Source organism: Orcinus orca, chromosome 9 (assembly GCF_937001465.1).
Source record: "Orcinus orca chromosome 9, mOrcOrc1.1, whole genome shotgun sequence".
Taxonomy (NCBI): Eukaryota; Metazoa; Chordata; class Mammalia; order Artiodactyla; family Delphinidae; genus Orcinus; species Orcinus orca.
Window position 1 is genome coordinate 12,289,251 of NC_064567.1, and position 107,985 is coordinate 12,397,235.

The following is a 107,985-nucleotide window of genomic DNA, read 5'->3' on the forward strand; positions in this document are numbered from 1 at the left end:
ACTGTTCTATTTGTTTATTCCTGCATCCATAGTATACTTAATTTATCACTGTAACGTTACTTTCAAAAAAGAAAACTGTCTTGCCGACTGGCAGAGCAAGCCCCCCATCTCACTCTTCCTCTTCAGGAACATGCTGCCTGGTCTTAGATCTCTGCTCAACAATACATCTTTCGAATCAACTTGTCCAGTTGCCCCAAAACACTTCTGGGAATTTTTGATCTGTAAACATCAACTTGGGGAAGGTTGACATCTTTACACTGTGATGCTTCCAATAAATAAAAATGGTGTACCAATGTGTTTAAGTCTTCTTTTAATGTATTTCAATAAGTTTTATGTCCTCCATAGGAACCACACACCTGGAGACATCTTTCATCTTCTGATGCTCTTGTATACGGCATCTTTTTAAAACTACATTTTCTCTGCTGTTGTTTGCGATTGACTTTGGTATACTGATCTTATTTCCAGCAACACTTAATTACTCATCCATAGATTCTTTTGTATCTTCTATGTAATCAGAGCCTTGTAACTTTCTTCCTTTCCTGTCTTAAAACTTTTTCTTTCCCTTCCTAACTGTGCCCTGATACAACAGATTAGTTCCTCCAAAGAGATACCAGAGAGCTCTCATTCTCTCTCTCTGCCAACGCTCACAAATAAGAGGTCATGTGAGCACACAGTGAGATGGTGGTCACCTATAAGCCAGGAACACAGGCCTCACAAGAAACCATGCTGGTACCCTGACCTTGGGGCTTCCAGCCTCCAGAATAGTGAGAAAATAAATGCCTCTTGTTTACATCTCCTAGCCTATGGTATTTTGTTATAGCAGCCCCAACTAAGACATCCAATGATGCAAATAAAAACTATGTTATACTTAGGATCTGGTTATTTTCCTGTGGGAAATCTGCTCACTCCAGATTATCTAGTCTGCTATACTGCCAGGAGAAGCATAAGGGCAGTACTTCTGTTCTTAAGTGTTCCTTTATTTAACAGGGGGCTGTTAACTCAGGGTCCTCATTAGGGACTTCAAGCAAAATTAAACAATATTTATTTGATGAGTGTGTGCTCATATTCATGCTTTTTAAGGCTAATTGCTAAGGTTTTGTGTGTCTTTGTTCCAATCCCCTCCTCAAATTTAGAATGAGACATAAGTTAAAAGCCCGAAGGACTGTGGGAGCAGAGGTGAGATTTTTCTTCTACTTACAGTGGAAGTCGCCCAAGAGAAAGGCAAGAGTAATGAGTTGATCACGTATATGGAGATAAAGGTAAGAATGTGTAAATTCGTAAGGATTAGGTTTAACTGCAAAGCACAAATCAGTGGCTTAAACAAGGTAGAGATTTATTTGTGTCTCCAAAAGAAGTCCAGAAGTAGACTGTCCAGGACTGGTATGGTGGTTCCATGGTCATCACGGATCCCAACTTCTTCTGTCTTCCATCCTGAAGATAGTATCATGCTCCAAGACCACTAGTGGAGATTCAGCCACAGAGTCCACATTTCAGACAAGAAAAAGCCAAATGAGGGTTTAGAGAAGCACACAGGATGAGCCTCCCAACAGAGTTAGTTCACTGAAGGAACTTCCCTGGAAACACCATCAAATAAGTTCTGCTTATAGCCCCTTAGCAATCCTTAACTGCAAAGGAGAATAGAAATACAATATTTTAGCTGTTCACACTGTCATCCCCAATAAAATATGGGTTCTGTAAATGTAGAAGGAGTAATAGATATTGGGTATCATATTAACTTTTTTTGGTTTTTGTTTTTTAATGACGTTTCTCATTTTCTGTATTTTACGATGCTTTGACATCTTGGGGCCTGGCAGACCCTGGGAGGGACTTTCCTCACTCCACCCCCAAATGATAGCTGATTCCTAGAAATAGTAAAGGACTTGCCCACGAGCATGCCTTTGATATGCACACCAAGCAACCCTGAGTTCATAGCCCTCATTAGCCTTTCATCAGGCTCCTGAAGTCCAGGACACTACTCCTCTGCCTGAAATCACCCCAGGGCAAGGTACCTGACAACTAGGGACCACTCCTATTACCCACTGCCTGCTGAAGTGTATTAAAACTGTCCAATTCTAAACTTGCTCAGCACTCCTATCCTGTCTCACCCATTCTTTCCCCATGAAAACAACAATAAAAGCTCTGACCCATGCTTTTCCCTTGCTCCTTCTGCCTCCTGACCTACCCTGGTACCTCTCCGTGTGGTGCTGGCATGGTGTGTTGCACGCCCTCCTCTTGAGAACTGTTAAGTAATAAACTCTTCGTTCAAAGGCAGTTGTCTCTGTGTCTGTCATCATACCATTCCTGATTAGAACAAATCCCATGTACATGGTAAAACAGGTAGGCAACTGGAAATCCTTCCCACAATATGGTTTTCCACAACAGGAAGCTGGAATCCTGGCATCATCTGAAAGTTATCTCACAAAAATCTGCTTACAATGTGTCTGGCAGAAGAAAAATAAAGTCACTCTTGCCTCAGCATCTCTTCTGAGCGCCAGACTCATTAACCTTCACCCTCCCAAATATAAGCTAGAAAGTCTACAGTTAAACTATTTTCAAAACTAAACTCAATATCTCCGCTCTTCTCAAATCTGCTGCCACATCCATGTTCCTTAGTCTCTAATAAGACGTCATCATCTACACAGCTGCCCAAGCAGAAGTTTCAAAAGTATCTTCTGGAGTCCCACGAAGTGGCCTCTGGGATGCTTTCAGGCACCCGGGTAGACCCACGCAGTCCACCAGGGGGGTCACTAGAGGCCACAGAGCTCTAAATTGCGGCCAGACAGCGTGACCAGGAGTAAGTGTAACACTCACCAGACGCCAAGACTGAGGACGGATGGGAGGGGAGTGTATGATATTGACATGTTGGAATATTTTGTATACATTCGGTTAAGTAAAAGTATTAAAATTTAGAAAAAAAAAATTATCTTCTGATTGCCTTTTCTCTTACCACCAACACCTGTTCTGTCACCACTAGATGCTGGACAGGAGCTATGCGTCCTCGGTTGTCTCCAACCCAGAGCCTAGCACAGGATCTGGCACGTAGTTGGTACGCGACGAATGAGTCGATGTGAATCCTAAACATCCCTCGTGTCACCTCTCATCCCCACTTTACTAACCTTTCCAGGCTTATTCAGTAGCTTCCTAACTACCGCCAGGCTTTGCTCCTTCTAACCCTTCAACTGTCTTCTCAGTTCTTTCTAAAGCACAATTCTGATAAGATGTCGCTGTTTTAAAACCTTCTATGGATCCCCATTGCCAAAGTCCTCTGCAAGCTTTCAACACCCTTTACAATCTAGCCTCAAATACCTTTCGTGTTTTATCTTCGAATGCTTCGTATACTTTTAAGTTTCTGGACCTTCGTTCATGCCGTTTCCTCTGCTGAAAACTAACCTAACTATTCTCTTCTGCGCCCCACTGGACACTGTTTCTACCGTGACTAGAGTGTCTCTCCCATCGTATCACACTTGCCTACACAACTCCTGCTTTTACCTCCCCCATCCAACCCGCACCACCCTACATTGCGAGTCCCTTCAGTGCAGGAGTCCTGTTATATTCACCGCTACATCCACGCTGTACGGCTGCATGGCATATAGCAGGTGCCCACATGGCCTCTGAGTGCAAAAAAGATGCCCAGGTTAATAGTAAACAGCCATAGAAGATTAACAACAAACCAAAGAAAAAACCAAAAAAAACCAAAAAAAAAAAAAACAAAAAACCTAAGTGGAATATGTGCTCAGTAATCCACGGACATTAATAACTCAACAAAAAAAAGGTGGAGTACAATAAACTGAAATTAAAATGCTCTCCTAAGTATCTCCTGAGACTTGGTGAGATGGGCATGGTGACTGAGAGATACACCTTGTTTAAAATAACTGCAACAGCAGTAACAATAGCCAGCATGTATTGAGCACTTGATTCAGTTACTATGTGCTAAGTAAGTTACATGTATTACTTACTGTGTTCTTCACAGTAGGCCTATAAAAGTACAACTACTATTATCCCTGTTTTATTCACAGGAAAACAAAACAACAAAAATCAAAGGCATGGAAAGTTAAGAAACACACCAGAGTTCACCCAGCTGCTCTTGAGTAAAGCAAAAATTCAAATGCAGGCTTTCTGACTGCACAGCCTTAAGTGAACTATTATGACAGACCACCATTTTCCCAAATGACTGGTACAGCAGAAAAACTAAAAAATGTCAAGATGTACACTTATTTGGACAAATAGGACCGTAAGGTCCGCTAATGGATGAAGGGTAAAGAGAGAAAAAGAAAAATTTCAGTATTGTGGATGCATGACTCTGACAGCCGAAAAAGCTACACATCATCCTATCACAGACTGTGGGACTAGCACAGGGGCCAAGTATAGTAGTTTTGAGAGGGGACTTCAATGCTGTTGGTGCCTACCAAAAGTCTCACTCTCTAAAAAGTTCAACTGAACAACACACATTTACAAAGCCCTAAAATGTCACTGTGCTCGGCCGAGCTGGACAAGGGCAAAAGGGTAGTCTGAGTAAAAGACAACACTGCCTTCAAGAATTACACGGTATCTTTCGGGAACAATGAGAAACTACCACTAATTTCCCCTAAATGAGCTGCAAAGGTTAGACTGAAACGCAGTTGGCAATGACAAGTAATCCCCAAAACAGCCACAGAACCATGTCTTCGGTGTTTTCAGATGTCTTTGGACTGATCAATCTGTCCGATTTTCAAGAAATGGATGACTCTCTGAGAACTGCACCTCGCAGCAAATAGTGGATCTTATCTGGGCTGGTCTTTAAAGTCAGCCATTCTGGGTTGTGTACGTTTATTAAGAGAATACAAGAAAAAAAAAAAGAAATGAAGTGTTTAAGCATGAGATGTTACGATACAGATAATGCGGGAAAAAAATACATGAAAGAATATCTTGTTCACCTCTAGCACATGAAGTGGTACTAGCTTAACATGAATGAGGAGAGCAAGCCTGGCTTGGAAATAATGGAAAGATTTTTTTTCCCCCAAAATGTAAAGAGCTTTATTTACTTCTTCTTCTTATAAAGGTAATACATACTCAATGCTAAAAAAAAAAAAAAAAAAAAAAAATTACAAAATTGTAAAAAATAAGGAAAATCATACATAATCTTCTCAGAGATCATCAGAGCATTTTGATTTTTCTCCTTCCAGACTCTTCTAAGTATATATTTATATCAATTACTTTTTTTCAAATATGGGAGTAACACCACACATGCTGTTTGATACTTTTGCTCCCACACTTCCATGTATCATACTCATCTTTCTACCTAACCCAGAATCCCAAAATCAAAGTCACAGGGCAGTTTTCTGCAGGTACATTCCCTGACACCGTAAGAACATGAAAAAAGGAAATGCAGGACACAAAACTTGGACTAGAAGACCCCTACGGTCTGTTACTGCTATCAGATTCCACAGGTCTACTCTGAGACTAGGCTCGGAACAGTAGAAAGTTTCTCAGGAGACGGGGCTGCCTGCGGGGGGAGGGCAGAGTTTATGCTCCCACAGCCTGCCTGGTTGTGGACCCCGGGTCTGCAGTATCACACGCACGCTGAGGCCTCTGCTCTGAACACCTGACTCTGAAAGCCCTGCTGCCCAGCCTCAGAGCCTCTCAAGCAACCTCCAGTGGGAGTCTGCAGAAGAGCCCCTCGGCTCGCGGGGATCCTGGAGAACACACTCTTCTTCTGCCCCTGCACCCTGGACTCAGAATCGCTTGGAGTTGGTAATTAAGCAGTTTTGTTCACCATGTCACTTTCCCAAAGCACAGATTCATCACTCAGTTTAAACAGGAATACTAATCCACATTAACTTCTCACAACTTTGAAGGAGCATAAAAGTACCTTTGCTGAGGAAAAAAATTAAAAGTTGCCCAAAAGACAAATTTTATCTACTTTACAATTTTGCTTAAGGAATGTGGCGTAAAGGAGTGAGGACTACGTCACCAGTTTTAATGTGGGAACTCAAGAGAGCAGACTTAATGTGCTGACTAATGGTCCCAGGTACAGGAAAAAAAGAAAAAGATGGTTGAAAAAAAAAATTAAAATTTAAAAATAAATAAAGATAGCTGATATGAGGAAACAGTAATTAATTTTCTACTGTTCCTGGGCGAAAGAAAGGATAAAGCTAAGGAACTCCATTTTTCCTTAAACAAGCTGTGAGTACAAAATGCTGCTGATGTGTGCAGAAAATACCTTAAAACAAAAAGTCAAGGGTCCATAAAATAGCATGTGAATTCTGAACCTGTTAAAGTCCAGCAGGGTCTAAGCTACAGTTAGCACCACACTCTCTCAGGCAGAGGGGAGAGGACATGTAGAAGTAAAAGATGCATTAAAAAACTGAGTTTGTTTTATGTAATCTTTACTAGTAAATTACTAGTACTCTGTCAGAATCTTATAATAAAGGTAACTGTGCATACACAATTGTACACAGTATGTACAACAAGAGACCATGTAGAAAAATAAGAGGAAAATGTTATACCTGGGGCGCTAACCTAGAGAGGCAGGGACTCCCCTGAGAGTCTGTATGAGACTAAAAGGACAGAGAATGGGGTTTAGAAAGATAGAAAATAGTGAAACCAGAGCCTATGTCATCACCTGGAGATGGACTACTTCATCCCTAGTTATACTTTAGGTCTTTACTGCTAGTAAACTCTGTTTCACAAATGCTACTAGTGAAATTGTCCAAAAACAGAAGACGTGAATAATGTAGGTTCATCTTGAAGCTATTTAGATTAGATATTAACCACTGTTCAGCAAGCCCCTACAATTTAGGCTAAAGCTTAATATCCCGGTGGGATCATTCATGTGTCAACATTTATTGCCTATTCTGTGCCAAGCAATGGTTAAGACGCAGGTACATAAAGAAGATACAGTTCTTGCCTTCTAGTCTATAAACCAAACAGATAAGGAAATCAGTATTTACAACCATGGGATACATGTATGACGTACAGCAATGCTCAATAAACACTGAGTAGCTAAATCAATACTATAATAGAAGTGTGCACAAAAAGGGGGGGGGCTTCCGAAAGGACAGTTATCCCTCTGCCATAACACGGATGACCCTAACAGTTCACTATCTTGTATACTTATACACAGAAACTGTCTCTTAAAGAATAAAAAACTAGTTAATACCATAACATACAGGAGCTACCAAGGTTCATGACACGAAAAGGGGAAGGAGAACAGCAGTCAGGAAAAATATTATCACTCATTTTACATAGAGTATTTTAATTCTTGTCTTCAGAAACTATAAAGACTATCAAGATTTGGAAACGAGACTGTACCAAACAATGGCCAAAGAAGAATCGTCCATTCTATGCCTTCTCTTTCATCTGGTCACTCAGAAATATGATGTTATCTGTAAAGAAGCCAAAGCATAAATGTTATTTTCAGACTGCTTCCTCCATCTCATTTAATCATTCCCCTCTACCACATACATATTTTAGTGCTATTCACTGAAAAGACTTTAGACAAATTCTCAAAATATTATGTTCTTGCTATATTGCTTGCTATGTCCTTGAGAGGTATATACAATAGGCATAATGGAGCTAAAAGCTGGGCTTCAACCGTTTATCAACAGCTCAGACCTTGTGAGAAAAGGTGGGATACTTCTCATCTTCCCTGAAGATAGCTAAGATCTTCTCAGTGATAACTTTCTACAGAAGAGCTAGTCACAAATTCTGATGCTTGCAGTGCTCAGACAGATGCCATTACACCGGCGAGCACATCCTCACAGAGAAAAGGATCCCGGCAACACAGTCCACAGGCTGGAGGGATGGAGGAAGGACAGGGTTCAACAAACGGCCCCAGTGCACAGACAGACTTATTTATGTTTTTTAAGTCTGAACACTTATACAGAACACATTTTATTTTTAAATTTTAAAACAGAATGAGTTTTATATATTCACTCTTGAGAAAATTTTTACTATCAGTATTTCACAGAGAACATTTTTATCCAAAAACATCAGACATTGCTCTTAAAATATTGTGCAGAAAGAGTTAGTTTAGGACAAGCAAAGGAAAAGTAGTATCTCCCGTATAACACCGAAAGATCTACATTCTTAAAACTTCAGAATTATTCAAAAACGGTTGTTATATAGTAATTGAATATTTGTTGACGACTGTAGTCTTCTAAAACTAGAATGTTTTGGAACAGAATGGTTAGTATAAGAGATTATCAGAATTGACATCACTGTGTAAAAAAGACAAGCGTGCCACCTGCTGGTGGTTATTTTTAAGCTACATTGATCCAAAGGAGAAAAAAATATGGCCTATAAAACAGATAAGCCAAATTAAAACTCTATTCTCTTCCATTCTAATGTCACTAAAGACCTGTTCAATTTTACTATTAGCCATAAACCTATGTTAACTGCTTAAGCATTCATGCTAGTGAATACTGGTGACAAGAAAAAAAAAAAAGGCTGATAATTTGAAATGCTTCTGTTTGGCCTGGTTTGTAACAATTCAAAATCTGCCCTCACAATAGGTTTACAGTTTACAGTGGAATATGAAAGTGTTGAATGCTTCATAAATACATGATCAATAGATTTTAAACTGTCAATTATTTTATGAGAAAGCTTGATCTTCCACTGCTGAAATCACAGGGGTAGTTCTATACCATATACAGGTCTAGAAAAAAATTTTTGAATAGGTAGATACATCTGGAGGCTTGACCCAAGGAGGAACAGGGCAGGCAGGAAGTAATTTACTGTCACAACACTCAAGAATTATGAAAGCAAACCAGTCAGAAAAAACCTCATCTAAGTTATCAAGGTCAGTATACTTTCAAAGAAACCAGTAAGAAAATATACGATTATTATTTACAACAAATTATAATTTATCCATATGGCACAGTAGTTAAGACAAACTCTGGAGCAAGTGAAAAGAGAAAGATAAGAGAAAAATCTGTCAATTAGGAGACTTAAGTTGTCAGACTTTTCGCCTCCAGAATTGTGCGAAAATTCATTTCTGTTGTTTATAAAAAGAAAATAAGAGACACTTAAGATACATATAAACCATGTAATATGATGTATGGGCTGGTATTTATGAAGCAGTCAAAGAAATTTCAATACTATGACATCTGGTAAAAAAAATTTAACAATAATTTCTTAATATTAGGTGTGATAATAGCACTATAGTTATGTTTTAAAAAGGAATCTATCTTTCAGAGATACCTACTGAAATATTTATGGATGATATAATGTCTGAGATTCCCTCAAAATAATCCAGGTGGGGGAAAAGGGGGCTGGGTCATAGATGAAATAATATTGGCCATCTGTTGATAACTGTTAAAGCTGCATGATGGGAGTTTTCGTTTCTTACTATTCTCTCCTTTTGTGTATGTTTGACATTTTCCATAATAAAAAAATTAATTTTTAAATGATATCTAATTTGGGCATACCTCAGAAGTTCATAAATATTGAGATAATACTATAATAAAAGTTCTTTTATTCCCATCTACTTATTTATCAAAACAAGGTTTCTCAGTTTTTATACTGATAAAAAACAAGAAAACAGAATGAATACTTTTTTAGCAATTTATCCAAAAGGCAAAAAATGCATCATCTATCTCATTAAGATACATTTTCAATAAAATTTTAGTTTGTATACATATATACTAAAGTTGTTTTGGTCAATTATGTTCTAAAAACAACTGTAATGATAACCCAATTCAAGGAGAAACCTAACATTTAGAGCTCTACTGTTGCAGAATTTTTTTTAATATTTTTAAATTTCTATTTATGCATGTACTTTTGTTACAGTTAATTGAATGAATGACAAGAGTCTTGACTATACAATATATTAAGGTACACTTCTGAGGAGAAAATGAAATTGAAAAACAAGTTCAGAGAAAAGGGAATAATGTAAAATTTCCAAATGTTGAGGAGTTTGTATCTTTTTTAATGATGATGGATACCAAATAGCTATAATATTTAGATCCATTAATACCTTTAAGAGTAACATAATTTTATATTAAAAAAATTTAATGTCAACTTAAACATGTCCAAAGGGGTATATTATTTTCAAAATTCTTGTAGAATTTTCAGAAAAGTTTAAAACTCTGTTCTAGAGCATATCTTCTTAACCTCCTGAAGCTTCCATGTGTCCATCTTTTCTATGTTGTTTTGTATTTTGTTTAATGAGAACAAAAGGAATTTAAAACAAAATCATCATGTTAAGTACCAAACAGGTTCTGAACAAATCTGCACAAATGTCTAACGCCACTCACTTTAGTATAACTCTGTCTCGACACATGCTTTTCCCTGTTTAGGCCATGTCCTTCAAAAACACTAAAGGTTTTCTAAGTCCAAATAGTAAGTACTGGCATAGACAGTTCAACTGATAAGTTACTTGTGAACTAAAACTGTGAGTACAGAGATAATTTTCTAAAGGAAGAGATAAATGTAGAAACCTGGAGCAAGCCCACAAACCTCACTTGGAATTCTCCTGGTGAAGGCCTTACAATCTCATTGGCATCAGTACTAACAGCCTCAGGTAAAGTTACAACATAGCCAAGCTTTCAAAAACGGAAAGGAGAAAAAAAAACCAAAACAGAATAGCTATTATCACAAGAGCCTTACCAGCTATAATTGTTGTTGCTTGTCGTCTCACATTATTTTTATCCATATATTCACCATAGTCTACTTTCCCTTCCACATAAATTCGAGACCTGATATGAATAAAATTTACAGTTTTTAGTCTGGAGATTCTAATGTACTTTACAGGAGAGAGTCAGGTTAGAGAGGGTAAGTATACATTAAGGATGAAACAGATAATCATACAGAACCTCATTTTTGCTCCCACTTCTCATAATTCAGAATTAAGAGTACTGAAACAGAGAGTTCCCTTGTGGCCTAGTGGATTCCTAAGGAATGCTAGCTCTAGGATTCCAGGCTTTCACTGCCAGGGCCCAGGTTCAATCCCTGGTCAGGGAACTGAGATCCCACAAGCCACGTGGTACAGCCAAAAAGAAAAAGTAGTGAAACAGAATGTGCACAGACTTGCCACACCTAGGAAAAAAGACAATGTTTTCATCCTTGAGCTAACTGTGGTCCTTATGAAAGTTAAAACAAAACAAAACAAAAAAAACTGTTCAAAATTTTAAGTCAAAATTAAAAAAAAAAAAAGCAACCTTAAGACCATGAAGAGCAACCTAGTGGCATCCTTTAAATCTCTATGGTTAATTTCCAATGTGTTATTTTCTGTCACCGCTGATTTTGGATTCTCTAACAGATTTGTTGATTTTTTCATTTATTTTTTAGTTAGTTCCTTTCTATATTAAGGTTCATAAACTTACTCTCAAAAGACTTAGATTACTAAAATGCAAAATTTTCAGCTTTAGTATTTCACTCAGAGTTAATTACTAAGACTATGCTGCACTCTCTAGAAGGCTGAACTAGAAGACAACTGTAACTCTGATTTCAAAGAGTAGAAAATGGCCATAATGACACCAATTTTCAGAGTCTAACACCACCAAAAATGTACAATACAGAACATAGACAAGACTGGTAAAATGACTGGGTGCCAAAGGGAACAGTCACACAGATTCATCAATCAGTAGGTGAAATTGCATATAGACATTTTCCTTGAAATTTCCTGTGTTTATATGTGTATATATGCACATATCATACAGACATGACAACGGAGGTATATATGAAGAAAAGGTATGCACTTATTTTAAAAAAATAGAAATTTTAGTTACTGCTGAAATTATTTTACATGAAATGTTTTATTTCTATAAAACAAGTACATTTCTAAACATACTATGACTACAACTGCTGTTAAACACATCCTCTTGTCCTTCTGTGGGTTTGGAAAAGATACTTTTTATACATAATCAATCCAAGCATTCCGAAAGGGAACTACGAAGTTTACATAAAATTATCAAATATGAAATAACTGCTGTGAGTATTACCATAATACCTCACTGGGTCAGGCTTCCGACATTCCAGACCCTCTGTTAGGCCATCGTGTGATGCCAAGAGGCAAGACATCTGCCTTCAGGATCGCTGGCCATGGAGACACTTGCTCAATGGTACTCGGTACCCTTTGCCTTCTCTCTTACCTCATCAGCTCCATTTAAGTACACATCCTCTTTGCCCTAAAGTATAAGTTCTTAAAAGGCTAAACCATGTTAAAACCTTTAAATTAGTCACACATGGCAATGCGCTATGTTTATAGTATTAAGCATTGCATGAATACCTCTTGGGTTAACACAGAGTAATTAGTGGTACTACATAAATAAAGGAGCTACGCAGTCCATAAGAACACGTTACCAGTGTCTTAAACCAGTGGTCCCCAACCTTTCTGGCACCAGGGACCGGTTTCGTGGAGACAATTTTTCCCTGGACGGGGGTGGAGGGGGGGTGGGGGGGTGGCTCAGGCGGTAACGCGGGCCATGGGCAGCGGCAGGTGAAGCTTCACTGCTCGCCCACCGCTTACCTCCCACTGTGCGGCCCAGGGCCTAACAGGCCGTGGACCAGGACCGGTCCGTGGCCCGGAGGTTGGGGACCCCTGTTTTAAACCATTCAATCTGTAAGATCCTTCCTTCCTCAACTTACCCCTTTTTCACATACTGATATGCCACATCTCTCAGGCCTGGTCGGAATACTGAAATTCTGTGCCACGTTGTCTTTTGACTGACATCGCCTAAATCACAATAGGGAATGTGGTTACAAATGCAAAAGACAAGTGCCAAAGGACAACATGTCCCAGCAAAACCAATCCACGATTTCTAAAAGAGCAGAACAGAATTAGAGAAGGTCTTTTCTAAAAGTATCTAATTAGGTAATTCACAATAAATAATACCTATTTACTGCTGATAAAATTAAGAGCCCGGGCTTTTGTACTCACCTATTTGGTGTGTTTCATTTTCCCCTGATCGCCACATCTCATTTGTTGCTAGAGAAAATATTGTGACTGGGTTTTTTCCTTCTACCTGTCTCATGACAGGGTCCTGACCTACTCGACCAAGTAACTGCACACGATTCAGAGCTGAAAGGCAATGTGTAGATAAAACGAGACTGAGAGAAATGTCTAGGGAGGAACAGCTACAAACACTACTCCAACTTCAGTCTTGGCATTAAGCAAAACCCAAGTTCTAGAAGGTTTGAAAGTAAGTTGAAGGGGAAAATAGACAGAGGTTGGGAGGGAAAAAGGATTGGCAAGAAAGGAGAAAATATTCAGAGGAAGTAGCCCCACAAAACAAACGTTAAGCTCTTTATCTAAATTCTTCTTTTAAATACCTAAAGAAACTTCTTTAAACTGTCTGTAGAGTTAAAAGAACAAATCTGAATATCTTTATAAACACAAGGGACTATTTCTGTGAAACAACAGCTTTCACAAACATTCACTTCTTCAGCCAAATACCACATACCCTTGGAAGACTTAGATAACCAAATAGGACTCAAGGAAATTCTTTGGCAGGAAAGTGACAAGAGTGAGTAAAAACTGACTGGTAAAGGAAGAAGGGCCCAATTTACAGGAGCCCTGCAGCCTGATGGGGCAAGGCCAAGATCTGAGAGGCAAATGTGAGTCAAGAGCGTGATGATTAATAGATTATAACCCAACAAATACACCTCTTGTGCAACACTGAGAATATTAGCATACTGCTATAAATAACACGCTTTAAACTTGGAAATCAGCTGCTACTTACATCTTTCGAGAACCAAACTGCCAGCTATTTCAGACTCATGTCTCACAAACTGATGAAGGACCTAAAGTGGAACAAATAAGTAAAACAGCTTTAATCCGGGGGGAAAGGCAAATACCAACAGAAGACCCAGTCACACGTGGTCACCATCTAGTCAGCAGCTCCTATGGCACACATCCACCCAAGACAAGAGGTGTGCCCATCACACAGAGCCAGGAGGACTATGCAAACACTTAAGCCTACTGCAGAAGCCCACAGGCACACAGGAGGTACTACACAGTATACCCAAGAGAGTTCATTTACAGTCCTCTCCCGCTTCTTTGGTGGCAATCTTCCTGATTACGGTGCCTCTGTGTTTGTACACAAAAGGTAAATAAATACATGTTGGAAAAAGTCATGCTTTTGACAGACCAAAAAAAAAGTCTAAGATAAACAAACATGACTCTTTGATAAAATGCAAAGATATGCCTGCCCAAATCGGTCCGTCAGACAAAGGGAATCACTGCCATGTAACAGCAGCACTCGATAACAACAGCTATCATTGCTGAGTACCCGCTAACTGCTTTACCTCTCATCAATTATTCCTCAGACTAAATCTATAAACTATGTAAAATTACCACCACTTTATAGAAGAGAAAAATGAAGTTCAAAGAGACAGAGTAACTTGCCTAAAATCCTACAGGAAGTAAGTGGCAAGTCACGCCGAGATCCCAGGGCCGTCTGACCCCAAGGCTGCTGCTTTTCCCACTGCCCTCTGCTGCCTCTTTAAGGACATTCTGTGTAAGGGCTACTGCAAAGATATGAGGACACATCACTGGGAACATCACTGGGTTCAGAGACCTAACCATTACATCAGAGAAACATGTGTCAAGTGGTGGCACTGTTAATAAGCGACCAATTAAAACAATACCCACTCCAGGGGTGGTACTTCTGGCTATGGAATCCTGGCGCTATGTTTGGGAGCAGAGAGTGGGTACGAAAATAAAAATGTGAGTTACAACATATTAAAGATCAGACTGCTAACTGCTACCTGTGTCATGATTCCAGAAAGGTGCTCATCTGAGTGCTCACATGAGCCAGAGCTCCTAAGTTTCATGGGACAACAGTCTGCCTCATTGGGGGCACACAAAACTCAAGACCTACCGGAGGAGCAGAAATGGGGAAAGAATTAATTTAACTGGGATACTTTTTTAAATTAAACATTTAACTCTTTTATACACAGCTTTAAAGATACCGTAACACTGTAGAATCGTGTATTAAGACAGGAATAGCTTTTCCATGCTTCACATTTCAACCCATGAAAAAGTATACGTTTCAAAAGTACGTATAAGTTAGTACGGATCCAAGAATATAGGGCCAACTCTACAGCAGAGCGGGGGAAATAGGAACAGGTTTCACAGAGGAATTGCTTCTTCCTTATCTTCACAAGCTGAGTGCGAGAGGTGTTCTAAAGGAGAATCTATAGCACTTGGTGCCCAGATGAGCTTAAGCAAGCAAAAGGGGGTCTAGGCTGGCTCAAGGCTGGCGAGGCTGACTGAGGAGATCAGGGGAGGAGTCTGACTGGGTGACATGAGAAGCAATCCTGGACCTGGTAAACGTGTGGTGATGCTGAGACCTCACCTGCTCTCCTCAGCACAAGGAGGCAGGGCGGGGTGGGAGGCAGCTGACAACACATGAGGCACGTGGTCAGAAAAGAAACCACCTGTCTTATTAGAGATAATAATAAAAAAAAAAGCTGGAACAACGGTTCTCATAGTCTGCAGATCAACAACGACCTTCAACGCTCTCTAAATGATCTACGTGCAAGTAGCACATGTTTTTAAAAGTAATTATTCCCATTATATATGTGAACACACTAGAGAAGTTTCGTTTTGCTTTAGTGAACATTATTTACCCAAGTAAAATCTGTCCCCAGCCCTCATGTCAAATAAGTACACCAAGGTGTGTGGGCTCAAAGGACTTTTGCCTCTGCAGGCAAAAGCCTAAAGAAATTTGATCACTATGGCTTATAGTAACACATCCCAACACTAATACGAAGAAGTGATTACCTGCACTACAGGTCTTCGAAACATGGCTTCTATTTCCTTTTCTTACAATCTAACCTTTAATCTTTTCCTGAAGAAAAAAGAGATCAATTAAGTCCTACAGCAAGAATATGAATTCACTGAGTCTAAGTGCCTAACTGCAGCCACGACTTTTACGCAACCCACCTTTAGACCGTATCGCATCAACAGCCCTGCACAGGGGACGGGAAGGACTCCCTTCTGCTCCCAGAAAGCCCCTCTCGCACTTTCATGCCTCTCTGATCCCCCTTAACTTCCTCCTCCTCCAACCCACACCAAAAAATCCTGATTCTATCCCCATTTCCGTTCCACTGTCTTCTCAAATGTTATTAAAATGCAAGTTCCCTTCGGGCAGGGACTTCTGTCGGACTTATTCACTGTTACACCCAATACCCCTAAAAGTTCCGAAGACATAGTAAGGGCTCAATAAATATTAAAATGTTAGCACGGGGCTTCAATCTGAAACGTGTGGCCGTAAAAACTACCGCCTCCAGCCCCGTCACCAAAGACCAAGGAGATCCCTGGGCTTCGCCGCCTCACCGCCGAGATGTGCGGGCGCCCCTTCTCCAAGATGACGCTCCCAACCAACAACGTAAAGGAATTGAGAGGGGCGACGAAACCACGGAGTCCTCTGCGCGAGGGAGAAGACAAGGTCCACACACCGACACAGTACCGCCTCCAGGACCTATGCAAAGCCTTCCGCCCCTTCTCCCTCCCTCACCTGAAGCTCAGGCTCCGACAGCTTGCAGGCAGGAACTCATTTCCGGTTGCTGCTGGGACGCAAGACTCGCGAGAAGAAGGAGGAACGGAAATCCCTCTGCTGCGTCGTAGAAATGAGGCCGGCCGGCGCCGCGGGAAGCGCGCCGCCTTAACGCGGTAGTTCCGAGAGCTTCCTTCTGGGCGGAAGCGAATGAGTCAACGTCGCCAAGTGGTTCAGGTAACCTATTTGCAAGTTTGTAGCGAAATGAAATTACTATGTGAAGAGGTTCCCGGCCCGGGACTCGTCAGGGTGGACCAAACAAAGGCTAGCTGCGCCTCTGGAAAAAACTAGAAAGGTTCAGGCCTCCAAAAGCAAGAAGAAAAAAACAAAACAACAACAACAAGAACAAACAAAAAACGGAAAAAGTAGAGAAAGAGCCGAAAGCGCAAAATTTAAGGGTCATCAAAAAAATGGGAATCAAAATAAATAGTAATGCAATGTTTTCAAAAGTTAGAATTAAGGCAAAAAATTCGTGAATAAAATATGAAAAATTTTATTAAATACAGTATCTGAGCCAGATAGGATCCTAAGGCACCAGGAAAAACGTGTGCCCCTATATACAAGTTTTTATGTATTTAAAAAAAACTTTCCAAGAACATTAAAGTACTTGAAGAAATATTGAACATCTGAAAATTAGGTGTATTAAAACTAACAACGTTGCTTTAAGTTTAAATATTTTGCTTTTACCAAAAACATAATTTTACCTTCCTGGCTTTAATAGAAGTAAACTGACTGATAGTATTTTCAAAATCTACTTCTTTGCTTACTTTATTTCCAATTGCAAGAGTTGCCGTGCCTGATCATTTTTCCTGAGGAAGTGGCATTAACTTCAGCTTACTGAACTTGCCTTTATTTAGAATTCTGATATTTTGTTAATTGTGGATTTTCATTAATTTTAATATCTTAAAATTATTGCATTAAAGTAGCATTAATCTTGAATGCTGGGTTTGTTGGCCCCCCCTTAAATTTTGTCTTGTTCCCCCTAATCCTGGCCTTGGTAAGGAAAAGGGGATTAGAGGCCCATAGACTGCAGAATACAGGCCAGAGGGAGCCTCCCCAGGCCTGTCCATCACCTGGTCCTGGCACTGTCCAGCTTCTAGAAAAGGTACCCTCCACATCATTCTAATAAGCAAATCTCCTCCTCAGGACCCTACTTAAAACCTTTCAATGGCCCATTCTTGCCCTAAAAGGAAAAAACACGAACTACTTCATGTGGTTTCCAACACATACCCTAACTCACTCTTAAGAGTACGACTTACTACTTGGTATATTTATTGATGCTTACCTCTGTTTTACTTCCACCTTCAAGATGTTTAGTCCTGGAAACATACGATTTTATGCTGCCTTCAGGTCTTGCACAGGCATTAATCATCCCACACTCCACTGTGTTACTACTGTAACATACCCTCTGATGATTTCCTATTTAAAAGTCCTATTTCCACTTGAGCTGTTGAGTCAAGTGAAAAACCAAATTCACCCTTTCCTTCAAAGCCAGTTTCCCCCTTCTAAGCTCCTTGTTTGTTTTAATGGTACCAAGATTCTCCCAGACTTGAAGTTTGGAATCATCTCTGACACATCTCACTGATCACCTACATCTGTTCATCCATATCCAATCACTTGGTCCTAAAAGTTCTATCTTCATTAGGCCACGGATCTCTCCCTCTTTCTTTCTGTTCACAAACACTTTGCGGTAAGCAGAAAGCACCACGCAAATTGAAAATAGACACACCTTTGGCAAACTTTTATAACCTTATGAATAACATCTCAGTGGAGAATCTGGGCTGATCTGAATTCTCTCTCAGACAGGAGTCACCAATACACGTTCTCCTTAGACTGTTGGCTGGAGAAAGTTGCAAGTGCTGTTTTCTTTGACAAAGAAAAACATAGTAAGATGTATAATGTCATGGAAGAACAGAGTTAAAACATTTTCTTCTGTCATCAAATAGATCCTCCTTCACAATATGACAAATATTTCAGCATTGCTTTACTCTTCAGCATCAGAAATGTCCTTTCCACATACTTTCAAAATTCTCTACTCAAACCGTCTTTCCTTTGTTCTCCCATTTCACTTTCTTTACACACTCAGTCTATCTTGTATTAGAATTTAAATGCCCATGAAGGTGCCTCCTCTTCCCCATTGATTGTGAGCTCTTAGAGAATAGGGACCTTGTTGTGAATATCCAGTTGGCAATTATGCTTTAAACAAGAACAGGCCACAGGCCAGAACAGAGAAATAGAACCTAGAAGGATACTCAAATAGGCCTGAAATTAGAAAATTAAAAAAAGAAAAAGAATCTAGAAGAGTAGCTGAAATGTATTTTTTAATTAAACATACCACTTTTACAAGAATCTACAATTTGCATTTTGGTGAGGAATTCCTGAAACCTCTTCATGGTGTGCATATACCTGCACACGCTCTAACATAATCATAAACTTTCTGTAGTTCATCCACAGACCCAGAAAGTACCTTCCCAATGCTGAGAAGTGGTGAAAGCATCATGGCTTTAATCAGTTACAATTACCCCTGGCAACAGTGGAATAATTCAGGGCTTTCATCCTTTACAAAGCTAGCTGAGAAAGAGACATGTCTATATGCCCAAGTCCACAAAGTTATCTTTGGCCTTGCCTTTTTTTTTCCTCATGATAACAGATCAATTTTAATTCTAGCACCTGCAGCTATACAAGGGTGTGCATTATAAACTTCATGGAACTGTTGTCCACATTCGATAAAGTGACAACTGTGCAATACCACTTAGTATCTCAAAATCAGGAACATACATTGGAATTGTTTAAACGCAATCCACAGAATTAAAAACAAAATCAGAAGTCATCCACAGTTATACTCATTGTCAATTAAATGTTTTATCACTTACTACTCGATATAACAGTCAATATCTAGTAGGGGATATCGGAAGTGATTTCAGATTCTCATCCTGTTGTACTCTGTTGGGAAGGTTTCTTGAGTAGCTATGTGACTGGCCAAAGGTGGGTACCACTAGGACCAGGACAGCATCTACCACAGTTTCTGTAGTTTTCACTTTTTTTCCTTTGTCAGTGAAAAGTGAACAGTAAGAATGAAATACTTATCTTTACATGTATACATGGTATGCTGTGAAAGCATATTTGCTAAAAATATGGAACGCTTCACGAATTTGCGTGTCATCCTTGCACAGGGGCCATGCTAATCTTCTCTGTACCGCTCCAATTTTAGTATATGTGCTGCCAAAGCGAGCACTGGCCTTGCCTTTTTTTCCCCCCTAAATTAAAAAAAGTCTCAGCTATAGGCATCAAGTGGTAGAGACCAGGGTTGGCAATGCTTTCTCACAGATAGGAAGCTTTGGACAATTTCAGTGCTGTAGAAGAACATTTTTTAGCTATTTTAATCAAGTTTTCACTTTGCTTTTAAATCAGTTTTTCCTCAAGCCTCATAACTATTGGAAAATTACAGCACTTATTACTTAAACTGATTACTATCACGTTTTACATTGATTCAAAAGCAATTTTAGCAATACTCCATAGTTACTATGGCTATTTTTTTGGTAAATTTTTTTTGAATTTTTGAATTTTATTTTATTTATTTTTTTATACAGCAGGTTCTTATTAGTTATCCATTTTATACACATCAGTGTGTACATGTCAATCCCAGTCTCCCAATTCATCCCACCACCACCACCATCCCCACCATTTTCCCCCTTTGGTGTCCATGTTTGTTCTCTACATCTCTGTCTATTTCTGCCCTGCAAACCAGTTCATCTGTACCATTTTTCTAGGTTCCACATACATGCGTTAACATACGATATTTGTTTTTCTCTTTCTGACTTACTTCACTCTGTATGACAGTCTCTAGATCCATCTACATCTCTACAAATGACCCAATTTCGTTCCTTTTTGTGGCTGAGTAATATTCCATTGTATATATGTACCATACCTTCTTTATCCATTCATCTGTCAATGGGCATTTAGGTTGCTTCCATGACCTGGCTGCTGCTTCCATGACCTGGCTATTGTAAATAGTGCTGCAATGAACACTGGGGTGCATGTGTCTTTTTGAATTATGCTTTTCTCTGGGTATATGCCCAGTAGTGGGATTGCTGGTTCGTATGATAGTTCTATTTTTAGTTTTTTAAGGAACCTCCATACTGTTCTCCATAGTGGCTGTATCAACTTCCATTCCCACCAACAGTGCAAGAGAGTTCCCTTTTCTCCACACCCTCTCCAGCATTTGTTATTTGTAGATTTTCTGATGATGCCCATTCTAACTGGTGTGAGGTGATACCTCATTGTAGTTTTGATTTGCATTTTGTTAAATTTTTTAAAAAACTCAACCTGGGCTTCCCTGGTGGCGCAGTGGTTGAGAGTCTGCCTGCCGATGCAGGGCACACGGGTTCGTGCCCCGGTCCGGGAAGATCCCACATGCCGCGGAGTGGCTGGGCCCGTGAGCCATAGCCGCTGAGCCTGCGCGTCCAGAGCCTGTGCTCCGCAACGGGAGAGGCCACAACAGTGAGAGGCCTGCGTACCGCAAAAAAACAAAAAAAACAAAAAAAAACTCAACCTGACAGTTTTTATGCAACTCAAGATTGACAGTATGGTTCATACAGAGATTTTTAAGATACCTAACTATTCAGGCTGAAATGTTGACATTTAACTTTCAGTGTTCATCTTTCTACAGTTTTAGATAAATAGCTTCTATAAATTGGTAGATGTGTTAAAGCTTAGTAAAGCACAGTAGTATTTCTTTATAAGATTTCTTTAACTCAAGATTGTCTGTTGGCGCCTTAACGTCAGTGTTCATGTTTAAGAAACAGAACTTCATGACTGAGGATGGAGTTTCTCACTGAGGCCAGGGGTCAACTTCCAACTGAAATGGAAGGGATTAAATTCCGAACCCATTGAGGATCCAGTCCCTCTCACACTCAGTGTCTGTGCAGCTGCCTGCTCTTTTGGTGACTTCCTGCTACTGTGGAGCCCAGCAGAGAGAAATGGAGAGAAACCAACAGTCTGGCATCGGGTCCGTTCAGGTGCTAGAACAATCTTTGAGGAACGTAGTAGAGAAGGGGTCATAGGCCCTAATAGTAGTTGTCAATGCCTGAGAAGAAAAGTGTAACCACAGAATTGTGGGCTATACATTGCATACTCTTAATAACATACCTGCTTATAAATCGTAAAGTGTGGTTGACCTTGCAGCACTGTACCACAAGGGACATGGCTGGTGTCAGGGAGGCAAGAGATAAATTAACTCAGTTTTAAAACCTGAATAATCAACTATACTCCAATATAAAAAAAAATACATAAGAGTACAGGGGAAAAAAAAACCTGAATAAAGACTCATTTTTTTAAATGTCAATGGGCAATACAGAGCACTATACCCCACTTAATTGCATGGAAGAAATTGCTACTCCAAAACAGAGGAATGATGTGATGGTTTGTTCAATGATTTATTCAATTTGTTTGTTTTGCGGTACGCGGGCCTCTCACCGTTGTGGCCTCTCCCGTTGCGGAGCACAGGCTCCAGACACACAGGCCCAGCGGCCATGGCTCACGGGCCCAGCCGCTCCGCAGCATGTGGGATCCTCCCGGACTGGGGCACGAACCCGTGTCCCCTGCATCGTCAGGCGGACTCCCAACCACTGCGCCACCAGGGGAGCCCGATTCATTCAATTTTAAAAACTTCTTAATTTGCTTTTAAAAATTAAGGGAAAAGAAGAAAACAAGGCAGCCAAAAAGCCTACGAGCCATGAAGAGGCTAACGTCATCAATATGACACAGCTAGGAGTTCTCAAATGCCTTTACGACCCACATTATTTTGTATCATAGCTTGGCCATTATTAGCTTTTAGGGCCGTGAAGCTGGTCCTTAAAGCCAAGACCTGTTAGTACCAGCCTATTGGATTCTCTCTCCTATCTACTCATGGTTTCCAACATAAATTTCGTATTCTTTGTTAGTTGCATATTTATAAAGACGAGTGCTTTACTCATATTTGGCTTTGGACAAGATAAAAACCTTTATTTACAAACATTCTAGTCCTTTAAAAATATATATACAGAGTAAAGGATTTGGATAAAATAAGTTAAATCACAGGAAGCAAAGCCAACGTCTGTTAAAATCAAGGAGAAATTGGTGATAACCAGAGAATCAAAACCAGTTATAACAGTTACAAGAGGCTCAAAGCAAATAGATTGAGGGACAACAAACCACATCAAATTTCCCTTGAACCCTCTACCCAGTGGCTTTGTTCCACAAGTTTATAGCCAGCTCAGAAATGTGAAGTTATGTAGAGTCTTATTTCTACCCACTTCATATGGTGGTGAAGTCATTAACTTAATAAATACAACATCAGAGAAAGGGGTTGGCTCCATTCAGAGAATGCAGTAGGAAAACTACTTGCTCAAAGTGGCTGAAAATTCCTTGAGGAATAAATTCATCTAACCTGGGAAATGTTGTTGAAATCCAGGCACACTTTCTTGTAAACTGTTACCTCAACTCAAAACCAAATTGAATTCCTTTCTGTTTGCCCGGAGAGTCCCTGGGATCCTTGATAGGTAGGTAGGCAGCCTCATAGCCCACAGCCTGCACAAAGGGCTGCTTTCAGTTCAGAGGTCCATGCTTTCCCGTTGCGCACCAACAAATCTGAGAAGTGAACGAACTGTTGACAGGTGGTGTTAGGAATGTAGCAAGAGAGAAGAGAAATGGCTACCAATGATAATACCTACGACCATTGCTGCTAGGAAGTCTTGATAGCTGTAGGATCTTGGCTGAAAATGCTAATTTAGGAGTGGCTTTTGAAATCTTTGGGCACCCAAGTCCATTAGTTTCTCCCTTTACAAGAGAAAGGTTGACACAGTCGGTATCTATTTGGGGGATAAAAGGTGAGTTGGTGTGAAAGGAGTTCTTATGGGGAAGACTGCCCCCAGGTGAAGCTTGAAGACTTGGCACTCTTTCCTCCCACCAGGCGTTTGGTGCTTCTTGATCCCATGGGGGTCCCAGAGACCCCAGGGACACTGTGGCATTCCTTGGGGGACTGGGCCTGCTGGGCTTCTTTCAGTTCCCTGGAATTAAAGAGGAAAAATGTACGTTACTTAGTCCTAAATTAGAGATAATATTTATGATCAAAACTGATATAGATGTGGCATGGACATACATACACTACCAAATGTAAAATAGATAGCTAGTGGGAAGCAGCCACATAGCACAGGGAGATCGGCTCGGTGCTTTGTGACCACCTAGTGGGGTGGGATGGGAGGATGGGAGGGAGGGAGACGCAAGAGGGAGGAGATATGGGGATATATGTATGTGTATAGCTGATTCACTTTGTTATAAAGCAGAAACTAACACACCATCGTAAAGTAATTATACTCCAATAAAGATGTTTAAAAAAAATTAAAATAAAAATTTTCTAAAAAGTGAAAAAAAAACTGATAGAGATTTTTCTTTTTATTTCAGGATTTATAGAAACAAGACTGAATTATACACAGAATAGAAAATTAGCTCTTGTGATTATCTTAAAAAATGGCTACTTCACACATGCCTCAACACACAGCAGGCTTGGCTTACTGAATTCTACTGATTGGGGCATAAATGGTCTTTAAAATTAAAGAAAAATAAGAGAACAACTCTAGAGGCTATATATGAAAGCTCCAGGGGTCTGCGAAGCGCAGCCCATGGGTCAAATCTGGCCTGCCATCTGTTTCTGTAAATAAAGTCTTACTGGAACTCAGCCATTCCCATTCATTTGTATATGGTCTATGGCCACTTTCACATCACTCCAGTAGAGTTGAGTCGTTGCAGCTAAGATCATATGGCCCACAAAGGGTGAAATACTACTATACAGAAAAGTATGCCAACCCCTGGTCTAGACAGTTTCAAAAAGCAAAAAATTATTGAGTTTATTAGGAAGGATTACCTGACTAAAGGCTCAGTTAGAGCTTCCACAACTCATTGCCAAGAAATCATTTGGGGGACTTTTCAAACTAATCATTTTAAGATGGGTTGTGCAGCCAAAAGAAACTGGACCTCTAAGTTTATTCTAGACAAGGACCATTTCTCGTCTGCTTTTATATTTTCAACATTTCACAGTATGTAATAATTACTTTAAAATGCCTTCAGAACCGTGCTCAAACATCACTTCCTGACCTTTATAATACCAAGCCCACCCTATCTAATTAATTAATTTGTTAAATGAAGGAATAGGTTAATAAGTAAATGCATGCATGAATACAAGCTTACATGCGTAAGTAATAGGACTGCTTCCTTTGGCTTGGAAAAATACCTCTTTCTCTAAACATTTGCCAAGACAGAATATCTGCCTGCCCCCAAGATTGAATGGATTTCTAATAGATATCTTCCCTCTTTAACTATGGTTATCTTATATCAGGTGATCATCCACCAGTTACTTTAAAACTCTGGTCACTCAGAATCCTGCTAATTTTTCTTTACCAGTTGTATTTCCTTGTATTCATTTGCATTGACTGGAATTTTCGCTCTCAAGCCGTCTAGTCACGGAGCATCCAGCCCCTTGTTACAAAGGGCCCCATGCTACTAGCCTCCTTGTGGGCAGGGGCCCCTGTGTCATACTGTTGGATTCCACTCGAATCCATAGAGAAGACACATCAGACCAGTCATGTCACTGTGAGTAGTACATCAATAGATTCTTTCTCAACTCCAGCATCCAAAATCTACCTTTCCAACGTGGCTGTCTTGAACTTTTCCAAGTTCAACTGCTGCTGAAGCTCTTCTGTTTTCCCCAGGGAGGGACAGAGAACTCGACTTTTGGCCAGAGCTGCTGCAGAAGGTCTCTCTGCTGGATCGGGGTGGATCATGTTCTGATGAGGTAGGACCAAAGAGGAGGAAATAGAACCTTCACTGTTGAGAAAAATCTCCCCCCCAAGCCAACTCCAACCCAGCTTCTGCAGGTGGATTTTGTGAAACTCGCTTCTCCTTTGTGCAAAGGGAAGAAATAAATGAAAACTTAGCTCCACCTGGGAGAGGAATATCATCCTTATCTGGTAGCATGAGCCATCCATACCTTTGAGTTGTCCTTAAGTAGCATATTTTAGAGCTGGATGAATGATGAACCAGCTTAATTGCCTTAATTTTAAGCAGGAAGAAACTGAGGTCCTGAGATAGAAAGTGGCTTGTCTCAGTTATTGACAGGCCCAAGACTAAAACTTGGGTTACCCAACTGCTAGTTCAGCTCACTTTCTACCATAACGTGCTCATTTTTCACTTAAAATTAATTAAGGATATCCCACCATGACAGTATTCCTACAGCATTTATCTTCAGGTAGAGGATGCGTATAGCCTAAAATGACTGGAATACAGTTGAAAATACCTAATATATGGAAATTAGTAGTGTTGAATAATGAAGAAAACACTGACCCTTCCATTTGGGGAGCAACGTTCAGAGCCAGCTCCACCACTTATTATGTAGCCTTGAGCAAATCACGTACCTTTGCTGAAACTCAGTCTCCCTTTCCTATATTTAGGATAGCGATATTCACCTTCTGGGCTATTGTGAGAATTAAATGAATTCACATATGCATATTACCTAGCACAGGGACAGCAGTGAGGTACTCAGTTAGAATCAACTAAATCTAAGAGCAATTTACACATAGAAATAGGTGATTAGTCTATGAACAGAAGACCACTGTGAGGAAAGGTTTGCCTTCTTTCAGGAAAGCAGAAGTGTTCAGGTAAACTGTGAAACTCAAATTTAATCTCCAAGAGAGCAGATATTTCTAAGGCTATTTTAGGGATTCTAACCAATCCTGTTCCTTAAGCTATGAAGTAAGTCTTACATATACATTGCTTTTCTAGTATAATTCTAGCTTCTTGACAGTGTAGGTATTCTTGTACCTCTCTTTGTTTCAACATAATACCTTCTTTTCCTTGTCCCTTCACATACTCAGGTATCATTAAGGACAAGGAACACATAGATTCCTAAATTAACATTATGCCTTTCTTCTGCTCAAATAACTGGTGGGATTGTCAGTTATCCATCAATAAAGTAACTTCTATTTCCTCTATACAAGCAAAATTCAGTTTTTTGAGTAACATCACTGTTACCATTGACTGTAGTTAAAACCCTGACATAGGAGCCTAAGAGCAGGTTTGATTCTGGAATTAATCAATTATCGAAAGTGAAATACAAGTCAAGGAACTGCTCTGAGTCTTGGTTTCCTCATCTGCCCACCTCACGGGGTTATTAGGAAGGGTAAATGAAAAATACAATAGGAGTTTTAAACTATAACAAAAGGTTTTCATGATATGCTCTAAGTTTCCTAGAGAACCTTTCAGTCTGTCCTGTTTTTCTGGGCTTCCTAGTCATGCTTCCCTGCTGTCAATGGCACCATCATTTCCCTTTTCCCACCTACTTGCCATTACATTTTTTAAAAAACAGACATTTCCATCCTCTCTTCATTTCATTAGAGACACCACCTTGAGTAGTTGGTGAAATTCTTTGGAGAGCTCCTGAGGAATGTCTGGAAGATTCCCCTCACGGATGTGATGCCACGCAGCCCCATTGGTAGGTAATGACTCTGCTCCCGCAGCCACTGCAATGGTCAATCCCAAGGCAAATATGTCTGCTTTAGGAAGGTGCTGATAATTCTTCAAAACAGAAGACAGGAAGGCCGGTTAGTTCGCCAAGTGAAGGGAGTCTAGACTAAAACACAACTGGTAAGAGAGATCCATTTGAATGCACATGAACTTAAACAGACGCAGTGGGCAAGGTTATATCTGCTGTGGTTAGTGGTCTATCTCTAGGGAAGATAGTGGTCTATCTCAGGGCACAAATCCACTTGATTAGCACTGCCCTGCCCCAAAGAGTCTGAGGCAGAATCTCAGCGCCATTTTGCTCTCTCAGGCTCAAAGAGGCTTGAAGCATAGATTGTCTGATCACAGATAGGAAAGACTCCTCTTTTTCCCCCCTGATTTTTATCCTGTAGAAAGTTATATCCTTCCTAGGCCAGACTCACAGACATCTTAGAAGGTGAGCAATAACTGAAGGTCATTCCAATGACCAAAGCTGGAGGTGCTATCAAAAGGATAGTAGCATGATAAAGATGGGTTCAACCAATAACAGCTTCCTTTCTACTAGGAAATCCGTAAATTTAAGAATTCTAAAAAGTAGAAAGGACCTTCACGAAAAACAGTAAAAATTTTGATTAATCCATGTTTGAGCCAGCTTTCCCCACGCTTTTTTTGCAAAAGTTTCTCTCCTATCTTTGGTCTCCATTCTGGATAGAAAAAGGATAATATAAATTTAAATTATAAATATATACTTTTCATTTCCTGCACTGTCAACATTCATTTGAAACTCAAAATGTTCAATGGATTATAAAATACCCTCCATTTCCCTAATCTATACCTCTTGCAAAATCTCATTAGCCAGGAAGCGACTATCTCCCTCTTCCACTTTGGGCTTGCTTATTGATGTCACATGACCCAAGTCACCTAAAAAAAGAAAAAAAGAAATAGAGTTCTTTAAAAGCATGTCTTTCTTAAAACTGGAATAAATGGAGTAGAGTCATCAGCATAAATTTTATAGGATAATAGTATACCAATCAGGTTACAAGACAGACTCACCAATTTTATACATCACATTGGCAGAGAGAAACCAATCAGCTTCATTTTCAATCTCTTCTGGGACTACTGGAGAGTCACTTTGCATCTTATGACATATGAAGATGTTACCTGAAAAAATACAGAATTGTCGTTAAGTAATGAATCCTAAACTTTTTCACCCGAGATTCTTTTCTGTAAATAACATTTCAGTCACCCTCCTTTTCTGTGTGCATGTAACAAGACTACCAAGGTTTCTTTTCTTCCATGGAATCTCTCACACTACTTCTGAACAGCTGAGTGATTGATAATACCTATTTCAGTGAAACTTAAACCTCAAACATACTCCATCCTCTGAAGAGGCTGGTGGCCTCAAAACAAAGAAATAATCAAAACCACAGAATAGTAACAACATTTCCTCGCATTTCACATTAATGAGTGCCTAAACCATTCATTTCTGCTCACTTCGATCAGGGCTGAGTTAGAAAGAGTAGAGCACTAGCTGTAAAAAGTCAGGATGCAGCCAATATGCTGTCATTTATCTATGCGGTAAATTAAACACTTATTTTCATACTTTTGCTTCACTATCTGGGAGTCCTTACTCTCTGTCCTCTAGGCCCGGGGGGAAATGGTTAAAGCTCTTTAACTGAAATTTGGGCAGGGGAGGGGGGAAAGGGGAACTGATGAAAGGGATTCTGCCAGCAAACAGCATCTTTGACACTTGATAGACACGCAGGCACAGATTCTGACAACAGTGGGGAAAGAACTAAATACGGCCAGAGGAGAGCTGTACTGACTAGGTTTGATGTCCAGGTGTGCCATGCCAGAGTTGTGGATGTACTTAAGCCCAAGGGAAATCTGTAGAAGGATGTCTTTGAGTTTGCACTCTTGGAAATGATTGCCAGACTTTGCGTTTTCAGATATAGCAGCTTGCAAGCTCCCACCTGGGAAAGAAAAACAGAGAGTAGCCCCGCAAAATGAGAGAAAAGGTATGAATCTTATAAATGAAAGCATAGTACGTATTCAATAAATTCCTCATGAGTGAACGCAGTCCAGCAAGTATAAACTGCTTCAGTGTCAGTCTGAAACATAAGATCTGATCCCTGTCTATACCACAGACATACTGGAAAGAGGAGTTAAGGGCCTTTAAAGAGGAAAAGAAAATGCCATATCCTAGGTATCCAATATGTGGCCCTATTGCTTTGAGTATGCCCCAACTAACATTTTAAAAGCTTTACCTAGTTATTAACCAGAAGGCCAATCAGGCCTAGTCATGTAGCTACTATGGTGTTGATGAATAATTCCATGTTGGTATCAAGTTAGTAATTATAGGCCATTAGTAATTTTAATGTAATTGGCTTCAAGTTTCATTCCATTAAAATATATATCATGAGGGCTTCCCTGGTGGCGCAGTGGTTGAGAGTCCGCCTGCCGATGCAGGGGACACAGGTTCGTGCCCCAGTCCAGGAAGATCCCACATGCTGCAGAGCAGCTGGGCCCGTGAGCCATGGCCGCTGAGCCTGCGCATCCGGAGCCTGTGCTCCGCAACGGGAGAGGCCACAATGGTGAGAGGCCCACACAGCGCAAAAAAAAAAAAAAAAAAATATATATATATATATATATATATATATATATATATATATATATCATGAAATAAGAACATGTAATGATTGCTGACCCAAGGAAAATATAAAACCTCCATATACACCTAAACCCTATTTGAGCCACCGTGTTTGTATATCAACTATTTATCATTGTTATCAATAAAAAGATAAGGCCCCGGCTCATCTGACTACCTGATCTTAGATGCTCCTATCCTAAGTTATTAGAATGCTTCTGAACCCTTTGTTTCATTAATTAGCATTTGTTGGCAGCCTCTTCAGTCGAATTAGAGACTCCTGGGACCCCCTGTCAGAAAGCCCACAGCTCCACCCTCCAAGTATATATCAGAACAGGAGGATCTGAGATGGTAACTGTACTTTTAAGGAAATCGATACTTTAAAGTATCTATGTGAAACTGAATTTAAAGCGTGAGCTGCCATGTCAAAATAAGTTCAGAAAGGAGAATTCAGCCCCTTTCAGAAACACAAAAAGGGCTAAAGTAAAGGTTATTTTTTTTTCCCCTGGGAGTCTTCTGAGAAAAGAATTTATGGAATGTCAGAGACATTAATTAGAAAGGAAGAATAAGTAAAGAAAGAGTGCGTTGTGCTTGTTAAAAGTGCAGTCACCTCAATACTAAGTTTGCGGATAAGGTTATGAGCTGCGACAAAGCCCCCGGGTCCCCACTAGCCCCGGTGTTCCTTTAGGACAGGGTCCACAGCTCATTCATCTTCACTGTGCCAAGGTCTGGCATGTAATAAGTATTTTCTGAACTGAATGTCTACTCTGGTAACAGAGGGAAAAGAGAGGCTGAGTCAAGGACCCTATGAAAGGTAGGGAAAGAAAGAAGCATCCTAGGTTACTTAGGATCCACTTAATATGTTCCTTTAGATTATAAGCAGAGGTATTTCTAATCCCCTGAAGAGCTGCAGATATTTAGTAAGGGTAACTAGACCAGTACTAGCAGCACTTTTAGTTACTTAGAATCTCTATAGGTAATATTAAAGATAGCCAAGAGGTAATTAGAAGAGTAGAAGTTACTGGAAAGTACTCATTTATACGACTGTATTAGAATATCCTTTTTGCTAGAGCTAAAGCTGGTCGTCCACACACTCTTATAGAAGAGCATAGTTAACTGTTCTTTACTAAATAGTATTAACAAGGAAGTATGTGTTTATAGACATAGCAATACTGAATGAACTGTAAACTTAATCCCTCGTAATCTCACCCAGCTGCACTGGAGCCTTAGCTCTGTAACCCAAGGTACCCCCTGGAGTTGGCTCCTGCCAGCATGGTGCCCTAGGAGGAAACAGCCAGCTCCTGGCAGCTCTTTTCAAACCACCTTTATGAGATGAGTTGCTGAATTCCTTCCTTTAGATAAAATAAAGATACTCACCCTACTTGGCAGGAAAAAAAAAAAACTTAAGAAAAATATATCCATGTTTTCCTGTCTGCTCGTGAGGCCTAACAGGTACCGAAACAAATAAATAGCAAATGCCTTCCAACAATGAAATGCAAAAAGCAGGCCAACGACTCAACAGGATATTGTGTTCATACATTTGTATTCTCACAATCTTGATTTTAGGTTGCCACCAACAACACAAAGCATATTTTTCTGCTGGTAAAGTTGTTCCTTATTTGGTGGAAAAATATAACCAGTATTCATGGTGTTCCACAGAAGACACAGACTTCTGAATGTCATGTCACTTGAGCAAGTATGAGAACCACCATTCTAGGGGAACATGCCCTGTAAAACTTCCGTGACAGAGATGTCAAAAGAAAATACTGCCTTTAGGGAGAGATTAATCATCCAGTCCTGAATCGGTTAGAATCCCGGTTGTTGCAGAATCAGCCTGCTACCGGAAAACCTTCATATTTCTGAGGCTGGCCCAGAGGTGGCTTGTAGGGGATCTTGGCTAGGGTGTCAGAGAAGCAGGGAACTTTTGATTAGTTCAGGGTTCAGGAGGGACAGGAGGGGAAATCAGATGACTGTTAGCCTCTAATAGTTAAAATCTAAGTTATCAAAATCATCTAACTTATAATCAGAGTTAACACCATAAGAGTACATGTTCCAGCCGGACTGCTATGAGAGGCTAGGGGTGAGGGGTAAGGGTGGGCATGGGGAAACAGGGCATAAGGATGAAGAGGTGAGAAAGAGGGAGAGGATGCAGTGGGGAGGGAGTGGAAAGAATGAGGCACCGACTACTCCGCTACTTTACACATACTTTGGGCTTATTATCCTTTACTTAGAGCCATCAGGCAAAGTCTCAACATGGATTATCCTTAACTACAAACAAGGTATAAGGGCATGCTTTATTTTCCATGATCAGTTCACATATGAAAGGTTCAATGTATGTGAATTACATTTTGCTAAATCACAGTCCCATTTTAATTGGCAAGCGTTGAGTGAAGCTGGTGAACCTCCATGATGAACAAACAATGATTCCCCATAATCTATCCCATCTAGTCAGACTCACTGCCTGGCTTTCACGGCTCACTGCAGTCTTCCCACCCTTTACCTTGCTGATCTTATTTCCTCCTGTAGGGTCACCTCAGGCCTGTTAGTCTCCTTACCATCTGCTAGGCCAGACCCTTCCCAGCACGGTGCTCTTAGCCTGCCTGCTGTTCCCCTAACTGGGTGGTCTTCCTTCTCCTTGCCTAAACTCTAGTAATCCTTCTGCAAGTTTTCATTCAAGTCTTACCTCCTTTATGAGATTTTCTCCGGATATGCTAATGACAAGTATTATCAAGTTCTTACTATGTATTGGGACTTGATATTGTGCTACCATTTGACATAGATTGCTGCTAATTTTCAAACTACTCCCTTAGGTAAATATTACTGTCTCTTTACTCATTGAGATTAAATGACAGCCCAGTGATCCTACAACTACTATGTGACAGAGCTGGATTTTGAACCCAGGTCTGCCTGACTTTAAAGCCCAGGCCCATCCCACCACACTCCCTCTTGTTCACATTCATCCTCTCTGAATGATTTGTATCCACAGTTGTACCATATGGCTTTGCATCAGATTGTCTCTTTTGTATTCATTTTAACAGAGGAGATGGAATAAAGCTCCTCGAAGATAAGGACTTACTTACCTTATCTCACTCTACAGTATTTCTCACCCTAGAGCTTAATACAGGGTCGAGCCTATAGAAGGTATTGAAATGTTGAAAAGAATTAGAAGATGATTTGTAATAGATCGCTTCATCTTATTCTTTTTGAAAATTTGAAACTTTTACATTGCCCCAGTTAAAATTTACATTGCCTGCAGGTTAAAATTAGTTGTGTTTCCCTTTTTTAATTTTTTAATTTGATATTCTCTTTGTTAGTAGCTAAATGTCATGGAAATAAAATCAATCTTCTTTATAGAGAGAGGGAAGAGAGAAAAAGAATAGGGAATCTCAGGTTATGATAAGAGGAAATTAAGAAGAGAAGATGATAAGAAAGTCTCAACCTCTCAATCACAAGTGTAATGAAAGGGTCCATTTTTTAATCCCAAAGAAACTATTAGAAAAAGGGATTTGGGGTGAGCTTATTAAGGAAAAAAACTCATGAAGTTCACAGGTAAGGCTATGAGAAAATCAGGCTCTAAGGAAACAATAAGGGAAATGCCAAATCATTATTTTATAGGATATGTCTTCTATACCATTTTCTATGTTTTTAGCAACTCGTAATGTTATTTACTTACCTACTTATAAAATCAATCATGTATACGGTGATGAAGCTTTATCAGTGATCACTGCCCTCAAAAGCCAGGCTGGACATACATACTCAGGGCTATCCAGTGGTCATCAAACTTACCCAAAGACAGACTGTACTATTAAAGAAGCACAGGGTGGGTGTACATGTTGTGGGGGGGATGCCGTTATCCAATATTACTGTGGCTAAAATATGGATTGTAAAATATGGATGCATCCTAAAATGATGGCAAGCTTCTATTCAACTGGTAGCACTTTTCTACTTTACCACTGAACATTTTGATGAAAATGTATTTCCGAGAATAACAATACACAACTACTGTTATGTCACCCCTTAATCATAGACTAGAAATATTAATCATGGATTAGAAATATGTTAATCCGAAGGGCCACTCTTTATAATTTAAGTAGCCCAGGAAAAAAAAAGGTTTTACTGGTTACGGTGTATATATGGTCCTGAAGGATCTAGGAGAATATATCTGAGGTCACTAAGTTTCAGTCCCAGCACCCCACCCCATGCCCTTACTCTTCTGAGAATACTTAAAGCTCAAAGGTCAGAAGCAGCAAGAAACATGAACAATCCCCAAACACAGGAATCCACTTCAAAGTTAATCAGAAGTTGGCTATATAAGTTTACCACCCCTTCCCCAAAATCGTAGGGACTATGGCTTACATCTTTTAGAATACCTAGTAAATGGTAAAAGGATGATTTACCATTCAAACCACCAGGGTGAAAGTTTTCTCTTTAAGTATTAATTAAAGTGTGAAGGATGTGATAGCTTCTGTGTATTAGCTGTGCATCAGCTTTGAAAGAAACACATAACAGCATAAGCCTGAAATTCCTTTGCAGCTCAACTCATTTTCTCCAGCTGTCTGTTTCCAAACAAAACAGTAGTACAGACTTTTAGGTATGACTCTAATATACCTGCCATAAGCTACAAGAAGGAGGCAGAGATTTTTTTCTGAAGACTTAAAAGTTCATCTCCCTCTCCATAGATATGAGACCACGTACTTACCATTGCAGTATTCATTCTGAATGACCATGTGGTCATCTTCTGCCCATGCAGAGTAGTAACGTACCACATGGGGGTGATGCCCAAGCACCGCATGAGCATAAACTTCATGCATAGCCAAATTCCTAAGAGACGGAAAAGCACTGAGAAAACTGAATCAAGATAATAGACATACAAAGGCTTTTAAAAGACAAGCTCTGAGGCATTACTAACAACGGCAGAACATTTACTGAGTGTTCACTGCTTGCTTACTATTTTATCACATTTAATGTTTGTAATGCCTCAGTATGATATAGTGGCAAGGATTAAGGCTTTAGAAAGTTAAGTGACTGACCCAAAGTCAAGCTGGTGATAGTAGATCTAAGACCAGAACCTTGGTTGTCCTGGACCAAAGTCCATGGTTTTTTGATTGAACATGACATATGTAGAGAGGAATCTTAGGTGGTTATTACCTCAGCAGCAGACCTGCTTTGATTCTTTTTTTTTTTTAAATAAATAAATAAATTTATTTATTTATTTATTTATGGCTGCATTGGGTCTTCACTGCTGTGCACGGGCTTTCTTTAGTTGTGGTGAGCGGGGGCTACTCTTTGTTGCAGTGAGCGGGCTTCTCATTGTCGTGGCTTCTCTTGTTGCAGAGCACGGGCTCTAGGCGCACAGGCTTCAGTAGTTGTGGCACGTGGGCTCAGTAGTTATGGCTTGTGGGCTCTAGAGCTCAGGCTCAGTAGTTGTGGTGCACGGGCTTAGTTGCTCCATGGCATGTGGGATCTTCCCAGGCCAGGGCTCGAACCCGTGTCCCTGCATTGGCAGGCGGATTCTTAACCACTGCTCCACCAGGGAAGCCCAGAGCTGCTTTGATTCTTATTTTCACTATATCACAATCTAAAAACCCTGATGGGCTTAAGAAGAAATGGACTTGATGGTGGATATTGTGATGGGACCTCTACCTTCCCTATGAAGGCTAAACGATCGTTATAGTCAATATTAAACTCAGCCAGTATGATGTAGTCACAGGGGCAGTCTTGGGAGCAGATATTCATTATGCAATAGGAAATCCAACACACAAAAAGCAAACTATAGTACTTGATCAATTTCATTATTCAAATGAAGAATTCCAAAGACTGATGTCAGATTCAGCATTTTAGTATTATATTCCCCAGAGTTCATAAAAAGCAGTGGCTGAATCTGAAAATATTTGTTTTCCTTGTGGAAAGGAAGAACTCTTGAACATTTAGTTCTGGGAATGAAATTTAAATTTTTGTTAGTTTTTCCTTGCTTACAAGGAAGGAAACTTTGAAACTTGACTATTGAATTTATTATTAATGCAAAGTAGAGATAACCAGTGAGTTAATAATAACTTGGTAATATTTCTGATGAACTAAACAGGCACCAGAAGATCATTCCATAAATCTATTTGTTAAAAAAAAAAACAGTAAGATCAGTAGTAAAAGCCACAAGAACTACAAAAAAACAAAACAAAAACACAACATGATCCCAAATGCTCATGGTATATTTCAGGAAATAATTTATCTCTGATCTTGAAAATTCAGAAAGGTTATGAATGTGAGACAACTTTCAGTGGGTCGGGGGTGGGGGAGGTGATTAAAGAAATGTAGCAAATGACGTCAGTGCCCTGATTCAAAATGCTTTGACAAATCCAAGTGTGTATTTCTAGTACATTTAAAAGGTACTCACTCATCTGATGATCCTACCAAAGGTTTCGTGGAGCGTTTTATTGCATAAACACATCCATCCAGCCTCTTAATGCACTTGTAGACAGTACCAAATTCCCCAACCCCGATTTTTTCCACCTCCAAGAATTCTTTTTCATAGCGGGAAGCCATGTTGGTTTCTCGTAGAACACATCTCTGAAATATTTCAGTAAAAAAAATAATTCTCCCTAACATATTGTGAGAATAAAATTAAGGCATATTATTCCTAAATTTCTCTAAGTTTTCAAAAAGCCTTTTGAGGCAAATCCATCAATATTCTTGGTAGCAAACGCCTCTGCAACCCTGCCACAATTGCTGACTACCTTCTCTGTGTTCTTTATAACCTGTCATACAACTCTGTACTGGCATTTCTCTTTGCTATATTATTACATCTTTTTCTGTATTATTTCCTCTGTCTGGCCATACTCTTCTTCCCTATATGTGCCTAGAGGGGACACCTCACTCACAGCCAGAGCTACTGTCCTGAGCTGAAGGAGCGGGTGGGCTCTTGGAGGAGGATGTTAAACAAAGAGAACACCTCTCTTTGACTCTTGTTTACTTGTCTCACAGTCTGGCTGCTGCTGTTTCATCTCAAGTTGAATAAACATACTGTATTCAGTTTGCTTCCCAAAAAAATCTTAGTCTGGAGAACAAAATTGTCAAATTGATTATTTCAGAATGTGTGCTCAGATACAGCAACCACTCCCGCTACTGGCCAACTAATGACATCACTCATTGCTCTGCTAGTAAATAACTCGAGCAAGTCACTGAACCCCTTTATCAGTTTTCTCATTTGTAAGATGAGGATCAAAGCAACTATGCATCAGGGTCCTGTCAAACATCACACGGGAATTATATATGTTACAAATATATACATATATAAAATTCTCAGTAAATGGTGGTTATGATGACAAAAATATGCAGAGATTTATATGAATCTCAGTCCAAGCTGATTCGTCTCTGTGAACTCATCTTTTCCCAATATCCTCCTTAGCAAGAATTTCTGCCATCCAACTTTAAGTGTTTAAAGTATCTTGACTCTTACTAGCTCTTCATTTTCAACATGCAGTCCCAACCAGTCTTCATCAACAAGATCTATAATTTCCCTTGCCCTTAGCCAGTCTCAAGCTCTGTTTCCTCCAAGTCTGGATTTGCCACAGCTACCAGCCCTCTCTCCATCTCCTCTAATAGGAAGATTGCTTTTGCAAAATGATGCTGTAGAATCAGACAAACCTAATTGTTTCCCATGAGGTACCCACACTTTTTTTTTTTTTACTATTTTATTTATTTATTTTTAACACCTTTATTGGAGTATAATTGCTTTACAATGGTGTGCTAGTTTCTGCTTTATAACAAAGTGAATCAGTTAGGAACCCACACTTCTGATCAGAGGCCTGAAGGCGCTGGTAGTGCTTACCTGCTACCTTACCAGCCTCATCTCAGACACCAAGTACCACCTTACCATCCATATCACTCCCTCCCCCTCCCCCTCCCCGACCCTCCCCCTCCCACTTACATGCACTGAACATTATAATATCATGAAAACATGCCTATGTTCAAGCACCTTAATGGTAATTTAATATTCCACTGACTTTAAACTATAATTTACTTGGCCATTCTTCTATTATTGGACATTCAGTACTCCCCCTTTTTTTTTTTTTTGCTATTACAGTTAAGGCTGCAACAAACATCTCTGGTATTAATATTTACAGCATTATTTTCTTAGTTTATATTATCAAATGAGGGATACTAGATCAACATTATAAAAATCAATGGATACTGACACATTTAAGAGGTAAATTTTACGTCTAGACCTCTGGCTTTATGCCCTTTTTCTCTGTTTTGTCTTATTCATTTTTGGACCTTAAATATCTTGATTTTCCCTTCACTTCTTCTGGCGTATATAATTTTTCCCCAGATCAAAGACAGTAGCAGAAGCCTTGAAGAATACTCCAAGGTAATGGTTCAGCAATAGATTTGTTAGACACTGTATGCTAAGGTAACAACTAGCTAAGAATATAGACCCTGATAAGAGCCCAGATAAATTTAGCTGCAAAACATATTTACTACAAGGTGTGTGGAGGAGAGGAGAAAAGGGAGAAAGGAGGGAGGGAGGGAGAAAGGAGACATTAGGATGAAATGACTGTGTTACGACGTCTGGACCAAAGAACTGTGCTCACCTTGGCAGGCAGCCCTTGTTCTACCTTGCCTTCTCCTGGACCAGCTTCCTCACTTGGAAAAAAAAAAGTGATATCAGAGTATGATTAGCACTTATTGAGCCTAGTACTATGCTAGGTTTGGGGGCTCTACAAGTAAATACGACAATTACTTCCCCTCTTCAATCTATATTTGGGCACAGGGATAAACAGAAATTTTCAATACAAGAACTTAGGACAGGATAAAAACAAGATATCGAGGGATACCATAGACAGCACCCAATTCATTATTTGAAGAGTAAAAGCCTTTCCCAAAAAAGAGGACATGTAAGCTAAGATTCCAAGAATGAGTAGGAACCAGCTAAGAGAAAAGAACAGGGTTTTAGGCAAATGGAACAAGGTATGCTGAGATGCGGATCAAGAGAGTGCGCAGAACATACCTGAAACTCTAAGGGGTCTTCACCACCAGTATACGTTTCCCCTGCAACACCCGCCTCCCTTAGAACCCGGCCTGTCTTAGGGTCACAAGCCAACTGTAAGTATAGCAGAATGTGCTCTAATCCTGGCTAAGATGTTTTCAATTACTTTTCATTAAGCTGAAGTCTCTGACGGACACCCTCTTTGGCACGAGCAGATGCATCCTGGATCTTTAAGCGAAATTTCAGTTTCTAGATCAGCCAGCTAGGTTCTTCTTCTGGACGAGTACAGGGTAGAAGGGGCAAGTGGAGGACATTACACGCGTGCAAATTAGGTGATGCAGGACACTTGTGACTTACATTTAATACTACATTCTAACACTTTATAAAATAACAACGCCACAGTGAAGAAGAGGGGAAAATACCCTCTCAGCATCACTAAGTTATTGTACTAAAATGTCATCACTTTCAGGGCCAGGAATTCAAATCAGCAGTCTTTTCCTGCTAGCTTCAGTGAGAGGTGAAGCCATTCACTGTGAAGGTTTACAAAGATCCTAAAGAGCTAAAAGCAGTGGACTAGTAACAAGAATAGACCAGTGTGCTTGTGCTGAAGTCCCGTTTACTTAAGATCCAGGAAATAGTATTGAGAAAAACCTATTCTGGCTACAAGGCTGATTCATATGTAGTCATGCATTCCGAAAGAACACAGCACATTAACTGTTCTACAGGCTTTTAGATTGTTAGCTGTGCGTTTATTCTGCTGAGTACATCTAAGCATAAATGACTGGCCCGTTTTAGAGGTGCTTCCAGTCTATAAAAAAGCAGCATTGAGGATACAGTAAAGAAATGTCCCTGAGTAATCTGCACTGTCCTTATTTAGGTGATTTCTACCATTCAGTGGCCTTTGTGGAACAGTGCAGCTGGCTTTCCATTTATTAGCACCTCCAAAAGCAGCACTCTCTTTTTCTCTTCAGCCAGCCTTCCATCACGTGCAGAGAAGTTCAAATCCTTGCTCTGTAGCTCTCGTCACCAGTCACACCACTAAACTCAAAACAGCAATATACTCTCTGGAACGAGCACTACACCTTCCCCAACTGCTGGACTCTGTAGTAACCAGAGGGGAGCCCTTGAGGGCAGTTCCGTAGCCCATTCAACTCCCTAATATAAGACAGATCTATTGCTTACTCTGCCCTGTTCTTTCAAAGAGAAGGCATTTTACGGTGCACTTCAGCATCTCTGAAGACAAAGAGATTTCTGTGACAAAGAAGGTTAAAGCCAGCGCTGACATTTAGAAAGGAGGGAATATATAAACACAATGTCGACTCATTCAGACAGACTTCTTGTTTATTCCTAATGTTTAACACTCCCCCTTCTACTTGGCAATAGTAAGATCAGTTCTCAAAAGTCATAGCAACAGGACACTTACAGGTCGCCTCGGGTTTTCCGCTTGCCATTGGATTTAAGGAATTGTTTCCTATAGGACTCCGGAGTGAAGGGATTAATATTGACCAGAGCCAGTGAGGTCATCGCATCGGTGAAGGGACCAGGTGTGAGCTTCAGATGCTTAGAGCTTCGGGAGGGGAGCTTCCCTGTTGAAGAGATCCCCGACTGGCTCACCTGGCCCTGAATGAGGATGATAAAAGGCAAATCAGAATGGAGGTAATTTTTAAAAAATGGTTCTGTATCAGTTAGTTAATATTTGAACCAAAGAAAGTTATTGCTGAAAGATACCCCTTAGAGGGTATCTGGTTCACTGCAAACATTGTAACTGGCTCTCTTATGAAAAATACAGATTCCCAGTCTACCTCTAGATATTTTGATTCCTGGGATCAGCACAGCAATCTGTACTTCTGTTAAGCTCCACCCTCTTCCCCTGGGCGATTCTGATAGTCAGCTATGAGACCACCAATTCTAGTCCTACCTCCAGCTTTTTAAAGATGACCTTTCAGCTTAGACAAATGAAAATGACTCTAGAAGACCTGGTGCTTATGTTCTCAGACTGTATAGTTAATTTCCCCTCAATTATTCATCCCAATATTTGTTTGGTACCTACTAAGTAGCAGATGCTGGGTTAGGTGCTGAAGGGACCAGAGGTAAATTCTGGCTCTTAAGGAATGCACAGTCCATTCATCAGCAGTTCATTGATGTTTCAGAAATAATCACTTTGTAAGGTAAAGATTTCATAGACTATCTAAACATTGAAAAAGAAGTTTCCAAGTCCACTAAAAATGTAGCACAAATTGAGAAAAGTTCCAGGAAGTGGGGTAAGGAGACTGAAAAGTAATACTCTAAGCCCTTAAGATGCAAGGCTTTGCAGTGGCTACAGCTAGCATACCAGTCAATAGGAAAATGTGCAGGGCTTACCACTCCAAGTGGGGTACAGTAAGAGAACATTGGCCTAAAACCTAACCAGAACTAAATCAAACGACAGAGGGGAGAAATCAAAGACAACGAATTCTGATGAGACGGCAGAATGCTATTATGACCTAAGTGCCAGGGGCCAGAGGAATAGCTGGTAATAGATCCTCAAGAGGACAGTAGTAGACACAGGGGCCATGATGTAACCTCATAGTGTCATCATTGTACTGTGAGGCTCTTTGGAAAAGAATTCTGTTTTGATATTCTCTGCACACGACTTTCAAGTGTAGAAGCAGAAGCTAGATTACAATATGATTCAGTATATAAAAATGTAATTGAAGAATGTGAGGCTACAAAGAATGGATATTAAACTTACTAATGAATACTCATTATTAGATTAATGATAGAAGCAGAAATACTCATTAAGTGATTGATAGAAGCAGAAATGAAGGAAGCTATAGAGTACACATAGCAGCCTAGCATTTTTTTAAGTGAAGAAAAATTGACACAGTCAAGAGTTTTGCCAAGGGTTTACATATGTCTTAGAGTTCAGAGGGTCAACAGCCCTGGGGATATTATCAGACAAAGCCATCAATGACAAACAATTTTCCCATAAGTTTATTGTAAGGGTTGAGTATTGGTTCAAAAGAAATAAAACTATACTATATGATATTTCTCAGTTGTCAATATGATTCAGGAAATGAAGTTAGAATTATAGTAAATCATTTTCTGAAACAGTTTTCTTGTGATGGTGATTATCATATGGAAAATAAAATGCATCTGTCCCATATGAAACAGTGGGGCATCCACACCTGGTATGTTTCACATAGTTCCAGTTGCTACAGTTCAAGGACAACAAAAAGGCCTAGAAACTTTTCAGATACAAGTAAGGAAAAGTATTCCTATCAAGGAAGACTATCAGAATTCCTAGTCTGGAAACATGAGGGCTGATAGATTTTGTGAACTCCACTTACAATATAGCAAATGATATTATGTTAATATGCATTTTATTGCCAAAATGATAGAATTATGAGTAATCCTTTTGAAATCTAAAAGAACACAGCTTGCAACAAGATGTATGAAAGTGAGTTCTGCCTAGAAGTAAAGTAGACTGAAAATTTCTGGAAAGATGACCAGGTTGAGAGTATAAACGTGTTGCAGAGAGTGTAGCTACTTCTGTATAAGTAACAGCTCTTACTACAGATGATTAAGAGAAAGGAAATTTGGGGAATAGCTCCTTGACTTCTGAAGATGGTGAGAGGAGAGGGAGGCAACCTCCCACCAAGACACAACATCACAGGGACTGGGAAAGGCTTTAAAGGCCCAGTTGGTACAATTAGTTCCCTGATGCTTGAATCCCTGGTACAGTGTTTTTCTACCAAGTGGTCATCAAAGAGCATTGAATGCATTTAGCCACAGGGACCTTACTATACCTCCTAAGGAAGCGCTTCTATCTCTAGATAATTGTGCTAGGAAGTCATTATGGGGACCTGAAGTCGTTTCCCGTGATTTCTGGTCCTATCCCCTGAGCAAGGCTGAACTAAGCCAATCCTCCTTTCCTCTGCATCCCTGTCTTTACCACAACATTACGAATTATTATCCCCCTGGCCTCTCTCCTCTGACCTTGATCCAAACTATATTTTTTGTAAAGTGTGTACTTTCCCGGTTGCATTTCGAGTTTCCCTCCCAAATGTTGTTTTCTTTCTGTCCCTCAAATCTTGGCATCTCTAGGGTCCCTAGCTTGGACCACTCCTCTTCTTACTCTGGCACACAGACTGTGTAAACTTATACACACCCATGGCTTCAACAACTTCCTAAATGCTGATGATATCCAAATACAGATCTGAACTTAGGTGGTTTTCCTGCATTGCAGAACCACTTATCCAACGATTTACACCACATCTCTTTCTCCAAACCCGTACATCCTCTAAGGTCACCTACCTTGATTCAAGGTACCATCTACTCTGTCAAACAAGCAGGAAGCCTCACAACACCCTAGGTCCCTGCTTTTCCCTCAACCCCTCCATCAAGTCAGTTAGCCATTCCTAAGCATCTCTCAACTCATCACTGTCTACCACTATCCAAGTTCAGGCCCTTCTTTTTTCTCAGTAGATCTATTATGAATACTGCCCTGACCTCATGGTCTCTCCCACTCCATTCCATCCCTCACATGAAGGTCATGATTTTTCAAAACTGCCTCTGACCAAAACCATTTAATGGCTCTCTCAACACTTTCAGGATAAAATCTCAGTGTAGCTGCTACCTACCTACTCTGGCCTCACTGCCAGACCCCTGCCACTCTGAATAACAAGCGGTTTTCCAGGTGTAGCGTGATCTTTCCCCTCCATAGCTTGGTAGATGCTTTTCCCTCAGCCTCGAGCTCTCACTCCCTTCTTTTCCTAGCAAACTGCGAATCATCCTGTAAGACTGCTCTCAAACATTACTTTCTCTGGAAAGGTGTCCTGGATATCTCGAAACTTAATTCCCCACTATTTCTCATCATGCTCTACAAGTCCTCTAGCACACCTGATCTGAACTTTATTTACCGTTGTTATTTACCTTTATTCATTCTATAGGCACTTTCTGAGGTAGTGAAGGGTTTGCCAGCAGAAGGTCTGCTAGCATATCAAGGTGTTCAATTAAGTTTTCAATGAGTGGATGAAATACACATACCGTGCCATGTCTCCTCCTGCTTACGCTTGCTCTGAACTACATGCTCCTAGCCCACTCTCCCCATAATTTCCATGTATTAAAACCATACCAACTTTCATTGCCCTTCATATGCTTCCTTCACCTTCATTTCTTTCCTGACTACCCACTGAGAAGCAGTCCACCCAGAGAACTCTGACCACTCTTGAATCACCTCTCACATAGTATCCGTAGGCACATCTCCCCTGCCAGAGACTGCCTCGTGCTCCCAGCCCACAGTGGGTTCTCAGAAAATAAATGGTTAATTGATTGGTTACTGGGACCATTGAAAAACCCACAGGCAGACGCACGAGCGTATTAAAGTAGTTTGTCTACCATTCAAACAAGAAGCTTAGTATTTCCTGGTAGTTGTGGTACCCATACTCAGCAGGTACAAAAGAGACCTGCTGACAGTGACTGTGCTGCCGTCAGTAGCACAGATGTTATTATGATGATTTAAGCACCTCAAGCTGAGGCCGCGGGAAGCAGAGCTGATTCCAGGCCTAAGGCTCACACACCGCGGCACCAGTCTATTAGAGGTAATCCTGCCCCAGTCCCGGCTTTAATAACATGAATGATATAATAGGAGCTCAATCACAGCAAGGATAAAGGAACCTGCTTACTTGGGACCTTTACCTATTTGCCATCCTCAGCTTATAAAGGAGTATCAACAAGTTACCTCTGTGTTCACATATAAGAGCCTGTACCTCACTAGACCAAGGAAGGGAGAGGACTTCTTTCTGGAAAGAGCAGCAGCAAAGAGATAAAAAATACGTTAAATAGTGAATATGAACATTCTTATATTAGGAAATATTAGTAAATAATCACAGAAGACTAGAGCCAGTTGGCGTAATGGCAAGAACAGTAGACCAAGCCCCAAAGATCATGTTTCTCAGTCCTTTCTCTGCCGTTGCCTGAGCTACAGGCCACTTTCTCTCCTGAGACCTTGGTTTTCTCACAGGTAGAGTACAGGTCAGGCTGTAGATCTCAATATTTTTTCCAGTTCCAATATTCTTTCACTAGGAACTTTTTCCCCACCCAAGATTTATCTGTGGCCTACACCAATGGTTTTAAGAAGACAGCTGGCAAGACACTTAATTCTGTTTTCTGGTAACTTTAAACTCTTCTTCATTTTCACCAGGAAATACGTAACTGAAGATAGATACAGCCTGTGAAACAGATCTGCCACACATACATAGGACTGGGCCCTCGTTCTCCATCCGCCGAAGGAACACAGACCTCGGCGGCCTGGCTCCCTCCTCCCCAGCGATGGACTTACTTTGGGAGTGAAGGGGCTCTCGCAGCGTGGCGGCTTGCCCTTGTCTGGCGGGGCTGGGGTTTCAGGACGTGTGAGAGAGTGTGACACTGGAGTTCTCAGACCCTGACCTGGACTCGCTTGGCCTTTTTCCTGAAATGTGTTGAGGTCACGTACGTCACTAAGGGGAGTCCTGACAGGTGTAAGCTCTGCCGCCTGAACAGATCCTGAATCCTGAGCTCCAGGCTTCTCTGGGGTTTGGCTCTGGGGCTCCTTGCTCTCTTGTGTTTCCTTTTGCCCTTCGTTCTCATGCTCTTCCTCACAAGAGGAAAAGTTTAATTTCTGCTTCAGTTCTTTGTCCTCATCATTGTCACCCATCTCAGCCAAAGAGCTTTACAACCTAGGCAAGGAGACCTCTCAGCAGGAAACACTACAGAGCTGCAGAAATAAGGAGGAGAAAAAGTAACCTGGCAAGTTCCCTAACTCTAGCCCGGCTTTCCTTCTGCCAACTAACAGCTACATGGAGACACACCCTTGGTTTACTCACTTAAGTACCACGTATCTGTGTGATCTCAGCTTCTCCTTATTTCCATTCTGATTAAAGAAGGCTCCAGTAACTCTTTGAGCAATTAAATCCAATTATGTATAGAACGCTTCTGGATATCCCACAGTCTCCCTGAACCCATGTGCAACAAACTACTAGGGAAACAGTTGGATTCTTTAATTTAGCATGGCTTTAAAAATACATATTCGCCAACTGGGAATGAGCTCGTTATTGGAAAGAAATTATTTTCACTCTTTTACACCTACCATTTAGAAATATCACCCTTTCCTCTCCCCCAGTTCCCACCTACCCAGTGGCTAGCAGTAGTTCCTTAGAATTCAGTATCACCTGGATATCATAATGATCCTTAAACAGCCGCTAACATATCTTGGCGGGAGTTCATCTCCCTAATAGAGACACACCTGAGATCTCTGCCAGATACACCTGTCCTAATTCAGGCACCTCCACACCCTCCGCCCACCCCCAGGTATTAGCAGTTAAAGCTTTTAGGGAACTGGACACATTTTCCCACTGAAAAAAAGAAAGGTAGAAAGGTCAGCAAACAGAGAAGCAGATATATGTATCACTTGAAAATAGCAATTACTTGGGCCCCAGACACCTTATTTTGTAAAATATGTTTTCTTACTGTTTAGATATCTTTAACATACATTATTCAATTTCTTTCTCAGACAGGCCCCTATGGAGAGGGAAAAAAAAGCTCTTTGAAGAAAAAAAAAAAGGCCACCAATATCACCTTGTAGGAGAAACCATGTGAAAGGCACTACATGAAAAAGGAAAATGATGTACATGAGCCCCCGGTGCCCTCAGGGGAGACTCTGGAGGGACTGGACATGAGGAATTATTTACACAACAAACGTGGACCCAAAGAGAGGTGCTAAGGATGAGTTTGGTCTTGACTGAAACAAATTCAATGTCCTTTCTCACGATCGTCTTTGGTTACTCATTGCCTGTCACCCATCTTCCACCTTCTGTCTCTTCACCAATCCCTCCGCCCCTTTCTTTTTTCTCCCTCCTTTCCCATTTCCCACCTGAACTCATGAGAAGGTTAATCCAAGTGGAGAGTAACTGGGGTGGGGGTGATTGTGAAAGTGTTTCTGCAGCTAAACGCCTTCTCTTGCCCCAGCTTTTTGTAGATGCGCACACCACCCAATCATTCCTTTGTCCTTCCCCAGTCCCTCTGGCCACGCAAACTTTCCAAATCACTCAACAGGGTAGCTCACTGCTCACCTTTGTCAGGCACTTGGCATCCCACAGGGGCCAAGGAAAATAGAGTCATCCACAGGGAGGGGAGGCCGGTAAAGAAATTCCTATTAACTGAGATTCCGGGCTTCCGAGTGAGTTTCTTGTTTACAAACCAGCGGGCCATGTGATATAATTCCTTCACTACAGCCTTGGTGCTGATCAGTTTTCCCCTCTCAAGGCTGTGGCTAGTCACCTCTCCAGGCCAGCTAGAGGCTTGCTCTGCTCTCAGGCAGGATGGGACCAACCTGAAACCCTCTGACTGTATCACGGGCCTGCAGCCAGGGCACAGGGGCTGGTGTATTGCGTGTTATCCAGTAGGCCAGGTTGGTTTTTATCATCACCCCTGCCTTTCCTCTCTGCCTTGCTAGAATTCTCAATTCCCTTTACTTATGACTGCACTGTTTGCCTAGGGAGGCAACTATGCCACCGTGATGACCAATGGTATATAACTTGTACCATTCACCATCCATATATTATCACTTAGCAGATGATTGCGGCTAAGGCTTCAGAATAAGAAAGCTATAATAACAAGTACGAAAAGAATATTCCCGATTTGGAAAATAGAACAATGAGAATTGGGCAGTTGCCGACCTTGATGGCCCAAGGGAATCCCTAGAGGTGCACATCTGGCCTCTGGCATGCAGCCCCACTATTTCTGGTGTCATGCTTTACTCTTTTCTCTGTCCTTAGCCTCTTCACATTGTGAAAGATCCCGTCTTTGCTCCAGTGCATGTTAATACCACAGGCATCCATCCCAGGCACAAAGCTTAGCATCATAGTTGAGATGAGGTGTCAAAAGGGGAACCCAAATAGCCTGTGGCAATAAGAGGAAAAGGAGGGAGGATTTTTCCCTTAATGTGGAACACATGTGGGTGTTCCATAAACTACTTTTGAATGGACTTGGGAAAGTAAAATTAACGTATCTCATTTTGTTTAAAATACTCAGTATTTGACTTTTTTGAAGGTGGAATGTTGTTCACATTGTTATAGGGATTTCTGCACAGCAGGAAGGTAATGTTCCCAGGAGTAAGAGGTACAAGGAGGAGGTCAGCTTTGCATCTTAGGGCTGGGTTCCCCAAACCGTATGCTTGGGGGAAACTCCTTCTGCAGACACTGCTGAGTGATGAGAAAGCTCCTAGACTCAGAGCTCCGCTCTGACCAAACCTCAGTTCTGAGGCCTCTGAGACACTGAAGGGAAGGACAGAAGCAGGGAAATCCAGCTAATTCAAATCGGATTCACAGGAGGTAGAAACTTGTATTCACCTTCGAGGTAGACTGTTCCTTTGCAAAAGTAAAGCTAAGGCCGTGGAAAATGAGATATTTGAGGGTCTGTTGCTCTGAGGAGGGACATGCTAGCCTGATTGCCTCCTCAGTTAGGAGGGAGAAATGTAAAAAATGCTTGAACAAGCCAAAGTGAAGCTCTACCACATTATTTACTGAAGACTGAATTAAGACTGATTCATTCCAGACTCTGAAAAAATACTGATGCTGGATTATGATGTATTTGATGGGACTGCCCCACTGGGAACCATTGGGAGGTCTGGTTTCCCTGATAAGAATTGGACATTTTTACTGCCAGGCTTAATGGGAAGCTGGCAGATTCCAGGACAGGAAGTGAAGACTTGAAGCAGGCTTAAGCAGAAAGCAACTCTCTGGGCTTTGGACTGTTGGGCCTAGAATCTGAAGACCAGAGACACACTTGAGGGAACTCCAAGGTGGTGGAGGAGAGAAGTTGACTTTTATCCCCAGAACGTGCCCTGTAGAGGCAACAGTGCAGCATCAGTGCTCTCAGGAGGGCCCATGGACCTCAACAACATATGGAGGAATAATCTCGAGCTCACTGAGGAAAGGGACGAGTAGGCAGTGGTATCTTCAGGTCCCTCCTACTTCAACCCCATTGTCTTCCTTGCCCTTATCTTGCAATGTTTGCAATACCTTAGAAAAAAGCAGAACATGTTCATCACTGACGTGTACTGTTCAGCTCCCTGGACAGATCCATCAGCAGCAGTGACGGTGAGCACGTGCTGGGCCTGGACCCGTCCCATCAAGGGTCGCAGGTGCTCCTGACTCCTAGCAGCTGTCTTCCCATGACAAGGGTGGTCAGCAAAGCCAGGAACCGTGAAGGGGACCTTCTCTTGATCTCCTTCCCACACCAAGAGAGAGTGCACAGAAGCAGCGGCTGTCAGTCGCAGTCAGTCTAGTGATAATTACGACAATCATTAACAATATTCACTAGCGGTACTTATATTTGGCCACCACATTTCTTCTTTTGAAGTCCTTGCACATCTATGTCTAATGAGTAGCATTCCCAGCAGAACAGAATTCCAAGGAAAGACTGTGGGCCGGGTAAGATAAAGCCTGGAAGTCATCTTAAAGCTTATGAGTCTATCATGAATACTTTTCTTCTTGTCGTTTTGCTTTTTCTTGTGGAAATGTTCAAACACACCAGAAGTACAGGAAATATAGTATAATGAGTCCTGATGTACCAATAACCTAGCTTCAAAAATTGGGGGCAGTTTTACTGTCTTGTTTCGTTTACATCTGCAGCTTCCTTGGGGGTGGGTGCTGGAGTATTTTAGAGCAGATCACTGATAACATGTCCTTTCACCCATGAATACTTTGGTGCCGTTAGTAAAAATCCTTAGATTAATCTATTTATTTGAAATCTACTATATAACTATGTAATGAGTAATCAGATTCTAATGAATTGCTTCTCTTGCCAGAGTTTTCCATTTGCTAGAACTAGAGGATAGTCATCAAAATAGCTGTTATAACAGAGATATACTACTTGTCCACTCACAAGACAGTATTCTTCTTAGAACAGGTACAGAGTTCTAACCTCATATCCCAATAATTTAGAGATAGTTGATGTATGGCCCACACTTTAAGGAGCAGATAGTTTAAAATGATATGGATTCATTAGTCTGATCTTTTCTCTATGGGCCACAGTTAGGAGAATTTAAGTGGCATTTGACCATTCCCAGGTTCTCTAAAATTAGAGCAGGTAGTAGTTGCCTATGTGACTGAGTCCAAAGCCAGCCCTGCAGCCACAGAGGCGAGATCTCTGTCTCCTCTGTCTCTCTCTCTCTCACACACACACAACATACACAACACTCGCGCACGCACACACACACACACACACACACTCACTGCTTTAATGGGAAGAAATTAGTAGGGATGGAGAAGACATTCTCAGAGCTGGACCTACTGTACCTCAATCTTGACTCATTCTCTGTCTCTGCCCTGAGGGGTGGGACTCAAGAAGTCCCAAGGAATTGGTCAAACATTCTCAGTCATTTCTTCACACTTCTGACCCAATTACAAGATCCCCACACTGAAGTTTTGCCTTCATAAAACTAAGCAAGGCAAGGTTTTAATGATTTTTTTGAAGCGTGATTAGGAATTAAAGCTCTTCCCCAGGAGGTGACCAGCAGAAACTCTAAAGACAGAAACTTAAAATATTAGTCTCTCAGAAGAGTGTGTGGGTATGGGGGACTGGGGGAGAAGGAGATTGCTACTCATTATACGTCCTGCATGCAATTCAGTGTAGATGGGGCTGACGTTACAGTTGTGTGGCTAATGTATAAAGTAAATGTGTCTCCTCCATTCACATTCTAAATTTCACCCCGTTACACCTCAGCTTGTCCCACAATCTGGACTCCTGTCTGGACCACTGGTATTTGCCCTGGTCCACTAATTATGCAGACTGATCATGGAGGCAGAGCAACCTGTTCCTCACATGGATGGAAGACTACCTGGCCAAATAAAATGGCTTAGTTATATAAAGATGTTGACCCTTCTCCAGTAAATATGTACAGATGACCCTTGAACAGTGCAAGAGTTGGGGCTCGACCTTCAGCATTGTCAAAAATCCGCATGTAACTTACAGTCGGCCCTCTGTATCTGAGACTCCCCTGCATCCGTGGGTCCCCATCTGTGCTTTCAACCAACCACAGATGGTGTAGCACTGTAGTGTCTACTACTGACCACCCAGGCGTAAGTGGACTCGTGCCCTTCAAACCTGTGTTGCTTAGGGGTCAACTGTAATTCTCATGCAATTTCAAATGAACAAAGATCACATTATTTTGAAACTGGCTAAAATGATTTTAAATTTCACATGGAAAAATCATTGTCAAAGAAATAGCTGAAGATTTTTTAAAAAGAGTGAACAGAGAAGACTACCTCTCCTAGAAATAGAACTTTAAATTGTATGTAGAATAGGCAGGTCAGTGGTGAAGAATATATAGCTTAGTAAATATCAGTAATATTAAATATTTTAGTCTCACTTCCTATCACATATCAATATAAACAATGAATAGATGAAGAGATCAAATGTGGAAAATCAAACATAAATAACTAGAAGAAAATAAAAGTGAAGGTTGATCAAATTTCTGGGAGGGGAACAACTTTATAAATGTCAAAGCAATGTGAGAAATCACAAAAAGAATTGATAAGCTTGATGACATAAAATTTAGAACTTCTATATTTCATAAAGCAATTAAGCAGCATTGAAACCATACAGCAAATTGGAAGTAATATTAACAAAAATTATGACAAAAGATTAATATTCTTACTGCATAAAGAACTCATGCAAATTGATAACAATTCTTCGGACCGTGTCTTCAGACAGTGCTCTGAAGAGGAACCACAAATCACCAACATATATTTCGAAACCATGATTAGATCCAGTGACAAAACGTTAACTTAAAACAAAATGCCATGGTCATCTGACAATTGGGATACACCTTAATCCAGTATGGCCACCTCTGGCAATCTGTCATGTCAGCAGCCTGAAGAGCTGATTGTACTTGCCCTGCCGGTCACCCCCTCATTCTAGATTTCATTTTTTGCCTGATAGCTGCCTCCCCTGCTGGGCTATAAGCTTGATGCAAAGGGATGTCTGTTTTCTTCACAGCTGGACTTGGCATAGAATAGGAACCTAGTGTTAGTTCAGAGTGAAATTTAGGCACAACAAAAAAGAGAAGAGCTTGATTGTCTAACAATGAGAATGGTTAAGTAAATACATTTTCAAACACACATACAAGAGAAAGAATTAAAATGATGCATATAAAACTTTCTAATAGAACGGCGAACTGTTCACAGTCTGAAATTAAGGGGGAAAAAAGAATAAAAAATTGATATACAGTATGATTTCAACATGTAAACACAGAAAAGAAAAACAACTAAATCTATCATTTATTTTAAGATATACCATTATTTTTACATGCCACTAAGAATAAAAAATGCCCATGATGGGGAGTCTAATATGATACCCCCTATACAACTTTGCCAAGTAAACCTCCCACGCAGAGAGGGCCAGGCAAGGAAGACTTCTTGTCTCAACTTTGTCATTGGGTGCAGAGAAGAAAAAAATCTCACCTACGAATTAAAAGGCAGGGCTCGCACTAGCTTGTATTTTGAATTCACACTACCAGCGTGGTCCAAAGAACCTCCAGCAGAGAATTTAACTCAGAGGAGTCTCTGGTTGGTGGTACCTCCAGATGGCTGACAAAAGCAAACACAAATCTCCCTTGTGAGACCCGGACCTCAGTGGGGCCGGCAGCAGTTATATGTCGCCATAGCAATCCTAACAAGTGAGAAATTTTGCACCCTAGAACTGATGAGATAGGATAAGCAAAATCTTAGCAGGGGCCAATTCAGCGGTGAGATGATAGATCAAAAGTACTTTCATATAATGTATTTTATGTACATTGTATTTTTATTGTAGAGATATTTATATAGTATAGATATATTTTATATGTTTTACATAATGTAGATATATTATTTGTAAAAGTGAAATAATTTTATTTTAAAATTTAGACATATGGGATTCTAGGGGAACTCGTTAAAAAAGTTAACATTACCCGAGGGTCTCTGAATGTGACCGACCTTCATTTCTTATTGCCCTTAACACTAGTTTCCCACCAGATCTATTCTAATAGCTAAGTTCAGTTAATTCCCTTCCTATCATCTCATGAAATTCAGTAGACATAGAGATGATGAATCTGATGGTCAGGTACAGGGCCTCTCTCAGTCTGTGAATGTATGTCAAGCAGAGTGTCAACAGCATCATTAACATTTTTGAACACCCACTATGTGCAAGATACTAGGTTAAGCCTGGCAGGAGGGGGCCGGTTGTGCAGAGGTTTAAGTCTCTACTTTCATTCATTTGCTTAGTTGACAAATATTTGTTGAGCACCCGTTATGCAAGGCACTAGGGTCTGAAGATTGACCTGACTGCTGGTGAGCTAGAACACACGCTTAAATGAAGATTGGAAAAGGCGCTAGGTTTAGGGTTTGGACATTTTGGTCTTCTGTTTATACAGAAAATCGATTGGGATGGAGATTATGAGTTTATTTCTTCATATATATATACAGCTTGAGGGTATTAAACTAGGGAATTCGGGGCTGGGGGGAAGCTCACACAAAAGATCAGGAAAAGGAAGTCCCTTGGAAAAAAAAGGAAAGTCAGACTAAAGCTGATGGCTTTGGAAATGGATTAAGGATTTTTTAAGAGTTCCCCATTTTATATTTAGAAGTAACATTTTGAATGCCTCACCCCTTGGGGTAAATCTGGTGGTTAAGTAATCAGAGGAGGTGGGAAAAACAAATAGGAATAGCCACTAAAATAATGAGAAAGAATGAAGTGAGGAGAGAGACTTGTTCAGACACCCAATTCCTCCAAGGTTCAGGAAGGCCTGGGGTTTGCCTGCCCTCAGAAGGACACTAGGCGTTACCCGGGGGGTGTTTATGAAGAGTGATATCTGTGTACCAGACACGCAATGATGATTTAACCCCCCTTCCCAAGGAGATCATCAATGACTGCCCAAGGCTGCTGCTTCCAGACAAAAATCTATGACACAACAATAAAAGAATCTATGCAGCATTTTACCCTGAAGAATGGAGACTGCTTTCATCTTGGCTATATTTATCAACCTCTCCCCCACCCCTCAAGGGCAAGTAAGTGACCGTCGTCCACCACTCTCTGTAGAGACTAAGTCACTGAAACGGATGCGGAGCCCCAAGCAGGGTCCAGGAAGGCCAGGGCCAGGCACTATCCAGCTCATTCAAGGGCACACCGACTGGGTGCTACACACACTACTCCAGGCCGGACACCAAAGCTTCAGCGGATCAGGCCACGTCCCAAGCGCAAACAACGCGGGCAGCCGGGGCTCCCCGCTTCTGCTTCACTCCCGGCACGGCGGAAGCTCTGAACACACATCCAGGGTTATGTAACACCAACTGTCACGGTCCATATGGCCAGGGGACTTTCAAAATCATGCTGGCGTATAACAGTTCACGGTGGTACAGTCATCCCACGGAATCCTAGGTGAGAAGGCGCAGGTAGACAGCTCCAAGTGGCTGCGCGCCCATGTCACCGCACTCTTCCTATCCCCGGGCGCGCAGATGCATCCGTGAAGTCTCAAACCAGGCACGCAGTTCAGCGAAGCCCGTAGGGAGAACGCGTTCTCGGGCAGGATCGCAACTCCGCCGAGCTGGGTGGGAGGGCGGCGGGCGCGGCGCGGGGCGGGGCGGGGCGGGGCGGGGCGGGGCGGCCGGGGCAGGTGAGGGCCTGGGGCTGCGGAGGCGCGGTGTGAGCGCGGAGGCCCGGCCGGCCGGCCGCCCGCCCGCCCTCCGGCGAGAGGAGTTCCCGCAGCCCGCCCCTGCGCCCGCCCCTCGCCGCCCGCGGCTCCTCCTCGCCGCCGCGCCTCGCCTCGCCTCACCTCACCTCGCCATGGTGGAGCGGGGAGACGCGGCGCCGCTGCTGCGTTGGGCCGAGGGCCCCGCCGTCTCCCCGCCGCTGGCCCCGGACCAGCAGGCTGGAGTCCGGGGCTGGGGCGGCGGCGGGGGCGGCCGGGCGGCCGCGGAGCCGCCGAGGAGGCGGGAGCCCGAGGAGCTGGGTCCCTCCCAGGTGCTGCTGCAGCCCGGGCGTCTGGAGCTGGGCGACGTGGAGGAGGACCAGGTGGTGGCCGTGTTCGTGGTCACCTTCGACCCCCGCTCGGGTGAGAGCCGCTCCGAGACCGCGGGCGGGGAGAGGGTCGCCGCTCACTGGGTTTCGGGGGCGGCGGGGGAGGGGCTCGCTGCGCGCGCACCCGCACACGTGCAACCCTTCCGCGCCGACCTGGCTGCCTTGGGCGAGCCCGGTGCCCCCGGGAGGTCGGGGCGTGGGGCTTTGTTCCCTGCGCCTCTGACCCCGTCTCCGTTGCGTCCCGCTGCCTCTCAGCGGATCCCCAGCCCGTGCGCCCGTCCCCACAGTCGTGTTTGCGTTTCTCCGGTGACAGAGGATCTCGTTTGTGGCCACAGGCACGCTGGCTTTTGTTTTTGTTTCGGGCTCGGTTAAAAGGTTTCTCCCTTGAAGAGGAGGAACGCCCCCCAGGTGAATTCCGTCCGAAACTGAGCGTCCTCAGCTTCCGTGTTCTCTGCTTCCCGCCCTTGCTCCCCATCCCTCCCTGCACGGTAACTTTGTGAGCGGCCAAGTTCACTCCCTCTGACGGTATAATTTGAGGAATTGATGCCTGGAGCATTAAGGGGTGGCACTGAGGGATTAAGCTGGAGACCGATGAAAAGAGAAGCTTCCTCAGGTAGGCTTTACCCTGACCATCCAGTAAGGAAGTGTGCATTTTACTGGTGAGAGAATTCATGGGGTTCAAAGGTGAATGAGTAAATACCTCCCTCCGAGAGCCTTAGGTGGTCGGGGAAGGACCCTGCTCTCAGGATTGGAGGGATGAGAGCTGTAGTCTTGGTTCTAGGGTTTAAGAAAGCCCAGGTGTGTCTTTCTATCCTAACTCCACTGAGGTTGCTGGAATGTGGAGTGTCTATTAGGGGAAAAAAAACAGAACAGTTTCTTTCCGGAGTTCCCTTCCTGGTCTGGCAAGGATGAGGTGTGGAAGCCATTCTGAAAAACTTGATACTGTGCGCTGGAGTGGGAGGAAAAAGGGTGAGGGTCTTGGGATGGCAGAAGATACAATCTAGGGAGGATTATAAACCAGCAAGACCCAGGAAGAAGTAGGAACAGCTGTGGGGAGACTAGGCCTTTCTGACTCCTGCCTATTCCTTGGCCCCATCCCAGTGGGTTTCAAACTTTTTTGACTGTGACCCACCATATGAAATTCATTTTACATACCAATCAGTGTGCTCACATACGTAACTGAAACAGAAGTTTCATGAAATGGTATTAACCCCTTTTACATGTAGTGCATACTGGCATTTTCTATTTTTCTTTTTTTTAATGCTCATCACATAGGCTGGTTGACTCATGTATGGTTGGGACTCCCAGACAGAAAACCTGTTCTTTTTTTGACCAGAGTAACCTTTATTGCTAGACAAAAACAGATACTACTTTGTAACTAATAATATTCCTTATGCCCTACCCCATCACCTACATACAGTAAATGTGAGCATGAGATTCATTCTGGGAAGTGTTTAAGAGTAACTAGAAGAAATGGAGAGAAAGCGCTAACAGGGTCTGATTTAGCAGTGGTCGCTCTGGCGGTAGAGCCTAGAGAGGGGAAGAGGAGAAGAAAAAAAAAAAAAATCCTACACTAACCACAGATGGAGTTAATAACATTGAAAAGCACCACAGAATTGGAACCCTCCCCCTGCCTTGTCAATCACAGCTGGTGAGCATGATTTTGTGGGTATGTGTATATGGAGTATTTGTGTGTACGTGTGATGTGCACACACGCACAAGTATGTATTTGTAATGGTTTTCAGATTAAGGTTATTGTGGAAAGAAGGGATTTAACTGACACTTGGACACTTGCTTTGTGCAGGCGTTTTACTGTAATGGTTTTTCTTTTTTTTTTTAATTTGTATTTATTTATTTTTGGCTGCGTTGGGTTTTCGTTGCTGCACACAGGCTTTCTCTAATTGCGGCGAGCAGGGGGATACTCTTCGATGCGGTGCGCAGGCTTCTCATTGTGTTGGCTTCTCTTTGTTGCAGAGCACGGGCCCTAGGCACGCGGGCCTCAATATTGTGGCATGCGGGCTCAGCACTTGTAGCTCGCAGGCTCTAGAGCGCAGGCTCAGCCGTTGTGGTGCACGGGCCCAGTTGCTCCGTGGCACGTGGGATCTTCCCGGACCAGGGCTCGAACCCGTGTTCCCTGCATTGGTAGGTGGATTCCCAACCACTGCGCCACCAGGGAAGACCCCTATAATGGTTTTTCATCTAATTCTCATCACCATTGTAATTTGATGATCGTTTATAACCAAGGATAATTAAGTAACTTGGAAATATTAACTAGCCAATAAATACTTGACTCCGAGTCTGGTTGTCTTTCTAGAATATAGCACTGCCTGAAACTCTGGCCCCTAACTTTTTATCCTACTGGGTGCAGAGAGGGGAGAGGCTGAGAAGGAGTGGGGGAGGGGAGAGAGTGTGTTTTTAACTTTGATTGATGGTTTTGTTTTGTTTTTTTTGGAAAGCTGCTGTTTCCTGCCCATAACTCTCTTGTCATCTTCTCAGTCCCAATTGGCACTTTACTTCCTGTAAAAAATTGTGATAGTACCTACAGCAAGTAAAAATTATATGGTGCAGTATAATTCTAAGAGTAGAAGATGGAATGAATGAATGCTACTGGGGTTCCCAGGGCTGCAAAGGTCGACGCTAGGACAAGGGCCTCAGAGAGCCCGTGGAGTGTCCCTTGGGTGAAGGTTGAGGAAATCGCGGTCTGGAGAGGGGAGATGGAGGCCCTTGGATGCCCAGTGAGCGGGAGACGTCGCTGGGGCCAGACTTACGTCTCCCAGTTTTAATAGTTCAGTGTCTTCCTCATTCTGCTACGGAGGCAGGTCTGCTATGTGTTATTATTTAATCTTGGTCCACCAAGGCTTTTGCCTTCCTTAGCCCGTGATACCCAAAGTAGTAAAGTGAATACTGGCTTCTTTACCCAAATCAGAACATATCACAGAAGTTCTTCCATGGGAGAAACTGTGTAGAGTTTCTGCGCTTGCCTGTCTGCTCCCCATGTGTCTCCCAGCTGTGTCCTCAGTGTTCCCCAGGAGCTCCTCCCTTCTCCCCAAACCTCCCCAGTCACCTGCTGCCCAGGCCATGGGTATTTCATTCATCTTCCCACGTGGTATAGGGAACTGTTGGCACGTGTGCCTGCGAGAGCACGAGAGGGGATGGGGGAGGAGAGAATCCACAGCCGTGGTTCATCTGTCAGGGTGTGCGTGGTCTGGGTGCTGAGAGAGGTGTGAGAGAGGAGTGGATTCTGGTTACGCACACACTCACATACTCTTGGGCAGGGATGTGCCCCGTGATCCTCAGACCGGTGAATGGGAATAAGAGTAATTCTCCTGTATTTTTGGATACTAATTTTGGGTTGGGCATCTGTAGAAAGAATCAGAGAAGAGGCTGGGGCCATAAAGAAGGTTATTTTCATCAGAGTCACGGTTTGAAAATTAATGGTTGTTGGATCTACCGATGTTGTGAGGTCTGTAGGGGCTTCAGGGTCAAGTGAGGCAGAGGCTCTCGCTCTCTCACACACACTCTCCTTCCCCTGTCTCTCTCTCACTCACTCCCTGACACACTCAGTCTTTATCTGGAGCAGGGAGTCCCTGGGATGGTGGTGGTGCTGGCCATGTGGGCTACAAAGCTGCTATTGAAACCAGGCCCAGATGGCGACTATGGGAGCCAAGTGGGAGAGGTTGGCAGCCAGAATCCTGCTTTTTCATTGTGTCCAACCCATTATTTAGAGCTTTGGGTTTTAATTTTGATTCTCTTCTTTGGGTCTCTGGTAAAATTTTCGTTCTTTTGTCCGCTTAATTAAGGGAAAAGTCACTGTCACACTTGGGAATCAGCCTGCTTCCCCCATCCCCTCTATGAAGGTGACATAGCTGTCTCACCATGTGACTGAGGGCTTGTGTGTGGGCCTGAGGTAGCTAGAGCTCTGGATCTGCAGTGTATGACACCTGTGAATCAGCCTCACTGGACTGTTTCTTTATAAGAGATTCACTTTCAACAGCTGCATTTTCCCCCGAGTTATTTTGTGAGTGTCTGGGGGAAATTCCTATGCTGTGCGTGTTTGTGTTGGGATGGCTGAGCAGAGGAAAACCTGCTGAGGTTGGTAAGATATCTCTTTTTCCTTTGTTCTTCCTGATTAGGGATGAATTACCTGTTCCTCCCTCAACCTCTAGCCAGTGCCTAAATTACAGCTAAGCCCCTACTTAGTGCATCAAAATGCTTCTGTGTTCCTGTTAAATGAGCGTAGTATTTAAAATCACTCACATACGCTAATTTTAACCCCCATACATTCTGCGTATAGTCAGCAGAATACAGGCATTTTCTTTTAAACAATGGCAATGTGGAGGCACAGCGAGACAGGGCCAGGTGTAGCATCTGAGGCATAACTTGGAGGGCTGCCCAGGTCATCTGACTCATGCAATACTAAATGGCTTCAGCCACTGGTGGGAAAGTGACAAAGCAGAATGAGAATGGAAAATTTGGAGCGCCATTTTGAGTCTCAAAGAGCAGTCCTACGAATGACCAGCTCAAAGAGGCCAAGAGAAGGCCGGTTCGAATGATTAACTCTGCCGCGTCCTTTCTCTGTAGTTTCTATCAGATGTCAGTGGAACACAACTGTGGTGAATTTCAGTAATTCCCACATTGGCAAACTCTTTCTCAGGCTGTTGGTGATTCACCTGCTTGTGGTTTTCAGGGAGAAGTCAATTGATCACCATCTGCAGGGACTTCTGTTTCTCCTCTTGAAAGTGGATGGAAACTAGAGTAGGAGTGGGAATCAAAACAACCACCACTTACTGAGTGCCCACCGTGGACCAGGAGCTAGCTAATCCTTTCAACAGTCTGCTCTGTAATGACAAGAAAAACAGAGGCACAGGGCAGTTAGGTCATATTAAGTCACAGAGCAGAGACGGGCAGAATTCCTGTGCTTCTTCCCACATCGCACCACACCACTGCCTGGCGCAAAACGATATGGGGCCCGTGAAATGGAAAGTTTCTTCCATGTAAAATTAATGCATTGGAATTCAGCCATGGGTTGGCATATGGCTGACTTGAAATCACCAGGATTAATTTCTTCCTGCCTCAGGTTTCTTTATACGGACTCTTTCTTCCTTTGCTTTGGATATACTCTCATCCTAGGTGGTGGTAAGACAATTCAAAACTATTTAAGACCCAGAGTTGTCGACTTTTCTGGCGTTAGAGTCTGAACCATATAAGCTTCTGAGGTTTCTTCCATCTCTGGGATTTGGGGGCCTCCTGCAGAAGTGGGGATCACAAGTACACCTGGATTCTTGCCTTTATTCAGGGCTTGTGTGTATGCCGATGGGCAGAGCTGCTGGAAAGAGTAAAAATCAGCGCACACGTTGGAGAGGCGAGAGCTGGTACAGAGCTCCACTCTTGCGGTCAGAGGAGCCGTAACAGGACCTTGAGCTGAGGCAGCCACTGCTTATGAAATCAAGGGCTCAGGAGGAAATTCTTGACTGAGAACCGCCCAACACGGAGGGAGAAAAGGAGGAAGGAAAGCCACGTATTTCCCACTAGACAGAGATTATTTTGGTTCAAGATCATTGCCTTCTCCATTTTAAATATTCTGAGATCAGCTTTCTTAACAGGCAGCAGCAGTAGCAGCTAATATCTATTCTCCCTGGAGAGATGGTGGTTGATGAAATCCAAATATGCTTGGGGGTGTGGTCATTTCACATTTCAACAGAAATAGAAGGCAGAGGCAGCCCTGTATGTAGATAGGACAGAGTACATCTCACCTAGCGTTGGAGCTTGTGAAACATCAGCTCTGGGAGGCCCTGGCACACAGGGCCACGAGGTTCAGACCATCTCTGCATCTACAGCCAGGCTCAGCATTGCCCTGTGGCTTCGCTGGGTACCTGAGCTGCCAACTCAGTAATCTGTTAGCCCAAGTTCCTTTGCCTGAGCCCAGAATCTGGCACTGGGCTGCCAAGTTTGTTCCACCAATATTTACTGAATGACTGACTGAATGTACACAAAGCAGATTGCCACGTTTGTTCCTCGTGCGGTCATGTCCATCCCTCCTAGAGGCTAGGCAGGGCCTGTGGGTACCTGTGATGGGCCCAAGGCAAGGGGGGACATGGAGATGGAAGGAGAGCAAGTCAGGAAATAAGGCACTTGTCAGTGTTGACTCCTCTCTTTGATTGCCTACCCCTGGGATGAGCCCTTCTGTTCAATCTTGCCAGGCCCCACCTCCCTGGCTGGGTTCCTAAAGTGTGGTGAGGAAATTTGGAAAACCAAAATGTCTTTGAGTGTGAAGGCTGAGCCTGAGGTAGGCAGCATTCTGTGTGAGGTTTTCCTGGCCCTAAATGGCTCACGACAAGGATTGTCATTTCTGCCAAATCACTTTCCTTTAAGCCTCTTACAAGTTTCATATATAAACGGGTTTCTAATTTTTGAGACTAGTGTACTATTTCTGTTAAAGGATGACCTTTAGCCATCATGCTGTTTCATCCCCTTAAATATAACACATTGTCTCAATTATTTTTTGCTTTTGCAAAGTCCCTTATGCTTAGCTTATGGTTTTTTGCATCTCTGTTATTTCAGTTATGTTTCTTAGTTCATATGTTGAAATTTTTTAATTTAATTTTTTTTTATATTGGGGTATAGTTGATTTCCAGTGTTGTTAGTTTCAAGTGTACAGCAAAGTGATTCTGTTATACATATATCCATTACTTTTCAGATTCTTTTCCCATATGTTATTACAGAATATTGAGTAGAGTTTACTGTGCTGTACAGTAGAGCCTTGTTGATTGTCTATTTATTTTGCGGTACGCGGGCCTCTCACTGTTGTGGCCTCTCCCGTTGCGGAGCACAGGCTCCGGACGCACAGGCTCAGCGGCCATGGCTCACGGGCCTAGCCGCTCTGGGGCACGAACCCGTGTCCCCTGCATCGGCAGGCGGACTCTCAACCACGGCACCACCAGGGAAGCCCGATTGTCTATTTTATATATAGTAGTAATCCCAAACTCCTGATTTATTCCCCCCCCCCGCACCTTCCCCCTCTGGTACCATAAATTTGTTTTCAAAGCTTGTGAATCTGTTTCTGTTTTGTAGATAAGTTCATTTGTGTCGTATTTTAGATTCTACATATAAGTGATATGGTATGTGTCTTTCCCTTTTTGACTTAATTCACTTAGTATGATAATCTCTAGGTCCATCCGTGTTGCTGCAAATGGCATTATTTCATTCTTTTTTATGACTGAATAATATTCCACTGCATATATTGATATGTGCCACATCTTCTTTATCCGTTCATCTGTCAGTGGACATTTAGGTTGCTTCCATGTCTTGGCTATTGTAAATAGTGCTGCAGTGAACATTGGGGTGCATGTATCTTTTTGAATTATGGTTTCCTCCAGATATATGCCCAGGAGTGGGATTGCTGGATCATATGGTAGTTTTTTAAGGAACCTCCAGATGGTTCTCCATAGTGGTTGTACCAATTTACCTTCCTACCAACAGTGTAGGAGGGTTGCCTTTTCTCCACACCCTGTCCAGCATTTATTGTTTGTAGACTTTTTGATGTTGGCCATTCTGACCGGTGTGAGGTGATATCTCATTGCAGATTTGATTTGCATTTCTCTAATGATTAGCGATGTTGAGCATCTTTTCATGTGCCTATTGCCATCTGTATGTCTTCTTTGGAGAAATGCCTGTTAAGATCTTCTGCCCACTTTTTGATTGGGCTGTTTGCTTTTTTGATATTGAACTGTATGAGCTGTTTGTACATTTTGGAGATTAATCCCTTGTCAGTCACTTTGTTTGCAAATATGTTTTCCCATTCTGTGGGTTGTCTTTTCATTTGGTTTATGGTTTCCTTTGCTGTGAAAAAGCTTTTAAGTTTCATTAGGTCTCATTTGTTTATTTTTGTTTTTATTTTCATTAGGTGGATCCAAAAAGATATTGCTGCACTTTATGTCAAAGAGTATTCTGCCTATGTTTTCCTCTAAGAGTTTTATAGTATCTGGTCTTACAAATATTTAGGTATTTAACCCATTTTGAGTTTATTTTTGTGTATGATGTTAGAGAATGTTCTAATTTCATTCTTTTACATGTAGCTGTCCAGTTTTCCCAGCACCACTTATTGAAGAGACTGTCTTTTCTCCACTGTATATTCTTGCCTCCTTTGTCCTAAATTAATTGACCATAGGTGCATGGGTTTATTTCTGGGCTTTCTATCCTGTTCCATTGATCTATATTTCTGTTTTGTGCCAGTACCATACTGTTTTGATTAGTGTAGCTTTGTAGTATAGTTTGAAGTTAGGGCGCCTGATTCCTTCAGCTCTGTTTTTTTCCCTCAAGATTGCTTTGGCTATTTGGGGTCTTTTATATTTCCATACAAATTGAAAATTCTTTTGTTCTAGTTCTGTGAAAAATGCCATTGGTAATTTGATAGGGATTGCATTGAATCTGTAGATTGCCTTGGTTAGTATAGGCATTTTGACAATATTGAGTCTTCCAATCCAAGAGCATGGTATATCTTTGCATCTGTTTGTGTCATCTTTAATTTCTTTCATCAGCATCTCATAGTTTTCAGAGTACAGGTCTTTTGCCTCCTTAGATAGGTTTATTCCTAGGTATTTTATTTTTTTGATGTGATGGTAAGTGGGATTATTTTCTTAATTTCTCTTTCTGATTTTTCGCTGTTAGTGTATAGAAATGCAAGAGGTTTCTGTGTATTAATTTTGTATCCTGCAACCTTACCAAATTCATTGATGAGCTCTAGTAGTTTTCTGGTAGCATCTTTAGGATTTTCTATGTATAGTATCATATCATCTGCAAACAGTGTCAGTTTTACTTCTTTTCCAGTTTGGATTCCTTTTATTTCTTCTTCTTCTCTGTTTGCCATGGCTAGGATTTCGAAAACTATGTTGAATAAAAGTGGTGAGAGTGGACATCCTTATCTTGTTCTTGATCTTAGAGGAAATGCTTTCAGCTTTTCACTGTTGAGTATGATGTTAACTGTGGGTTCGTCATATATGGCCTTTATTATGTTGAGGTAGGTTCCCTCTGTGCCTACTTTTTCTGCAGAGTTTTTATCATAAATGGGTGTTGAATTTTGTCAAAAGCTTTTCCTGCATCTATTGAGATGATCATATAGTTTTTATTCTTCAATTTGTTAACAGGGTGTATCTACTGATTGATTTGCAGATACTGAAAAATCCTTGCACCCCTGGGAAAAATCCCACTTGATCATGGTGTATGATCCTTTTAATGTATTGTTGGATTCGGTTTGCTAGTAGTTTGTTGAGGATTTTTGCGTCTATGTTCATCAGTGATGTTGGCCTGTAATTTTCTTTTTTTTGTGATATCGTTGTCTTCTTCTGGTACCAGGGTGATGGTGGCCCCATAGAATGAGTTTAGGACTGTTCCTTCCTCTGCAGTTTTTTGGAAGCGTTTCAGAAGGATAGGTGTTAACTCTTCTCTAAATGTCTGATAGAAGAATTCACCTGTGAAGCCATCTGGTCTTGGACTTTTGTTTGTTGGAATTTTTTAAATCACAGTTTCAATTTCAGTACTTGGTGATTGGTCTGTTCATATTTTCTATTTCTTCCTGGTTTGGTCTTGGAAGACTGTACCTTTCTAAGAATTTGTTCATTTCTTCCAGATTTTCCATTTTATTGGCATATAGTTGCTTGTAGTAGTCTCTTATGACTCTGTTTCTGTGGTGTCAGTTGTAACTTCTTTTTCATTTCTCATTTTATTGATTTGAGCCCCTTCCCTTTTTTCTTGATGAGTCTGGCTAAAGGTTTATCAATTTTGTTTATCTTTTCAAAGAACCAGCTCTTCGGTTCATTGATCTTTTCTATTTTCTTTGTCTGTTTCATTTATTTCTGCTCTGATCTTTATGATTTTTTTCCTTCTACTAACTTTGGGTTTTCTTTGTTCTTCTTTCTCTAGTTGCTTTAGGTGCCAGTTTAGGTTGTTTGAGATTTTTGTTTCCTGAGGTAAGATTGCATTGCTGTAAACTTCCCTCTTAGAACTGCTTTTGCTGCCTCCCATAGGTTTTATATCTTCATGCTTTCATTTTCATTTGTCCCTAGATATTTTTAAATTTCCTCTTTGATTTCTTCATTGATGCATTGGTTTGTTGTAGCATATTGTTTAGCCTCCACGTGTATGTGTTTTTGCAATTTTTTCTTGTAGTTGATTTCATTCTTTTTTTTTTTTTTGCGGTACGCGGGCCTCTCACTGTTGTGGCCTCTCCCGTTGCGGAGCACAGGCTCCGGACGCACAGGCTCAGTGGCCATGGTTCACGGGCCTAGCCACTCTGCGGCATGTGGGATCTTCCCGGACCAGGGCACGAACCCGTGTCCCCTGCATCGGCAGGCGGACTGTCAACCGCTGCGCCACCAGGGAAGCCCTGATTTCTAATCTCATAGCATTGTGGTTGGAGAAGATGCTTGGTATGATTTCAGTTTTCTTTAATTTACTGAGGTTTGCTTTGTGGCCCAGCATCTGATCTGTCCTGGAGAATGTTTCATGTGCACTTGAGAAGAATGTGTATTCTGCTGCTTTTGGATGGAATGTCCTATACGTATAAATTAAGTCCATCTGGTCTAATGTGTCATTTAAGGCCTGTGTTTCCTTATTGATTTTCTGTCTGGGTGATCTGTCCATTGATGTAAGTGGAGTGTTAAAGTCCCCCACTATTATTGTTTTACTGTCAGTTTCTCCTTGTATGGCTGTTAGCATTCGCCTTAATATATAAGGAGCTCCCATGTTGGGTGCATATATATTTATGATTGTTATGTCTTCTCCTTGGATTGATCCCTTGATCATTATGTAGTGTCCTTCTTTGTCTCTTGTAACAATTTTTATTTTAAAGTCTACTTTGTCTGATAAAAGTATTGCTACTCCAGCTTTCTTTTGATTTCCATTCGCATAGAATACCTTTTTCCATCCCCTCACTTTCAGTCTGTATGTGTCCCTAGATCTGAAGTGGGTCTCTTGTAGACAGCATATATACAGGTCTTGTTTTTGTATCCACTCAGCTAATCAATGTCTTTTGGTTGGAGCATTTAATCTCTTTACGTTTAAGGTAATTATCAATATGTATGTTCTTATTGCTGTTTTGTTAATTGTTTATTTGGCTGTGTTGGGTCTTCGTTGCGGCACGAGGGATCTTCGTTGTGGCATGTGGGATCTTTTGTTGCAGCATGTGGGTTCTTCGTTGCAGCACGCAGGCTTCTCTCTAGTTGTGGTGCGCGGGCTCAGTAGTTGCAGCGCGCAGTCTCTCTAGTTGTGGCATGCGGGCTCCAGAGTGTGCGGGTCAGTAGTTGTGGCGCGCGGGCTCCAGAGTGCATGGGCTCAGTAGTCGCAACACATGAGCTCTCTAGTTGTGGCGCACAGGCTCTAGAGTGCATGGGCTTAGTTGCCCTGTGGCATGAGGGATCTTAGTTCCCCTACCAGAGATCGAACCCACATCCCCTGCATTGGAAGGTGGATTCTTAACCACTGGACCACCAGGGAAGTCCTGCCATTTTGTTAATTGTTCAGGATTTGTTTTTGTAGGTCTTTTTTGTTCCCTTCCTCTTTTGATCTCTTCTCTTGTGATTTGATGACTATCGTTAGAGTTGTTTTTGGATTGATTTTTCTTTTTTGTGTGTGTATATATTATAGATTTTTGGTTTGTGGTTACCATGAGGTTTTGATATAGCAGTCTATATATATATATAAATATGCATATAAATATATATAAATAAATAAATAAATATATATATCCAAGATTGTTTTAAGTCTCTGGTCTCTTAATTTCAAATGCATTTCGAATATCCTGCATTTGTACTCACCTCTTTTCACAATTGCTGGTTTTGATACCATATTTGTGGATTTCTTATCTTTACTGTATGTTTGCCTTTACCATTTGTAATTTTCTTTTTTCTTATTTCATGAGCTTTCCCATTTGTAATTTTCTTATTTCTAGTTGTGGCTTTTTCTTTTCTGCCTAGAGAAGTTCGTTGAGCATTTTTTGTAAAGCTGATTTGGTGGTGCTGAATTCTCTAAGCTTCTGCTTGTCTGTAAAGCTTTTGATTTCTCTGTTGAATCTGAACAAGAGCCTTGCTGGGTAGAGTATACTTGGTTGTAGGTTTTTCCTTTTCACACTTTAAATATATCAGGCCACTCCCTTCCGGCCTGCAGTTTCTGCTGAAAAATCAGCTGATAATCGTATGGGGGTTCCCTTTCTCTGAGGTAAGATTGCATGGCTGTAAACTTCCCTCTTAGAACTGCTTTTGCTGCCTCCCGTAGGTTTTATATCTTCATGCTTTCATTTTCATTTGTCCCTAGGTATTTTTTAATTTCCTCTTTGATTTCTTCATTGATCCATTGGTTTGTTGTAGCATATTGTTTAGCCTCCACGTGTTTAGACTCCTCTGCGCTTCCTGGACTTGAGTGTTTCCTTTCCCATGTTAGGGACATTTTCGGCTATTATCTCCTCAAATATTTTCTCAGACCCTTTCTTTCTGTCTTCTTCTGGGACCCCTATAATGCAAATGTTGGTGTGATGAACATCGTCCTAGAGGTCTCTTAGATTGTCCTCATTTCTTTTCATTCTTTCCATGGCAGTGATTTCCACCATTCTTTCTTCCAGCTCACTTATTCGTTCTTCTGCCTCATTTATTCTGCTCTTGATTCTGTCTAGTGTATTTCTCATTTCAGTTATTGTATTGTTCATCTCTGTTTGTTTGTTCTTTAAATCTTTTAGCTCTTTGTTAAACATTTCTTGTATCTTCTTGGGCAGTGCCTCCATTCTTTTTTCTAAGATCTTGGATCATCTTTATTATCATTACTCTGAATTCTTTTTCTGGAAGGTTGCCTATCTCCACTTCACTTAGTTGTTCTTCTGGGGTTTTATCTTGTTCCTTCATCTGGAACATATTCCTCTGCCATCTCATTTTGTCTAACTTTCTGTGTTTGTGGTCTCTGTTTCTCAGGCTGCAGGTTTGTAGTTCCTCTTGCTTCTGGTGTCTACTCCCGTTAGGTGAGGTTGGTTCAGGGGCTTGTGCAGGCTCCCAGGTGGGAGGCACTGGTGCCTGCCCACTGGTGGATGGAGCTGGGTCTTGTCTCTCTGGTAGGCAGGGCCGTGTCAAGGGGTGTGTTTAGAGGTGGCTGTGCACTCAGGATGACTTTAGGCAACCTGTCTGCTGTTGGGTGGGGCCAGGTCTTGGTACCAAAATGGCGACTTCTGGGAGAGCTCATGCCAATGAATATTCCCTGGGGCCTCTTCCACCAGTGTCCTTGCCCCCACAGTGAGCCACAGCCGACCCCTGCATCCCCAGGAGATCCTCCACGACCCACAGGTAGGTCTAGCCCAGGCTCCTGTGGAGTCACTGCTTTGCCCTGGGTCCCAGTGCACATGAAACCTTGTGTGCACGCTCCAAGAGTGGAGTCTGTTTCCCCTAGTCCTGTTTAGCTCCTGCACTCAAGCCCTGCTGGCCTTCAAAGCCAAATGCTCTGGGAGCTCCTCCTCCCAATGCCAGACCCCCAGGCTGGGGAACCTGACATGGAGCTCAGAAGTCTCACTCCTGTGGGAGGACCTCTGTGATACAATTATTTTCCAATTTGTGGGTCACCCACCTGGTGGTATGGGTTTTGATTATATCATGAAAACACCCCTCCTACTGTCTCGTTGTGGCTTCTTTGTCTTTGGATGTAGAATACATTTTCGGTAGTTTCCAGTCTTCTTTGTTGATGGTTGTTCAGCAGTTAGTTGTGATTTTGGTGTTCTCGTCAGAGGAGGTAAGCTCAAGTTCTTCTATTCTGCCATCTTGTCTCCCTCTCATGTGTTGAAATTTTTTAAACCTCAGAAAAGTTGAAAGAATAGTACAGTGAAAATCTGTATATCCCTGACTTAGATATATGTGTCACTCTGCATTTGTTGAGATATATGTGTCACTCCGCATTTGTTGACATTTTGCCATATTTGCTTTATCTAAAGTCAGTTCCACAATAATGTGAAATACGCATTCCTAAAAACCACTGTGCTAAGCAAATCATGCAGTAAAAATCACAGGGCTTGTGGGGAAGATGGAGTGAGGGGCACAACACTCAAAAACTTTGTCAGTGACACATTAAAGAAAGATAGGAACATAATAAAAGTGGTAGGATGGTTGTACATATGTTAAATAATTAAGAAATGCATCAATACTCAAAATACGGCACTCTACCTTAAAAAAGACCTGCAGTTTGCATACGAAGGTGGGTGTTGGAAGGGTTGAGCTTGTGAATTATAATGAAGCAGAGGAAGAGGGCTTTGTGAAATTGGATGGAAAGTTGTAACACTAGAGGAGATAAGTGTGGCTCAGAACACACATGTTGAACCGAGGTAGCAGGCAGATGTTTGAGTGTCGTGTGGGGTGCGCTTTGTGTAGTGCTACAGCTGGGTGCAGTTTTCTGTGTTCACATTTTGAACCTTGAGATCAAAACCACATATCAGCAAACATGAAATTCCCTATGAATTGTTAACATATCGATTGCTTTAGAACAAATTCGGCCAGCATTATAGCAGAGCTGAGGATGTATAAATATACTTTTTTTTCTGAACTATTTGAAAGTAACTTTCAGACATCATGACATTGCATTTCTAAATACTTCAGTTTAAATCTCCTAAGAATAAGGCCATTTTCCTACATAGCCACAATATCATTACTACCCCTAGGATAATTAACCTAGGTTAATTAATTTATTACCTTTCTTAATAAATTTTATTTTATTTTTAACAATTTTAGGTTTACAGGAAAACTGAGCAGAAAGTACAGAGTTTCCATGTACCCTCTTCCCCTACCTGCCCGCCTGGCCCCCCCATTACCTCTATTATTGACATCGTGCATTAGCGTGGTATATTTGTTGTAATTGACGAACCAGTATTTATACATTATTGTTATCTGAAGTTCATAGTTTACATAAGGGTTCACTCTTCGTGTTGTACGTTCTCTGGGTTTTGAAAATGGACGATGTTAGGTGTCCACCATAACAGTATCAGGCAGAATAGTTTTACTGCCCTAAAAATCCTCTGTGCTCTGCTTGTTCATCCCTGCTTACCGCCTGACCTTTTCTACTGTCTATAGTTTTTCCTTTCCAAAATGTCACATCGTTGGGATTTTGCAGAATATAGCTTTTTTAGACTGGCTTCTTTCACTTAGCAACATGCATTTAAGTTTCCTCCATGATTTTCCGTGGCTTGGTGGCTCATTTCTTTTTATTGCTGAATAGTAGTTTGTTATATGGATATCCCACAGGTGTTTTTAATCCATTCACCTTTTTGAAGGACATCTTGGTTGCTTCCAGTTTTGGGCAGTTATATTAACAAAGCTGCTATAAACATTAACGTGCAGGCTTTTCTGTGGACCTAAGTTTTCAGCTCATTGGATAAATATACAAAGGAGCATGATTGCTGGATCACGTGGCAGGAATGTGTTTGGTTTTGTAAGCAGCTGCCCAACTGTCCTCCAAAGCGGCTGCACCGTTTCGCACTCCCGCCAGCAGTGGGTGAGGCTTCCTGTTGCTCCACATCCTTGTCAGCATTTCGTGTTTTCAGCGTTTTGGATTTTGACCATTCTGATACGTGTGTAGTAGGATCTTGTTGTTTTAATTGACAATTCCTTGATGATATGTGATATTGAGCATGTTTTCCTATGCACGTTTACTGTCTGTGTGTCTTCTTTGGTGAGATATCTGTTCAGATCTTTTGTCCATTTTTTAAATTGAGTTGTTTTCATTTTTTTTTTTTTTGTGGTACGCGGGCCTCTCACTGTTGTGGCCTCTCCCTTTGCGGAGCACAGGCTCCTGACGCGCAGGCCCAGCGGCCATGGCTCACGGGCCCAGCCGCTCCGTGGCATGTAGGATCTTCCTGGACCCGGGCACGAACCCTTGTCCCCTGCATCAGCAGGCGGACTCTCAACCACTGTGCCAGCAGGGAAGCCCGAGTTGTTTTCTTAATGTTGAGTTTTAAGAGTTCTTATTTTGGATATAAGCCTTTATCGGATATGTTTTTGCAAATATTTTGCCCCATCATTAGCTTGTCTTTTTATTCTCTTAGTGGTGTCTTTCACAGGTCAGAAGTTTTTAATTTTAATGAAGTATAACTTACCAATTTTTTCTTCATGGATGATTCTTTTGGTGTTGTATCTAAAAACTCGTTGCTAAACTCAAAGTCACCTAGATTTTCTCCTATGTTATCTTCTAGAAGTTTTATAATTTTGCATTTTACATTTAGGTATACTATTCATATTGAGTTAATTTTTGTGCAAAGTGTAAGGTCTGTGCCTAGATTCATTTTTTTCCGTATGGATATCCAGTTGTTCTAACACCACTGTTGAAAAGACTATCTTTTCTCCCATTGTATTACCTTAGCTCCTTTGGCAAAGATCAGTTGACTGTATTTGCGTGGGTCTGTTACTGGGCTCTCTAGTCTGTTCCATTGATCTATTTGTCTAATCTTGTGCCAGTACCATACTGTCTTGATTACTTTATAGTGAGTCTTAGAATCAGGCAGTATTAGTTCTCTTCAGTATTGTATTGGCTAACTTCGGCCTTTTGCCTTTCCCTGTAAACTTTAGAATTAACTTGTCAATATCCACAAATAGCTTATTGGGATTTTCATTGAGATTGCATTGAATCCATAGCATTAGCAAATGGGAAATTCCCTATGTGCACGTTGTTCTTAATATATCAATTGTGTTGGCACAAATTCAACAAGCATTGTACTAGAATTGACTGAATACAGATAAAAACTTTTTTCCTCAGCCATTTGAAAGTAAATGCAGGGCTTCCCTGATGGTGCAGTGGTTAAGGACCCGCCTGCCAATGCAGGGGACACGGGTTCGAGCCCTGGTCTGGGAAGATCCCACATGCCGCGGAGCAACTAAGCCCATGCACCACAACTACTGAGCCTGCGCTCTAGAGCCCGCGTGCCACAACTACTGAAGCCTGTGCTCCTAGAGCCCGTGCTCCGCAACAATAGAAGCCACCACAATGAGAAGCCCATGCACCACAACGAAGAGTAGCCCCCGCTCACCGCAACTAGAGAAAGCCTGCGCACAGCAACGAAGACCCAATGCAACCCAAAATAAAAAATAGTAAATAAAATAAGTTAATTAAAAGAAAAAGAAAGCAAATGCAGACGTGACTTCACTCCTAAATACTTGAGTATAAACCTCCTAAGAAGGACATTTTTCTACATAACCACAATATCATCACTACTAGCTTTTTAAAAACATGCATATCCTCTATAAAGCTGGGTTTTTGCTTTGTTTTTGTTTTTAATGTCCATCCTGTCTTGTGCTAAGCACTGTGCTATGTTGGGATGTAAAGGTAAACAATCAGAGTTCCTGCCTTTAAGAAGTCCAGTCTCCTGGGGAGACAGACATCTAAGACAATGATTGTATTAGGCTGGGATGAGGGCCATAGTAGCTTTATCTACTCCTTTAATTCAACGAGTGTGTCAGCAGAAATGTTCTTCCTGTGGGATAAAGAACTGTTCCCAGAGTGGTGTTCTGGAGTCCATGCTCCATGCTGTGATTCACCAGCCTGACCCTGATGGACCTTTCTTCCCGACCTAGAGGGGTTTGCATCCATCTAGAAGTGAAGGATGTAACTAACAGGGTGTCATTCACTTCGTCAAATTCTTTCAGTTCCTATACAATGAGGATTGGCCAGGCACAGAGGAATAAGAGAGAAGCTTTGAGGACCAGGCTGAGGAATTGGGGGCTATATTCTTCAGATCAGCTGTATTAAGTAAGAAGACGTATGTTTGGCCATGAATACCAGAGACCCAAATTAGCAGTGACTTAATCAAGATAAGAGTTTAGTTTTCACTTAACAGTCAGGAGATAGCCGGTCCAGGGCTGGAATGCCGGTTCATACCCATGGGGTCATCCAAGGACCTAGACTCAAGTTGGCTCTCGCTCCATCATCCCCTCCTTGATATGTGGGCTGGTGCCCTCACCTGTATGATTCAAGACGGCTTGTCACCACATCCATATGCCAGGCAGCAGGATGGAAGAAGGGACTACATACTCCTTCCCTTTAAGGCACATTTTGGAAAGACACATCTCACTTCTGCCTATATCCCACTGGCCAGAATTTACTTGTGTAGCCATACCTATTTGCAAGAAGGTACAGAGAAACATAGTCATCATTTGGAAGGCCATATGCCCGGCTAAGAATAGGAAGTCCTATTCCCTATAAGAAAGGAGGAGTGGTATGTACTAAGGGTCAACTTGCAGCCCCTAATATACTGCTATTTCTTTAAAAAAAAAAAAAAGAAAAGCCTTCTATAAAATTTGGCCCTTAAGATGCTCCTTAAAAATAGGTCTATTGGCCAAATAATTTTGGAAACATTTAGCATGGTCTTGATCTCACAGAGATTCGTAATGTAGAGAAACATTAGAGACTCTGAGAAGTTCTGCAGTAAAGGAACTTGTCTGTCTTTGTTTAACCTAAACAAAGATTGTTTGGCCAAAATCCCTTTTTACAAATTTTGTGTTTTGCAGAAGCCCTAGTCACCTAAGCTTTGGGAAACACTGCTTTGGGGATCATTAAAGTTTCCTTAGTTTGCAGTGATGCAAACATTTTTACAGCCGTTCCACTCCTAGGGATGTAGTCAACAGAAATGTGTGCATATTGTGTCAGTCAAAGTCAAGGTTTAATCAAAGAAACAGAACCACTGGGAGATAAATAAAGGGATTTATTGCAGGGATTTGATCTTGTGCAATTGTGGGAGCTGGATAGAAAGTCTGTGTAAGGCTGTTGCCTTGTGTCTGATGGTGGAGCTTGAAGTCTCTTGAGCGGACAGTTAGGAAGCAGAGAGTAAAGTTGAGAAGAAGGAGAACAAGCTGGAACTCTTGAGGGTGGGTTGGAACCCAGGTCAGCGTGTCACTGCCTCCTGTTCTAATGACGTGGTGCCCTGACCTGATGAAGCTGATGCCTTTCATTAATGGAACTAAGCACACGCCTGGGGTGGGAGTCCGAGAAGCTGACAGAGGATCCAGGGAAGGTGGATCCGTCGGCAGCAGGCCTGGCAGCCACCCGCCAAGTGTGATGAGCCTGCAAGATAAGCAGCAACGCCCATGAGTTACCTGATGCCCTCACACTGGCCTTCTGACATAAACACAACATGGCTACTGCTTCACTTCGCCTCCCCAGTCTCAGACGCAAATGGGAATTCTCAGAAATGTGAATCAGCCCAGCCGGGTCATGCGTTACAGAGCTACCGCACGTGTAGTCACCAGATGACAGGTGTGGAATTGTTCACAGCAGTGCTCTTTGTGATAGCTTCAAATAAGAAGTAAGCTAAATGTGCACCAACAGTTACATAGGTAAGTAAGCTGTGTTACATGCATAGGATGGAAGTAGTAAATGAAATTATTGCTACATGCATCAACATGGATGAATCTTGCAAAAAAAAAAATGGAGCCAAAGAAGACAGACGCAAACGAATACAAACTATGATTGCATTTCTATAAATTTCAAAAACAGCAAAGCTGATTTATCGTGTTCGGAGTCCGGATAATAGTTAGCCTGGAGAGAGGGGTGATGACTCGGACGGGGCAGAAGAGCGGCTTCTGTTTTGCTATTCATGTCCTACTGCTTGGTCTGGGCTCTGCTCACACAGGTATGTTCATGCTGGGAGAACTCATTGTGCTGCAGAGCTATGATCTGTGCGCTTTTCTGAACTTATCCCTCAGCACAAAGTTTAGGTACGTTAAAGTTTTAACAAGTCATTGAGTAGTCACGGACAGGCTGGGTCAGAGGAAAGGAGCTAAGAGCAAGTTGAACCCTGCGTGGAGTGGCATGGGGGCGGGGAACAAGGCAGCAGATACTAGAAGAAGCAGGTAAGCGAGAGGACAGAGTCTGCCAGAGGGTCCGTGGCAGGCCGTCCCTCTCCTAGGCGGGCCATCTGTTGCCATCATGAAGGGTTAGGACCGTGTGCACAGGGGGCTCATCGGCTGAAGCACCCGTGTGGCACAGACCATGATGGTGTAGATTTGGGGGGAGGGTCAGCCCCCTTGTAAGCTTCCTGGGTGTCCTGTTGCACAACACAGGGTGAGAGCCACTGGACCGAGGAGACCGTAGACAGGGATGCTAGTGGAAAGACAGGAACGTGGGGGAAGTCGGTGTGTGAAACCTTACCTTTCTCCCCACGTTCGCCCCTCTTTCAGCGTGCAGCGTGCTTTTGCTTGTCTTTAACCCTGACAGATACAACATTGTTCTGGCCTCTCTGTTGTGTGAAATCTTAATTCCTTTTTTCATGCTTTCTCTTTTAGCCCATTGATTAGTTGTTTGAGTTTAAGAGTCCTCTTTTGAAAATAAACTACTTGAAAGTGCCTTAGGCTGCTGAATAGGATAGGCTGATCCCCTGTGATGCCCACCCCATTCAGAGACTGGGTCGTGTCCAGGTAGACTTGATATGCGGTACCTCTGATGCCCTGAACAATTATCTGAAAGCATTGGTTGTCTGGGATTATTAATGATGTTTCTAATGCTTGGGCAATTAGGGTTTGAGGTGTTGATGAGAAGTTTGTTCTAAAGTGAAATCTTACAAGTATCTTAGTATTTTTATTTGGAAAAATTTTGAATATGCAAGAAAACAGTAGGGCATGTCCTGTAGCATCCTCTCAAGCCTCTAGGAAACACTGCTCTTGTGAACTTCTCTGATTCCCTCAATCTCATGGCTGCTTGTGATTGCTACGTTCTAAAATCCCACGTTATCCTCTGTCATCGAATTTACCACACACCACCACCCTCAGCCTCCAGAGCTGTAATCACTGGTCTCCTTGTTTATCTCCGTATCTGTCCCTGGAATCTAGTCTGTTTGAGGTCAGGGACTGGGTCTTATTTGACTTTGTAGCTCCAGCATCTAGCTCAGTAGAAACTCAGTAATTAGGGATAAGTGAATGAGCTCTTAAATTCTGCAGGCAAAGAACTGGTGTCTGGACCTTGGAGAAGAGCCTCATTTTGAGGAGAGAGGAGAAAGAGTTAGGGAAGGAAGCAGAGCGACATTTGATCAGAGAAGAAGGAAAAGAACCAAAATAGTATTCTGTCACGGGAGTCAAGGGAAAAAGGGGAGATATTTTTGAGGAATTACCAAATGCCACAAAGAGATCAATGAAAATTAAATTAAAAATTAATTAAAAAGAGTGTGGGGGTTTGTCAGAGTTATTAGTGGCCATAAAAAGGCAAGATGGAAGCAGGATCTCGAGGGGTTAAGGAGAGAGTGCAAGATGAGGAAATGGGGGCGGAGGGTCAAAACATGCACTTAGAAGTGAGGCTCCAAAAGGAAGGAGATTGGGAGGTGGCCAAGCAGAATGGGAGAACCAAAGCCAGCAGCCTCGCTGGGAAGAACTGTGTTCATTTGAAGGCAGAGATTGGAGGTGCCTTCAACACCTGGCCCCCGGGATGCCTCAGGGACTCTGCTGGCATGTAGGCGATGGAGGGATGAGCCACCTGAGCATGCTGGTGGTCAAGTCAGTCGTACATTTACTCCGAAGCCATGTGCACTTAGCCGTGCACTTAGCCCTGCACTAAGCCCTTTGAATGATTTTGTCTCTTTTAAACTTGTATCCTCCCTTCTTCCCCACAGGAAACATGGTGGAATGGTGCTTACCTCAAGATATTGACCTTGAAGGCGTTGAGTTCAAGTCTATGGCCAGTGGGTCCCATAAAATTCAGTCTGATTTCATGTAAGTACTGCTGATTGCAAGTCTTCTCTGTACCATTTCCTCTCGCTCTGTGCTTTCCCCCAGAGAATAAGGGCTCTCCTCGGGGCATTTTCAGGAAGTGTGTGTAAATACCCTGAAAATATATACTGGTTTGTGTTTTTATATCAGTTTTCTAGCAAGAGGTTCCCGAGCTTTCATGAGGTTCTCGATGAGTTTCATGATCCAAAAATGTTAAGAACTCCTGCCCTAGAGGTTCTCTCTCCTTTCCTAAGAAATGATTGGGCCTTGCTTGGGGTTTGGCTTTAATAAAGGAATAGAGTTTCGGTCACATTTGGGTTAACTTAAGGCACGTATGTGCTAAAACTTGCAATTCCAGCTTTAAGTAAGGCCAGTCTGTAGTCCTGTGTAATTAAGGTTCTTGTGAGGAGCAAATTGAGAGAATGTCAGGGCGATGGAATAGCTTTCATCTTCTCATTGGGCTGAAACCATGACAGACATAAGTGTGAGAAACGGGAAGGAAACAAAGTGAAAGCTCTGGTCAAATGTTCTATTTAAAATATCAGAGACTCAGGAAGCGAGGAGAGAATCAACACAGTTTATGCTAATAAAACAGAGGTCCCCCCATCAGGTCAGTGTTTATGCAGGAGGAGAAAGGCTGTATCCATGGTCGTGGGCGACTGAGTAGCAGGCTTTGCAGAGATCAAGTCCTGGCTCCGGCGGGATGACCCTTGGCGGTGCCACAGTTTCTTTGAGCCTTGGTTGTCCCATCTGTGAGGTTGAGGGGCTTGGGCTGATAGTCCCGCTGAGGTTCTAAAAAAGGTTTTTCTCAGGCTGAGTTTTCTCACGTAGAGCCCTGGACGCAGTTATGTCTTTTGTTCGCGACTGCATCTCAAAGGCAAAACACAGAGTAAAATGAAATTTCTCTCTCTGATTTCGAGCCACGCTACACATTGGGTCTATTTTAGCTATTTCCGAAAGGGGCCCTTCTTTGGCCTGGCCTGCTTCGCCAACATGCCTGTGGAAAGCGAGCTGGAGCGTGGCGCCCGGATGAAATCCGTGGGCATCCTCTCTCCATCCTACACCCTGCTGTACCGGTACATGCACTTCCTGGAGAACCAAGTTCGGTATGTGGCTTACATACGGGGTGGGGTGCAGGGAGGGCAGAGGCAGCAGGGCTCTGCCAGGTGGTGTGCTGTGATGAGCCCTCAGCGGTAAAGGCTGTCCATCAGAACAGCAGATTCCTCACCAAGAACATCCATGGCTGTGTCTCACACCTCGGGTGGTGGTCTTCGTGTTTCAACCAGCGTCCTGCATAAATGATTCTTCATCCTCGAATGAAAGTTGGGGTAGATTTTGCTTTCAGCTTATATTAATATTGTCATCAATTTTTTTTTTTTTTTTGCCTATCATTGTTGTGGCCTCTCCCATTGCGGAGCACAGGCTCCGGACGCGCAGGCTCAGCGGCCATGGCTCACGGGCCCAGCCGCTCCGCGGCACGTGGGATCTTCCCGGACCGGGGCACGAACCCGTGTCCCCTGCATCGGCAGGCGGACTCTCAACCACTGAACCACCAGGGAAGCCCTGTCATCAATTTTGTTGAATTAATTTGTTGACATTGACGTGATCTTTGCTTTACCTTAAACCACAATAATTATCTCCTTGCCCCAGGCAAGTAGACTCTCAACTTTTTTTTTTAAGCCTAATCATTTATTATTGGAGGTAATTATTATCATTGGGGGTAATAGGAAGGGAATTTTTAACAGAAGCTGCAGAACTATTAATTACTACATATTTTTTTCATCCTGTGAGTAACCTAATTTTATTTCATATTTTGAAGGGAAAATCTACCCCGTAGCCCTGAAGCTCTGTTAAAATTTTAGCACATTTGCCTCTCTTCTGGTATGCATGTGTGTGTACTTTATTTATTTTTAAATATTTATTTATTTGGTTGTGTCAGGTCTTAGTTGTGGCAGGCGGGCTCCTTAGTTGTGGCATGTGAACTCTTAGTTGCGGCATGCATGTGGGATCTAGTTCCCTGGCCTGGGATCGAACCCGGGCCCCCTGCATTGGGAGTGTGGAATCTTAACCACTGTGCCGCCAGGGAAGTCCCATGTGTGTGTACTTTAATATATACATACTTGGCACCATACGACATACATACTTTTATGTCATATGCATTTAAAAGTTATTGTTATTTTAATTTTTGATATAATCTATCTTGATCATCATCTTTGAAAGAATATGAAATTGTGGGAAAAAATGTTTATTATTGAAAAATTCATGTGAACGTACAAATGAATTTTAACAATTCTTCCAAATCTTAACACCCAGTGAGATATCCATAGTCAGTATTCAGCGAATGCCATTCTAAAATAGACATAATTTTACAAAAATAGGATTAATATTTTATGAAGATTTAATTTTATCAGATAGGCTAGTTTGAAATATATTTAATTTATTTGTAAATATCAGAAAAAGAGTAAGTGAAACTGAAGGAATTGTCAAACTTTAATTTTTTTTCACAGTAAGATATGTTATTTCTTAGAATGTTCTTCCAGAGTTAAGAAAAAAGACTGCAAAACATGAAGATACAGTGTCATTCTTATTGAGAAATAATGTATATATAATAAAGTGCACAAATCATTGGTGCTTTTAGGTTGTGTTTTTTTAGTTGTAGACAGTCAGGTATCTTATACTTCTTCCCAGAACCCCTCCCTGACTTTACTTCTCAACTTTCATATACTGTGAGATTTATTACATTTAGTTCTGTAATCACAGTTCCCATGATTCTTAAGTCTCAGTTGTATGTTTACGACCACATCCAAGGCTTAACTGTGGCTTGCTACGTTCCAGAGCTCGTGATTTATTTCTTGGTTGGTTAGATTTTGCCATCAGGCATCTTTTGTTTGTTTTTTTTTTCATGAAAGGATCATGGGTGCTGCCTTCTCTGAAATCTTGCATGCTTGATAGTATTGGTCTTTTACCTTTACTCTTGGCTGGGTATAAGATCCTAAAATCTTTTCTTTCTTCCTCAGGATGCTATAAATATTGCGCAGCAGTATTCTGATATTGGTTGTTTCAGAGAAGTCTCTTTTGTCTAGATCCCTATAGATTATTTATCTGTGATGTTTCTGAACAGTTTTTTTCTGGGGTAGTTTGTCCCTTTTTATCTATAGATATGACATTTATTTTTAATTTCAGGAACCTTTTTTTCTACAATAAAATACTAAACTTTTCCTCTGCATTTTCCCTTCTTCTACAGGAACACGAGTTATGTGTATGTTTTCTCCCCATTGTCCTCCATATTTTTCATTTTGATGATTTTTTTTTCTGCTTTTGTGATACACGGGCCTCTCACTGTTGTGGCCCCTCCCGTTGCGGAGCACAGGCTCCGGACGCGCAGGCTCAGCGGCCATGGCTCACGGGCCCAGCCGCTCCGCGGCATGTGGGATCCTCCCGGACTGGGGCATGAACCCGTGTCCCCTGCATCGGCAGGCGGACTCTCAACCACTGCGCCACCAGGGAAACCCTTGATGATTATTTTAATAGCTCTATAGTGCTAGAGCTGTCCCATTAGTTTACTCGATTATTCCCTATGGTTAAGCAGTTAGCATGCTTCTAATTGTTTTAACTACTCCTCTACATTTTGGAGCTGTGATACATATTTTTCTGTATTTGAAACATTTCCTCAGTTCTGTGTCTCAGAAGTAACATTGAATTTAAAATAAAAAACATTTTTATTGGGATCTTGACACTTTAAAAAAATTATTACTGCTTTTGAAAAATTAATTTCCCAAGGAGGCAATACATTCTCATCGTTCAAAAGCCAAAAGTTATAAGGAGGTATTATATTAGAGTCCTGGCTAAATGGTGATAACGGAGGCCCCAAAATACACGGGCTCAAATAAGACAGAAGATTCTGCCCCATGTAATGTTCTAGAAGTAGGAGGGTGGTCAGGGTGAGCAGCCTCCTGTCCCCACAATTCAGGGCCCACGCTGCTTCTCTTATTTTTCTGCCATAGCCTAAGAGTGATTTTGTGTTCTAAGGTGTTCTTCTCACCTGTTTGAAGCTGCTCACCACTATTATGTCTGCATTCCAGCCCGTAGGGAGGAATGAAGGACCCGGAAGTTGCATATATCACTTCTCATATCCCATTGTCAAGTCCTCCATCACAAAGACACACCTGACAGCACAGGACACTGGGAAAGGTAGTCTCTAGTTGGGTGACCTTGTGACCGGTTAAAATTCAGGGACTCCTGTTGCAAACAGGAAGAAGAGAAGAATGGATTTGGAGGAAATTTTAGCAGCCTCTGCTTCAGTTTGCCCCCCTGGTGACCTAGGTATCCGTGTGTACTCTTCTTCCCAGACATAGAGGACATTCCTCCCACCCCGAGACATCATAGAGCCTCATGTGGTTAATGTTTCTAGTCTAAAATCCAGGGTTTCTCTGTGATTTGAGGCAATCAGGACATGGTTCTCTTATCCTGGAAAGCTATGAAAGAACAGTCACGTCCTCCATTCCCACTTCCTAAATGCAATACAGAAGTAGAGAAGGAACCACAATGCAAGCTCCCATTTGAAAAAGAAGAATCAGAAATAATATGAGGGGTCGTTAGTCCATAATAATAATGAAATTTGCTGAGTAGGGATGGCAGAGACCCCTTGTCCTCACGGAGCAGTATGCTCCTGGCTACACCTTGGTTCTGCTCACTAGAATCCCCTTGTCCATTTTCCTCCATGGCTCCTGGCTTTGCCTTCTGAGGGTTCTTTATCCATTTTGTCCCATAACCACTTTTGAAACAGGCATTGGTGAACATTGGAGAAAGCTGCATGGCTTTGGAACATGTTTCCTGCTGGTGTGGATTTGGGGGTCTAGTGATTTCTTTAAGGGTTGAGAAGTCAGCGGCGTATATAGGCCAAGAACATGACAATACAGATGAGATCCGGCGATTTCAGGGTGGTATGGCCGTAGACAAGAAAGTGACAGTACAGATCTCTCAAAAACTGAATAGGCTTCTTGGTCTGTTTGCTTCCACTCAATTCCATGTAAAAATATCCACTGCCAAAGATCTCCTCTGGGTCTTAGTTTTTAAGTCAGTAGATGGTGGCCTAGTTACTGATCACTGTTCTTGGCCTATCTATCTTTCCCTGGTTTTAGTGGCAACTACCTTGAGACTGTAGCCTAAATCTGGGCTTTATAAATGGACAGACTCTCATGTCTGGGAGAGTTTCTTAGAGGCTTTGAGAGAAATTCTTAATCTCCTGCAATTTTTTTTCTTTTTCTTTTTTTTTTTTTTAACATCTTTATTGTAGTATAATTGTTTCACAATGTTGTGTTAGTGTCTGCTGTATAACAAAGTGAATCAGCTATACGTATACATATATCCCCATATCTCCTCTCTCTTGCTTCTCCCTCCCACCCTCCCTACCCCACCCCTCTAGGTGGTCGCAAAGCACCGAGCTGATCTCCCTGTGCTATGCGGCTGCTTCCCACTAGCTATCTATTTTCCATTTGGTAGTGTATATATGTCCATGTCACTCTCTCACTTTGTCCCAGCTTACCCTTCCGCCTCCCCATGTCCTCAGGTCCATTCTCTACATCTGCGTCTTTATTCCCGTCCTGCCGCTAGGTTCTTCAGAACCTGTTTTTTTTTTTAGATTCCGTACATACGTGTTAGCATACGGTATTTGTTTTTCTCTTTCTGACTTCACTCTGTATGACAGACTCTAGGTCCATCCACCTCACTACAAATAACTCAATTTCGTTTCTTTTTATGACTGAGTAATATTCCATTGTATATATGTGCCACATCTTCTTTATCCATTCATCTGTCCATGGACACTTAGGTTGCTTCCATGTCCTGGCTATTGTAAATAGTGCTGCAGTGAACATTGTGGTACATGACTCTTTTTGAATTATGGTTTTCTCAGGGTTTATGCCCAGTAGTGGGATTGCTGGGTCTTTTAAGGAACCTCCATACTGTTCTCCATAGTGGCTGTATCAATTTACATTCCCACCAACAGTGCAAGAGGGTTCCCTTTTCTCCACACCCTCTCCAGCATTTGTTGTTTGTATATTTTTTGATGATGGCCATTCTGACTGGTGTGAGGTGATACCTCATTGTGGATTTGATTTGTATTTCTCTAATAATTAGTGATGTTGAGCATCTTTTCATGTGTTTGTTGGTAATCTGTATATCTTCTTTGAAGAAATGTCTGTTTAGGTCTTCTGCCCGTTTTTGGATTGGGGTGTTTGTTTTTTTTTTTGATATTGAGCTACATAAGCTGCTTGTATATTTTGGAGATTAATCCTTTGTCAGTTGCTTCATTTGCAAATATTTTCTCCCATTCTGAGGGTTGTCTTTTTGTCTTGTTTATAGTTTCCTTTGCTGTGCAAAAGCTTTTAAGTTTCATTAGGTCCCATTTGTCTATTTTTGTTTTTATTTCCATTTCTCTAGGTTATCTCCTGCTTTTGGGGTACAGAGGAATTGTTTTTTTCAGTCCCGTGGGGTCCCAAATATTTCAAGCCTCAATTAATTTATATTGCAGAACTCAGAATGTACACCCTTATGCTGCTGTATATCCCACCATTTCTGCTTGCAAACTGACCAAGTCTTGCATATTTTCATCTTGCTGTTGTAGTAGTAAGATGAAAGCTACTAAAAACTAAAAACATCGAGGAGCTATCAGTGCTCTGTTTCTCACTGCTTCCCTTAAAGTTACAAGTTCAGATGATACAAGGCCTGTCTTCCAAGTTATTGAAGTTCTATCAAAGTTTTTGTTTGTTTTTTTAGCGATCTTCCCTTTCTAGCTACTAAGCCAATGCTACAATGTGGTTTTTGATACTATGGTAAATCATTCCTAAATATCATTTTCTGCTTTAGCTCAAATCCAGGCTAAGTTGCTATAACAAAGAAACCCAAAATACAGTGACTCAAACAAGGTAGAAGTACAGCTTTTCTAGGATGACAATCCCAGAGGAAGGGAAGTAGTCCAGTGTGGTAGATGGCTTTGTCCCACTGGGTCATTTCTGGGACCCAAGTCTTTCTGTTTTGTGTCCTGCCATCTGCTAGAGTATTGTCCTCACCCACATGGTAAAAGTTGATTCACCATTACTAGGTCTTGCAGGAAGGGGAAACCCACAGGAATCCCAGAAATTGGACACATCGCTCCTGCCCACGTTTCATTGACTTATGCTTAGTTTCTAGCCACACCTGTAGCAGCAAGACAGTCTAGGAAATGGGGTCCTTAACTGGGTGGCCACGTGACCAGCTAAATTTTGGAAGGTTCTGTTGCTAAGGGAAGAAGAGAGTGGCAGTCTCAACCGCATGAAATGAAGTCTTCACCCAGTTCCCGTATCCATCCAATAATCCCAGTAATCACTGCTGATTTCCCATGTATCTTTCCAAAGTTTGTCTATATACAAAGACAAATGTATATTCTTATTTTCCCTCTTTTCGTACAAAAGGTGGCATGTTATACATGTTGTTTGCACCTTGCCTTTTTCATTCAACAATATATCTAGATCTTCTCATATTAGTACATGGAGAGCTTCATTGTTTCTCACAGTTGTATTACGTGCCCTGTGTAGAGGAACCATGCTTGCTTTATCAGGTTGCTTACTGATAGACATTTGGTTGTTTCCAGTCTTTTGCTGTTATGAGGCTGCACTGAATACCTATGAGCAAGTATAATTTCACACATGAGTAGTATATGTGTACATTAAATTTCTAGAAATGAAATTGGTGATTCAAAGAGCGTATGTGTTTGTAATTTTAATAGATATTGTCAAATTGCTTTACATAGAGATTGTACCATTTTACATGCCCAGCAGTAATGCAAGAGAATGCTGTTTCCTCACAGCATTGTCCACACAAAAGTACAACTTGTGGATTTTTGGCATTCTGATTGGTAAAACATGGTACGTGAGTATAATTTTAATTCACAGTTTTCTTAGGAGTGAGGACGACCACCTTCATACATGTTTGAGTCACATATATTTCCTCTTCTGTGAACTGTTCTGAGCCTTTGCTACATTATTATTATTATTATTATTTTGCGATACGCAGGCCCCTCACTGTTGTGGCCTCTCCCGTTGCGGAGAACAGGCTCCGGACGCGCAGGCTCAGCGGCCATGGCTCACGGGCCCAGCTGCTCCGCAGCATGTGGGATCTTCCCGGACCGGGGCACGAACCCGTGTCCCCTGCATCGGCAGGTGGACCCTCAACCACTGCGCCACCAGGGAAGCCCTGCTACATTATTTTTTGATCGTTGGTTTTTTCCTTATTAATTTCTAGGAGTTCTGTGTGTAATATGGAGATTTGTTCTTTGTGATATTTTTTTCCACTTTGTCGTTTGTCTTTTAACATTACTTTTTGTCATGCAGATGTTTTTCTTCCCTGAGTTCAATGATATTCCTATGGCTTCTAGATTTTGAGTCATAGCTAGGATGGTTTTGCAGTTTGGTGATTAAAGAGGGCTCAGGATAACATGAGAGAAGGACTTGCATGAGAAGGTACGGGGAAAAGGAAGAAGCACAGTGATGTAAGCCCAGGTCTAGGCAGGGGTGATACTTGACTGCAGCAATGACTTTTATGTAAATTAACTAGACTTGATTTTTGAAAACACTGAATCCATGTTTTATATTTATTCTTACTTATGATATCCTAACATTATTTGTTAGTATTTCATCCATAACTCTTGGCTTTGATATCTCACTAGTTAGAGAGTGTTTTCTATGACTATTTCTTATTAATCAGAAGATATTGGAGAACTACTATATAATTTTAAAGGATTAATTTTAAACCACATTTTTGACCTTGCTTAGATCATGTTCAAACAACCTACTGTAAAAGAACATTTCAGGGACAGTTGGTATAATTTGAAAGTGGACTGGGTATTAGTTTGGATTAAGACCCATTATTTTGTTAGGCAAGATAATGCCGTGGTGGTTATGTTATTTTTTAAATAGACTTTATTAGTTAGAGATGTATGCTGACATACTTATGGGTAAAATGTTATAAGGGATTTGCTTTACAACATTTCAGGAAAAAGAGTGGTGGGTGGGCAGGCGGAGAGGGTATAGATGTAACCATATTGATAAAATATTGTTGAAACTAAGTGGTGGATAATGGGGTTTATTATTCTCTTCTTTCTACTTTATGTTTGAAATTTTCCATATTGAAAAGTTTAAAAAGACTAAATATAAAATTAACATAGAGTTATTGCAGAAAACTGAAAAATGGACAAAGGCTAATGGGAAGAAAAGAACGTTGGGCTTCCCTGGTGGCGCAGTGGTTGAGAAGTCCGCCTGCCGATGCAGGGGACGCGGGTTCGTGCCCCAGTCCGGGAAGATCCCACATGCCGCGGAGCGGCTGGGCCCGTGAGCCGTAGCCACTGAGCCTGCGCGTCCGGAGCTTGTGCTCCGCAACGGGAGAGGCCATGACAGTGAGAGGCCCACGTACTGCAAAAAAAAAAAAAAAAAAAAGAACGTAATCCCACTAGCCAGACGTATCTGCTGTTAACATTTATATCCTTCTGGTCTTTTTACCAGGTATAAATGTGTGCATACACATTAATTAAAAAAAAAAAAAGAACGTTGAGGTCGTTCAGTATCTAAATTTTCTAACCAAAAGGTACGTTAACGTTTCACTGATCGTGAATAATGATAGTCCTCGTCGTCATTTTGCTGGTTCCATAGCGTCTCAGTATACAGACGGATTACAGGTTATTCAGTTGTTTCACTGTTATTGGGCTTTTAAGCGGTTTCTTATTTTTCACCACCGTGAACATGAGTATCCTTACGGGTAAATGATTGTTCATATCCATATACAGGTCTTTAGGCCTCGTTCCTAGAAATGGAATCATTGGGTTTCAGGGTATATACAGGGTACAATTGGATACAGATTTCAAGTGACCCTTCAGAAAGGTGGTACCATGTTGTACCTGCACCAGCAGCAAGTGGGAATGCCTGTTCTTCTGTACTTGCAAGGCCAGAAGACAGACTGGTGCAGAGCAGTAACGAGTACACAGGAGTGATGAAGTGTAATTGCTGTACAGGGGCATCTCTGATACTTACATTGGGTGCATTATTGCCTGGTGTGGTGGGGAAGGGAGGGTTAGTTGCGGTGGGCATCAGCATGGACACATAGCTTATGTTGTATCAGTGAAGGGGCTGCGGGCTTATGTAACACCCCAGTGTCTCTGGTCCTTCAGGGGAATCCTTGATCTGGCCCAGAGCCCGTGGCTTCAGGTCAGTAGCGCACATTGTGCCGGTTACTCTCTCATTTCTACATTGTCATGTCTCTTGGGCACTTTCCATAGATACTTGGGCTGTGTTCCTTAATCCATGTATCTGTGTAGGTAAGATCACCAGGAAGGCCTCCTCCTGAATCATCTTTGAAGCCCAGCTTATCTTCCAACACTCTCAGCCTTGTTCCAGTACCTTTGGGTTTATCTTGGTGTTACACTTTGATAATCAATCTTGTTTATTGCAAAATCTATATCGTGTTTAAAATTTGAGGCTTTCATAAAACGGTTGTTTAACGTTTATCCGGGAACTACCAATTAATATTTATGTCTGTGTTCGTGTTCTGTATTCCATATGATTGCCTTGTTCTGTCCCATCAGCCAGTGGTATAGGCTGTCAGAGGACAGGATCCTGAAACTAGCTTTTTGTGTAAGAGACCCTAACTTAATAGTGAGCTGTTCTTTAGAATCTTGGTTCAAGTATAGAGTTTAATGTAGTCAAACAGGTAAGACAGTTAATTCAGAAGCAAATCAACAAGGAACCTAGAAAATAGTAGCCAAAACATAGTATTAGAAATACAATAAAATGCTTCCCACAGTTCTTTTTAAGGAAATTAGGTCCTAATGAAAACAGCTTTGAACTTAATTGTCTATCTGTTATTTTGTAGTAATCAAGCTTTCATCCCTTTGACACATCCCTGAAGGGTGTCTGAAGTCGGCCATCAGAATTTTCAGACACAGCTTAGCCCCCATGGATTTCCCATCTAGCGTGTGAACGTTTGTAAGAGTGAAAGAAATGATTATAAGCACACATACCCCCAAGGTCATTTGTTATTACATCACACGACTGCCTCCTTTTGCAAAGCTTAAAACAAAATGTATAGGAACCCCCAAATTAGAGAGCTATCACTCAGAGGAGAGTTTATTTTTGTAATCTTTTTTTGGGTGTACTTGATGATTTTTTTTTTCTTTTCAAAAATGTAAATTTGGGACTTCCCTGGTGGCGCAGTGGTTAAGAATCTGCCTGCCAATGCAGGGGACACGGGTTCGAGCCCTGGTCTGGGAAGATCCCACATGCTGCAGAGCAACTAAGCCCCTGTGCCACAACTACTGAGCCTGTGCTCTAGAGCCCGCAAGCCACAACTACTGAGCCCATGCGCCACAACTGCTGAAGCCCGCGTGCCTAGAGCCTGTGCTCCGCAACAAGAGAGGCCACCGCAATGAGAAGCCCGCACAACTCAAGGAAGAGTAGCCCCTGCTCAACGCAACTAGAGAAAGCTCGTGCGCAGCAACGAAGACCCAGTGCAGCCAAAAATAAATTAATTAATTTTTTTAAAAAATGTAAATTTGCCCTAAGTTCTCTTCCGGGGCTTGGCCTGAATCTTCCCCATTTACCCACTGTTTCCAAACCCTCCCTGTGCACCTGGCTAGACTCTGCCCCACGTGCTAGGGAGGAAGGAACCTAGTGTTCTGTGAGGGGCTGAGATATATGAGGCCCATTTTCTGCTTAGCTCCATTTATACCTCAAAATGATATCGCGGTGTTACTAGTATCTGTGTTTTTAAGGAGGGGAAAAAAAGCAGATTTTGAAAAGTTCAGTAGCTTGACCAAGATCTCACAGGGAAGAAGTGGCAGCCGTGGCCTTGATATGAGGAGCTGTACGTCCCCCTGGAGCAGAGATGTTTGGCGAGCAGCTGGGTACCGGTTGGATTGTGCAAATCTTGAATCTGAGTTTGTGTCAGTGTTTGGAGGAAGCCGGCAGTGACAGGTTGGGGGCATCATTGCCTTTCAGCCGTCATTGTACCAGGGCCAACCGTCATTGGCGATGCCTCCCCTTGCTCAGTAAAGCTATATTTTGATTCTTTTTCAGTGTAAGAGAATAGAAATTATAGGGTTCTAAAGAAATGTAAATGGACTAAAAAGGTTTTAGTGCCTTTTATTTCTCCCTGTATTAGTTTCCTAACGCTGCTCTAACAAAGTACCAAAAACTAGGTGACTGAGAACAACAGAAATGTATTATCTTACAGTTCTGGAGGCTAGAAGTCTAAAATCAAGGTGTCAGCGGGCTTGGCTTCTCCCCAGGGCTCCGAGAGAGAATCTGTTCATTGCCTCTCTCCTACCTTCTGCGGTCTTTGCTCTTCCCTGGCTTGTAGATGCGCCACTCTGGTCTCTGCCTTCATTTTCACATGGTGTTCGTGTGTGTGTGTGTGTGTGTGCGCGCGCGCGCGCACACGCACGTCGAAATTTCCCTTTTATAAAGACACCAGTGATACTGGATTATGGCCTCATTTAAAATTCAGCCCATTGTGCTGTCAGTAATCATAGTGCCAATATGGTACCCACGGTCCTCCTGTGCTTGACCTGAAGACAGGATTGGATTCTCCATTGCCCAGATGCTCCAAGGCCTCCATGTTGCTTTCTTGATTTGGGGGTTAGTTGACAGAACTATGCACAGCCGAGTCTCTGCCACCCGAGCAGACTAGGTTGGGGAATAAAAGAGATTCTGAGCTTTTTATTACTTTATTACTTGGTGCAAAAATTATAAGCCCTTCGTGACATCCAGTCATTGTTTTCCGTTATTTGAGACATTGAGGGGTACTCTTCCGTCTTATTCTTTTGTATCAGCAAAGCAAGAACACGAGCATGCTTTCTAAACAAAGAGCAGCTTTCAAGCAGGGAATTTGTGGTCTTCCAAGTTACCCCTTCTCTGGGAAGCATCCTTTGCTCGAGAACAATAGACATTAGTTACAGTCTGTTAATTCCTCCTCTTTCCCAGGAGGAGGAGATTGCGTCCACAGCACTGTTGGGGAGTTTCAGAGCCTACGTTAGAATTTTTCATAAGGAGCTTCTGTAACACCAAAGGAGGCGTTCTAGGCGACCTCAAGAAGGGGGTCTTTTAGTTTGTCCAGGCCTTTGCCCTCCCCACCCCCACCAAAGTAGTACTTCCCTTGGGGCCAGGGGGTGAGTGGCAGGTCTGTGGGAAGAGCCATTCTCACTGTGCGTGTGTGTCGTGCAGACACCAGCTGGAGACACCGGGACATTACTCTCGTCTGGCTGCATTCTACGAGGACAAGAAGGGGGTGCTCCATGCCAGTCCGGGGAGAGGTGGAAGCCTGCCCCCTGTCTACTGGCTGCCTTCCATCCACCGGTACATGTACCCCGAGATGAAGGTAGGTCAGCCCCGGACTTAGGTCTGGGGACAGCAGTTGTTGATTGTTGTTTTCATGAATAAGGAAATTGTGTCTTGGGCTGATGCCCAAAGTCTGCTTTTGATAGAATAGGATTGTAACCTAAGCATTTGATGCTTTTAAAACATAAGGCAAGTTATCTTAAACTAACATGCTTTCTAATACTTCTGTCATCATGGTGCAGAGCTGTACTGATAGGCCAGCGGTGGTGGACTCCTGGTTCTAGCAATTGCCTCAGGTAGTTTAAAGGCAGATATTTGAACTAAAGATGAAGCGTTTGCGCAGTTAAGATATTTCTTAGTTACAGTAGTTCGGTATTCCTTTATTGTGTATTTTCTTCCTGAAGTACTTTGTAAATACTCGAATATGTTTATTTACCATTAACGACACACCCAGCCAAGTGTTAGGCGTTGGGAGGGTACAAAGATCACCCCTCCTCCTTCTTTTTCCCCCATCCCCCCTCCTCCATCCTGCACTCCCCCCTTCCCATCTCCCGCCACCTACAGGTGGTCACAAGATACTTCAGTGGAAATTTCAGGCTCCCTGGTCGAGAAATTATGCCATGAGTTCTAGAGAACTCTGGGAAGGCATCTTGCAAGAGGAGTTGGTCCTTGAAGTATTTGTCTGGGGGAAAGTGAGGGGAGCTAATTCCAGACTGAGGGAAGGCATGAGCGACAGTGGGGACCACGGTCCGTCACTTTGTCAGCACCTTCTGTGAGTTAGACATTCTGCTAGCTATTTATCAGTACCTGCTGCAGCACTCTTTAAAGTGGATTGTTTTTTTTTAAATCTATGTTTTACAGATAAACCAGTTGAGGTTTATAAAGGTTCAGTGACTTGGTTAAGGCCTTATAGCTAGTAGGAGATAGAGCCAGGATGTAAACACAGGCCTGATGCCAAGGCCAGCGCTCACTTAGCCCACTCCACTGCCTTTGTGAGGTCGTGGGCGTGAGAAAGCCCAGGGCAAGTTCGTGGGATGTGAGCAGAATGGTTTGACTGGGATTGAATTTCAATGTCAGCTGGCCAGGAGAGAAAGGATTGGAAAAATAGGTTGGAATCAGATTGTAGAGAATCTTAAATACTAGACCATGGAATTTGAACCTGAATAAGTACCAGTTAGGGTCTTGTTAGGAAAACACAAACTATGTCAGATATTTCGAACTAATTCAATATAGGGAATTGGTAATACAGGAATTGGAAAACCAAAAGCACAGAAAGGTAACAAGATAACCTAAACACTAGAGATACAGACAGCGGCACCACCCTATATTAGTTATCTGTTGCTGCATCACAGATTGCCCCCAAATTAATGGCTTAAAACAGTACATATTTGTTTCTGTGAGTCAGGAATCCAGGCGTGGCTTAGCTGGGTCCCCTCTTCATGGTCTCTCATGAGATTGCAGTCAAGGTTGGGGTCTTATCTGAAGGCTTGACCGGGGAAATAGCCACTTCTGAGCTCACGTGGTTGTTGGGAGGATTGAGTTCCTTGAGGGCTGTTGGACTGAGCGCCTTGCGGACTGTTTGTTGCCCCCAGTGGGTCTCTCTGCAACATGATGGCTTGCTTCATCAAAGCCAACAAGTGAAAAAGACTGTTGGCGAGATGGAAGTCATAATCCTTTGTACCTAACCGTGGAAAGTCACAGCCCTGCAATGTTGCCGTATTCTCGTGGTTAAAAGCAAGTTCCTCAAGAGGAAGAGGGGGTTGCATAAGGCCATAAACACCAATAGGTAGGGACGTCCCTGGGGGTTTGGAGGCTGCCTGCCACGTACTCCCGGGGCTGGAGTAACAAAGAGGGAAAAGTGACGTTATCAAAACCACAGGAGCTGGAGGAGGGGCGCTGCACAGCTGGCACTCAGACCACTGGCACTGTGCACCTGCTATGTGTTAAGACATTTTAAGTATATAGTTTGGTGAATTTTTTACAAAGTGAACACATACATAAAGAAAAATTTTAAATAAGCTTATAAAGTAGAGGTTAGATTTAAGACCGTTACAGAGGGAAAAAAAAAAACCTGGAAAGTGAGAGGAAGGCAGGATCGCAGTCTCTCTGAGGCCCAATGGTGGCTGGTCAGTGTTCCTCCAGGGAAATGGGAAAGTGGGAGAGAGACAGAAATGGGGGGAGTGAGCCGCAGGAGCAGATGCATTTCCTAGGGGGCTGCAGGTAAAAGGTGAGGGACGAAGCGTGAACCCCAAGGGGCTTGCCAGCAATGGTGAAAGAACAGGAAGAGGAGAGCGTACCTGGCATGAAAGGGCAGAGGGAAGACAGGTGGGAACTGGGCAAGTCAGGAGAAGCAGCTGCAAGGCCACGAGGAGGGAAACGGCTTGGAGCAAAAGCAGGAGAAATGTGGGTGGCGCCGTGCAGCTGGGCTGGAGACGGGTCGAGGCGCCGTCTGCGGGGCTGCCTCTCTCCAAAGTGAGGAGGGCCCCTCGCCGGGCCCAGGAGGGGCAGCCTCTGCACGGCCCCCTGCAGTCCCCTCCCCCCCGCCCCCGTCGCGGCTCGCATCAGCCTGGCCTTTAAGGGCTTGTGCACCCGCCTCTGCCGCCAGCCTGTACCCTGTGCCAGGGCAGGGCCTGGCCTCCTGTTCATCGTGGGAGCCAGACTGCTTAGCTCAGGGCACAGAGCGAGCACGTGGGAAGTGCTTCTTGCCAGAAGGTACACGTGTCCATGAATGAATGGATAAATAAGTACAGGCAGAATTGAGGACTGCTGGTTTACTCTAGGATTCTAGGGCCCAGGACACATTTGGACAAAACCCTGCCAGACCTTCGTGCAGGAGAGGCACACGTTTAGGGCGTGAAGATAAGCAGAGTGGGCGCTGAGAAGAACCTGAGGGGCTTTGGCTGTGTTCTGTCTGGTTGGCGGGCGGAGGCCGGCGGGGGCTGAGCGGAAGAGTCAGGAGAAGGGAGGGAAGCAGAGGATGCGCGGATTTCACGAGAGAGCGCGACTGGACGCAGTGCGCAGCCGTGGTCGCGCGCTGCCCCTCCTCCCGGAGAGCTGGGACGTGGTGGCAAAGGAGTGGCAGAGGGCAGGTGGGGCCCCTCGGGGGACAGCCCTTCCGCAGGCACGGGGCGGGGGGTGGCTGTGGTGCGGGGCGATGCCTTGGGTGGGGAAGCCCTCTCCCGGGTGGTCCGGAGGAGGGGGCCTGGCGGAGCGCTGCGGCCACCCCGGGGCTCGGTGGCGGGTGCCCCAGGGGGCTGGCAGGTGTCACACCCAGCGCGCGGCCTTGGTGCCGGTGGCACCTGCCTCCAGAAGTGCTCTCACCTGCGTCCCGAACGGGTGAAAGCAGTGTCCCTTCTGACGCTTTAGCATGAAAGTGACCTTCCAGAAGGCTCACAGAGCACCTGGCTTGAAGCCTCACGTCTCGTCGGCGACAGTTGTGGCTGCTGCATGTGGCTTTTCCCACGTGCTAAGGGTTCCACACGGTTTTTCTCAAATGGTCCTTCTAGCCAGATGAAGGATGTGACAGTGGTCTCCCGATTTTACAGATGAGGAAGAGAGCCCGAAATGTTGGCTGGCTTTCCCGAGGCTTCCCCGTGCGTAGAGGGCAGAGCAGGACAGGCCCCCAGCTTTCCCTGGGTCAGAGCTCGAGCTTCTGACGCCGGGATGTGCCTTGGCGGCAGGGTCCCGGGAGGCGACCCTCAGGGTTGAGGGTCCTCACATCCAGCACTGAGAGGAGGCGGAGGTGGGCTTAGGCGCGGGGGCTTGTGTCAGGGAGCCCCGTGGGGTAACCTGTCATCTGTGCCCACATGTCACCTCGCACGGGAGCCGGGTCCCTGTACGCTTGGGGTCTCACCCGGCACTGTCAGCGCATCCTTTTCTTCCTTCCGGTGCTCAGTCGTGTTGGGAGCTGAACGTTCTCACTGAGGTGTCCGTCACCTCGGAGAGACTCTCAGAAGTTACGTCCAGCTTCGCTTCCTCTGCACCGCTTCCCCCGGTTGAAGTAGTTTATAAGATCCCTAAACTCACACTTCGGTGTATCAGGGGAGCTGTTGAATGATGGACCTCTAGTTTAAAGATAAGCCTTTGAACGTGAAAAATACCATTTTACGTGGAAGTAACCGTCCCTTATTGAATCTGTTTGGTGGTATCTTGTTTTTTTTGTTGTCGTTGTTGGCAGGGGAAGGGGTGGTTAGCATACACCTGTATTGAATATTTTGCGCAATATTTCTAACAAGCTATTCCCCTCCCACCCCCTTTTAATTTTTTCAGATCACACACCCAGCTGGCTGCATGTCTCAGTTTATTAAGTTCTTTGGGGAACAGATACTCATCCTTTGGAAATTTGCCTTACTTCGAAAGCGCATTTTGATATTTTCTCCCCCTCCAGTGGGCGTCGTGTGCTATAGAGGTAACTAGAAGCCAAAGTCAGGGACTCCTCCCAAGTTCTCTGCAACAGAAACTGCCCCAGTCTTTCCAGTGTTGACCAAGGCCAGAAGGGATTGAGCCATGTCAGGGCTTCAGGGGTTTTAAGCCTGGGAGTGACACGGTTGGATTAGTATTGTAGAATGTGGACTCTGGCGGTACGGAAGACGGATCAGGTAACACGTCAGTGGTCTGGTGAGGGAGAAGGGTCTGGGTTAAAGCAGAGAGGATGGATGCTTGATATGTTTAAGAGAGAAACCTGGCAAAGCCTGGCGTCTGGGTTGTAAGGTTCTGATGTATGTGACGTAACGGAGGCAGGATCCAGGATGCTGAGGACGGTGAGGCCACCAGGCGGGGGACCAAGGAGGAGCAGGTGGGGGGCAGTGTGACAGAGTCACCTTGGACGTGACGAGTGTGTGCTGCTCTGAGGCCTTCTCGAGCGGTACTCTAGGCACTGCTACAGTTGGGTCAGGACCCTGGGGGACAGGCTGGGCCACAGAGACAGACCTGGGGGTGGCACAGAGGCCGAGCTGATAGCCGGGGGGTGGGTGCCGTCATTTGGGGAGAATGTGAGTGAGGAGGGACGTGCCAGCGTGTAAGGTGCAGGCCTGGGAGGTGAGCCAGCGAAGGCGGAAGGCAGAGGGGGTGTTGGCGTGCAGTCAGAAGAGGGGAGGGGACCAGGAGATGCGGGGGTCGCGGTGGGTAAGAGTTCTGAGAAGGGAGAGGGTCACCAGCGCCAAATGCTAAGCAGGGCCTCGTGAGACGCAGACTGAAACATGTCCGTTGGGTTTGAGCGCCTTGGTGGAGCTGACAGCTCCGAGAAGGTGGCCGCAGGCTGGGAGGGAGGGGCCGGAGGGACCCGGGCGGCCTCACCTCCACCGTCTCCCCACAGTGTACTGCTGCTGCTGCCTAGCCAACGTCTCCCTGCCCGGCATCGGGGGCACCGTTCCCGAGTCCAAGCCTTTCTTCTACGTGAACGTGGCCGACATCGAGAGCCTGGAGGTAGAGGTGTCCTACGTGGCCTGTGAGTACGGGGCCCGCCCCATCCTGCCCGCACATCCCTGGCGGGGTCGCCCGGGGCCCTCCTTTCCCCGGCAGCGTCGGGCTGGTTCCCTGTAGGGCCGTCCTCCGGGGTCCTGCCGCCTGAAGCCCAGCTCCTGCAGGCACCACCGAGAAGATTTTTGAGGAGAAGCGGGAGCTGTACGACGTCTACGTGGACAACCAGAATGTGAAGACGCACCACGAGCGCCTGCAGCCGCTGCTGAAGATCAACAGTGCCGACCGGGAGAAGTACCGGCGGCTCAGCGAGCAGAGGTAGCTCAGAGCCCGGGGCTGCGGCGGAGGGGGGGTGGGGTGGGGGCTCCTGTCAAGCCCGCCTGCCGCCCCTTCCCTCTGGGCACATTTCTGCCCCTCTGCCGGGAGCCGGGGTTGAGGAAGCTCCCAGCACATACCGATGGGCAGCAGGCATGTGTGGGGTGACTCCTTTCTGGCGGCCTCTGGAATCTGTGAGGCCCGAGGGAGCGTGTTGGTATCAGTGGCGAAATAAATGGTCTCATCACCTCATCCCTATTTTATGACAGTTAGGAAAGATGGTCACTTGAGTGGGATGATACAGGGGCAGAACCAGCCCTGGACTCCAAGCCCCGTTTATCTTTGCTGCTCTCCCTGCCTTTGGACGGGGGCCAGGGTGCGTGTGTCGCTCTGGATCAGCCTCCTTCCTGAGAGGCGGTGGCCCGTGCAGATGCCTGGCCGGTGACCCTGCCCATCACTGGGGTCCTCGTAGCTGTGCCAGAGGCTGACGGGCGTCTCCTCCCCGACAGGCAGATGCTGTTGTATTCCCAGGAGGTAGAAGGAGATTATAACCCCTGTGAAGAGGACCTCTTTGTGCTGTAAGTCGGCCCAGGCGGCAGTCGTGGGCCTCCCCGTGGGTCCCTTAGCACTAACGGCTTTAGCCTGGATCCCTCCCGTGTTACCTGCTGCAGCCCAAGGATGCCCTTTATTGCCACCAAGGGCACTTAGAGCTGGGCTCCACACAGAGTCAACCTGAGCCCCAAAATGCTGTTAGGGGGACCCAGAAAAGTTAAAGCAGCAGGGGAAGGTTTTTAAGAGAAAATGGGAGTCCCCGCAGCTGTCTTCCTGTTGGGCATCTACATCCAGATGTCTGCTGCGTAGGAGCTCTGTGTGTCCCTCGGGATGCAGGGACTTCTCATTCCATTGCTTCCTTTGAATGGAGCAGTTCCTTGTACTGAGTATTATGGGCTAATCAGAAATTTAACTCTTGAACAGAAGGACATTTCTTTCCTTCAGAGCTGTTGGTGGTCAGGGTGGGAGCCATGGCCTTTATACCTCGTAGCACTGATCCCATTCATAAGCAGCTGTGTGAAATAGTGCTCAGTGATAAGAACAGAATTGTAATTGAACCAGAAACAATCTTCCCAGCTTCCGGCTTGGTCTTCCTACCCCGCCTCCCGGGATGGGGGTGGAGAATAGCACTTGAGTTAGAACTGTTTCTGGCTTTGATATTGGCTTTGATAATTCAACAAAGGTGCAGTACTTTGATTCTAATAAAGTGTACTTTCTAATGCATACATGCTGTTTAGCTGTAAAAGTATCTGGGAACTGAGCAGAGAAGCAGCAGACTCATCAAGGCTTGACACGGTCTATTGAATCAGACATTCCAGAGCGCCCGGAGCTGCTTTGGGCACTAGGCACCTTGCTCTGTGGAACACAGCTGAAAAGTCCAGACAGTTAATGCCTTTTCTGACTACAGTTCATATATTCATACAGTACTGTTAAGTTCGTGACATTCAAATCATGCTCTGTGCATAATTAAAACAAAAAAAGCAATCGAAAGCACACAGCTGCGTACAGATGGTGGTGAGCTGTGGCGATACCGGTACCTCCAGGCTGACTCCCCTTCCGCCTTCACTGCCCGCTCCAGCAGGGCTGGCTTCAGGTTGCCCCGTGCCCACCGCAGCGCCCCTGAGCTCCACCTTTTCTGTGTGGGTGCCTCAGGGCCTGGAGAGCCAATTCAGAGCCCTTCTCTGCCTCTAGGAAGGCTCACCTCCTGCTGCGGGCTCTACTTACCCAGCCAGGGCTTTGAAGGTGAATTTCACTTTCTCACATTAAGTCTTGACCTCAGAACTGCATTATCAGTTTTTTTGGTTTTGTTTTCTGTCCTTCTCTTCCCTTTATGACTAAGCAGAAAGAGAGGAACCAAGTTTACGGGGCCTCTCCCTGCAGCTGTGTTTAAACCCCAGTGACCTCCCTCTCAACCGGAAAAGAAATTGTTGGCAGTCAGACCATCAGTTGCTTAGAGATTTTGCTCGTTGTACCACGGTTAACGCCAGTTTTTTGCTGACCTTAGCGGCACTTGAATAACCGTTTAACTTCTATCCTGTTTTCTTCTTTTAAAAGATATGTCTGAGATTTGAAACCATTTAAAAGTATATCAAGCAAAGCAGTGTAGTTTTGGTTCCCCACGTGCGGCTTACTTGGTGAGCTTTCGTGTCTTTTCTGCCTTCCCTTTCCCACGTCTTGTCTTGTGAATGCAGGTTTTTCCTAGAGCAAAACAATCGGATATTTCAGACTTTACTGGAGGTGTCTGCCAGTCAAGACAAAACTCTGACGGCTGAGCATGCCCGGGGCATGGGTCTAGACCCCCAAGGAGACCGAAGCTTTCTCATGGACCTGCTGGAGGCCTACGGCATCGATGTCATGTTGGTCATTGACAACCCCTGTTGCCCATAGGAAGGATGAGTTCACCCAGGCCCCAGATGGCCTGATTTTTAATTAAGTTGACACAAAGGAATACTGTTTATACTTCCAACAAATGTAACTTTTGCATCGCCTTCCCTCCCTTCCTCCCTCCCAAGAGGTAAGATGAGAGCACCTTGGTTTTGTAGGTCGTTGAAAGCTACCGCCTTCAGAGCTGCTGCCGGTTTGGTCTTAGGAGTTATCAAAGCAGATTCTCTCATTGCCTTGTTGAGGGACTTGAGGAGATGGGGCGAAGGCCGCGTATCACCAGGCGCGGGCTGAGCTCTGGAAACGTGGGGCTGGACTGTTGAGAAAGTCTGTCTGGTTCTTGTCGCTTGACATATCAAGAATAAGACAGCTGTCCATCCAGTGTGGCGTTGGATGTCCACCTGCCTGAAGCAGAAGCTAGACCAGGTGGCCTTTCAAGGTTATTTTAATCAGTTCTGGGAGTCTAGTCTTGGGATCAAATCCCTTTTCCTGTTTATTAGAGTAAATCTGTGTTTTCTCTGTTCACGTAGGTAAGAGACTTCAAAGAGGGACAAAGGATATTTCTGTCACCAAGTGTGAGCTTCTCTAAGGACAGATGACAGGGAGAGGTTGCTTCTCAGTCACCTGAGAGCTAAAATTGTAGAATGAAGCCTTGAAACCTTTCTCTGAGTAAGTTAATGGTGGCCACTCCATGTAATAGTCCTTTTTCTCTGAATCCCCTCCTCTTGGGGACGGGCTGGCAGATTCCTTCAGGCCGATGTTAACAAGAGTGTGTACCAGTTTGGAGCCCTCATAAACAAACTTCTCTTTAGCAGAGACGACATTTGTCGAGCTGAGTAATTGGGACCAGAGAGGTACAGGTTTGTTAGAGAGCAAACGTGGCAGTCCCTCCTCCCAGGAAAGTAGTTGGGAACCCTGAGAGTGAGCTCCTCTGCTTTGCTCCAGAGTGTTCTGCCCTGGGACAGCTCCTGTCGGCCCTGCCTGTTCTCTTTGGCTGGGGCGTTCGGTTGATGCCAGCTTAGGTGAGACAGCCACAGTCTGTTAGCCAGAGAAGCGAGCTCCTGGAGCAGCGTTTAGGTCTTTTGGGGTCTGTTTAGGATTTTGACTTGGGATCCTGGGTTGTTGGTGACAAATAACTTCTTGCCCTTCACCATTCCTGCCTGGCTCTGTTATTGGAGTAGCCGTCCGTATATCCATGTCTGGGACCAAGTTCCAGCCAGGCAAATGTCCACAGAGATAACTTCCAAACAGATGGGTCCCATGTCTTATCTCAAGACTAGCTTTATAGGGCTTATTGCTTTATTTAAAAATATTTTCACTGTAGCCCCTTGACATGGAATTGAAGACTAAAGAAATTCGCATGTGGAAATGCACAGACATTGATTAATCAAGGTAGCATCTTTTATGTAAGTATATAAATCAGTTTGGGCATTGAATTGTAAACTGTACATTTTTCTCCCCTGTGGCTTTAGCCTTCATTTCAGTAATACATATGTTTACAAAAGAAAAAAAGAATCTGTGTTTAGAAGCTGAAGCTTCACTGCCTTTTTCCTGGAAGAGTGACTGGAGAAGAAGTGGCCTTTCTAACTTGGGTCAAGTTATGGTTACTTTTATATACTTTTAGTGGTATCCGAAGGCTCAGGGCTTTCTATGTTGGGGGTGGGTGGTCAGAAGTAGGGGCGGGCGTAAAAGGGAAGGTCAGATTCTCGTGGAGGACACAGGCAGACCCTCTTTCTGTGCAGCTGGGGAATTTGTTGGGAGAATACTCTATTTAAGCACTTCTGCTCCAGAGGCCTTCTGCGTGTGAACGCTTTTGTTTTTGTGGTATTGTAACTCCAAGCTCAGACGTGCTGATGTAGAGGTAGTAGGATGAAGATGAGATTCCTGTATCTCCCTTTGAATGGTGGGCCCAGGCTTCTGTGCTCCTTTTAGCTCCCTGCCGTCCTAGGCAGCTGTCCATCTGGCATCTCTGTGTGTCCCGCCGATGCTCACGCAGAGGTCTGGGCTGGGGGTGGCCCTGGGAGGGGTGCACCCATGAGGCAGTGCCACTCTGAGGTCATACGCACCCTGGGCTTGGCCGACCTTGAAGAGGAAACCCAAGCATTGGTTCTTCCCTGCATTGCCAGCTTCCTGCGGGGGGGGCCAGGAGTCTAGTGCAGCGCCCTCTGCTGGGCCGGCCGGTGCGCCGTTGCCCTGTGGTTACCCTCGTCACTGCCTGTCGTCCCCCGGGAATGCAGATGTGGCGCCTCTTGCTCCCGAGGTCACAGGTCACCGTTTGGAGGCTCTCTCAGGTGGGCAGCACCCACGGCGTCGCTTGCTGCCAGGTCCCTGAAAGGGGAGTTCGTAGGTGAGGTACCAGGCAAGACTCCCTGCACAGGGACGGCAGAAGCTAGAGGCCACACAGACCTGCTTGTGTGTCACTGTGGAAATATTTTCTGAGAACCCCCCTGCTTTTGTTTGGAAGCTTTGGAGAATGTCTCTTTCCCTGTCCCCAGAAGGGACAGGGCTTACTGTTGCTACTGTGGCCTTCTGGAGGTCGGGGGCCTCGGGTCCACTGACTGATGGTGGCCTCCTGTCCCTCTAGACCCTTGGACCACCTCCCTCCCTCCCCACTGTACCAGCTGGCGTGGTCCTGCTGGGGGACTGTAAGCCTGATCTAACGCCAAGCTGCGAGCCACGTCCTAACTTGGAAACACTGCTGACCTGAGACACGGGGGCTGCCAGGTCACCCCTGAGTCAAGTTAGAAGAAACTCTCGGTGGCGAGAGTCCTTGTGGGACCTAGAACCCAGGCTTGGGGTTTGTTGATGTCTGTAAGGTACGACAGAGTTCTGGTGAAATGGACTTTTCACTTATGCAGGCTGGGCAGATGGTACCATTCAGCCTTTGGGACAATGTCCAGTTGTCCTCTGGATTAGGACTCTTCAGGAGTCAGAAATGGTAGGACTTATCTTTCACCAGACCAAAAAGTATGGGCCAAATAAGAGTTTAGAATTAGCTTTGGCTTTTGCTAAGCCTGAAGCACTCCGTAGGCCTGGTGTAGATCCCTGGTAGTGGAAGTGCCTGTATAGCCCCTGGTGAGTTAGGATTGCTGTGGGTCAGCAGGCATCTGTCTCCTGGAGCCATCCTTCATCCTGGCATCATGTCTTCCATTTGGCTGAAGAAGGGACGCTAACTTCACTGATATAGCGATAGAAATAATTTAGCATAGGAATTTGCATTTATAACTTACCTTGTTTTGTCCCACGTGAAAATCAAGATGGGAAATTTAAGTATAGCACAGGGTGCAGATAATTCTCAGTGCCACGTGTGAAGGTTCATTTATCAGTGTAACTCCTGTATTTTAGCTAGAAGGTAAAGATAAGTGAAATCATGGCTGAATCACTGTTTTTCATTCTGGTGGTTCTGAGGATGAACTTGCTGTTTGTCTTGATACACTGAAAGCCCTTCAAACGCAATAAAAAGGTAAGATTATTCACCTTTAAACCGAGGCCTTTGGGGAACCTTTTGTAAAGGGCAGTGAAGAGTTAACCTTTTAACGGCAGTACAGCAACCCTCCAGGAAGAGGCGGGGACCTCAGGGACTGTTTGTTTTGTTTTGTTTTGTTTTAAATGAAACTGCAGAGCCCAGGGAATGAGCTGAGGTGCTTCCTCCACTCCCAGGACGATCATACTTGCAGAGGTAGAGGAGGGGGAGGGCGCTGCTGAATAAATAAGACAGTGAACTTGCTTTGGTGTGATGACAGTTCTCCAACAGGCAAGGTTAGTATGGGGACTGGCGTGTCTCACACGGGCTTTCATCTCCCCGTTAGGTTCCTGGCTGGTGGGCTCAGACTCTGCGAAAGGGCCAGTCCTCGGGTCTTTTCCCTGCATTCCTGCTGTACTTAGTGCCCTGCAGTGAGGATCCTGCAGACCTGGGGCTCACTCCAGCAGGCCAGTCCGTCCCCTCTCATTTCAGGAAAGCCCTTTTGTGATTCAGGTAGGGGAAGAGGAGTTCAGGGCTCCTTTTACTCCCAAGTCATGGATTTTTAATATTCCATTTGTATTACCAGTATACCTCTGTTCCCCGGAGCTACTGGGGTGGAGTGCTGTGGAAAAAGGCTAACTGTGAATTTAGTTCATGTTTTTCTTATAAGAAATGGAAGTTTATTTTTATATCGATATTACTATGTGATGAATTGAGTATGCAGATGTTGGAAGGAAATTTCAAAACTATAATCCTAGAAGAAACGGGCAGTATTGCAATTTGGAAGCAGCTGAGACCCCGTAAGGGTTTTGTTATTTAAATGTTTGGGTGAGTGAATAAGGACTGTCCTGTGAAATCTAACACAGCCTCTTGAGGAGATAAAGTTGACAGTCCGATGGAGGATGACACACATTCACCAACCTTAAGTAAGATTCTTGTATGAAAGGGGGTGAATGTGATCATGCTGGAGGCAGGTGAGAGGCAGGGGTAGTTTTATAACCGGCACTTTGACTCATTTGTGGAGCTGGAACACAGGGGCCACTTGGTGAAACTGCACATTTAGAAAGGAAGTAAGAATTTTCCAGAGCTAGAGAAATGATGACGGAGAAGTAAAGCCCTGCTTTCATCTCTTTAGCATTTATTCTAGAAGCTCAGCATAGTGGGCTTCTAGAGGTAATAGGATCTAAATTCAGAAAATTTATTTAACTACCATGGAAGGCTAGGTATGCATGACCTCTGTTTGCTGTGGAATGCCTCTTTAGACTCATGGCCCATCTACTTTGCTTTCTGAGGACCGCTGGGGGATGCAGGGGTGGGGTGTAGGGTGTTATGAACTAGCTGGAGATGATCCACAAAATGACAAATCCACACACGGGTCACTGAGTTCACTGGTTGGTAACATATACCATTGACACTGGAGTGAAAACTCCTTCCTTTGGCCAAATCAAGCAAAGATAAAAGTCTCAAAACATTTTGAAGGCAGCATCAGGAAATGAGTTTCGGTCTAGCCCTCCAAGACCAGTGAGGAAAGCTGTAGATTCTGTGCTTCTGAACAGACTAGGTAGGAGACTTTAGGGGTACAGAGTAGAGGAAGAACAAAACTAACCTCCTTTGTTTATCCCAAGCTTGTTGGCTAAATTTTTTATAGGTCTGAGAGAGAAACCTTTTTTGAAAAAGAAATAGTTGTAAGCCTTGGGAAAAGTTCTGTTTCTGCCAAGCTAGGATCAGCATAGTCTCCCTGTCGCCTTAAATGTCAAACCCCTACTTTGATTAATACCCCAGTGTAAGAGTTACAGCAATAAGAGAAACGGAATCTGTTTTTGTTTCAAGTGTTTACCTCATAGTATGAAATTAGTAAGACAGTTCATAGATCTCACCCTGAATATACTGCATCTGGGTGTGTTGTTCTCTCTCTTCAATGGTGATCATTTTAAAGGCCTAAAGGAAGCTGGGGTTCATCCCGAAGAGTAAATGTTTCTTGAATTGATTTTGTTCTGTGGTACAGATAACATCTGTGTATATCATATGTGTATATATCTGAACCAAGTTGTATGCAGAGAGGTTGATATAACTATATTTACAGAAGACAGTTTTTACAATTAAAATTCACATTTTAACATGAACATGTGTGCTGCAGTCCTTCACTTGGTCCAAGAAATGCGGCTTGTGGTAGGAAGCAGCAACAGCCCAGGGCACGAGCAGAATCCGTGGCGCTCAGCACTGACCTCGCTTACGGTGATGACGGAAGAAACCAGAGCTGGTGCCTGTCCTCCTTGAGGCCACGGTCTGGATACACATTCTCCAGGTAATGGAAACCGAAGTTGGAAATAACCGTCCCCATTCCATCAGAAAAGCCAGGACTGTGCACCCTCCATCCTATCAGACAACTTCTGGAGAAGGACCCCACAGAGACCAAAGCTTTTTTGTTTCACATCTTCCTCCTACTTAAGTTTACTTTAAAACAAACATTATATACTGACACACACACACACATTTTATTTTTAACCTTCTGGGGAGTGAGTTATTTTAAGGCAGTAGAGACTCAATTCCTAACATTGTTAGCTCTGTGTTCCAAGCCATGTTCCTACCTTCCAAGTGACATGACCACGTATTACCTATTTCCTAGGGTTGTGGGAACACAGCTAAGCAGTCGCACGTGTAAAGCACTGGCACATAGTAATTACAACCATGCATACAAATTGGCCATGGGGTTAAGCAAAAGGCTTTATACTGAACTATATATTAAATATCTGCTCTGTTTTTAATAGAAATACTCTTGGATTTTGAGTGAAATTAGTCTGACAAAAGGTTTGTACTAAACAAGAAGGGGGGACTCGGCTTCTCCTCGCACCCCTCAGCATTCCAGGTCTAGCTGATGAGGGTCTCTCATAGCTGCTGAAACATCCTTTACATGGCCCTTATATGGAAGGACAACAGAAAGAAGGCAATAGATGACAAGGCAACCATGTTCTCAGTAAATAGTCTGAATCAAGAAAACAAAATTTGAACTAGGACATATTTACATTTAAAAATGAATAAAAACTCATCTGAATTAAATATCCTTCCTCAATCATATGTTCCGTTATTTCTATGGAAAAATTAGAATCACTAAAACACATACAGGCTGGTAGCCAAGATTCTGTGCTGGTCTGTTGCACTCTCTTATAGAACCAATATATGCCGGATTCTCTTGGCTCATGTAGACCGCATTTTCCTACACCACAGCACCCCCTCTCCCCTCCTCTCTTGGCTTAACGTAGACCGTATTTTCCTGCACCACAGCACCCCCTCTCCCCTCCACGGGCAGTATGGAGTGGTTGCTCCTTAGACTGCATGCTTGGACCTGCCTGCTTTTTGTTTTTGCAAAAGCACAGCTTTTAACACCACTCTGAAGAACACAGAGGTAAACAGGTAAGCATTATTTTATGGGCTGTTCAGTCATGGTCTTTTCATGGCTGCTTTATAATCCTTTAAGCATTGGTCTTCACTCTCCAAGGGGTTCGTGGGTGCCAGCACATGCACTGTCCTAAAACTGATCTACCCGAGGGTGAGCCAGCCAGTTCTCCTTTCCCTCTTCCCCCTTGTGCAATTTTCCTTCCTCTTTACAAAAAGAAAACCTTACGTCTCATCCAGCTTACTGTGGTGCACTGCCCTCTGGAATATAAAAACCTCAGGGGCGCCAAGGTGATTATCATGCCTAGCTACTGAATCCTTAGCAAGGTAGGTAAGTTTCTGGTTCTCGGTCTTCAACAAACTAAAGGGGGATCTAATCAAGCTGTTGATAGGTCACTGTGATTTTTGATATGCAACTCGAGAACTGCATGACATTGTCGTGATAACAGAATTTTTTCTATCCCATCTGCTTACTTACGTATTTACATCTATAAGGTTAAGCCTTGTTTCACCTTAGCTGTAAATAACATGTGCTTTTGGGAGAAGACAGAATGGTGGAATAGAATGACGTGAGCTTACCTCTTCTTACGGAAACAGAATCACAACTAACTGCTGAACAACTGTCGACCAAAAAAAAACGCTGGAACCTACCAGAAAAGATACCCTATATCCAAAGACAAAGAAGCAGCCACAATGAGATTGTAGGAGGGGTGCAATCGTGATAAAAATCAAACCCCGTACATGCCAGGTGGGCAACCCACAAACTGGAAGATAATTATACCACAGAAGTTCTCCCACAGGAGTGAAAGTTCTGAGCCCCATGTCAGGCTCCCCAGCCTGGGGGTCTGGCAACAGGAGGAGGAGCGCCCAGAGAAGCTGGCTTTGAAGGCCCACGAGGTTTGATTGCAGGAATTCCACAGGACTGGAGGAAACAAACTCCACTCTTGGAAGGGCGCACACAGGGTCTCGTGTGCACCACGATCCAGGGGAAAAGCAGAGACCTCGTAACTTACCTGCTAGTATTGGAGGGTCTCCTGCAGAGGTGGGAGGCGGCTGTGGCTCACTGTGGGGACAGGGACACTGGCAGCAGTCGTTCTGGAGAGTATTCATTGGTATGAGCCCTCTTGGAGGCCACCATTTTCTCACCAAGACCTCGCCCTACCCAACAGCCAGTGCTAGGACGCCTCAGGCCAAACAACCAACAGGGTGGGGAACACAGCCCCACCCATCAACAGGTAGGCTACTTAAAGTCCTGCTGAGAACACAGCTGCCCGATAAACACAACCCCTGACACTGGCCTTGCCCACCAGAGGGACAAGACCCAGGTCCACCCACAAGTGGGCAGGCACCAGTCCCTCCCACGAGGAAGCCTGCACAAGCCTCTTAGACAGCCTCAGCGACCAGGGGGCAGACCACACAAGGAAGAAGAGCTATAACTCTGCAGCCTGCAGAATGGAACCCGCAGTCACAAAGTTAGACAAAATGAGATGGCAGAGGAATATGTCCCAGATGAAGGAACAAGATAAAACCCTAGAAAAACAACTAAGAGATAGGCAGTTCACCTGAAGAATTCGTAGTAATGATAGTAAAGATGACCCAAGATCTCAGAAAAGAATGGAGGCACAGATCAAGAAGGTACAAGAAATGTTTAACAAAGAGCTAAAAGATTAAAAGAACAAATAGAGATGAACAATACAATAACTGAAATGAAAAATACACTAGAAGGAATCAATAGCAGAATAAATGAGGCAGAAGAACGAATAAGTGAACTGGAAGACAGAATGGTGGAAATCACTGCCATGGAACAAAACAAAGAGAAAAGAATGAAAAGAAATAAGGAAAATCCAGGAGACCTCTAGGACAACATTAAACACACCAACATTTGCATTATAAGGATCCCAGAAGGAGCAGAGAGAGAGAACCTGAGAAAATATTTGAAGAGATAATAGCTGAAAACTTCCCTAGTATGGGAAAGGAAACAGTCACCCAAGTCCAGGAAGCACAGAGTCCCAGGCAGGATAAACCCAAGGAGGAATGTGCTGAGACACATAGCAATCAAATTGGCAAAAATTGAAGACAAAGTATTAAAAGCAACAAGGGAAAAGCAACATATAATGTACAAGGGAATTCCCATAAGGTTATCAGCTGGTTTCTCAGCAGAAACTCTGTAGGCCAGAAGGGAGTGGCACGATATACTTAAAGTGATGAAAGGGAAGAACCTACAACCAAGAATACTCTACCCCACAAGGCTCTCATTCATATTTGATGGAGAAATCAAAAGCTTTACAGACGAGCAAAAGCTAAGAGAATTCAGCACCACCAAATCAGCTTTGCAACAAATGCTAAAGGAACTCCTCTAGGCAGAAAAGAAAAGGCCACAACTAGAAACCAGACAATTATGAATGGAAAAGCTCACCAGTAAAGGCAAACATACAGAAAAGGGAGGAAATCATCTGCACACAAATATATCAAAACCAGCAACTCTAAGAAGACGGTACAAATGCAGGATATTGGAAATGCATTTGAAATTAAAAGACCAACTTATAGCAGTCAGATATATAAACAAGATTGTTTTATCAAAACCTCATGGTAACTGCAAACCAAAAATCTACAATAGATACACACACAGAGAGGAAAAAGGAATCCAAACACTAAAAGTCAGTCATGAAATCACAAGAGAACAAAATAGGAAGGAGAGACATAAACAAAATGAAAAGACAACCCACAGAATGGGAGAAAATCTCTGCAAACGATGTGACTGATAAGGGATTAATCTCCAAACAGCTCATGCGACTCAATATCAAAAAAAAACAACCCAATCCAAAAATGGGCAGAAGACCTAAATAGACACTTCTCCAAAGAAGACATACAGACACATGAAAAGATGCTTAACATCACTAATTATTAGAGAAATGCAAATCAAACCTACAATGAGGTATCACCTCACACCAGTCAGAATGGCCATCATCAAAAAGTCTACAAACAATAAATGCTGGAGAGGGTGTGGAGAAAAGGGAACCCTCTTGCACTGTTCGTGGGAACGTAAACTGGTGCAGCCACTATGGAGAACAGTATGGAGGTTCATCAAAAAAACTAAAAACAGAGCTACCATATGATCCAGCAATCCCACTCCTGGGCATATACCTGGAGAAAAACATGGTTTGAAAGGATACGTGCACCCCAGTGTTC

At 43.2% G+C, this 107,985-nt stretch overlaps 3 protein-coding genes, 1 long non-coding RNA gene and 1 other non-coding gene across 13 annotated transcripts; 2 read left to right on the forward strand and 3 right to left on the reverse strand.

Annotated features, from left to right (window-relative positions):
- Positions 1 to 1,312: 1,312 nt before the first annotated feature.
- SSBP1 (single stranded DNA binding protein 1) lies at positions 1,313 to 16,507 on the reverse strand. Of its 6 annotated transcripts, none has more exons than XM_049715115.1 (8): positions 16,262 to 16,436; positions 15,707 to 15,773; positions 14,689 to 14,797; positions 13,662 to 13,722; positions 12,860 to 13,000; positions 12,568 to 12,655; positions 10,588 to 10,676; positions 1,313 to 7,364 (listed from the first exon to the last, which is right to left on the reverse strand). In XM_049715115.1, exons 3-8 carry the CDS (start codon positions 14,752 to 14,754, stop codon positions 7,321 to 7,323), a joined length of 489 nt encoding a protein of 162 aa, XP_049571072.1. In that variant the 5' UTR covers positions 14,755 to 14,797; positions 15,707 to 15,773; positions 16,262 to 16,436; the 3' UTR covers positions 1,313 to 7,320. The 6 variants fall into 6 exon arrangements, with proteins under 6 accessions (XP_049571072.1, XP_004272174.1, XP_033288201.1 ...); XM_049715114.1 differs by lacking the exon at positions 1,313 to 7,364 and adding an exon at positions 7,398 to 7,773; XM_004272126.4 differs by lacking the exons at positions 14,689 to 14,797; positions 16,262 to 16,436 and adding an exon at positions 16,443 to 16,503.
- Positions 16,508 to 51,484, forward strand: LOC117202289 (uncharacterized). Of its 3 annotated transcripts, none has more exons than XR_007479372.1 (5): positions 16,508 to 16,658; positions 25,226 to 25,308; positions 26,907 to 27,003; positions 40,119 to 40,297; positions 44,826 to 51,484. It is a non-coding gene; the product is annotated as an uncharacterized LOC117202289 (long non-coding RNA). The 3 variants fall into 3 exon arrangements; XR_004484519.2 differs by lacking the exon at positions 16,508 to 16,658 and adding an exon at positions 23,747 to 25,106; XR_007479373.1 differs by lacking the exon at positions 40,119 to 40,297 and having other exon boundaries at positions 16,511 to 16,658.
- On the reverse strand, positions 19,610 to 19,716 carry LOC117202325 (U6 spliceosomal RNA). The gene has a single exon (XR_004484603.1). It is a non-coding gene; the product is annotated as a U6 spliceosomal RNA (small nuclear RNA).
- On the reverse strand, positions 20,665 to 45,317 carry WEE2 (WEE2 oocyte meiosis inhibiting kinase). Its single transcript, XM_004272127.3, has 12 exons — positions 44,964 to 45,317; positions 40,065 to 40,261; positions 38,247 to 38,298; positions 36,050 to 36,222; positions 34,358 to 34,479; positions 28,838 to 28,984; positions 28,065 to 28,172; positions 27,847 to 27,932; positions 26,916 to 27,086; positions 25,158 to 25,300; positions 21,034 to 23,527; positions 20,665 to 20,807 (listed from the first exon to the last, which is right to left on the reverse strand). Exons 1-11 carry the CDS (start codon positions 45,315 to 45,317, stop codon positions 23,371 to 23,373), a joined length of 1,710 nt encoding a protein of 569 aa, XP_004272175.1. The 3' UTR covers positions 20,665 to 20,807; positions 21,034 to 23,370.
- A 2,899-nt stretch (positions 51,485 to 54,383) lies between the features above and the next one.
- DENND11 (DENN domain containing 11) lies at positions 54,384 to 105,407 on the forward strand. 2 transcript variants are annotated; one of them, XM_004272128.4, is made up of 9 exons: positions 54,384 to 54,749; positions 76,317 to 76,416; positions 77,361 to 77,519; positions 89,661 to 89,814; positions 94,044 to 94,182; positions 95,089 to 95,220; positions 95,360 to 95,510; positions 96,017 to 96,085; positions 97,751 to 105,407. In XM_004272128.4, exons 1-9 carry the CDS (start codon positions 54,482 to 54,484, stop codon positions 97,944 to 97,946), a joined length of 1,368 nt encoding a protein of 455 aa, XP_004272176.1. In that variant the 5' UTR covers positions 54,384 to 54,481; the 3' UTR covers positions 97,947 to 105,407. The 2 variants fall into 2 exon arrangements, with proteins under 2 accessions (XP_004272176.1, XP_033288214.1); XM_033432323.2 differs by lacking the exon at positions 77,361 to 77,519 and having other exon boundaries at positions 54,386 to 54,749.
- Positions 105,408 to 107,985: the final 2,578 nt, after the last annotated feature.

What these genes read in the sequence shown, in the direction of transcription:
- SSBP1 (XM_049715114.1), bottom strand. Translation starts at nt 14,754, where the DNA reads ATGAAACTTAGGAGCTCTGGCTCATGTGAGCACTCAGATGAGCACCTT. An exon ending in CAGTTTGGTTCTCGAAAGAT is followed by an intron (nt 13,001 to 13,661) that starts GTAAGTAGCAGC and finishes ATTGCCTTTCAG; the next exon opens with CTCTGAATCGTGTGCAGTTA. An exon ending in TATCAGTATGTGAAAAAGGG is followed by an intron (nt 10,677 to 12,567) that starts GTAAGTTGAGGA and finishes TATTCATATCAG; the next exon opens with GTCTCGAATTTATGTGGAAG.
- WEE2 (XM_004272127.3), bottom strand. Translation starts at nt 45,317, where the DNA reads ATGGGTGACAATGATGAGGACAAAGAACTGAAGCAGAAATTAAACTTT. An exon ending in CGGAAAACCCGAGGCGACCT is followed by an intron (nt 38,299 to 40,064) that starts GTAAGTGTCCTG and finishes TTTTTTTCCAAG; the next exon opens with TGAGGAAGCTGGTCCAGGAG. An exon ending in AATTTCACCAACTACTCAAG is followed by an intron (nt 25,301 to 26,915) that starts GTGGTGTCTCTA and finishes CTACCTCATCAG; the next exon opens with AACATGATCCACCCCGATCC.
- DENND11 (XM_004272128.4), top strand. Translation starts at nt 54,482, where the DNA reads ATGGTGGAGCGGGGAGACGCGGCGCCGCTGCTGCGTTGGGCCGAGGGC. An exon ending in CACCTTCGACCCCCGCTCGG is followed by an intron (nt 54,750 to 76,316) that starts GTGAGAGCCGCT and finishes TCTTCCCCACAG; the next exon opens with GAAACATGGTGGAATGGTGC. An exon ending in CGGCGGCTCAGCGAGCAGAG is followed by an intron (nt 95,511 to 96,016) that starts GTAGCTCAGAGC and finishes CCTCCCCGACAG; the next exon opens with GCAGATGCTGTTGTATTCCC.